General features: G+C 46.3%; 20 protein-coding genes, 4 long non-coding RNA genes and 1 other non-coding gene across 30 annotated transcripts; 11 read left to right on the top strand and 14 right to left on the bottom strand.

Moving 5' to 3' along the window:
• The first annotated feature begins 3,132 nt into the window (after positions 1-3,132).
• On the top strand, positions 3,133-3,592 carry LOC112271971. The gene is made up of 3 exons (XR_002965567.1): positions 3,133-3,168; positions 3,394-3,469; positions 3,539-3,592. It is a non-coding gene; the product is annotated as an uncharacterized LOC112271971 (long non-coding RNA).
• Positions 3,593-3,997: 405 nt separating this feature from the next.
• Positions 3,998-4,480, top strand: LOC112271970. Its single transcript, XR_002965566.1, has 3 exons — positions 3,998-4,105; positions 4,168-4,290; positions 4,376-4,480. It is a non-coding gene; the product is annotated as an uncharacterized LOC112271970 (long non-coding RNA).
• A 5,478-nt stretch (positions 4,481-9,958) lies between these two features.
• On the top strand, positions 9,959-18,419 carry LOC100822250 (diacylglycerol kinase 3). The gene is made up of 13 exons (XM_014900853.2): positions 9,959-10,457; positions 11,719-11,841; positions 12,073-12,210; positions 12,290-12,375; positions 12,758-12,854; positions 13,331-13,400; positions 13,930-14,012; positions 14,835-14,905; positions 15,457-15,534; positions 16,822-16,909; positions 17,309-17,425; positions 17,812-17,993; positions 18,105-18,419. The coding sequence occupies exons 1-12, from the start codon at positions 10,074-10,076 to the stop codon at positions 17,971-17,973; spliced, it is 1,497 nt and encodes a 498-aa protein (XP_014756339.1). The 5' UTR covers positions 9,959-10,073; the 3' UTR covers positions 17,974-17,993; positions 18,105-18,419.
• Positions 18,420-18,900: 481 nt separating this feature from the next.
• Positions 18,901-26,364, top strand: LOC100844779 (diacylglycerol kinase 7). Of its 3 annotated transcripts, none has more exons than XM_014900851.2 (13): positions 18,901-19,455; positions 20,569-20,691; positions 20,924-21,061; positions 21,142-21,227; positions 21,619-21,715; positions 22,193-22,262; positions 22,767-22,849; positions 23,489-23,559; positions 23,949-24,026; positions 24,205-24,292; positions 24,683-24,799; positions 25,626-25,807; positions 25,921-26,364. In XM_014900851.2, exons 1-12 carry the CDS (start codon positions 19,060-19,062, stop codon positions 25,785-25,787), a joined length of 1,509 nt encoding a protein of 502 aa, XP_014756337.1. In that variant the 5' UTR covers positions 18,901-19,059; the 3' UTR covers positions 25,788-25,807; positions 25,921-26,364. The 3 variants fall into 3 exon arrangements, with proteins under 3 accessions (XP_014756337.1, XP_014756336.1, XP_014756338.1); XM_014900850.2 differs by having other exon boundaries at positions 18,902-19,455; positions 26,015-26,364; XM_014900852.2 differs by lacking the exon at positions 18,901-19,455 and adding an exon at positions 19,476-19,842 and having other exon boundaries at positions 26,015-26,364.
• Positions 26,365-26,428: 64 nt separating this feature from the next.
• LOC100821941 (glutamate receptor 2.7) lies at positions 26,429-31,831 on the bottom strand. Its single transcript, XM_003572838.4, has 3 exons — positions 31,242-31,831; positions 27,776-29,410; positions 26,429-27,701 (listed from the first exon to the last, which is right to left on the bottom strand). Exons 1-3 carry the CDS (start codon positions 31,573-31,575, stop codon positions 26,617-26,619), a joined length of 3,054 nt encoding a protein of 1,017 aa, XP_003572886.1. The 5' UTR covers positions 31,576-31,831; the 3' UTR covers positions 26,429-26,616.
• A 4,277-nt stretch (positions 31,832-36,108) lies between these two features.
• On the bottom strand, positions 36,109-36,957 carry LOC100844471 (pathogenesis-related protein 1). Its single transcript, XM_003570217.3, has one exon. The coding sequence runs from the start codon at positions 36,884-36,886 to the stop codon at positions 36,380-36,382; it is 507 nt and encodes a 168-aa protein (XP_003570265.1). The 5' UTR covers positions 36,887-36,957; the 3' UTR covers positions 36,109-36,379.
• Positions 36,958-39,565: 2,608 nt separating this feature from the next.
• LOC100843878 (putative lipase C4A8.10) lies at positions 39,566-43,658 on the top strand. Its single transcript, XM_003570215.4, has 10 exons — positions 39,566-40,027; positions 40,111-40,178; positions 40,959-41,029; positions 41,166-41,417; positions 41,990-42,153; positions 42,243-42,298; positions 42,410-42,462; positions 42,579-42,699; positions 42,990-43,087; positions 43,297-43,658. Exons 1-10 carry the CDS (start codon positions 39,594-39,596, stop codon positions 43,366-43,368), a joined length of 1,389 nt encoding a protein of 462 aa, XP_003570263.1. The 5' UTR covers positions 39,566-39,593; the 3' UTR covers positions 43,369-43,658.
• Positions 43,659-43,822: 164 nt separating this feature from the next.
• LOC100821623 (U-box domain-containing protein 35) lies at positions 43,823-47,157 on the top strand. Its single transcript, XM_003572837.4, has 6 exons — positions 43,823-44,275; positions 44,360-44,454; positions 44,555-44,897; positions 44,973-45,286; positions 45,371-46,681; positions 46,764-47,157. Exons 1-6 carry the CDS (start codon positions 44,104-44,106, stop codon positions 46,854-46,856), a joined length of 2,328 nt encoding a protein of 775 aa, XP_003572885.1. The 5' UTR covers positions 43,823-44,103; the 3' UTR covers positions 46,857-47,157.
• Positions 47,158-52,032: 4,875 nt separating this feature from the next.
• Positions 52,033-53,716, bottom strand: LOC100843567 (mitogen-activated protein kinase kinase 5). The gene has a single exon (XM_003570214.4). It carries the CDS (start codon positions 53,494-53,496, stop codon positions 52,423-52,425), a length of 1,074 nt encoding a protein of 357 aa, XP_003570262.1. The 5' UTR covers positions 53,497-53,716; the 3' UTR covers positions 52,033-52,422.
• A 9,551-nt stretch (positions 53,717-63,267) lies between these two features.
• Positions 63,268-64,071, top strand: LOC100821321 (pathogenesis-related protein PR-1). The gene has a single exon (XM_003572836.3). It carries the CDS (start codon positions 63,334-63,336, stop codon positions 63,868-63,870), a length of 537 nt encoding a protein of 178 aa, XP_003572884.1. The 5' UTR covers positions 63,268-63,333; the 3' UTR covers positions 63,871-64,071.
• A 1,628-nt stretch (positions 64,072-65,699) lies between these two features.
• Positions 65,700-66,814, top strand: LOC100821020 (pathogenesis-related protein PR-1). The gene has a single exon (XM_003572835.4). The coding sequence runs from the start codon at positions 65,931-65,933 to the stop codon at positions 66,471-66,473; it is 543 nt and encodes a 180-aa protein (XP_003572883.1). The 5' UTR covers positions 65,700-65,930; the 3' UTR covers positions 66,474-66,814.
• Positions 66,815-69,998: 3,184 nt separating this feature from the next.
• On the bottom strand, positions 69,999-71,994 carry LOC100843267 (aspartyl protease family protein At5g10770). The gene is made up of 2 exons (XM_003570213.3): positions 71,755-71,994; positions 69,999-71,668 (listed from the first exon to the last, which is right to left on the bottom strand). Exons 1-2 carry the CDS (start codon positions 71,885-71,887, stop codon positions 70,425-70,427), a joined length of 1,377 nt encoding a protein of 458 aa, XP_003570261.1. The 5' UTR covers positions 71,888-71,994; the 3' UTR covers positions 69,999-70,424.
• Positions 71,995-74,769: 2,775 nt separating this feature from the next.
• LOC100846829 (aspartyl protease family protein At5g10770) lies at positions 74,770-76,900 on the bottom strand. Its single transcript, XM_010237597.3, has 2 exons — positions 76,609-76,900; positions 74,770-76,502 (listed from the first exon to the last, which is right to left on the bottom strand). Exons 1-2 carry the CDS (start codon positions 76,760-76,762, stop codon positions 75,217-75,219), a joined length of 1,440 nt encoding a protein of 479 aa, XP_010235899.1. The 5' UTR covers positions 76,763-76,900; the 3' UTR covers positions 74,770-75,216.
• A 931-nt stretch (positions 76,901-77,831) lies between these two features.
• LOC104581291 lies at positions 77,832-79,378 on the bottom strand. The gene is made up of 2 exons (XM_010237596.3): positions 78,792-79,378; positions 77,832-78,633 (listed from the first exon to the last, which is right to left on the bottom strand). Exons 1-2 carry the CDS (start codon positions 79,222-79,224, stop codon positions 78,080-78,082), a joined length of 987 nt encoding a protein of 328 aa, XP_010235898.1. The 5' UTR covers positions 79,225-79,378; the 3' UTR covers positions 77,832-78,079.
• A 1,133-nt stretch (positions 79,379-80,511) lies between these two features.
• On the bottom strand, positions 80,512-83,962 carry LOC100842961 (protein-tyrosine-phosphatase IBR5). Of its 4 annotated transcripts, none has more exons than XM_024460723.1 (6): positions 83,515-83,655; positions 83,175-83,301; positions 82,233-82,374; positions 81,724-81,781; positions 81,517-81,623; positions 80,512-80,977 (listed from the first exon to the last, which is right to left on the bottom strand). In XM_024460723.1, exons 2-6 carry the CDS (start codon positions 83,175-83,177, stop codon positions 80,676-80,678), a joined length of 612 nt encoding a protein of 203 aa, XP_024316491.1. In that variant the 5' UTR covers positions 83,178-83,301; positions 83,515-83,655; the 3' UTR covers positions 80,512-80,675. The 4 variants fall into 4 exon arrangements, with proteins under 4 accessions (XP_024316491.1, XP_024316492.1, XP_014756316.1 ...); XM_024460724.1 differs by having other exon boundaries at positions 82,275-82,374; XM_014900830.2 differs by lacking the exon at positions 83,175-83,301 and having other exon boundaries at positions 83,515-83,962.
• Positions 83,963-84,213: 251 nt separating this feature from the next.
• Positions 84,214-88,511, bottom strand: LOC100846520 (65-kDa microtubule-associated protein 1). The gene is made up of 10 exons (XM_014900827.2): positions 88,352-88,511; positions 87,752-87,934; positions 87,431-87,634; positions 86,793-87,050; positions 86,425-86,640; positions 86,144-86,299; positions 85,765-86,073; positions 85,555-85,642; positions 85,226-85,374; positions 84,214-84,841 (listed from the first exon to the last, which is right to left on the bottom strand). Exons 2-10 carry the CDS (start codon positions 87,803-87,805, stop codon positions 84,503-84,505), a joined length of 1,773 nt encoding a protein of 590 aa, XP_014756313.1. The 5' UTR covers positions 87,806-87,934; positions 88,352-88,511; the 3' UTR covers positions 84,214-84,502.
• A 4,763-nt stretch (positions 88,512-93,274) lies between these two features.
• LOC112271764 lies at positions 93,275-94,331 on the top strand. Its single transcript, XR_002965129.1, has 2 exons — positions 93,275-93,686; positions 93,820-94,331. It is a non-coding gene; the product is annotated as an uncharacterized LOC112271764 (long non-coding RNA).
• Positions 94,332-94,535: 204 nt separating this feature from the next.
• On the bottom strand, positions 94,536-100,320 carry LOC100842652 (PHD finger protein At3g20280). Its single transcript, XM_003570211.4, has 4 exons — positions 99,721-100,320; positions 97,380-97,695; positions 95,168-96,862; positions 94,536-94,939 (listed from the first exon to the last, which is right to left on the bottom strand). The coding sequence occupies exons 1-3, from the start codon at positions 100,069-100,071 to the stop codon at positions 95,205-95,207; spliced, it is 2,325 nt and encodes a 774-aa protein (XP_003570259.2). The 5' UTR covers positions 100,072-100,320; the 3' UTR covers positions 94,536-94,939; positions 95,168-95,204.
• Positions 100,321-101,939: 1,619 nt separating this feature from the next.
• LOC100842345 (BAG family molecular chaperone regulator 5, mitochondrial) lies at positions 101,940-103,102 on the bottom strand. The gene has a single exon (XM_003570210.4). It carries the CDS (start codon positions 102,725-102,727, stop codon positions 102,122-102,124), a length of 606 nt encoding a protein of 201 aa, XP_003570258.1. The 5' UTR covers positions 102,728-103,102; the 3' UTR covers positions 101,940-102,121.
• Positions 103,103-106,485: 3,383 nt separating this feature from the next.
• On the bottom strand, positions 106,486-111,799 carry LOC100841231 (fimbrin-4). The gene is made up of 15 exons (XM_003570207.4): positions 111,597-111,799; positions 111,320-111,447; positions 111,032-111,202; positions 110,666-110,925; positions 110,396-110,567; positions 109,960-109,998; positions 109,786-109,854; positions 109,583-109,699; positions 109,069-109,280; positions 108,762-108,920; positions 108,487-108,686; positions 108,225-108,391; positions 108,047-108,143; positions 107,588-107,679; positions 106,486-107,197 (listed from the first exon to the last, which is right to left on the bottom strand). The coding sequence occupies exons 2-15, from the start codon at positions 111,404-111,406 to the stop codon at positions 106,916-106,918; spliced, it is 2,124 nt and encodes a 707-aa protein (XP_003570255.1). The 5' UTR covers positions 111,407-111,447; positions 111,597-111,799; the 3' UTR covers positions 106,486-106,915.
• A 1,768-nt stretch (positions 111,800-113,567) lies between these two features.
• LOC100845405 (rho GDP-dissociation inhibitor 1) lies at positions 113,568-116,486 on the bottom strand. Its single transcript, XM_010237594.3, has 5 exons — positions 115,688-116,486; positions 115,489-115,555; positions 114,429-114,647; positions 114,190-114,314; positions 113,568-114,071 (listed from the first exon to the last, which is right to left on the bottom strand). The coding sequence occupies exons 1-5, from the start codon at positions 115,955-115,957 to the stop codon at positions 113,991-113,993; spliced, it is 762 nt and encodes a 253-aa protein (XP_010235896.1). The 5' UTR covers positions 115,958-116,486; the 3' UTR covers positions 113,568-113,990.
• A 729-nt stretch (positions 116,487-117,215) lies between these two features.
• On the bottom strand, positions 117,216-121,237 carry LOC100841537 (threonine--tRNA ligase, chloroplastic/mitochondrial 2). The gene is made up of 8 exons (XM_003570209.4): positions 120,944-121,237; positions 120,627-120,773; positions 120,388-120,535; positions 119,897-120,150; positions 118,997-119,374; positions 118,298-118,606; positions 118,002-118,202; positions 117,216-117,687 (listed from the first exon to the last, which is right to left on the bottom strand). The coding sequence occupies exons 1-8, from the start codon at positions 121,235-121,237 to the stop codon at positions 117,427-117,429; spliced, it is 1,992 nt and encodes a 663-aa protein (XP_003570257.1). The 3' UTR covers positions 117,216-117,426.
• Positions 121,238-121,724: 487 nt separating this feature from the next.
• LOC104581321 (ADP,ATP carrier protein, mitochondrial) lies at positions 121,725-125,041 on the bottom strand. Its single transcript, XM_010237593.3, has 4 exons — positions 124,884-125,041; positions 123,199-123,704; positions 122,463-122,834; positions 121,725-122,378 (listed from the first exon to the last, which is right to left on the bottom strand). The coding sequence occupies exons 2-4, from the start codon at positions 123,682-123,684 to the stop codon at positions 122,082-122,084; spliced, it is 1,155 nt and encodes a 384-aa protein (XP_010235895.1). The 5' UTR covers positions 123,685-123,704; positions 124,884-125,041; the 3' UTR covers positions 121,725-122,081.
• Positions 125,042-125,842: 801 nt separating this feature from the next.
• LOC112272155 lies at positions 125,843-125,944 on the top strand. Its single transcript, XR_002965850.1, has one exon. It is a non-coding gene; the product is annotated as a U6 spliceosomal RNA (small nuclear RNA).
• Positions 125,945-133,050: 7,106 nt separating this feature from the next.
• LOC106865442 lies at positions 133,051-133,654 on the top strand. The gene is made up of 3 exons (XR_002965365.1): positions 133,051-133,144; positions 133,372-133,436; positions 133,526-133,654. It is a non-coding gene; the product is annotated as an uncharacterized LOC106865442 (long non-coding RNA).
• The last annotated feature ends 476 nt before the right edge of the window (positions 133,655-134,130 follow it).

Genomic DNA, 134,130 nt, shown 5'->3' with positions numbered 1-134,130 from the left:
CAATGGTCTCCACAATTCCTATTTTTGGGTTCACATAAAATATTTTTTCAAGCATGAATGACTGAATTATATGTCCCGTGTAATATGTAGGGCTAAGAAGATGGCGTGAAGTGTATTTGTGGCACTGAAGCGCCGTAGCGAAAAGGGATTGACACGTTATAGGACAAGGTATATCGGCTCCTCTCGTGAAGTTATTTTTCCATTCATGTATTTTAAATATGTCTTCATTTTCAAGTGGATGAATGCATGCCTTCATTCTGATGTGGAGCACATATTAATTCAATTTCAGTTCCTAACATTCACGGGGATGACAAAAAACACACTTTCTGAAGAAACTGTCCGTGATCTTTGGAGTAGGGAGAAGCCGGCCGATAGGGATCCAATATTTAGTGTTTTCTCAGTTTACTAATTTACAAGTCTAAAACACTTGTTTTGGTGTCTTTTTCATTAGGTAAAAAAATACAGTGAAAGGTGTAGATAATCGATTGAGAGCAGGAGCTGCATTTTCTAAATATACCCTATTATTGCTTGATCAGTTCAGTCTTGAGGTAGCTGCAAGTTGTAAATATGGAATCTTGTGGACTATAAATAGGATTTCAATAGATCATAAAGGACTGCAGTTTCCGTAAATGTTCCATGCAAGTGAGAATTCGCATGACACACAAACCATATTATAGACAAGAAATGCAGACATGAATTCAGTTCTCAATTTGGCCAAACAACAATATTCGGATCAAATTTCACTTGGTCATAACTTTTTAATTTTTCAGTCAATTTGACGCGGAATCTGAGGGCATTTTTTAGTCCGGTTGGTGCAAATAATCTCACATCAGTTCTCTATTTCCCTTGCAGCATTCTTGCTTCTTCTTCTTTTTTGCCAGGATTGATGTTTCTTGTTAATGATTTAGCTTCTGTTAATTAGCAGCAAGTGGCAACTGAGGTGATATCTCACTCTTCTCCCTGCAATAAAATCTGAGACTGGAGTTGGTTAAAAAAAATCATGTATCCTTAATTGGTTCAGATTTGATGATTTTGAATATTTTCTATGTTCGAATGAGATTGATTCTACTTCAGTGTGTTAGGGTGCATGTTTACTTATCGTCATGGTTTAGATTTGATGATTTTATGAAGAAAAAAAAATGCGGGCATTTTTTGAGGCTCAATTTTAGCATTTTGGTTTTAAAATAAGATAGACAAAAAAAACTGTAGAAAGACAAGTCATCATATAAAAAAGGTAATTTAAAAAAGTTGCCATGTATTGTGGAGACGTGCGTTGCACGTGCAAGCTCACTAGTTTCTTCAAGGTGGTTATCCGCTGTAACGTTTGGTGAATCTGCTATAGAGTTTGGTGAAACACCATGTCTGCGCCACCATCCCCGGTTGCCTCTGCGGATCAATCTCCGCCTGAGTTCGGTGGTATTGCCAACCCACTTTTATATGTATGCATGTATGCATGTATGCATGTATGTATGTAAAGTTTCGTACTTATAAAAATGCTATGACGTGTGATTTCAGGAAGACCTTGACCACATAGCAAATGCACAAGAAGAAGTCATCACGACTGATTCTAAAAATATGCAAGAAAAGGTAAATATTTTTCCAATACTTCTACCCTGCCAACATGGTAATGATATATATATCTCTGTAACTTCATATGTAAGGTTTCGTACTTATAAAAGTGGTATGACGTGCGGTTTCAGGAAGACCTCGACCATAGAGCAAATGAACAAGACGAAGTCATTACGGATGATTCTGAAAATATACAAGAAAAGGTAAATATTATTCCAAAACTTGTATTCTCTTTAAAAAAATAATTATTATAATCCTACAATCTCTTATGTGGGATTCAATTACACACCCAGGAAGAATCAAGTGCAATAACGATCGAGGAACTAGAATATTTCAAGCTGAAGAATGTGAGTTTTCTTTTTATTAGATAAATTCTAATTCTAATTATATCCTGCATGAAGTTTAACTATTATTTATCTTATTATTCGCAGAAACTAGCAGACAACCAAACATCTCAAGAACTACCGGAATGTTCAGAGGAAGAAACTATGGAGGACATCCTGACAATGCCCATGCAGATGGAGGAACCTATGCGACGGCATAACAAACCCAAGAAGTCAAAAGACCATGTGGTGACTCCAGAAGGCATGTCATTAACCATTTTTGTGTCATTAATTTTGCTACATTATTTATTTCTTCATTATTAACTTGATATCTTCTATCGTTTCAGATTATAGATGCGCCATCGATGATTTCTCTATGATTGAACGTATCCAATCGGAGCCAAGCGTCAAAAAAAATTAGTGTCCCTCGGTGACACATCACTGACCAAGGAGAATTTAATACGTCTTCTAAACCCCAAGGAATATGCTGGCGACGAAGTAAGTATATATATTCATGAAAATTCTGATTTGAATTTGAATATATTGTCTCATACTAATAACCACTGAGTATACATGAAACCGTAGGTCATAAATGCATACATCTATTGCATAAGTGGCGAAGAAGCTCTACAGGTCAAGTCAGGTGGAAGTGTGTTCTTCGAGACTTCATTGGTCTCTAAGCTGATACAAGATTGTGCAAATAAGCCCAAAGATGAAATACCATAATGGATTGTAGAGAGGGTGAAAAAGTATCTAGAACATGACATGGTTAGTCCGAGTTTCCTACATATTATAATCAATCTTAACGAGGGTGTGTGTGTTTGTGTATAAAAACAACGATAAACTTTCTCCGTAGGTATTCGTTCCAATCAACATGACTCATTTTCATTGGTAACTAACGGTTATACACACCGGGAAACGATGTGTTCAAGTATTGGACTCTCTAGGTGTGGGAATTCACCGCGGTGACCTCGCTTCTTATGTGAGTAATCAATTCTACTGCCCCATCTTTTGATAAGATTTTGTGTTATTGCTTTTTTTCTTCTAATGCTACTACTTTGTCATCTATTAATATAACAGCAGGTAGCAATGGATTTTATTTTTCTTCTGATGTTAATACTTCGTCATTTGTTAATATATAACAGCTGGTAGCAGTGGAACAATTATTCAAAATTGCATCACAGCAAAAATAATTAAATTCCGACAATTGGAAGGACCTAAACGTTACATCGTGGTCAGGTGAAGAATGTGTTAAGAGTACTATGCAGACAGATGGGTACACGTCCTAATTCGACGCACTCAACATTTGGGTGGAGATTTTTTTATGCATGGTTTATTAATTGACGTAGATGGAACATTATATCCCACACGATCTCTCTAATGATAGTTTAATAACTTATCAATATTTGTTTATATCGTATTGCCACCTCATTCTAATGATACTTTAGTACCTTATGAATATATTTGTAAAATGTCTTATCAAAATCCTACAATTACGTAGGTCGTCTTGTGGTTTGTGGATGTTAAACTTCATGGAGTACTGGACGGGAGATATTTTGTCCGACATTCCTAATCAGGTACATTTCGTTCAGTACATGTCATATATTATTATGTTTTGAAAACTAACTGTGATTACTGCTTGCTAGGATAATATAACACAATTTAGGACAAAATTAGCTGTCATTTTAGTTGACTCGGAATTGAACGATGATAATGTAAGAAACCAAGATGACTTCGAACTTGATGAAAGGAATACCGATCCAGATGCTGTGTCATCTTGGAAAGTCCTGCTAAGAGAGCCAAAACATCAGACCCCTCATCACAATTTGACCTCCTATCGGACTTATTCCCTGAATCACCTATTATCAATCCAACAAACGATGACCTCATAGAATTACTTTGCTTGCAACTGGAGATAATTGATCCCCGTTTATTCGAGTAAGCCGCCTTTTCTAGCAAGTTCATTTTTTTGTGTTCAAATAAACTATTATTTGTTCCATCGTGCTTGACAAAATTTGCTCTTCTACAGGATCGAATGGGTCAGGATCTCTAAGCCTTATCCAATTAGTTTAACTCTAAGACAAATAAGGAACATATTGTTCACGGATTATGTGGACCCAGATTGCTTCAATGTGGCTGTGCGTGTACTAGCGAGCCACCCATCAAACTTATGTAGAGATCAGCTGGTTCACTTAATGGATCTGAAGTTTTGCGTAAGTTACTTTAATCACATATTCCATCATATTGCTAAGACTTTTTTTATTTATCATTTTAGACGATGTCCAAATTTGCACGAGACGCGGGTTGTCGTGAAATGTTAGACATTGAACAGCTAGCACAATTGTTTCGTAGCTGGCCTAGCTGCATCGACGAGTACCGTATCTCAGATTGTGACACGGTAATACTTCATTCCTTCTTTCTTATATAAGTTGGGGTTATTTTTTCATAATATGACTAATGTATTTGTAAACTTATTGTTACAGATTTATTTGCCTTATGAAATTTATGGGCTATATATGTTGTTCGTCTTCAACCTTCAAAAAAAATTGTCTATATTTTGAATCCGCTTCCAATACAATCTTGGGGGGGGGGGGGGGGGCATTTATTTAAAACTATGGAAATAGGTAAAAATTTAAACCTTGCCCTCGAAGTTGCAAACCCTGGATGGAACGATGATATATGTAAATGGGAATGCAAAGTTTCTGATGTTATTCCAAGGAACTATCACGGGTACGAAGTTTCTCACTCCCACACAATCTTATCTCATTTGTTTCAACGCACAATGTAACGTTACATATGTTTGCAGTGGTCTGTCTGGATATTTGGTTTTCAATTTCATGCACTCATATCACAATGAAAGGCTACATTATTCAATACCGACGGTGAGTGTTTTTAACATGCTCATTTGTATCAGATTATCACATGAATTTTTTTATGACCATGTTTTATGACGTATGTGTAGGGTGACTTCTTGCTCAAACGACGATTTTTGGCACATATTTTAAAGCATGAACTCAATGAAGTTGTAAACAATATCTCTCCCGAGGAACGAGACGTTCCTGACCGCATAGAAAAATGGACATTCACCGATTTAATAGAATAGTGGATAATATTGTGGAATACTTGTATTTTAATTATTGCTTCCAATTTCTGTCGAGTTGTAATATTTTGGTACCTAAAATGTAATATATTTATGCGCTCGTGGATTTTATAGTTACATTGCTACATAATCACAACTATTATAATAATGGTTCAATGAGAAAAACAATAATAATAAATAACTTATACAATAGAAAAATTAAATTTAAAAAACACGTATTGTGGAGACGTGCGTTGCACGTGCAAGCTCACTAGTCTAGTAGTAGTGGTAGCAAAAACCTATCAGTAAGTACGGCATCTACGCGTCACGCTAACAGACGATGCCCGCAAGACATGGAGGATGCTGTTGTTCCGTTGTTGTACCCACTGATGGATTTTTTTTCGTCCGACACTAATGTTTTGTTCCGTTGTACCTAAGACTAGTCATAATGGGAGTAACAAATGTGGTAACTAAAGTGCTAACTAAGTAATTTGATGATGTGTCATATTATTAATGAGGAAAAAGAGGGTTGGATAAATAAATATTGTTACCATCACATCACACTTCCCGATCACAACCCTAAGAGACACCATATGGACTTTCTGGACCGCGTTTGGGGGCTCATGTCTTGACAGACTCTGCAAGGGTGTTCACACCTTAGAGAGAACTCTTCATCGCTCAAAAAAAAAGGGAACTCTTCTCACTTTTTCTCACTTTCATTTCATTTGTACGATGTATTTTTGTTTTTCTAAACGTAGGGAATGCATAACCGAGAGTCCGAGACCAGATGTCAAAGCAACGATGACCGCCGCGCAGATGTACACATGAGCAGACTCTCTACTCGTCATGTAGGCGTTCTAGAATCTAGAGAAGTTAATGTTAACGAACAACAACCACTCACGGTTTGGAAAAAAATACCCATGGGGATGGCACGAGCAAATCAGACGTAGTACAAGAATGAGACAATTTGCCAGAGGAAAAAAAAGGAAGAGGAGATTTGTCGCCATGGTACAAAGTCAAGGAAGAAGGAACAAGGACGTGACGATTACGTCGCCATGGTACGAAGTCACGTACCAGCACGCACCAGTACACACGCCAGGCTTTGTGCTATCCGCCCGCCCGCGCGTCCGGCGACCCAACCGTGACATCAATTCGAACCTGGGAGAGGAGGCAGTTGTGATTGCCGCGAGGCCCGCAATGATGCTTGCTTTGCCGGCCGCGGCCTGCCAGGCTGGCAAAGCAAAGCTGCAGCGCCACCCCACGCCACCGGGGCTCGCACGTGCCCCCATGCCCCCCATGCCGTCTGCGTCGCGCTCTCCGCCTGTCGTCTTCCGCCGTTCCACGGTAGCGCAGCTCCATCCCAAGTTCCCAACGCCAACGTTCGCTCGCGCTCACATGACAGATGGGTCCGGAATGGAAGCTGGGCGCTCCTCGGCATTGAACGTGTCGGCGGTTCGTTGGAACGGTATGGCAGCTAGGCGGCTGCTAGCCAAAAGCCTTGCCGGTACCAACCGTGCACTTGACGGCGCCACCGATACCGGTACAAAACCAGTGACCACCACCACATTTCTCCCTCCAGCCAACCCCTTTCCATGTGTCACACAGGCTGCCGCGAAATTTCTGCGTGCCAAAAGAAGTGAGGGAATCGTTTGGGTGCGCTTGTTTTAACTTTGCCAAGTGCGGCACCATTGGGCTTCCACCTTTCCTGGTGTGGTTCGCTTATCATGGTATCGGAAAAAGGAAAAGGCTTCCATTCCGGTGTCTAGAAGTGGATAGTACGATGAGCTTGGTAGAAAACCAGAACGAAAGTGAGACGTTGACACGTTGTGATATGGACACATGGTTCTCGAGGCTATATATTTTGGATCTACTTTACTTGTTTGTCCACACGAATGTATTTTATAATCGGGCGTTGGAAAATTTGAGAGATTGGAGATAAATCCTTCTATGTGTAAATGTGAGTTCCAACATTTTAAATCCTAGTGAATGGCGTTATTCACGGACAAGTCCACACCCGTACTAAAGCTCAGTTTGACATCACTGAACCGTGCTAATGTCGTGAAAAAAAATACACACAAAAAGCAGAAAAAAAAAGATGGTTAGTCAAACGAGAAAATATCCAAAAAAAAGATTGGAAAAGTCGGATTATCATAATCCACCTCAATGCCATACTCAACCTAAGAAGTCGTTCATTTTTCTCATTGAATTGGAGTAGTTTAGGCTCAAACTCGCGTTTAATGGTAGAGTTAGTTGCATTACTAGGTGTCGAATGGCAAGCATTTCAATGGTGGTTGGATAGGCCAAGAAGAAACAAAAATGCTTTGCACACACATTTCAATGGTGGTTGGATAGGCCAAGAAGGAACAAAAAATGCTTTGCACACGACGTTTCCAAGCCGATCTGTATCCGATACCGAATCCTGCGTCTAGCCTTCATGCAGCAGCTTGATCAAAGAACGATGGACTAGCATAAGATGAGTGTCGGATGAAAATTTGTCGTACATATAGAAACCTAGAGGAAGGAATCCCTAGGGGCGTGGTTGAGCCGAACAGCCTAGGCCGACATCCAAGGTGGCGACCACAGTGACTTGATGGAGTAAGAGTCTCATTGTGCAGAACATGACATTCTTTTGGTGGTTCTAGATTTTTCATAGTTGGATAAGTCAGATAGAGCCACAGGTGATCGTACGCGAAAATTTGTTCGAGCGTGATTTGTGATCGTCAGCATGAGTTTTCTTTTCATATTTAATGTGTTGTGATCTCAAACTATTTCGAGAGGCACTTTTATTCATTACAAAGACGCACACTCAAAAACACACACATAACACCACACCCCTGTATGCACACCTTTGTGTCCCACAAGCGGCAGTGGTACTTACCAAAACTAGGCAAACTCTTATAATTTGAAACTCATTTGGTTGGTGACAAGATCAAATGTATTTTCTGAGATGTTCTAGTTTTGACTCAAGTTAGTTTTTTAAAATTTTAACCGAGGTTATAAATATTGTATTACTGTCTAGAAAATCAAATAGGTATATTATATATCTTGAAGGTTTTAATAAAACTAATCTATAGTTGGTAGAATTTTTTATGAACTTGGTAAATTTTAAGAAATTTAACCAAAAATGAAGCTGGACACGTCTTATAGTGATTTGGAACGGCCAGTGGCGAAGCTAGAGCACAATGCCATTGGGGTTCACTCTATTGGATCCATTGTAATCTTATAGTAATAAACAAGGTAAATACACTAATCTAATGAAGGTTTGGTGATTTTCATTGGGTTCATCTGAACCCAATGAGTATACAGCAGCTCCACCACTGGGAACGGCGGTATTGGCATCCATCTTTTCAGGGGCAATACAACTTGTTTCATCGGTTTTGTTATTAAGTAATTGCGTGATTTTTAGTTAGAGATCAGTCGATGTGTTTAACAGCCGGATCTTCGTGCACGTGACATAGAAGAGAATAGAGACGACTTGACATAACAACCGAGACGTAATGTCTTTAATTTAAAAATCAGGACACTTGATCATTTACATCCAACGCGGCAGCGGCCGCCCGTTGCAGGCGAGAGCCCAGGGGTGACGATGCCGCGCCTGCCACACGGAAGAATCCGATGTCACCTGACCCTGCCATGGTCGTACGCCAACGCCATCCTTCTTCTCCTGGCCTGTGTTATCCGCTGGTGACTGGCGTGATTCCGTAAGCAAAGCCGTTATCAACAAGTTAGCCCCTCTTTCGAATAAATCTCGCCACAGTCGCACGTTTGGACGATGACGAAAAATAACAGAGTAAAACAATAATAATTAACTTCATCTAAACCCTCAGCAATCGCAGGTCACCGCCTATGAATGGGTGCTGTTTATTCTATCTTTGTGGTCACCGCCTAATGAAATGGGTGCCTTGGCTACGTGGCTGCTGCCTGCTGGACATGGGACTCCCCAGGTGACAGGTCTGAGGCTGTGATCGAACCATCTGAGAAGGAAAAAAAACAGCGTTGAAGTGTCACGGTCTCATCGTTCGTATAGATCATCATCATTATTTTACTTCACACGCGGGATCAAAGTTTCCTTGACATGGCACATGATTCGTCCATTTGTCAGTTCATAATTCAACAATGGATGTACAGTAGTAGCACGTACAGTACTTGTTGACAAATGCAATATAGGCATACAAAACAAGTTTAACGTTGCCTTTGAAATATAAACATGTACAGGTTGACACTCATTGGCTGTATGTTCTTAACTTCTTATAGGTGCAATGAAGATTAGAGGCGCAAATTAAAGAGTCAAATGTGTCGGGCTGTGGGCGGTAGGTGTTGATGAGTGTGCAGGGCTCACAAGGGCCGAAGACAAACTACTATGTACTCTCTCCGTCCCATGTTAAGTGATTCAAATTTATTCAAAAATGAATGTATCTATGTTTAAAAAGTGTCTAAATGCATATAATAGAAAGTCAGTTAATATGGGACGGGGGGAGTATAGGAATTGAAAGGCAAGTCGTCAAGTCGGTGTGATCGACATTTTGAATAAAAAGAACAACAATATTTAGTCCATAGTATACACCATAAGATACAGATGAGTCCATAGTATACACCATAAGATACTGACATATAATATGTCGTGGTCCAGGATTTTTTTCAAACAATGTGTGTAGAATTTTATTTATTGGGTTGAACTGCTCATCGAGATTTTGCAGAATTGTTCCTGATTCGTCCGTGCTCTAGAGCCTTTTCTGCTGAAACAAAACCCATCCGCACCCATTCAGCCATTCTCACCGTTACTTGCAGAGAAAAGCCATCAGCGTTGGTGGTCTAGACTCAGGCTCTAGAAGACGGAAAACAGCGGGAGTACTGCTACAACGACAGCCGAGAACACCGACGCGCTTGGTACAACGGAAAAGAGCACGGGGACCAGTCCAGCTCCACGGTTCCACCTAATTGGCGTCCCCATTAATCAAACTTTATTCCCTGCTATATATACCCGTTAACAATAATAAAGTCCGCGCTCCAACTTTTTCCCCCAAATTCGTCGAGCTCTCGCCGAAACAAAGCAATTTGGAAGCTGCTTAGCTGTGTGATACTGTACCCGCGGAGGCGTAGCGATGGAGCGAGCGGAGGCAGAGGTTGAGGTGGCGGCCGACGGCGGCCACACGCCTCACTCGGCGCCGTCCACGGCGCCGTCGGCGAGGGTGTCGATCTGGGAGTCGGTGCGCGCGTGCGGGGTGTGGGGGAAGGAGGTGGACAAGGCCGAGCTGCAGAGGCAGGTCGTCATGCCGCTGTACGCGCGGCGGGCGGTGGCGGCGGCCGTGGCGGCGAAGGACGAGGCCGCCGGCGTTGCTGCCGCGGCGGCGGCGAAGGGCGAGGAGGTTGAGGGGGACGAAGTGGCGGTGGTGACGCCGATTGTGGTGTTTGTGAACTCGAAGAGCGGCGGGAGGCACGGGCCCGAGCTCAAGGTGCGGTTGCACGAGCTCATCAGCAAGGAGCAGGTGATGTCATCGCGATTCGCTTGCCCGCTCGTGCAACCCTGCTTCCCAATTTTGCGTTTTCCCCCTTAGTATGCATTCGTGTTGGTCGTTACTGTAGTTGTTACTCGCTCTGGTTTGGTGTGGCATGTTGAACTTGCAAGAGATTTAGAGATTCTGTGGAATTCGGCTGCCATTTGGGCTTCAGAGATTTAGTTGGAACTAATACCCCCCCCCCCCCCCCCCTTTTGTCTGGGATTAATGGATTTTTCTTCGTTTGGTACTTTCATGGTACAATGGTACTACGGTAATACCATAAAGCGAAGCACGAGCAGCCATGCGTCCTCATATCTGATGAAGATAGCGTGACGTGGCCGGTATCTCTATTTCCTGTGTTTCCAGAAGATCGTTATGCTTCATATGAGGCATTGTACTAGATTGTTTTTCTCCATATTACCGTTTGATGCTGTAAGGTATAAATTGCTTAGATCGTTATGCGCTTAATTAGTTGATTGATGGGTATTCTGTTTATTTGTTTGATACACGAGGGGTTATGGTGGGTAGGTTGTTGAGACGATGACAGATATCTTACAAATTATGGTTGGGCGATAGATGCATTATAAATGCTTACACCGTAGGTTTCTGTGAAGGTTCCAGCAGACTGTCTCACTTCCCTCCGAAGATATTTGAGGAGGTGAATGAAAGGATATAGGACTGTAGGTGCATAGGTAGGAATGTGGGAGGATCTAAAGTTCTGAGCAGATATTGTGTTGCCTCTTCTTTGGTGACTGTAGTGAGAGTGATAAGACTGTTATTTTTAACCTGACATTTCCCTGTAACAGAACATAGAGACATTTGGTGATACTTGTTTGTTTTCATTTTGATGATTAGTACTCAACAACTGAATTCTATCCGAGTTAGCCGCAGATCAATTTCTTAAACTGGAGGTTGGCATATGAGGATTGGTTGCTGACGTCATTATGTGGTATAAATAAAAGGGTCAAAACTGATAGAAGCTAAGACCATGAAGAACACTGGATATGAAGTAATTCTGTGGAATGTGATAGTCTTGAAGTGCTTGTGAAACTGAACATGCTATCGTGGTCCGCAAGACATGCTAACCTTTTGATACTTGTTTGTAACATCAGTTATGGATTATTTGTGCATCAACAAGTCACAGCATGTTTTTTAAATAATATTAATATATTATTACTCATTTTTTTCTGTTTGTTCTGGAAAACCCTGAATTACATAGTACTTACTGATGGAACCATTTATTTTTCAGGTCTTTGATCTTTCTGTTGTGAAGCCTTCTGATTTTGTCCACTATGGTTTGAGTTGTTTGGAGAGGTTGTCTGACCAAGGTGATAATTGTGCAAAGGACATCCGTGGAAAGTTGAGGATTGTGGTATGTGCTTGATGGGCTTCCGTAAGGATATTGCATCTATAGAAGTCTTTTGAGTTCTCTGCATGACCCATTTGTTATTTTTATTAAAAGCTATTCAAGAAGCGGGTTTTACTATCTTTTTACCTTATTAAAGGTTTCTGCTCTATTATTTAGGTGTACATATTGTTTCCATGCTTGTCGCAGTCTTTCAACTATTTTGCGTAACATCCATGCACTAGTTCTTGCTGACAGGTTGCTGGGGGTGATGGCACTGTTGGCTGGGTACTTGGATGTCTCCAAGATCTTTATAGGTTGAAAAGGGAACCAGTTCCTCCCACAGGAATCATCCCACTTGGTACGGGAAACGACCTTGCTAGATCATTTGGATGGGTAAGGGCCTAAATATGATCCCATTGTTCTATTTAAATTCTCTGTTTTCATTTCAAAATACTAATCAACATAAGCACAGGGTGGCTCTTTTCCCTTTGGTTGGCGTTCAGCTGTAAAACGATCTCTCAGTAAGGCAGGGACTGCTCCCATCGTCCATCTTGACAGGTGAGATCATTGCCCCTTTTCACCTATGAATATGTAATTCAAATCCATTTTGTTGATTGCTGGTGCTTAAATTTGAGTAATACTGTTTTGCCCTCCTGAGCAAAACTTCTGATACAACCTATCTGCTATATATTTTGCTGATAACGGAAAGAAAATCATCAATCCATATAACAACACGTGCATGCCATATTTTCTTATCTATTAATGCATAATATGCATACTTAGTGAATAGGCCGAATCATGTATTGAGATATTAATTGTCATTTTGGAACAACTATTTTGCAGTACCAGTTCCGGCATCTGCTCTAGGTGCTTTTGTAATAATTGCACGTACATTCTTCATCTGTTTTTGCACTAAGAACCTCTACTACTGCTCTTGCAGTTGGCAGGCTGTGATTACAATGCCAGAAGGAGAAATAGAAGAATTGCCACATGCACTTAAAAAAGTGGAACCTACAGATCGGCTGGAGTTCAGCAAGGTTTTGACTACAAATTCAACAGTAATTTATGATCCAAATCGAAAAACAGACTTTTGCCAAACCTATACTGTCACCGGCATACTATCATCTTTCGGACTTTCACTATTCGATATTTTGTTAAGCAAGTTGTTTAAGATGCCTGTTAAGATAGTAAGCTAATTTGCATGTGGCAAGTCCATTTACTTGCCTAGGAAAAGAGTTTTAGCTACTACAGTACTTACCACTAGGTTTGCATAGTAACTGCGTGTGGTGCTACTCTTTGTACAGTGCACTAATCTGTATTTCAGAATGCATGTTACAGTTTGTTTCTTTTTGTCGAATAGTTTGATAGATAGATTGTTCTGGCATTTATTTTCTTCTGTCAATTGCTAACTCTTGCAAACTACGATGGGGCCTCCTATATTGTGGCTTTCTCTGAACATGCAAGTACATATGTCTTTATGAAAGGGCTAATGTAATATAGACATATGGTGCAGGAGAATGGCAGTGAGTTACCTGAAAAAGCTTCTTGCTATAAAGGTGTATTCTACAACTACCTTAGCATCGGTATTTCTTTGATACTTCATCTATCTTCTTGCTTTAGCTAATTCTGTTGTTTCTCGTTAAGTTTACATGATGGCTACAATTCAATAGAGGTAATAAGTTCAAAAAATGACTCCTACCTACTTGAGGGGTGGTGGTGGTGGTGGGGGTGGGGGGGGGGGTGTTATGTTCAGACCAACTGGATAATGCTTGTAATATATATTTTCTCTCCAGTTCATTGGTCAGTAGCCTTGCCTAACATTGATATATAGTATATATCAATATCATTTTGTGGTATATAGTTATTTGGATTTTCCACATAGTTGCATATTCTTCAATAGCTTGATTATTGATGTGAGAAACATAATTTAAAAATATACAGAATGTAATTATGACCATATAAAGTTGTAAGATTACGATTGAAACCACAAGAGATTTAGTATTTGCATTGTTTCTATCAGCCTAGCTAATCTAGATCAATGATTTGGGTAAATTATATGGCTTAACCTTAGAGCCTTTAGTCATTGTTAAGTGTACCATTTATTTTGGATAGGGATGGATGCTCAAGTTGCATATGGCTTCCACCATCTACGAGATGAAAAGCCATATCTTGCTCAAGGACCAGTTGCAAATAAGGTACTGAATGTACTTCTTTATTTTGTAGTGCATACTGTCTTAAAATTATCATATACTCCCTCCGTCCGGAAATAAGTGACGTGGATTTGTATAAGAATCTATACAAATCCAAGTCAGTTATTTAGAGACGGAGGGAGTATATGTTTCGTCATTCCATCATGTGATTTTTTAAAGCCTATGTAATTCTTTTTTTGTGTGGAGAAAAGGCTTTTTAGAGCCAGCTTTATTAGAAAGCCAGCGAGGTTCAGCTGGGGATACCAGCGATACAAGAAAACATCCACCATTACAACCAAACCAGCATGGAAAATAACGTTTTACAAGCTATCATCAAAAGCAAAAGATGCCAGTAACTCAATCCACTCCCACTTGAACTATGTACTCCCTCGGTCCCAAAATAAGTGACGTGGATTTGTATAGATATACAAATCCACGTCACTTATTTTGGGACGGAGGGAGTAACTCTTTTGATGAGTGAGGACTGAGGAAATAAGGAGCATATATCCTTGCATTCAACATCTGCTGGTTAGCAGTATCTTCGTAGCTGTCTCTTCTATCAGTAGCACGTAAGTATGGCTTGCTGAATAGATCATGTGAAGTTGCACATGTATAAAGGAACTCATTGCACACATGTTAGTATCATGTGGATCCTGCTGTATACTTGACAGATAAGCTGGATGTGATAGCAAGTTCTTCTAGAATATGTAGCTTTTGAAAAATATTTTTTTTGGCTTCAAAGCCTTTTCTGTAGCATAGTTATCTATGTCATGCTATTGTGCACCCTATAGGTGGTTTTGCTAACAATATTTGGTTTACCCTACGCAGTTGATTTATGCTGGATATAGCTGCACGCAGGGATGGTTCTGTACACCTTGCACAGCAAGTCCTCAGCTAAGGTAGATAACTTTCTTTCCATGTATTTCTCTCTAAAAGGAAAAGCATTTCATCTTGTACAAGCAACAGCTTGTGCAATTCTCACCGTGCAAAGTCGGTCACAAGATGCGTTGAGAAGAAAAAAAGTAAAATGTTCTCGGACTTCTAAAGTATCAAATAGTTATTCTATTTTGATCCATCTTCTAGACACAATAGTGGCTTAAGGTTCATTATGGGAATTGCCTACAAAACTTCTAAAATAGCATTAGTCCACATACTATAATATTATTCTACTCCCTCTGATCCATAAAAAGTGTCCCCCACTTAGTACAGAATGGGGAACACTTTTTATGGATCTGAGGGAGTAGTTACTATCTGAGGATTTGGATTCAAGTTCGTAATATGGTAAGTGCTATGCAATGCCAACCTCTTCATATTTTGACTGAGAATAAGCTGCAACAGTGCTAAGATGTTCTTTTTTTCTGAGAGAGATTCTAAGATGCTCTTCTTCCTTTGTTTCAGAAAATTGTCTCAATCATCTGTCCAGGCCTGACAGAATGTTTTGTTGATGCAGGGGACTTAGGAACATTTTGCGGCTTTACATTAAAAGGGTGAATTGTTCTGAATGGGAGCAAATTCAAATGCCTTCAAGGCAAGTCATATATATCAGTTACATTAAAAAGGCATTTAAACATCTATGATCCTTATTAGGAATGTTAAAAATCGAGTAGCTGACACTATGTATATGAACTTCTGCCCAATAGCTGTTGCTGTTAGTTTAGGGACTAGCATTCGACACTGGGCAAAACATGACCTATGCTTATCCGTGACACTAAATGCTACTCCCTCCGATCCATAAAAAGTGTCGGGGATTTAGTACAAATTTGTACTAACTTTGTGGATCGGAGGGTGTATAAAATACATTCTAAGAGAACTACGCAGTATAAAATACTGGTAGACTGATCATGATTTTTCATCCAAAAAAAAATTAAATTAGTATTGATTCTTTTTCTGCAAGGAAAATTGGTATTTATTCAGTAGGCACAGAAACCAATCTGTGCGTTTATGTATTGGTTTGTAAGCTCATTGGGATACACACAGCTATTAGTTTTCAAAGACGATGACACTGGTTCAGTAACTATCTACTCCCTCCGTCCCATATTAAGTGACTTCAATTTGCTCAAATATGGATGTATCTATGTCTAAAAAGCGTCTAGATACATGTAATAGAAAGTCACTTAATATGGGACGGAGAGAGTAGATTTCATACAATTTTAAACGAAGAAATGGATTTATATCAGCATATACTAGTTGATTAACCCAGATTTATCCTCACAAAAAACAAATATTTGTATGTCTTGGCAGCCTGCCCTTTTCTTGGGACTTGCCTTTAGAACCTTCGAAGAAATGTATTGACTGCAAAATGTTAGACCATGCCCAAATTATGTAAGGAATAAATAAATATACTCCCTCCGATCCATATTAATTGTCTCAAATTTGCTCAAATATGGATGCATCTATGCCTAAAAAGCGTTTAGATACATGTAATATTTCGACAATTAATACGGATCAGAGGGAGTACTAATTATTGTGCGGATGGTTGCCATGTACATAACTACATATCAGTTGGTGTGTCAAGGGCGTGCCATTTGCAATGTTTTCAACTCTATTTGCAACGTGCATTAGTATACTGTTGTGAAACCTGTCAGCATATCATCGCAAAATAGGATGCTTACATAATTACTTTGATGGTTTTCCTTCAAACTTGCTGTTGCAATCCTTGTCTTATCATAGAACTCAAGCTCACATTTTTTTCATCTATTGATACTGAGGGAGCTTACATCATCACACTTAGGATTTTCCTTCAAACTTGCTGTACCAATCCTCGTGTTATCTCAGAAATCAAGCTCACATTTTTTTTCGTCTGTCGATACTGCAGTGTTAGGTCCCTAGTGGTCTTAAATTTGTACAACTACGGCAGCGGAAGGCATCCATGGGGTAATCTTAAACCGGATTATCTCGAAAAGGTTAGTTGAGCTTGGTCATGCACATTGCATATATCTCTCAGTTTTATTTTTTTCTAGTTTAGTCAGTTCAGTGAAACTGGAAAAGGTAGGTACATAGTGTTTGTTTTGAACATCATATTTGGCTACTTGCAAAATTGAGTTCAAGGTGCCAGTTTCAATGTGTTGGAGAAAACCTTGATGACCACTCCTAGTCCAGGTTATGTGTTTTTTATCTGTGCCAAATAGGATAAATTGATAGCAAGTCAGCAACTAAAGCAGTATTGGAAGTGTGTTTTAGCATTTTTGCTGTATCTTTAGAAGAAGTGGTAGCTTCAAGCTAGAGTTCAGCTCTGGTGGGGTTACATGGGTGGTTTCTGTTACTTCTGCTGAAGTGACATGTCTTGTTTTTCTCATTCCCAGAGAGGTTTTGTTGAAGCCCATTCAGATGATGGCTTGATTGAAATATTTGGTCTGAAAGAAGGCTGGCATGCTTCACTCGTTATGGCTGAGCTTATCAAAGCAAAGCACATTGCTCAGGTACTTGCATCTATTTGTTGCCCTATTTTTCCATTAATATTTTTACCAAAGGATTGATCTACTGGAGTTCCCATCCAGAGATACTGGAGTAAACCAACCCAAACATTTCATGTAACCTATGATAGCTACGAGACACTCTCGAATCTAAAAGTATTAGTAGATACTAGTACTGCTTCCATGCACCACCCATTGAAGGGGAGGTGCACAAATCTTAGAACACGTGAAGGGGTACCTATGTAGTCAAAATGAACCCTTCATTTGTGCACCCACTGGGCAGCGCTATGTTCTCAAGTTGTTTTTCCCTCAAAAAAGTTGTTTTTGCCTCCTTTACTTCAAGTTCTCAACTTATGGCGGACTTTCGGTTTAAAACTTCGCCCTTCTATTAGGCTGCAGCTATCAAGTTTGAAATGAGGGGTGGTGAGTGGGATCGAGCATATGTTCAAATGGATGGAGAGCCATGGAAACAACCACTCATTCAGGACCAGTCAACCATTGTGGAGATAAATAAAGTTCCCTATCATTCCCTGATGATAAACGGGGAGCAATGAGATTTTTCTAAGTTAATCAGGTAAAATTCCAGAAAGTTCATTTTATTATTAACTGACATTAATTTGTGTCGTGCACAGAGTTATCGTTTTCTACTAACTCCGTTAATCATCTGCTTACCATTTCATGCCAGGGTTACATTCTAGATCATTAGACTATGTACAGTTTAGGATCAGCAGGAGCTAGTTTCTTAGAGATGGCTCAGGTGCAGCGTGGATGCATGTTTATTGATGACGGTTGAGTCTTGGCAGGAGCAAAATGCGCCACCATGTACTGCTGTATCGTGCAAGTTATGTTGTATCCTAGTTCCTTCCGAGGGAAAACAAATTTAGCTCGATTTCTATTGTATATTTTTTGTCAGTGTGAAAAACAATGTGGTAAGAACCCTGTGATATAAGCTGTAACTTAATTTTCTGTTTTAATCCAATAATTCTTTTCCTCTTGGACATTACTTGGTGTGACGTGATGACGTCATTTCAAATGCTTTTGCTGCTAGCTATGTACAAGTACAATGGTGTTGTTGGGGTACAAGTCTTCCTCCGAATTTGCTAATGACCAATAGAATACGGATATAAACAAATTTTAGCCAAATTATGTCATTTCAAAATTTAGCCATCCGCGTGGTGCGTGATGGCTGCTGCGCCACCGCCGTGAGCGCCGGGAAGATGCTGGAGACGTAGAGCAAGTCTCGTGCACCATGACCAGCGAGCGAGGGCGCTGGACAGAGTCATTGGGGATGGTGCGGATGAAAACCCTGTTTGGTTAGGCTTAAAGTGTGATTTTTGATTTTTGGGTTATAATGACTTCAAATGTTTTTGCTGCTAGCTTTGGATTTTTGCTTATACTATCACTCGAGTCAAAAACAGAAGCAACAAGAGCCACAAGTAAAACCTAAACTCCCAGGCGCTCAGGTCCACCTATTTGGCGTCCCATTGGTCAAACTTTATTCCCTCCTAGGAGCACAACCCGTTAACAATAAGAAATATTCCGCGCTCCAACTTTCCCCTCCGATTCGTTGAGCTCGCACCGAAACAAAGCAATTTGGAAGCTGCTGAGCTGTGTGATACTGTACCCACGGAGGCGTAGCGATGGAACGATCGGAGGCAGAGGTGGAGGTGGCGGCCGACGGGGGCTACACACCTCACGCGGCGCTGTCCACGGCTCAGTCGGCGAGGGCATCGATCTGGGAGTCGGTGCGCGCGTGCGGGGTTTTGGGGAAGGAGGTGGACAAGGTCGAGCTGCGGAGACAGGTCGTCATGCCGCTGTACGCGCGACGGGCGGTTGCGGCGGCCGTGGCGGCCAAGGACGAGGCCGCCGGCGTGGCTGCCGCGGCGGCGGCAAAGGGCGATGAGGTTGAGGGGGACGGACAGGGGGAGGAAGTGGCGGTGGTGACGCCGATGGTGGTGTTCGTGAACTCGAATAGTGGCGGGAGGCACGGGCCCGAGCTCAAGGTGCGGCTGCACGAGCTCATCAGCAAGGAGCAGGTGATGTCATTCGCGATTCGCTTGCCCGCTCGTGTAACCCTGCGTCCCAAGTATGCTTTCGTGTTGGTCGTTACTGTACTTGTTTTCTCGCTCTGGTTTGGTGTGGCTTGTTGGAAGATTCTGTGCAATTTGGCTGCTATTTGGGCTTCAGATATTAGTGGTACTGCCATAAAGCGAAGCATGAGCAGCCATGCGTCCTGTGATCTGATGAGGATAGCGTGACGTGGGCAGTATCTCTATATCCTGTGTTTTCAGAAGACCGTTATGAGACATTGCACTAGATTAATGATTATACCGTGGGTTTCTCTGAAGGTTCCAGCAAACCGTGTCTCACTTCCTGATATAGGCCTTGAAGATATGAGCAGGTGAATGAAAAGATATAGGAAGGTAGGTGCTAGCTAGGTAGGAATGATTGAGGATCTACAGTTATGAGCAGATATTGTGTTGCATCATGCTTCTGAGGTGACAGTAGTGAGAGTGATAAGACTGTCTGTAATTTTTGACCTGACATTTTCTTGTAACAGAACACAGAGACATTTGGTGATGCTGATTTTGTTTCATGTTGATGATTTAGTAAACCCGTCACGATATATATCTTCATAGTATTACTTATTTGATATTGTAGATGCTAGTACATTTTTCTATAAACTTGGTCAAACCATAAGAAGTTTGAGTTAGGACAAATCTAGAACATCTTATATTTAGGAATGGAGGTAGTACTCAACACTAGATTCTATGTGAGTTAACTGTGGAACAATTTCTGAAACTGGAGGTTGGCATATGAGAATTGGTTTTTGACGTCATTATGTGGTATAAAAGGGTCAGAACTGATATAAGCTAGGGCCGTGATAACAATGGATATGGAGTACTTCTTTGGAATGTGACGGTCTTTAAGGGCGCCGTCTTTAAGAGCTTGTGAAACTCATGTAACATGCTATTGTGGTTGACAAGACATGCTAACTTTTTGATACTTGTTTATAACGTCAATTATGGATTATTTGTGCACTCACAAGTCACAGCATGTTTTTTGGAAAATTTTATTTCTCATTCCTTTGTTTATTCTGGAAAACCCTGAACTACATGGTACTTACTGATGGAACCATTTATTTTCAGGTCTTCGATCTATCTATTGTGAAGCCTTCTGATTTTGTTCACTATGGTTTGAGTTGTTTGGAGAGGTTGGCTGACCAAGGTGATAATTGTGCAAAGGACATCCGTGGAAAATTGAGGATTGTGGTATGTGCTTGATGGGCTTCCATAAGGATATTGCATCTATAGAAGCCTTTTGAGTTCTCTGCATGTTCCACTTGTTATTTGCTATTAAAAGCTATTTGAGAAGCTGGTTTTACTATCTTTTACCTTATGAAAGGTTTCTGCTCTACTGTTTAGGTGCACATATTGTTTGTCGCAGTCTTCCCACTATTTTGTGTAACATTACATGCTCTAGACCTCTAGTTCTTTCTGACAGGTTGCTGGTGGTGATGGCACTGTTGGCTGGGTACTTGGATGTCTGCAAGATCTTTATAGGTTGAAAAGGGAACCAGTTCCTCCCACAGGAATCATCCCGCTTGGTACAGGAAACGACCTTGCTAGATCATTTGGGTGGGTAAGGGCCTATATATGATGCCATTGTTTTATTTAAGTTCTCTGTTTTCAATTTTAAAAAACTAATCAACACGAGCGCAGGGTGGCTCTTTCCCCTTTGGCTGGCGTTCTGCTGTGAAAAGATATCTCAGCAAGGCAGGGACTGCTCCCATCGTCCACCTTGACAGGTGAGATCATTGCCCATTTTCACCTATGAACATGTGATTCAAATCCATTTTGTTGATTGCTGGTGCTTAAAATTTGAATACTATTTTTTTTCCCTCCTGAGTAAAACTTATGATATACCTATCTGCTATATATTTTGCTTATCGTTCCTCAATTTTTTTTTGCTTATAGCAGAAAGAAAATTGTCAATCCATATAAGAGAACCTGAATGCCATATTTTCTTATCTCTTGATGCATATAATATGTGTACTTAGTGAACAGGCCGAATGATGTATCGAGAACAACTATTTTGTAGGACCAGTTCTGGTGTCTGCTTTAGATGCTTTTTCTAATAATTGCACATACATTCTTCATCTGTTTTTGCACTGAGAACCTCTACTATTGTTCTTGCAGCTGGCAGGCTGTGATTACAATGCCCGTAGGAGAAATAGAAGAATTGCCGCATGCACTTAAGCAAGTTGAACCCACAGATCGGCTAGAGTTCAGCAAGGTTTTGACTGCAAATTCAACAGGAATTTATAATCCAAATCGAAAAACAGAATTTTTCCCAAACCTGTACGTTTTTGACCGAAAACTGTAGGAGAGGCTCCGACAATACATATATTAACAATGAACGCATAATACATGTGACAGTACTGTTACTGGCATGCTATCATCTTTCACTGTTCGATCTTTTGTTGAGCAAGTTGTTTAACATGCCTATTAAGATTGTAAACTAATTTCATGTAGAAATTCCATTACTTGCCTAGGAAAAGAATGTTAGTTACTACTGTACTTACTACTATATTTGCATACTAATCTCCATTTCAGAATGCATGTCAGTTTGTTTCTCTTCGTTGAATTGTTTGATAGATCGATTGCTTTGGCATTTATTTTCTTCTGTGGCTCCTATATTTTGGCTTTCTCAGAACATGCAAGCACATATGTCTTTGAGAAAGAGCTAATGTAATATGGACATATGGTGCAGGAGAATGGCAGTGACTTACCTGAAGAAGCTTCTTGCTATAAAGGCACATTCTACAACTACCTTAGCATCGGTATTCCTTTGATACTTCATCAATCTTCTTGTTTTAGCTAATTCTGTTGTTTCTCATTAAATTTACATGATGATTACAACTCGATAGAGGTAATAAGCTCAATAAATAACTCTTATCTACTTGAGGGTTTATTTATGTTCAGACCAACTGGATAATACATGTAATATCTAGTTTCTCTCTGGTTCATAGGTGAGTAGCGTTGTCTAACATTGATATATACCTATATTTTTTGTGGTATAATGTCTTTTGGATTTTTCACATAGTTTAATATCCTTCAATAGCTTGATTATGGATGTGAAAACATAATTTAGAACTATACATAATGTAACTGTGACCATATATGATATAAATTTGTAAGGTTGCGACTGAAACCGCCAAGAGATTTAGTATTTGCATTATTTCCTATCAGCCTAGCTAATCTATATCAATGATTTAGGTAAATTATATAACTTAAGCTTAGAACCTTGAGTCAGTGTTAAGTGCACCATTTGTTTTTCTGTTTAGGGATGGATGCTCAAGTTTTATATGGCTTTCACCATCTACGAGATGAAAAGCCATATCTTGCTCAAGGACCAGTTGCAAATAAGGTTCTGAAAGTACTTCTTTAATTCTGTATAGTGTCTTAAAATTCTCATATGTTTCATCATTGCAGAATGTGATTTTTTTTTAGAAAAAACATATGCAGTTGCAGAGCTAGACAAGAATGTCCGTGGGCAAAAGGGTGAAAAGAGGCCTATGTCTAAACCTGGGGCCTAAATTACCTATTTTCTCTAGCTATATACCCTAGTAATGAAAGAAAAATCCTAAGCTGAACTGCACTAAGCTTTTCATGAGTGTGTGCGCAAAAAATATCTAATCATGAGCGAGGACTGTCGAAAGAGCATATATCCTTGCATTCAACATGTGCTGGTTACCAGTATCTTCATAGCTGTCTCTTCTACAGTAGCACGTAAGTATGGTATGCTGATAATCATGTGACGCTGCAGACATAAAAGAACTCATTGCACATGTACATCATCATCATCATTATCATCATCATCATGTGGATCTTGCTGTATACTTGACAGATAAGCTGGACGTGATTGCAAGTTCTTCTAGAATATGTAGCTTTGAAAAAAAATGTTTTTTTTCCTTCAATGCCTTTTCTGTAGCATATTTATATACGTCATGCTGGTGTGCACCCTACAGGTGATTTTGCTAATAATATTTGGTTTTACCTTATGCAGTTGATTTATGCTGGATATGGCTGCACACAGGGATGGCTCTGTACACCTTGTACAGCAAGTCCTCAGCTAAGGTAAATAACTAACTTTCCATGTATTCTAAAAGTACTCTCGGACTTTTAAAGTATCATATAGTTATTTTATTTTCGATTATCCTCTAGACACAATAGTGGCTTAAGGTTAATTAGGGATTTTACCTACAAAGTTCTACACAGTAGCATTAGTCCACATACTATAATATTATTCTAGTTTGTATCTGAGGATTTCGATTCAAGTACGAAGTACTATGCAATGTCAACAACCCATTATTTTTACCTGTTCGCATTTTGACGGAGAATAAAGTGCAAGATTGCTAAGATGTTTTTTTTTTTGAGAGAGAAGGTAAGATGCTCTTCTTCTTCCTTTGTTAAATACATTTGTCTCAATCATCTGTCCAGGCCTGACAGAATGTTTTTTGATGCAGGGGACTTAAAAACATTTTGCGGCTTTACATTCAAAGGGTCAATTGTTCTGAATGGGAGCAAATTCAAATGCCTTCAAGGCAAGTCATAGATATCCGTTACATTTTAAACATCTATGATACTTAGGATTGTTAGAAAATCCAATAACCCCACTAGGGAATAATTGTTGCTCTCACTTTTCCTTCAAACTTGATGTACCGATCCTCGTGTTATCACAGAAGTAGAGCTTATATTTCTTTTCCTCTGTCGATCCTGCAGTGTTAGGTCCCTAGTGGTCTTAAATTTGTACAACTACTGCAGTGGAAGGCATCCATGGGGTAATCTTAAACCGGATTATCTCGAAAAGGTTAGTTGAGCTTGGTCATGCACATTGCATATATCTCTCAGTTTTATTTTTTCTAGTTTAGTCAGTTTGGTGAAACTGGAAAAGGTAGGTACATAGTATTTGTTTTGAACATCGTATTTGGTCTTGCAAAATTTGAGTTCAAGATGCCAGTTTGAATGTGTTGGAGAAAACCGTGATGAACACCCCTACTCCAGGTTAAGTGTTTTTTAGCTGTACCAAATAGGATAAATTGACAGCAAGTCAGCAACTAAAGCAGTATTGCAAGTGTGCTTTAGCATTTGTACTGTATCTTTAGAAGAAGTGGTAGCTTCAAGCTAGAGTTCAGCTCTGGTGGGGTTACACAGAGTGCCTTCTGTTACAAGTGACATGTCTTCTTTTTCTCATTCCCAGAGAGGTTTTGTTGAAGCCCATTCAGATGATGGATTGATTGAAATATTTGGTCTGAAAGAAGGCTGGCATGCTTCACTCGTTATGGCTGAGCTGATCAAAGCAAAGCACATTGCTCAGGTACTTGCATCTATTTGTTGCCCTATTTTTCCATTAATATTTTTGCCCCATCCTGAGATAGTTATCTCGTGCTGACAAGCAAACTAAATCTACCCAAACATTTCATGTAATCACTCTCGAGTCTAAAAGTTGTACTCTCTCCGTTCCAAAATATAGGGTGACAACATTTAAAGTCCCAAATCAGGATCACCGATCACTAGATCTATCATGAAATATATTTTCACGGTGAATTCATTTGAAATAGTAGGTGTTAATATTTTTGGTGGTAAGCTTGGTCAAAGTTTTGAAAGTTTGATCGTCAACAAAAGTTATACAGTAGGCCTTATATTTTGGAACGGAGAGAGTATGAAATACAGGTAGTGCTTTCCATGCTCCACCCATTCAAGGGGAGGTGCACAACTCTTAAAGCGCACGGAAGAGTACCTAGGTATATAAAAAGAAGCCTTCATTTGTGCACCCACTGGGTAGGGTAATGTTCTTGAGTTGTTTTTGTATGCCTCCGTTTGTGTGTCTTGGTGGTTCATCTAGCTTGAAAGGAATATCGCATTTCAAGTGCCTCAATCCCGATCAAAACTGTTGATTCCATCTACAATGAACAAGCTGCCGGCCTCAAAGGTGTCCTCAGACTCAGACTTTAACGGACAGAATCACTTGGTACCACTCGGTTCATCCTCCGGAAGCCTTAGACTATTTTCTGCCGTTGTAGTTTATTTTCTCTAGATTGTTGCTCCATTAGTTTACTTTTTTATTTCTGTGCGAAAGTGCTTGTGTAAATTCCAACTCTTAATTAATTGAATCGATTTAAAAAAAATTGGCCTTCTATCAGGCTGCAGCTATCAAGATTGAAATGAAGGGTGGTGAGTGGGATCGAGCATACGTTCAGATGGATGGAGAGCCATGGAAACAACCACTCATCCAGGACCAATCAACCATTGTGGAAATAAATAGAGTTCCCTATCATTCGCTGATGATAAATGGGGAGCAATGAGATTTTTCTAAGTTAATCAGGTAAAATTTCAGAAAGTTCATTTTCTTATTGTTCATTGACATTAATTTGTGCCGTGCACAACATTATCGTTCCTGCTAACTCCGTTAATCATCCACTTGCCATTTCATACCAGATTGCATTATACTACCTCCGTCCTAAAATAAGCATCACAATTTTGTCTATATACGTTTGTATAGACACGTGTCTAAACTCGTTTCATTGTGTAGAATCCTTTATTTTGAAAAAAAGTTGCGACACTTATTTTGGGACGGAGGCAGATCGTTAGACTATGTACAGTTCAGGAGCACGTGCAGTGTGGATGCATGTTTATTGGCCTTCTTAGAGATGGCTCAGGTGCAGCGGAATATTACGTATGTACAGTTTACCCATGGTTGAGTCTTGGCAGGAGCAAAATGCGCCACCATGTACTGCTAGTTCCTTTGGTGGGGGAACAAATTTAATTCGATTTCTATTGTAAAAAAAATTGTCAAGTGGGAAAAACAATGCGGTGAAGAACACTATGATGTAAGCTGTAACTTTACTTTCTGTGTAATCCAACAATTCCTTTCCTCTTGGACATTCCTTGGTTAGACGTGATGAAGTCATTTCAAATGCTTTTGCGGCTGGCATGTACAAGTACAATGATAATGACATTCCTTTCCTCTTGGACATAATGTTTTGGTGTACAGCTTCCTATGAATTTGCTAATGACCACTAGAATACGAATACAAACAAATTTTAGCCAAATTACAAGTAGTGGCAAGACTGCACGGAAATCCTATGCTAGCATTCCTCATGGAATTGCGTTCTACTGCAAATCACGGAAAACCTACTGCACTTGAGAGGCCGGTGACCTTCCCATCTCGGAGGCTGCTGCCCCCTCAACCCTCTGCTCGAATGACTCGCCCATCACCGACACGGGTGTTCCCTCCGGTGGAGAGCTGGTGTTCATCTCTGAGCTGATGTACACGCTCAGGGGGCTCCTCCCGCCCATGGCATGTTCCTCCTCCCCGGCAATCGGTGTGCCATTCCTCGGGCTCTCAGCATTCCATCTTGGTGTCCGGCCCGCGAATTCGCTGCCGTTCCTCAGAGAGTCGTCGTTCCACGTCTTGAATGTAGGTGACTTGAGGTCCTTCCTGTCGTAGTGCTGCAGCCACGCACGCATCCTCCGAACCGACGCGCTCCGGGAGCCAGAGCCACTGGCGGCCTCGGCCTTGGCCTCGGCCTCCGCCGCCCGGAGCTCGTCACGCTCTCGGTATGCGAAAGTGGCGAGGTAGAGCAGCAGCATGAGGATGGACACCACGCCGGTGATGAGGAACAGCCCGCCGAAGCTCCGGAAGCTGAGGTTAGACGAGCCGACAGCGGCGGCGCTGCTGCTGCTCCGGCAAGCACCGGCATCCGGCTCGCCGAACCACGCCTTCTCGATCCGCGCCATCTTCTCCCCCTCCGCCAGCCTCAGTATCTCCCTCGACACGTCCGACACCATGGGCGATCCCCTCGGGAACACGAACCCGAACCCGTCCGTCTTGTACACGGGCCCTACCATCATGTACCCGTCGCAGTACTGCGACAGGAAGAGCTTCAGGTACGGGATCTCGTCGAACATGGCGTCCACCCCGCCGTTCGCCGAACCCCTGGACAGCGCATCCGCGTACTCCTCCACCGTGCTGTACTTCTTCATCCTCCGCTCGTCGAAGCCCATCTTAACAAGCAAGGGCTTGATGAAGGTGCCCTCCTGGTGCCCGATGTTGTGCCCCCACCTCTGCAGCTCCCTCACGTCCGTCACCGTCGGCTGGAGCTTTTGCACCGTTAGCATCGACGTCAGGCTCGCCGTGTAGCTCGACGTCAGGATCAGCACCACGAACACCCACACGATCACCACCAACCTCGACAGGTTGCTCTCCAGCTTCTCCTCTGCAAAACCAACCAGGTCATTAATTCGATCATTCAAGAATGGAAATTGGGAAATCCGGAGTTGTACAACGTACTGTGGGAGAAGACGAGGGTGGAGAAGGCGAAGTAGAAGATGAGGCCGAACTGCTGGGAGGGGGTGCCGCGGAATTCAGGGTTGACGCGGTGCTCGATGACCCAGACGACGAAGCCGGTGAAGCAGAAGAAGGCGAGGCTAGCGAGCCAGAGGCTGGTGGTCAGCGGCTGCAGGAAGACCCACATGCAGGACGCACCGGCGTCCTCCCGCACCGCCACGACCATGGCCCAGCCGGACTCCGTGAACGGCATCGTGAAATCCACCCCCTTGTCCATCCGGCTCGCCGTGATCGTCACGTCGCCCACCACCGCGTCCGCCTCACCCTGACGCACCAGGTCCACCAGCATGTCGTAGGCGTCCGAGCTGTTCGGGAACGGCACGTAGTTGTAGACTACCGGGTACGCCAGGCTCCTCATCACCTCGTCGAACACGTCGATGCAGTAGCCCGTGAACCTTGATGAGTTCTCCGGGTCCGCGTCCACGAACTGTTTGAAACCGTGCTTCACCGGCACGGCCACCCGGAGCACCGGGTTACCCCCGTTCTGCGACGCCGGAGTCCAGCCTTTCGGGGTGGACAGCGTGTCGCCTGGCCACAGGATGTGTTTCAGTTTCAGCGCCTTGGTCGAATCCGGCGCCGTCCAGAGCCCCACCGTCCTGGCGCCTCGCCCGACGATGTTCACCACCTCGTACGCCGCCACCTGCAGCTGCCCGTCGACGAGCGTGAACTTCCCGGCCATCCCGTCGAAACTCGTGTCCAGCACCGCCTTGAGAAGCGCCGCTCCCGTCGCCGACACGCCCACCCGGTCCAGGTCCGTCAGTGCCGTTCTCCTCTGCGGTGTCGGCTGGACCGCGCCGGGCGCGGCCACGTCCGCGGCGGCGGCAATGGCCCACGCCGTGTCGTACGACCAGAGCCTCATCACGGTGGGTTCATCACGGACAACGTGCTCGTCGTCGACTTCCGGGTAGTCGCGCCGGAACCGCGCCCTGAACCTCGCCGTGAAGTTCCTCACCTCGCTCGTCGTGTACTTCACCCGAGGCCTGACGCTGACGACGCCCTGCATGTCCTCGAGCTCCTCGCGGGAAAACCTGTCGATGAAGCTCCCGACGCCGTCGGTGGCGACCCAGACGTAGCCCTCGGCCACCATGCCGGCCGCCCTCGCCCGCCCGAACAGCCGCGCGGCGAGCGCGTACCTCGCGTGCACGACGAACACGCGCGTCGGCGCCGCCGCGAGCGCGTACAGCACGGCATCGAGGCGCTCGTCGCTGGCGTCCCCGGGCACGGCGGCGCGGTGCGTGATGGCCGCCGCGGCCCCGCTGCCGACGCCAGCGGAGGCGAGCGCGTCGGCGAGCGCCGGGAGGATGCCGGCGCCGTAGGGCGAGTCCTCGTGCACGACGGCCACCGCGCGCCAGCCGAACGCGGCGAGGAACGCCGCGAGCGGCAGCGCCTGGACGGAGTCGTTGGCGGCCGTGCGGACGAAGAAGGGGGTCTGGGACGGGGAGAGCGACGGCGAGGTGGCGGAGTAGGAGAGCACGGGGACGTGGGCCCGGCTGCCCAGACTGGCCACGAACTCCGCTTGCGACGAGGTTTGCGGGCCGATGATGGCCTGCACCTGCGCATTCTTGATCAGGTCCACCGCTGCAACCACAGCCACGGGAGAGGAAGAGGGGCGTTTATTAGAAAAGGTTGGGCCGTTGGATTCTCTGGTAGTTATTAAGGGCCCAAACAAAGAAGAAAATTGACTCAGTTTGTGGTAATTAAAAAAGAAATTGCAGCATTTAATTAATTACTGTTAACATATGGTTCCATTCGGAGAATAAGTACTACCGCGGAGCTGAAGCTGAAGGAATGAAAGATTCAAAAGAAAGGAAAACTGAAGGAATGAACATCTGATTTTATGCCCGATCTTCTCGCGAAAGATCTACCGACGCTGGACTTATTTTCACGATCAAGGTAGCCATCTTTTTGGAGACTTTGATAAGGAAAACTTGAAAGAGACTTGTCTCTCACATGGGAGAGACACACCCGACGATCGATCGATGCCAGTTTCAACAAACATATTTGCTGGAGTAATAAAGTTTTCCCTTTGTCACTATCTTCGAAATCCAGTAGCAGTACTGTTTTTTGAGAGAATAAATCTAGTACCAGTCGATGATAGTACACTTAATTGATTCATGACCAGCTCAAAACACGCGCGTACTTGACAGACCGGTCGATGGTCGATGGAAAACGACTGGTGACAACGTGGCAGCGACACAGACATAGTGCATTTCAGTCAAAATCAGCATTAATCTCTCAATTGACCGTTCCACGCGCTGGCGCGGGACAAACCCGATCGATGCTAGTGATGATGCGCATACGTCCACATGACGCCTGTGACCGACTGAAAATTTATACCAAGTTGCGACCTGCTTCAACCTAATTAACTCGGGCTCATGCATGTACGTGCAGCAACCTTTGTGTTCATCTTCTTTTCGTGCAAGTGTGCGCGGTGTCAAAATGTGTAAACTCTCGGGTTTGCAGCTAGCAAATCGATCTGGATTTTCGCAAAAATAAAAAAAGGCAAATCGATCTGGATGCTGCATGGACGCATGGAGCATATGACACCCATCATGCATGCATGTAGTGATGCAGAGGTCGTTGCAAAAAGGAGAATTGGCAGATATAAGATTAATTAATCAAACCCATGCATGCATCACTTTCCGTCGTGTCGTGCCTAACTAATCTCTGCATATCTAAGGTTAATTTCGTGCTCGCAACTTAATAACACCAGTAGTCCCGATCTGATGACTGTGAGATAGCTTGACCGGCTCGCACGGTAGCACGTGCTTGGGTGAAGACTAGTCAGTCTAGTCAGTCAGTCAGTCAGACAGACCACAGCAGTCCCACCTAAGCGGGGCATGCAAGAGTAGACATGCCTGGTGATTGGGAGCTCTAAGATGCGTCGGAATGGTTAAGCTTATCACATGTATGGTCAGTACGTACGTAATGACTACGTACCCGACCCTGAAAAAACAGACGTATATGTAAATTTCGTGGAGTGTCCACTAGCCGCGGTTAAAAATGGCACTTTACAGCATAGAGACAAGATTCCTAAAATATCCGAGCTGGCTTTCCTGTCAAGGAGACATGCAGAATGGCGTTTCTCTAAGACAAGAGGACCGCGATGCAACACGACGGATCTAAGGCAGCCAGGAGCCAGCTGAGCCCCGGTGCACCACAGTCCACAGATCGTATCTAGTGGCTCACGCGACGTGCGGAACAGCAGCCAAAACAGTCCATTGACTAAAACAGAACGGACAACGAAAGATGGGGGGTCGATCGACGGAAGCGTTCTCGACCGATCCTCGCGGGTGGCCAGCGCAGAGTTTTAGCAGCAAACTGCATCTAGAGCTAGCGATTTGACGGCAATTGAGAGGTGTTCATGGGCAAACGAGCGAGGGAGAGCGTTAATTAGCTGATTGATTACCAGCGGAGGCGGCGCCGACGACGTCCCCGGCCGAGTCCCGGAAATGGAGCTCCACCTTTGCGGCCGACCCCGGGTGCGCCGCGTAGTAGTCCTCCACGGCCATCTGAATGCCCGTCCGCCGCCTCCGCGACACCGGCGACGCCCAGTCCAGGATCACCCCGACGCGGACCGGCACCGGCACCGGCACCGCAGCGCTCTCCTGCGCCGCGGCCAGTGCCGCCTGTTGCTGCCCGACGACCAGCGCGGCCACGAGGAAGGAGAAGAGCGAGACGAAGAGAGAAGAGGACGCCGCCGGGTGCCCCGCCATGATCAGTAGCACGTGGTACTGCTGCATCGATCAGAGCCGGCTGAGAGCTGAGAGATACTAGAGCTACCTAGGAAACTGGCGCCGGCATTCGGGCGTATATGTATGCGACTGCGGCCGGGCATCTCTATCGAGCGAGGCTGCGAACGAGGATTTGTTTTTGCTGCGAACCTCGATTTGGTTATTGCGACGACGCAGATGGATCGATGTGAAAAACTACTCTTGACTTGACCTGGCTGCGCTCGCTACGCTACTTACTGGCGTAGTACGTGGTGTGGGCCAATACAGCCGTAGCATGACGCGACGTGGGACGACGACGACAGGTGTATACTGTGGCGAGAGCCGATCGAGCGCTGGAACAGGTCCATTCCAACGTCGGTCGTAGCGACTAGCAAGCTTTCAGGACGTAGAGTTAAATGGAAGAACCACTTTCTCGAACATGGTACAGTAAGTGTTGGGAGGGAACTCCCCGCGTAATAAATTTTTCGTTTCTTCAAAAAGTTTGGCTGATCAGGCTGATCAGCAGTACTGTCTCTCTGAAATGTGTACAGAGGACGAGACTTGGATTGCTTTTCCTGCTCTGAAGAAGATGGCCTGTCTGTCTGTCTGCTCTGCTTGCATATAGAGCCAAAATAGTAGAGAGAATCTTCTGCTACAGAGTAGTATCTTACTGTTAAGCTCCGCAATTTGGATAGTAGCTGGTACTACGAGAAAATATAAATATCCAAGCGTCTAGCAGGGGACCTTTGTTAGATTCTAGAGAGAGATAAAGCGGTAGCTGGAGCATTTGAGTATCTTGCTAAATGTGCACATATATCTCTTTCACATTTCCTTCAACTGTTTCTTCCGTCGTAGCTTCACGGCACTTGTTTAGTCCTACACAATTCATAATCATTGGAAGAACATACGAAATTGCCTCCAGCATAGTTTCAAACATCACTCTTACACAAGAATGTCAAAATTCTTCGTTGAAAATCTGGTGGAGGCGAATTGTTTCTGGGCCTAAATTGGTTTCTAAGATGAAGGATAGTGCCATGGCGGCGCTTATTGTTTGGCATTTGTGGAAAGACAGGAATTTGAGAGTTTTTCAGCAAAAGGAGAGGATTGTTGCTGTCATCTGCCGGCTGATCGAGGAGGAATTTAGCCTCCTGTTGGAGGCGCCGGAGTACTAGTATATCTTGATTTTGCCGGCTCGTGGCTCAGTTCTTTCTCGTTTGTTGTTTGCCCACACGTGGCTCCGTTTTGAGTTTCTTTTAAGCTTGTGCTATTAGGTTGTACTAGGTGAACTCCTTTCTGTTCTTCTATTTGAAAAGTCAGTACAACTGCTAGGTTCGTCAAAAAAAGACTGGCAGGCAAAATTATTAATCTAGGACGAGATCACGGTTTTGCCGGGCAGGAAATGATTTAGTGTGCCCCTATCAGGGTTACTTCATGCATGCATGATGTATACTTGCTCTTTTTCTGATAAAACTAATCTCAACTCAACGTCAGTGCCGGGAGACATTTGACGCTGCTGGGACAAAATTACAAAATATACATTGTTGCGTTACGAATGTCAAAGTAATTAAGCTGTTTGCCACGTACCTTGTCTTGAGAATGTTGACCTATAAAATGGCATTGCGTACTCGCTAGCTAGCCCCGTTTTTTTTTTCTAAAAATTGGTCTCAACTTGGACCGCTCATCAGATAATGTATTATTTTCATGCCGTGACTTACTTGATCACACATCAGATGAGCATGCATGGGTCACTAGCTAGCGAGTCAGTGCAGAATGAGAATATATTATCTCTCCAAGTTCTCTTTGCATCGGGACTCACTCCGTTTCTTCTCAAAATTTGTAAAATCAAAATCTATTAACATGTGCAATTAAATGAGTATGCTATGAAAATGTATAATAACGGATTTAATCAAACTAATTTGGAGTTCTAGACGTTGGTAGACATCTATTTCAAAACTTAATCAAAATTGAAGAAGTTTGACTCGATTTCTTATACAGTATTTAGAAACGAATATATCTCCTCAAGTTACGCGAGCACTCCATTAGCAGTCTGCGTGCGGTGATTTCGCAGAGTTCCGTTCCTCCTAATTAACATGGGACTAGTTAATTAGCGTCACCATCTCGAATTATTTCGTGGTTTATTCATTCATCCGAAAAGGACGCGCGTATGTGTGTCGATCTCGCGTGACGGAATTGATCGTCGCCAACGAAGTCCAAATTCAGTACGTTTTCACGAACTCACTGTCCCAATTCCTCTTCCTGGCCGGGTCGATCTCTGACGCTGAATGAGATCCACCGTACGTGTACGTGTCGACTAGTTAAGCCTGCACTGAACTTGCGTCGTAATTCACATGCATAGTCTGGACGCAAGCTATTGTAATCCTCTATATGCAGAAAATTACTAATAGTGGTCTACTACCTCAACGACTCCGCGCCGACCAAATACAGTTTCAATTAGACGGAAATTGCTAACCAAGGAAAAGTTTTGGCTCGTATTGAAGTCAGAAAATGACCAGACTGAAGAAGTTTCCGTCCATCGGTCTCTTAATTCGCACATATGCGCGACCAGCTTGTCGGGACCATTTCGTCGAGCGTGGGGCTCGCGGTTTTGTTGACTAGAGGGCGATCCAGCAGCACATGTATCGCACGTCACAACAGAAGTACCGGCTCCGTTCCTAAATATAGAAGTTTTAAGTTTGTCTTAAGTCGAATCTCATCAAGTTTGACCAAGTTTATATTTTTTTAACCAACATTTAGAATCCCAAATTAGCTTTGTTATAAAATCTGCCATTGTATATCTGTTATATAAATTTGGTCAAATTTGAAGAAATTTGACTTACCAAAAGTTAGGATTTCTTATACTCCTCCGTTCCATATTAAGTGCTAAAATATTACATGTATCTAGACGTATTTTAGTATATAGATACGTCCATTTTTAGACAAACTTGAGTCACTTGATATAAGACGGATGGAGTATTTAGAAACGGGATGATTACATACGAAGCACCTAGAAATGGAGCAGTACATTTAACTTGATGTTGAACTTTTCGACAATGCAAGAAACTAGTTACAGTGGTACTTGGTACTCCATGTGATACATAATAAGTATAGTACAGCTTTCGACAATGCAAGAAACTAATAAACCACCACCTCAAAGATACTCCAGTTTCATGATGCAAGAGACAGTCGTGGCACATCCAGAGCATCATCTGACGGCGAGCTCCCTTCCTTCGTACTGCACATCAGTTCCTGAGCATTGGCGATGAGCTTCCTGGCGCCATCCTTGAGGACTTCAGCATCACTTCCTTTGTGAAGACCTGCCCAAGAAATCAAAAACGCACACGTAGTGGACACTATCTCAAAAGGGGACCCGAGCTTATAGTTTTGAAAAGTCAAACTATTCCAATTCCAGGTTGCCCAAGTAACCGCAGCTAAATCCACCACAAAAAATCTATCACCACCAGGAAGAAAAGTATGCATCTAGGAGAATGTCAAAGTGAATTCGGAAATACTGAAGTGCCAAACAAAGAGCCCACCACCCCCCAAACAACTTTAGTTGCATAACGTTGAAAGAATATTCAATCTGTCCACAGAAAGAACAAATAGGGGAACCCTTCCAATTCTTTCTGCTCATACACTCTCTTGTGAGAACAACATCCTGAAGCAACAACCAAAGAAGTTTGTTTACGTTAAGGAATATCCACGATGGGTGGTTGTCCTCCACGAGAGCACACACGAGATGCGCGAAAAAAAAAAGAGTGTGCAATTTAAAGATTGAGTTGAGAAGGCTTGTGTTAAAGTTAAATGATCTTTTCTGCAACAAACATTGCGGATGGTAGAAGATGAGAAGAACCGGCTGAAGGTCACAACTTTGGTGGCTCCTTCTTTCCGCCAGCTAAGCATCCTAGCGTTCACCATTGAGATCGATAAATCTGGAAAAAAAATTGAGTATATAGAACTGGAAAAAAAATTATGGTAGCATATCCGTATGCTTTCTAGATCCGATAAAAAAAAATGCCCAGGTCGGCAGCGAGGGGTCCCAATCGAATATGGGCCGCATCGTCAAGTCAAGCCCAAGTTAGTGCCGTATATACCTATCGCATCAAGGGATGCGCACACACACTGTGTCAGTGCCGAGCGCCCGAGCCATGCCTACTCCATGTCCCTAGCCAATGCCCCAGCATATGCCGATCCTCGGATGGGAGCCAGCCGGAATCTAGTGGGTATAAAATGCTAGCAGCACCATTCATGTATACAGACTATTGTTATTGTACTAATCATAAGAAAAATTCCTGTTGTTAACCCTTAGCCACCGCTTCAAATAGTACTTTTTTTTTTGAAAAATAGTACATCTTTTTTGTCGTGACTACTTGGAACTTCTGCTCGAACAAGTCGAAGAGACGATGCAGTCTGAACCTGATTCCAAGAAGCATTGGTGAAACACATGGATGTGATCCAACAAAGGGTATAAATCACACGAGATTTGGTAAACCATGTGCTTATGTGCGGGCTGTTCCCTGCACAGGAACTTCTAGATGGGACAATGAGATACGGGAGCCGGTCAGCTAGTGGCACATTAGCTAGGTTGACAAACCATTTCTTATCAATGCGGTACTACTACGTACAACCGAGCAACGTGGTAACCGGGATTGGAGAGAGTCGGATGGCATGCACATAACACACGAAGAAACCGTGCATACATAAACCACTTGACGCTCATCTAACAAAATTACTACTCCAGCTAGTACTACTGGATAAACAAAATCGAAAGTGCAACCGTCGCAACGAGAAACCTAGATAGCTGGTGGATCATCAGATCAAAAAATGACATATCGATCTAGAATGGCCTCTGTCCCAAGACGTTGCCCCGGGGCTCGTAATGGCAGGCCATGACCGTCTCCCCGGAGGGGCACTCCACGGCGGCGCATCCCACCTCCTGGCTCCCCCGCCACATGACCTGCCTGAACTGCGCGCACTGCCTCCCCGCGGCGCACGCCCCGGACCCGAAGTCGTAGTGCTCCGCCTGCTCCGCCCACGCCGCCACCGCGTCGCTCGGCTGCCACGCGGCGCCGCGCGCCCTGAACATGTTGACACCGGCGACGAACCCCGCCGACGCGGCGCCGCAGTCGCCCACGAAGCGCGCCGCCTGGTCCGCGAGGGCGTCGCTCCACCGCAGCGGGCGCAGGCCGCGGATGGCGCGCAGGTGGCTCTGCGGCACCACGAACTGCTGCGCCAGGCTGATCTGGGGAGCCGCCGCGGCCAACGTGTTTGGGGAGCATGATGAGAGCAGGAGGGCCCCGACCACGGCCAGCCAGCGCGAGAGGCTTCTTGAGGTGTACTCCATGGCCGACGGTGGTGTACCAGTGTCGAAGTTTCGTCCCTAGTCCCTACACTAGCTTACTTAGCTGCTACGGGTGAGTTAACTGAAGCTCCAAGCCTGGCCTATATATAATCCTACGGCGGGAAGCCAAGGTACGGCCCAGTTGGAAATTAACAAAATATTTTGTGCGATCTTAGTAGCAATTAACAGCTGCGACGACTTAGGTACAGCATACATACAGGAGCAGATCTACTGAGAGTCTGAGACCGATCGATACTGCAGAGATCGATGGAATCGTTTCATGTGACAGGGGCACGTAGATTCAGGGGGGCATGTCCACGCCATGCCGTGCAGAGAGCGCGGGAGAGGTTCTGCAGGAAGGTCAGTTTCTTGTTTGACTTTGGGATTTGTTTAGCTGCTGGGTGGGCAGTGTACTTCCGTACATTCGCGTTTTCTTTGAAGTTTCGGTTGGACGGTTTTGACAGTACTACATTTTGGGGAATGAAATCAATCGACCGACGGAGTTTAGGTCAAAGCATGAGAGATTGGAGCCTGCACGGCTGCACCCCCGAAGTAATTAAACGGCTGCAGATTGGGTGATCCATGCATACGAAGTTGCTCGGCACTGGCGTTTGGTACACATCACAGATGCTTTCATGTGTGTGGCTGACCGGATCTAGGATCCAGGGATTTGTCATTGGTCGGTCGATCGGTTCATTCGTTGAAGGATCGTTTGTTGCGCTTCTCGATCATTCATGTCACTTTAACCAATACATGTCACACTTTTTCTTTCTTGTCGAGAGCAACTGAGGTTACTAGCTGATGGTTGGATCAAACAAATTCACAATTAAGCACGGTTCGGTCATAACGAGCATAAATACAACAGATTGAATCATTTTCTTTTCCGTTTTTGTAATAGGGTGAATATATTGTTTTTTACCAACATGCAAATGTTGTTTTTGAAGTGAGAAAACTAAAATGAATTCTTTAGAAGAAGAAGAAAAATCCAATTTTATTGATTTATACTCTGTATTGAACAATGTACATCAGATTGAAGAAAATTAAACGAATACAAACGACAAGATCCAATCTTTTTTTTACCAGAAACCATAGAAGAGGCTCCTATTGTGGTATATTAATACTTAACTATTTACAAATACATATGTACAAACTGGGACAGACCCCAGGATTATTTAAAGAGCGTCTATCAAAACAAGTAAATGTGCATAAAGGTTTTGTGGTAACCTAAAACCAAGCAGAATCAGATCAGCCTTAAGCTTAGGCCGCCAGGTTTGAAGCGAAGCAACTTCTCCTTTGAAGATTAGATTATTCCTAACCTTCCAAATGTTCAAAGCAGCCAAAGCAAAAACCTCAAAGAATAAAGGATTGCCAACATTTGCTCTAATCTTAGGGAGGATATCCACACAGTGGGCATCCAGGGGCCAATGGATACCAATCTGCAACCAACGGGCAAAACTGAAAGGGCAGTACAAGAAAAGATGATCCAATGTTCCTTCAACTTCAGCATCACACAACACACACTTCATATCATCTCCAATGAAAAAGTGTTTTCTGTTGAGCATGTTTCTTGTGTTGACTCTATCACTCAATAACAGCCAAGCAAAGACCTTTATCTTCATAGGAACTTTGGTTTTCCAAATCCATATAAAAGGTCTTGGAACAACCATTCTTCTAAATCAGAAATCATAAGACTTACTAGCAGTAAAAACATGACTCCAGACCGGCTGCCAAGCATCCACACGCTGAAAAGAAATGTCAGCCTTCAAAATCTCTTGATCAAGCAGATCCACTTCGGCAAAAAGCTTCAGGAGAAAGAGGAAGATGAAAAGAATCATTCAGGCTCCCCTGATTGCAATATGTTTCCAATGACATGTCTTCGTCCTTGGCAAAAGAAAACAGCCTAGCAAATCTCTCTGATAACAGATTATCAGTCCATGAGTCCTTCCACGGTAAAATGGTGTTTCCCATCCCAGTTTTATATGTGGTAATTCCTCTGAAAATAGGAACCAACCTCAAGATAGCTTTTCACGAATCTAGACAAATCCGAATCACTTATTTCCGGACGGAGACAGCATGTGAGAACCTTATGTCATTGAACGATGTCGTCAACGGAGACGTCAATGTTGCTTCATCATTGCACCATCGAGGAAGAAGAATGAGATGCATGAGAGCACAAACAAGAGCATCACCGATCACAACACACTTGACACCATGCTCGCTACCACCACCAACAAAAAATGTCGACCTAATGAATGGTGTGCAATCAGCCGGATCGAGGGCCGTCGATTCACTGTGCAAAAACATCTTAGGCTCCCCGGTGTTGGCCATGGTGGCCATATGGAACGTGGATAGAGGTGTGAGACTTGATATTTTTAAAATTTGCTTAGGGATTTTTTTTAGAGAATTAGCTTTTGGGGATTTAGAGAATTACTCTGTAGCTGAGTTCTCGGTCTCGGCCCACCGCCCATGGTAGCAATCCCCAACAGCCAACTTCTAAGGCCCACCTATTGGTGGTGAGCCAAGTTGAGTGCCAAAGAAGACTCCAGCCAAGTGTCCTTCAGTGCATCTCAGCCGTCCGACGGGAGACTAGCAAAGCCATCCGCAAACTTTCGCCGTCGATTCCTCAGAAACTTCTCCTTCCGTGACACATGTCCTCTCCGCGATTCGAGACCCGTCGATGTGGGCCCACACTCCCCTCAAGCAACCGGGAATGCCCGCCTCTCCAAGGCTCTCCCCTTCCGCCACGTGCTCCCTCGCGGCCTTCTCCGCTTCCCCTTCCTCGCCGCCACGCAGCAGCCGCCGCCGCCGCCGCCTCGCCTCCCCCATGGGGCAGTCCAAGAGCGCGCCCCAGGGAAGCAGCCACAGCAGGGGCAGCACGCGGTGGTCGCCGCCGCCGGCGCTCCGGCTCGATCTAGGGCTGCTGTTCGGTCGCAAGCCGAGGCCCGGAGGCGAAAGGCTTGATTTGGGGAACTGGGTGCGCTGCCTGCTGTCACGGGCTCTCCCGCCACCAGCCGCGCACACGGGGGCGGAGGTTGAGGCTGAGGCTGAGGAAGAGGGGCGAGACGCTGGAAACCGTGTGGAGGTGGAGGTGGGCGGCGAGGAGGCCGATCACCTCGTCGTCATGGTAAACGGGCTCTACGGAAGGTGGGTGGGCACTGTCCCTTCGCTTTTGATTTGTTTTCGGATGGTCAGTAGTTTGATGCAAGCTAATTTGCGGCTCCAATCAGTTCTGCGGATTGGAAGTTTGCGGCGGAGCAGTTCGTGAAGAGGCTGCCGGGGAAAGTCTATGTGCACCGTGAGTTTATACTAGTTGCTGCAATTTAAATTTGCTTGCTGTGGATGTACTTTTTTGGGGCAGTGCTACTGCCATATACTCACTTCGTTCCAAAATATAAGGTGTATAACTTTTGTTGATTGTCAAACTTTCTAGACTTTACTTAGCTTATAACAGACGGTATTAATGTCCACTATTTCAGAGGAAGACAGTATGAATATGGGTTATATATTTCATGATAGATCTAGCAATCTTGATTTGGCACTCTAAATGTTGATGGTTTCTTCTATAACTTATACGACTTATATTTTGGAATGGAGGGAGTATGTCATTTGAATCTCGTGGGGTGCTATGCTAGAAAACAGTGAGGTGCATTACACACAACTGACATGTAGGAGAGAAGATGTTTGAAGTATGTAATGAAGAAGTAGACCTTCCAAAAGAGAAAGTAAAACCTCAAAGGAGTCAGGACGACTGTAAAGGCACTAAACTTGAGAGTGTGCAGGATTTAACTCCCAGTGTCATCATTGTTATGCTGAATGCTTGATTGTAGTTTGAACTTCTGATAATATTGAAAAGAAGTGCTACACCCGACGTGATGAAGCTGAGTGCCCCAGACACTTGAGACACAACTGCAATGACCCCTTTCAGATGCTACAACGTAGTTAAAAACTTGTGTTGCCTGTTCCGTGTTTGCTACATGGTTAATTGATCGTTGACCTGACTACGCCATGACGTGCACTACTTTCTGGTGCACCAGGTAGAAATTGATACACGGGTCTTATTAATTTGTCTGAGCAGGTAGTGAGTGCAATCATTCGAAGTTAACATATGATGGAGTCGATTTAATGGGTGAAAGGCTGGCTGAAGAGGTATCGTCATTATTGACTTTGTCAATTTCTTCTCGTACATCAAGACAATTCTGAACTGAGACCAATGGAAGCATGCGGTGTTTACAAGCATTTTCTGAATACAAAATAATACATGAAACTGATATTGATTATCCAGGTACGACAAGTTATCCAGAGGAGAAGGAATTTGCGGAAAATCTCTTTTGTTGCTCATTCACTTGGTGGATTGATTTCAAGATATGCAATTGGGAAGCTCTATGAAGACTCAGTAAGAGAAGAACCATGCCTTAATATGGATATGCATTCTGATCAAGATAATATATATAGAGGTGGTATGATAGCTGGCCTAGAACCAGTGAATTTCATAGCATCAGCCACACCTCACTTGGGCTCAAGGTGGAATAAACAAGTAAGTTTAGCGCATTTATACCAATTTTTCATTGGGAGGTAAAATAGATGCCTGCTACTAAACCTACCTATTAGCATACCTTCTTTTTTGCATTTTGTTGCTTGATTGCTTCTGTCATTTCTATATTGGGTTCTGATATTGTTACAAGTCCAAGACTCCTGCACTTGTCATCTCAACTTGCTATTGAAAATGAAGAAATAGCCCGGAAGACAAGTGCATGCATGGCAAATCTCATTATTGCTCCAAACGAACTGGATTACATGCAACTACTGGACATGGACCCACATGCTAAGTCCGTAGAAGTATTATTTTCCATGGAAAAGGTCCTTCCTTTCTTAATAAAAGCATCATTGCTGGCTTATCATTCCTGCACAATCTGCGTAATTTTTTCTATTTAAAAAGTCTGCTTACCTGACGCTGACTGATGTTAGTAAATCTTGTATTTTCTTCCTCGCATAAGGTTGCCTGCCCTATGAGTTTAATGTTCCATTCTGTTTGTGCCTGAATTTGATAAGAAAAGAATCCTTGAGGCAGAAAATTATAGTCCCATCTGACATTTATGTTCTCCACAGCTGCCCTTTCTTTTCGGTGTTCCACTTTTGGAGCGAACTGCTGCAGAAACTGCACATTTTATTGTTGGAAGAACGGGTAAACATTTGTTCCTCTCAGACAAGGATGATGGGAAACCTCCACTACTCGTGCAAATGGTTGAAGATTGCGATGCTGGAAAATTCATGTACTAACTAGCGATTTGCATAAAATGGTACTAATACCTTCGAACCTTTTTTTGTTGCAATGGCTGCTCATTACATTGTTCTTGTGCAGGTCAGCTTTGAGGTCTTTTAAGCGGCGTGTTGCCTATGCGAATATAACATATGATCGTATCCAACAAATGTCACAAACTGGAACTTTATATATTTTACATTATGACAAATTTTGATTAATTGTTCAAGAATCAACTCTGAATATCTGTGTCCTTAACTTCGATAAAGATATAGTTGGTTGGAGAACATCATCGATTCGGCGTCAGCATGAGCTACCCAAAGTAAGTTATGAGCTCTCTTCCAATGTCTGTCAAGAAGCATTAACAATCCTCAATCCTTCTGTGCCCCCCCTTCCCCAACATTTTTTTTAACTATTTTCCCTTTCTGCGTGGTTTAGCTCCCATTAACAGCAAGTGATGAGAAGTATCCGCATGTTATTAATGTTGATACTGGTGCTAAACCCGAGAGCCATCAGCAAGAGGATTCTGTAGAAGCTTCACTCGCAGATAGTCTTGAAGGTAATAATCATTGCAATACATACGTCGTGGTGTTGAAACCTTAGTTTTGTTCATTTGATAGAGCTCCCTGTAAAATTTGCTTGAAGGTTTTACTAACCTGCAAACCAAATTGTTGCTGATCAGTAGAGGATTCTAAAACTCGCGTATCAGCAGTAAACTCATGAACTTGGAATTTTTAAACTACGGATCAGAGTATGGTGTGCACTGTATACTGCACACTGTTTTAAACTACAGATTTTGTGTTAGTTAGTTTTTTTTTTTTTTGCTGTAACATGATATTGTTATTGCAGAGATGATGATCAGTGGCCTTACACAAGTAACCTGGGAACGTGTGGATGTATGCTTTCATGAGAGCCGGCTAAAATATAACGCCCATTACAATATCCAGGTAAGCTTGAACCACTGTAACTGCAACTGGCAACAACTGTTACCTGAATTAATTAGCACTGTGTCAAATTGGAATGGACAAAACGACCTTTTGCTGTTAGATTTAGTAAAACTTTGCATGATTTACTAAATTCTACTTTTACGAATAAAATTGCATAATTGCATTGCAAGAACATTAGGCGATTGACCGTGGACTGGCACTGCATGCAGGTTAGGACGCATCCAATGAACTTGGAAGGAGAAGACGTCATCAACCATATGATAGACAATTTTATTGTTTAGGCTGGCCTGTCTTGCCGATTGTTTCCAAATGAATTCAGCTGGAGATGTAACTCGTCTTACATGCGGCCGCTAACTCCAATCTAGTTAGGCTATCGATGTCCTGAAAGACCCACACATATAAAGGTGAGCAGGACACGCGACCTCCTGATTTCATTGTTATAATACTGTAAGATTAGTTTATAGTGCTGTACATATTAGCCCCACACTGTAAATATTGTAGATACGGTAAACTAAGATTGGTACATTGGAATTTGTATGTCGGAACAATACATGATGTTACAGTTATGCAACTGCAAAGATGCAAACTTAGGTTCGTACGCGCCATTTGTATGTTGGAACAAAACATGATGTTACGGTTATGCAACTGCAAAGATGGAGACGCCGAAAGAGGAAACTGAGCCGAACCGGTGGTCATCCGTTAACCGAGCTGAAAAAAAAGGAAACATTCTGACGGGTCGTCTCTAAGAAACACCACATCCACATGCATTCAACGCCATGCTTAATAATAGTCAATACAGGTCAGCGAACAGGATCAAACGCCTAAAAAGCTCCTCTCACGAACAATAGCTCTTCCCCTTGCAATCTTCCATAGCATAGACGGGGGGAGGTACTAGATAGAATTAGCAGGGGAGAGCTGCCGGCCAAGAAGTTGATCCACCAGTCAGGGCGAAAGGGAAGGAGGCAGCAAATTAACGGAGCTTGGCTGGCTGATTGACCGGCCGGCGGGGCGTAGGGATGGGCAAGTACAGCGACGGCGAGGCCGCCGGCGGCGGGAGCTACCCGCTGGTGGCGGTGTGCATCGACAAGGACAAGAACAGCCAGAACGCCCTCAAGTACGCCACCGAGACGCTCGTCCACCGCGGCCAGACCATCATCCTCGTCCACGTCAACACCAGGGGCACCTCAGGCGAGCAGACACCATTCCTTTCCTCACCTCAGGTTGTCCATGGAATTCATGGTGGTGACGCCTTATGCGTGCGTTAATTTGCAGGAGGCGTGGAGGACGCCGCCGGATACAAGCAGCCGACGGACCCGCAGATGAAGGACCTCTTCCTCCCGTTCCGCTGCTTCTGCACCCGCAAAGACGTATACGAACCCCGACGCACACACATTGCATCCGTCTCGCTTCTCTTCCGTGTAGCTTGATCGGCTCTCGTTTGTTTGGGTGGCAATATGGCATATGCAGATCCAGTGCAAGGACGTGGTGCTGGACGACCACGACGTGTCCAAGTCGATCGTGGAGTTCGTGGCGCACGCGGCCATCGAGAGGATCGTCGTCGGGGCCTGCACCAGGAACAGCTTCGTCAGGTTCAAGGCGGACATCCCCACCAGCATCTCCAAGACGGCGCCGGACTTCAGCAGCGTGTACGTGGTCACCAAGGGCGGCAAGGTCACCTCGGTCCGCCAGGCCACCCGCCCGGCGCCCTCCGTCTCGCCGCTCCGGTCCATGATCCAGGGCGCCAAGCCGCACGACCAGCAAGCTCCCGCGCAGCAGAAATGGACGCCTCCTCCTCCCCCCGCAGCACGAGGTACTCTCGGTTTTGCTATTTCTGACCGACGCTAATAGCCTGGGGATGATCTCTCCAACTCTTTCTTGCAACCAGCAATGCCCAGCGACTCGGCGGATGGGTTCCCGACGATGCCGATGCAGGACAACTTCATCATGTCGCCGTTCTCGAGGGGCCCGACGACGTCGGCGAGGAAGGCGTTCCCGGACTTCTCGCTGCCGGAGTCGTCGGACATATCGTTCATCGGCGGCCCGCGCCGGAGCGTGGACCGGTACCCGCCGCGGCTGTCCACCGGGTCGGACAGCCAGTACGACAGCTTCGACGGCGTGCGCCCGGGCGGCAGCCTCTGGGGCGACTCCTTCGGCAACGAGAGCACCTCCAACTCCCAGACCAGCACCGCCTCCGGAGTGGTACATGATCGAACACCATTTCACATTTCCTGCAGTGCTGCAGATTACATTCGTATGTAATCGGGTCGATTCGTTGCATCGCAGGAGGACATGGAGGCGGAGATGAGGCGGCTGAAGCTGGAGCTAAAGCAGACCATGGACATGTACAGCACGGCGTGCAAGGAGGCGCTTACCGCGAAGCAGAAGGCGATGGAGCTGCAGCGGTGGAAGGCCGAGGAGGAGCAGCGGTCGCAGGACGGGCGGCTGACGGAGGAGTCCGCCCTGGCGCTGATCGAGCAGGAGAAGGCCAAGGCCCGCGCTGCCATCGAGGCGGCGGAGGCCTCGCAGCGTCTGGCAGAGCTGGAGGCCCAGAAACGGATCCAAGCCGAGAGGAAAGCGCTCAAGGAAGCCGAGGAGCGGCTCCGTTCCGCGGGCTCCGGTGGCTCGTCGTCATCCGCCAGGTACCGCCGGTACACCATCGAGGAGATCGAGATCGGCACCGACCACTTCTCCGACTCCCGCAAAGTCGGCGAAGGCGGGTACGGGCCGGTGTACAAGGGCCAGCTCGACCACACTCCCGTGGCCATCAAGGTGCTCCGGCCCGACGCCGCCCAGGGCAAGGCGCAGTTCCAGCAAGAAGTGGAGGTCCTCAGCTGCATCCGCCACCCAAACATGGTGCTCCTCCTGGGCGCCTGCCCGGAGTACGGCTGCCTCGTGTACGAGTACATGGCCATGGGCAGCCTCGACGACTGCCTCTTCCACCGCAACGGGCCAGCGCTCCCCTGGCAGCACCGGTTCCGCATCGCCGCCGAGATCGCCACGGGCCTCCTCTTCCTGCACCAGGCAAAACCCGAGCCGCTGGTGCACCGAGACCTTAAACCCGGGAACATCCTCCTGGACCGGAACTACGTGAGCAAGATCAGCGACGTCGGGCTGGCGCGGCTCGTGCCGCAGTCCGTGGCCGACACCGTGACGCAGTGCCACATGACGAGCGCGGCCGGGACCTTCTGCTACATCGACCCGGAGTACCAGCAGACCGGGATGCTCGGGGTGAAGTCGGACGTGTACTCGCTCGGGGTCATGCTGCTGCAGATCGTCACGGCGAGGCCGCCCATGGGGCTCACCCACCATGTCGCGCGCGCGCTCGATCATGGCACCATTGCCGACCTGCTCGACCCGGCCGTGCACGACTGGCCCGTCGACGAGGCGCGGCGGTTCGCGGAGATCTCGCTCAGGTGCTGCGAGCTCCGGCGCAAGGACCGGCCCGACCTCGCCACGGGCGTGCTCCCGGAGCTCAACCGCCTGCGCGCGCTGGGCGAGGACAACATGCAGTTCTGCAACCCCATGGTCGGCGCCGGCCGCGGCATGCACAGCTCCGCCTACCTCAGCAACGCCTCCATTCCACAGTCACGACCCGTAAGATCCTCCTATTATTCCTCCGTGCAATTGCAATGTTGCTGACACGAACGAACTGATTTAAATCGTCGTCTGGTTGCAGGATAGGATGAGCGATCCGCTCGCGAGGTCGCAGTACGGCGCCGCCAACGCGAGCCAGGCTGCCATGCCCGGGCGAAGGCCCAACTACAACTGAGAGTCTCTGACAGCAGTAGTAGGCCTTACGAACAGAGCAGTCGTTCCAAGATCGACTCTTGAACATGCTGCTTAATACTGCGTACTGATACCTGGTCATGATTAATTAACATAATCTTTCTCGTGGTTTCGTCCGGTAGCTAGCTCGATCCTGCGGCAATTTGACGCATGCACTTGTGGTTGTAAACTTGTATACTCTTTCTTGAGACCGGCCGTGTGTAAAGACCTAGTACGTAGGCATCATGTCTTGATTCAGATGCGTTGTGAAACGACCCTGGCACTCCTGCTGACTGCTTCTTCCATTCCGTTTGTGATTTTGGAGACATGGTTTCATGTGTTGTGGTGACGTGCCTCGTTCAGAAAAAGCAGAGTCGCCTGCCTGTCTCGACTCTGAAAATATAGTATACCGTCTCGGCAGTGCTGGTGGCACTGGCACGAGGAGGAAGACAAGCCTCGGAGCGAGCCTGCGAGACCCGATCTGGTCTGGTTGTCCATCGAGTTAGACTAATACTAGGGGATATTTGATATGATATTTAACCCCACCTTTACTGGTAGAAGGGGACAACGGGAGGAAATGGAACAGACATCGCACGTAGGTCGAGGAGCACCAGTTGCTGGCCCTGGCGCCGGGTAGTGCCACCACGTAGCATCGACGAACGAGAGGGAGGAGGAGGAGGAGGTACCTGCAGCAGTGGACGATGGGGTCGTAAAAGGTTGCTGCCGTGGAGGTCGCCGCCTAATCTCCCGTCGCCGCCAGATGGAGAGAGAAGACAGGGGTCGGTGACGAACTGAAGAACCACAAGACATGCGATGTCGTTTTATGTCCTGGAATCGATTAAGAGCAATCTGTTTTGACACCCAACCAGAGAAACCGAGAACTTTTTTGCGCGCGAAAGAGGAACCGAGAACGATCAAACCAAAGAGTAAACGAGATTTTCATCGTTTGCAACATCACATGTAACAGATTTAACAAGTTTCAACACGATGGAAAATTAGACCTAGTATCATATGATTTTCTTCCAAGTGAGGGGGACTGAGCGCTCGCCAACGAGACGGGACAGAGGGAGGGAGAGATGTATTAGCAGGCCAACGGCTCGCTTCGCTACAAACCGGGCTTAGCCTGGCCTGACACTCGGACTCACATATAAACGGGTCGTGTCGTGCTGCCCCACTAAGGCGGAAGGCATGCCTAGGCACGACCCATGTGAAAAAACAAGATAGTCGCATAATTCATCTTATGAAAATGAGAATTTGTCTTTTGCTTGTACTTGTCTATTTCCCCATCCTTTTAACCACGACTCATGAAGCGTTTCTCTTAGGACACCCTCTTAATTATTTTGGCTATATCCAGGTGATGTCCATGCAGGCATGCACGATTGATCACTCTTGCCTTAATTGCCTTCTCTTTACCTCCATTTCTTGCTTAATGACAATAGAGAATCATTATCATGTGGTGTATTTTTCTTTACCTAAGTTATAAGAAGTTTCGTTTTGACATATCATGATTCGGCTTCTGTAGTTTTTGCTGATGAGATATTATATCTCTAGAAGTATGGAGAAAAATCTTGCTTATTAGAATATGAAGATATCTTTACAAACAAAAATGTAACTATATATTTACTCTTACAAAACTTTGAAACGTTGCTTGTCCGTTCCCTACACCTGGAAACTGCTTACAAATCATATTCATTGCTATATATTCTATGCGGTAGATATTAATTGATATTTGGAACAAAGTTGATGAATGAGACCCAAATATTTAAAGAACACATTTAATACAGAAGATTAAATTACTTTAAATTGTAGCAACACACAAATATTTAGTCACTAAACAATATATGATAAATTGAACTAGGTAGAACTGAATTGCAAAAAAAGCTAAACAAAACAAAATTATTAAAATATATTTTTGCATATATAGAAAATGTTGAATGTTATCTTTTTTGCTGCTGACTGGAAGGGAGCTACTCCGTCTAAAAGAGGGTGATGTACCTGCAGAATGTCATGCATGTACATTTGTTTTAGCTCTACCATATTTACGCTTGTTGCTTGGTAAGCATATCCCACCGAGGCTTTTCGTGTAAATAATTTGCTTCAACACCGTGATCCTCTTCTCTTTTCTTTGCCTGGATGTTCGCCTTCGGAGCTGAGCGGAACCAACAGCATGCTGACTTTGAAGTGGATGAGGCCGCTAAATACAGGCCGCAAACACATAACCATTGGTTGTATGATTAGTAGGATAATTCTATCTCTAGGCAGGTCACAAACCTTCTCTGCTGACTTCTTTACTTCAAAAGCCTGCTCTATGAGTGTGTGCTTAGGGCACTCCCAATGCTCCAAGATATACCGTATCTTAAGCATGCCATCTAAGCAAAAATATGATGTGCCACCTATTTAATGAAGAAAGAGAGAGGCATTGTATTTTTAATGTAGATACAACTCTTAGCATTAAACCCAAGAAAACTTATAATTGCTTTCTCACAAAATATAATAAACGAGAGCATGTTTAGATACAACACTAAGATACAAAGCATTAGAGGGATTGTATTTAAATGTGTATTTAATATATAAGATACAAATTAAGATACAACGCATTGGGAGTGTCCTTATGGTTGTGTGAGGATGATTTAACAATATACGGTTAGAGCAAAATAATAGTACTAGCCAACATCTGGCTATAAACTCTCTATAGCCAGTCTAATTACTAGCGCATGGAGTACAATAGTGGGTTATAAAGTTGTAGTACTTTATTAAAACATGATCCACATTTCAGTCTCATAGATAACCTTGAAGCTTGTGCTGCAACTGGCTATTAGTTTACATCCTGCTTTCTTTTTTCTTCCCTCCAACTAAGCACAAATTGTATCTAAATTCTTATGGCCAGTTTATAGTCTGTTATTATTCCTGCTCTTAACGGCCCTTCAAAGCTAGTATACCGAATGTTGTGCAGGCATTCTGTGTGCAAACTCTATCCATCACACTGTCCTACATACGGAGATGAGATCAGAAGTGGTGGCCATTTGGCCAAGAAACCTTTGTTTATTGAAAAAGTGCACTCATCGGACTGTGGCCACCTCTATACTAGTCGGGTCCCCCACCTCGCAAATTCCACGTCAGAAGGAACCGCGCACCAATGGCTGCCCTGTCCTCTACTTTCCTCCATGTCAGAACTCGAAAGCAGTTGCATGCATCTAACCCCTCTCCTAGCCCTGCGGCTCGACGGCGATGTGATCCCTCGTCACAACTCCCTCGCCGGAATCGAAACTTCCAAAACAACATCAGCAGCCTACGTACGTAGCTAGGGGCACTGCTCACCGTCGACGCGCACCTTTCGTGTCGCACCTCTCGCCGGAAGAATCCATCACCCGAGGACGGCACATGATTCTGTAAGATGCACACGGACATGGTAAGTTGCGACAAGAATTAAATTGCTATTGCAGAAGAGTTTTGTGTTCCTGCCAAATGCCAATGCACGCATGACTGCGTGCCGGGTGCGACGCGTAGACAGTCATGTACACAAAACAAGCGTGTCTCCACTATATTAAAGGATTACACAACACAGTACTACACTATCTCAGAGATGTACACAGGGATTTTGTTAGCGACACCACTTAGGATAAACGATAACTTAGAAGACACGTAAATAAAACAAAAGTCATTTGGCTCATATTTTTCAAGAATGACCTCTTTGCAATAAGGACAATTTGATAAATTTCGTACTGACTCCTACTATTTCTTAGAGTAGCTCGCCTCGTCCCTCTCGTCGGTTGTTTTCCACCAAGATCAAGGAGAGTTGTGGCGTTCTACCCATCTGTTGTAATTGTCATCGAGCATCATGCCTAGTCTTCTCGTATTGATATAAATACTTATTGTCGACATGCAGCTCATGTGGTCCCCACGCCAACTCCATCTTAGGTCCCACACCCACACTCCTGTGCTGACCTCACGAGTTCGAGTTGGTGCATGCTCTCTTCTACGGTGCCAAGAAATTAAGCTACCGTGCTCGCCACACCAACTTTGGTACACGTCCACGCCTACACCGTGGACAACCTCACGGGTTGAAGCCACGTGCATGCTCTCTTAAGCGGGAGTAAATGAGGCTCGTGCGCTCGCCCACATCAACCCCACTACACTGTTCGCGTCCACACTCGAGCGGCAAACACCACTGGCTCATTGCCATGTCCATGATTCCTTCCGCTAAAGCCAAGGAGGTGCGCATGCTCACAAGTTAAGAACCGATGATTTAAAAAATACAATTCCAATTCTTTTTTTTTTTGAAAAATAGTGCAATGATCTTTTCTAAGGGTGTGGCTATGTCGCAGCCGCCTGATTTTTAAGCAAAAAACTTTCATCTCAATTGATTTACCAGAGCTGTTGGATTATGATTTGGATGTCATCCAAACTCTACCCATTCATCGTTCGTTTCAAATCTTAAAACATAAACCAGATCCAACGTCTAAGCAATCAAAATCATTTTTCTAAATGTGATACTTTCTCCTATCAAAATTACTTGTCCCAGTTTTGTGTAGCCGCTCCGCAAGACAAGACGGTCCCGTTTCATCTTCTCCTCCAATCTGGCCCCACTTACCAGTACCGGACTGCCGTGCCCTGCCGTGCGTAACGTGTACACAAACGCAAGCGAAACACCCTCTCCGTTGCCCACATGCTCTCCTTACTGGAGGAGCCGCTCTGCTCTCGTCATCCCCTTTTCTATGTGTCGCCCCTTTCGCAGGCCTACAAATCTACCCATTTCTATGCACAAGTCCCTCTCCCAACACAGCAGAGCAGAGCAAAGAGAAAGAGGTAGAGGCCCAGTGTCCCCTGCTGCTGCTGTGCTGTCTCCTCTGCCCAGCGCCCTTCCTCGTCTCGTATGCTGCCCTTTTTACACCAAGGAAATTAGGACGGGATGCTAATAAGCGTAAACCCCAACAATGACCAGAATCTGCGCCGGCCCAAAAGAAGAGCGCAACCCACAAGGGAGAGCCACAAAGGCCGGCCGGAATATCAAATATGGATTGCATTATACTACATATAACTATTATTCGTTTGTGGAATTGCATGATTGCGGCTGAGCATGGCTACCCCGTCTTTTTCAGGGGAATAAAGAGGTGCGATTCAGCAACAACGCCAGAGAAAGAAGTGGGAGAGGGGAATCGATTGAAGTTGGCTCGCTCCCATTTCAAAGATTTGCTCCATGATGGCATGATCCATTTATCCAATACATCTCAGAACTGCAGAATCCAAGAAGCCTCTCTACAACCTACTACTGCTCCAATGATTGATGCTGAAAATTTGATGAACGAAACTGTTTCCTGAACAACCCATATTATATGATCATTCATTTGGAAGAACATAAACAGTAGAAGATTAGAAATAAAATGTGACTTAGTTTCTGGAGCAGCAGCAATAACAACAACAGGGGATGAGGGGAATTTTTAGTGGTGGCTTGAATACCAAAATGGCTAGGAAGAAGAACAACCCCCTAGATCCCTTGTCTCATTGCCCCCACCATCTATCCATGTCCGGGTCGGATCGACACGGGAATCCATCCAAATTATGGCCGGTTTTCACGACGGTGGGGCGGCGAGGACCTGCGGCTGCGGCCCGGCGATGAAGCGGTGTTGCAGCAGCTGCGCGGCGGACGGACGCCTCGCCGGATTCTTCTGGAGGCAGCAGCTGATGAAGCTCTTGAACTCTGGGGAGGCGATGGGCGGCGGAGCCGGCGAGTCGGAGTAGCAAATCGCGCACATGAGAGCGGCCCAGTCGCCCTGCTTGCCGAGATTCTCCCCGAGGGGGAACCTGCCGAGGTAGAACTCGAGAATGCTGAGGCCGAAGCTCCAGATGTCGCCGGCGTACCCGTCGTAGGCGCCGTCGTTGAGGTCGGTGTTGATGCGCTCGGGGCTCATGTAGGCGATGGTGCCGACGGAGGAGTTGCAGGGGTCCATGGTCTGGTTGAGGATGCGGCCGACGCCGAAGTCGGCGATCTTGACGCGGCGGCCGGAGTCGATGAGGAGGTTGGAAGGCTTGATGTCGCGGTGGACGATGTGGCGGCGGTGGAGGTAGGCGATGCCTGAGAGCACCTGGCGCGCGACGTCGGCTAGGAAGGCCTCGGAGGCGATGCGGCGGCCCTCGAGGGAGCCCCCGTCCATGAACTCGAGCAGGATCTGCAGCTCCCCGGCCTGCTCGTACATGCCGTGGCAGCGCACGATGGCCGGGTGCTCGGCGGTGCGCAGGATGGCGATCTCGCGCGTGATCTGCCGCCGCACGGCGTCGTCGTGGTTCCCGTAGAGCACCTTGAGCGCGTAGGGCCTCCCCGTGGGCCGGTGGCGCACCATCCAGACCGTGCCGCCTGCCCCGCTCCCGATGCGGCGGACGCGCTCCAGCTCCGCGAGCGGCGGCGGGGGCGGCGGCGCGGAGCCTGCCGAGTTGGGCGGGGTCGGCGCGCCCATGGACGATAGGGACGAACCTGAGGAGGAGGCAGAGGACGGCGCGGAGGACGGCGGGGGAGGCAGAGGCAGCGGCACGGCGAGCGATGTGAGGTCCCGCTGCGGCAGCGGCAGCGTGAGATCCGGGCGGCGCCGCGCCCGCCCCGGGGTGCCCGGCTGCTGCGGCCGCGCGTTCGGCGGCCCGCCCGGTCGCATCGTGCTCGCACTCTTTCCTCGCCGGTCACGCGATTGGCTCGACGCCGGCTAGTCCTCCCCTGCGCGCGAGCGCGAGAGCGGCGGCCGGAGCGGTCTACCGCGTCGGTGATCAATCAGGCTCGCGGCCGGCGTGCGGTTGGGGTGGGAAGAAGAAGAAGAAGAAGAGGTCGCTGTGGGGCAGGCAGGGCAGGGGAAGACGGAATCGAAAGAGACGAGTGTTTTTTTATAGACGCGAAGGAAAACGAGGGAAGGGAGGCCAAGAGGTGGCCGTGACGCCGGGGCCGGGGGGCACTGGCAAGAGAGAAACGGATGAAATTTCCTGCAGATTTTCCCCTTTTCGCCGTGGCCGTGCTAACCGATGCCGTTTCTATTTACCGGTTCCGCCCTTTGCTCCGGTGCATGATTCAAGTACTCTACTGTGTGTCATCTCTGCTAATTCTCTTCTTGTACGTAGTTTTCCAAATAAACCATATACAACCGAGAAGACAGGAAAGGATGATATCCTGTTTAGAAATGGGGATAAATGTCCATATTGTGCATTATGTGGTAAAAAAAGCTCGAACAGAGGGAGTACCTCATGGACCAAATAACTTGTTCATAGACGAAAGGTAAGCATGGTTTCTATCCGCTACACGAGTATGACATGTACGGACAAAAAAATGTGTGTATTTATAGAAAGTTGTTTTATTCGCTCGTTGTATTACGCTTGCCTTCTTTAACCTCTTGATGCCAGCAAAGAGAGGCGGACAAGGAGCTCTAACCGAAGTAGTTAATGTTAGTGAGCTGTTAGCACGTACGAGGAATAGCTGCACACGAGACTTGAGAGGCATGGACAATGGGATGTGGTGGAAGAGTGGATTCTAGAAATGTGCGAAGAGGTGGCGATGCCAGCCATGGGCTCACGTTCAAGAGCGGGTCGATGAGTGGACAACGAAGTATGGTAGCAACAATGACAATCGGAGGAAGGAAAAGATTGGCGTTAAGTTGAACAAAGAAGCAACCGTTATACAGTCCAAAACTATTGCCCGTTTGCTAACGAGTTGTAATTGGTGGGGTGGATCCTGTGAACAATTCTTTTCTAGTGTAGTATATTAATCACACTCTTCTTCCCACAAAATAGGTAGATTTAGATGTGATCTGGTAATGCGTGGTACATGACGCTTCTACTTCAACGTATGATTAGTATCGCGTGCTTGCTAACAGTTAGAGGTTTTACCGGAACGAGCGAAAGGATCAACTGTCAAAGAAAGAGAGATCACATATACATTCAAAAAGGATAGCATGCTTATATTCCTTAGAAGTTTGTTTTATTCACTCGTTGTAATCGGATCGTGTTCTTTAACCTCGTGATGTCAACAGGCTTTGGTAGAGGAGAAGATTACAGGGGGATCTAACTGAATTGGTTAAGGTTAGCAAGATGTCAACGCATAAGAAAAATACCTATACACGGGGCTACCGGGTATGGACAACATGAGGCAGTGGACCAGCGGATCGTTGGGACAGTGCGAGGTGGTGGCGATGCCAGCCACAAGGATGCAAAGACAGAGCCATGGGCTAGCAGTGTTCGAGAGAGGGTCGATGGGGCGGCAAGGAAGGAAGGTGCCAACAATGATAGCTGGAGGAAGGGATTGGCAGGAGCTTGAACAAAGAAGCAACTGTTACAAAAAATCGATCGTGTGCTGACAAGCTGTAGTTGGTGGGCGAATATTATGAATAATTCTTACGTTTCTATTATAGTATATGAATTACACTTTCTCTTCCACAAATAAGCCGATTTAGATGTGATTAAGTAACGCATGACGCAAGGTGTTTCTACTTCGACATATGATTAACATCACATGCATGCTGACCGCTAGAGGTATTACAAGAACGAGTGAAAGGATCAACCATTTACCATTTTACTTGCATATATATTGTGATGAGGATATGGAATATTGAAGAGATCTAACGCCTTTTGTGAAGCCGTCGTGAATACAAGTTTGGGCAAATAGCATACGGGCAAGAGCTCCCTGGTATCGGCAAAATTTCAAGTCCGACATTTTTGTGAAAAGCAAACTATAGAGTACCATTCAAACCATCACATTGTTACCTTATTTTGTTCTTAACACACTATGGCCGCCGTTGGGTTCGTGCTCTGGACAATCACGACCCATGGAAAATAATGTGGAAAGGTTTACCTAAAAGGTAAAATGAAAGCTAAAACCACATAAAACCATGGAGCAGCCGTAAACCTGCAGCTTCTCAATAGGTTGACGTGCATTGCTGATATATGGTCGATTTCTCGAACAAAAGAAAATAGATATAAAAAATTGCAAGTATAACCACCGCCGCCATTTTATACAGCCACCATGCATCATGCCTCAGGAAAAGAAAGAGATACGATCGAAATGAAAGGCACATACGTATAAATTATTGACTGCGAAGAACAATACTATAATCACGGTTGGTACACTTAACGGTTTCTAGTTCAATTTGGTCAAGGGATCAGTCCATTTCTAATTTCTACTAGCTCTTCACAAGAAAGAAAAGGAATCAAGCGAATCCGAACTTCGGAAGGAACAAAAATTATTTGGAAATGTTGTGTGTAGACAGAATCCACCAACTAGATTATTAAGGAGTAAAATATAGGTCGATGAAATAATTGGCAGCAGCACAGCAGCTGACTAACCTGCTATCCCTGCTATGGAAATAAAATATACGGAGTACTCCTATTTGGTTGTTGATTCTCGGTTTGCACTGCATAATAACGGTCGGCCGCTACTTTGCCTTGTCAGCGGCTACCATCCGGGAGGGACCATCGGATATGCCTACGATGGAATCATGTCATTGGATTATGGCTTTTTCTCTTCTTTTTTTTCTCCTTTTTCCTGTGGCTTCTTGCTTTGGAGTACCAGAACCTTGGCACTAGTGTACCAACAGAACATTGTATTGCGCCGGCACACCTTTTTTCATTGTAACCGGTGAATGCAGTGGCATGCGAACATTGTTGGAGTAAGCTGTAAGCCTGGCTGATCAGATTCAAAGCATGCATGAGAAAAAAAAGGTGCAGTTTTCTTTTTGTAAACCCTCTTTTAACTTTTCTCAAGATATTGCTTTTCTCCGTTGCACTAGATATCATTTTTGAATTAAATTTTAGTTTTAAAAAAGATAATAATTGTATAACTAAGTTTAGAGACGTGCAAAGATTAAGTGCTACTAATTGTCTAATAAAGGAGTATCTTAACTGTGATAACGTACAAGAATAAAAATAGGTCGCCTTGTCAACTCCATCCATGAGCTAAATACACAAGCCGGTGATTAAAGAACACAAGCAAACTGATCGTTCGCTGCAATTTCTCTGCGGGCCCCGATGTCAGCAGGAGTTGACAGGGCTTTAAACTTGTTTAGCTCCATGCCAGCGAAATGTACGGCGGAGACAGTTTTTACAGCATTCGAGGGATCCAGGACAGGAGACGGCGACTTGGGAATTCCTGACGGTTTGTTGATTCAGTCATTCAGCTCCGTGCGAACGAGCAAAAATGGCTCAAAAACTACGATGGCCAAGGCGACCTGCTGCTGCTGCTCAAAAACTACGTCCCGTCGCATCGCATCGTATCGTATCGAGATTCACGGGGCCATAAATATCGCCCTCATGCGGCACGTGGACTTCGGGCTCCGTGCTGCTGCCGCCCTCGGGATTCACATCCTCTTGACTACTCGTATCGTAGCTTCGCTGCGACACAGGTCACAGCAGGCCAATGTCTCCCGAAAGAAAAAGAGGAGACGGTGCAGCAGCAACCGCCAAATGCTACTGTACATTTTGATTGGTTTCCCTTGCTTTCTGTAAATTTGCTACGTTAAAGGCCCGTTTGGTTTAAAGGAAAAATGCAGGAAAAGTGGAGGGATACTGTTCACAAAGGAAAGGAAACATTTTATCCCTTTGGGACGCAGGAACGGCCACAGGAATCTGGCGGGATAGGAACTGGTTTCCTTCTGTTTTGGAGGTAAATCACGGGATTCTAAACATGCAGTTCGTTCCCATTTTTTCTTTTGTAGACGCGTAAGACCAAGAAACGACATCTGCTTGCCCTCGTCTACAGCAGCCCTTGCTCTCCGTTGAACCACAGATTAATCTACTTGCTTTTTCTTGCTTCACTACACGTTGCTTTTTCTTGCTTCATGTACTACTTGCTTTACCACAGATTAATACTTCGGTAGGTAACTGAAACAACTGGGATTACTATTTCACTATAAGTTAGTTTTCCATGCAAATGCAATAAATATTGAATTTTAGGAAAAGTGAAATGAGTAATCTAACCTTGTTTTATGCTTAATATTGATACACTCCTGTGTTTTCAGTTTCCTGTGTTCCAAACAGATTTTTGTAAAACTTTCATGTGTTTTAGATTCTTTAGTTTTGCACGTGCATTCCTTTCCTATTCATCTGTTTTTTCCTGCTCCTGTATTTTGAATTCCTGTGTTCCAAACCCCGGCCTAAGCTTGTACGGAGCTTGCATATAACTTCTCAGTTGGGTTCAATTGAAATAGAAGATCCAAAAGTGCAACAAGAAGAAAAGAAGAAAAGAAGAAATGAAAGGAAAAAAAAGCAAAGGACGTGGGGACAGAACAAGGCTACACGGCACAGGGGGACAAGGTGAACAGTAGTACCTTTTGTACTCGGATTCTTGGGGATGGGGAAAAGAGATCATGACATGGACGGGGCGATGGATCGTAGGCCGGCTACCTAGAGCTAGGCGACGGCACACAAAATACGTGGGTAGCAGTAACAAGCAGCGGCAATACTACATCGTAGTGTCCCATTCCCGTTTCAGCTAATGTAAACAATTAGGCCGAAATGGAAATCCGTATGCACAATACACTGACCTACGCGAGTTCGATCAGTGTGACAGTGTGTGTCTCCTTTTGCAAACGTCTGAATTGTAGTACTACTGTACTGGTATAAGAAAATAAGAAATGTCAGGGCAGATCGATAAAAGATGGATCAAAGTATTGACCCTCCATGACGTGTATACAATGCAAGAATTTAATCGTGTCCTTTTTTTTCTCTCGACTCGAATCATGTCCTTGCATAACGCATACGCATATGTACGCGCGCAGAAGTTTCAGAGATGAGTCCAACTACACCTACCATGCATGCATGTATACGAGCAGAAAACGTATGTACGTGCGTCCAAACACAACGGCCTAACTTTGGTACGGAGTACACACCAATGTCAACGCTGATCCCCCCGGCCGTAATCATCGAGCAGAAAGTACGACTACTACGACTCCATGTACGTACGCCGGCGTGTCGCCCGGAGACCCTGCCCGCACCCACCCACCCACCCACCCACGCAAGTCAGAACCAGGAGTCAACACCGGCTAGCTACCTGCTAGTAGCCTCGATCGCGAGTCGCGACGAGGCGGGACACGGTCGGATCAATGGATTGATCTCACCCGACTGACTCGTTCCGGTCCGTCCGGTCCCCCGCGCGCGGCAGTAAAGAGGATGCTTCCGGCGGGGCTTCGTGGAAAGCGAACCGCACACGCGGGTGAACCGTGCACGTACGGTGCCGGTCGATCGGTTGGTCAGGTCGAGATCGGGCGTTCGGAGTTGGCCGGGAGGAAGGGGGCAGGGAACCGGTCAGCACGCAGCTACCGCGCCCGCCCTCGCGCGGCGCCTACCGGGTCATGCCTGCAGCCCACCCCGGCCGCCTGTATTGTGTACCAGTTCCAGTGACTCGACTCTTTCCAACGTGTCCCCGGCGCCGTGCCCCGCAATGGCCGGGAGAGCGCCACCAGACTCCACTGTACTGATCGTCTCGACGTATGGGCGAGCCGGTGGCCGCCGAGGGACCAGGTCTCGCGCCCCTGCCATACGCGACTCTTTCCAAAAAAAACAATGGAAGCTTTTTTTTTCGAGAAAAGGGAAAAACTCCGGCATCATCACACGATGTACATAGACATTTTTGTTGCAAATTAACGTATCATAAGTTTACATCTCGCGGATCCGAAAGCGCGAAGACCAAAATCAACCATCGAAAACTATGGAAGCGATCGTGAGTGAGGTGATTAAAGAGGTGTACAGTGGGGGACGTTTGGTTTCTCTTAATGGTGTCACGTTTTTTTAGAGACGGACAATGTCACATAGGATGGTGCAAACCGGCTTTGAACCGGCCTGGACCGCATACCGGCCATTTGATGTTGTTGAGGCTGATATGCAGCGCCCACTAGTCAGAACTGATGTTATCGGCCCGACATTCAGATTATGGGTTTTCTGATACAGACTAGTACGGAGTACAATAATATGTGGTCGTTACGGGCAAAAGTTTTGCTAAATGAAGTAAAAAACCTGAAAATCTCACTAAATGGGGTCAAAGCTGTCAAAAAACTAAAACTTGAGGGTCAAAATGGAATTCACTCTTTTCTTTATGTTCTTGAACAAATGACAATTTTGATGCTTTCGTCAACTATAGAGAGCAAAACTAATGATTATGAAAACCACATGACAATTTATTCATGACGCATCCCGAGATAGCTGTTGGATAAAATGGGCAAGATATAACTTTCCTTACTCGCTTTTCAACTTCCGATAAGATCTATCAATCCTATTGGTTAGTGGCAGGGCGATGGGTTGCTTTCGGCATTTGCACGTTAATTATGCGTATCTATCAATGTCAATGAACTCTCTCCCTGATCCATTTGTTTTCCGAGATTATATTCACACAAAATTAAGGCCCACCACGGTTGAGAAAATTAAGAAAAATCGTACTACTACTACTACAAGTAATATATCCGCCGAAAATCTTTTTCGTGCATGGCGATCAAAAGGTCGCTTTCCCTGCCCCGAAAAGAAGAGATGGGAATATTGCTATCTTTTCTTTTCCTCATCCGCGTCGTTTTCTTTGCAACTTCACACATTTGACACTGGAGGGAAATTTAAACAGCAAGAAAGCAACGTGCATGTAACTGTCCTGATCATAATTGAAATTTCCAGTGGGAACCGAACGGTGGCGGTACGATCGAAAAGGTTTCTTTTGCCGACGTAATACGTGGGTGTGTGAGAGCAGTGATGAAGGCCGGGCGGCTGTCATCACCGGCTCGTCATGCACCTCGGTCGGCAGCACACTCTATATAGGAGTACATACGTATGCCACGTATACGTGTAGGTATTTACTAAACTCGACGTCTCGTCGATCTAAAATGCCGTGTGGTTCCAACTATAAATACAGTAAGCTAATCTGCAGGCACGGCGGCCCAGGCAAAAACAACCAAGCAATTGTGCCGCGGATCGAATCACCATTCACCTGTACGGTGTGTCGCACTCGCACGGGAACGGCAGCTAGCGGCGTCAGATATACGGCCGGGAGAGGGGATAACGATGAGCACGTCACGTACGTACGCACGCCAGGCATAACCGGCCGCCGGCCGGCGCGCTCGACGTCGATCAACGTACGTACAGCTCGACACCGACGTAAAACTAGACGCCTTTTGGGATTAAATGCTAGCACTGGTAGTAGCCAATTACTAGCAAAAGATCATCCACGGCTGGCTGGCGGCTTCTCTGGCGGCTTCCTGGCGCCAGTTAAATACGTTGCCTGCGATCCACGGCTAGCTATCTGCGGCTGCGGAGATATCGATGGATGGATGGATGGATGGATGGATGTGCCCAGGAAGCGAGACGCGGGCGGGGCAGGTGGGTGTACGGAGGAACAGAAGAGCAGGTGTCTAGCTTTGTTCTTTTGCTACACTTGCAGAGTGCGGACAGATACCGGGAGATGATAGAGTGATGGGGAGTTGGCCAGTTGGGGCCGCCCGCCCGGGATAGTCGGCAAGGTTCAGTGAACGAGGTTGTATCCTCTGCCCCGTTCAGAAATGCGGCACGGCACGGGCACGACGTGGAGAGTTCCTCTGCGCTTCACGATGAAATGGCGAAAATGAGACCGCTATAAAGCACGAGAACAACTTGGATATACTTGCCCCTCAAAAAAAAAACTTGGAAATGTACCAACCTGATGTAGCTTATTATTATTTTTTTGGATTTTTACAATGATGGAAGGAGTACATGGTTGGATGGGGCCTTGCTCAAATCCAGTGAAACTGTACTTGCATTAGGATTTTCAAAATTTTATCAATATAGTTGTGAAACCATAGCCAAATTTTAGCGATAATTTTGAATTTAATATGAAAATTCACGAAAATTCTGCTCCAGTTTTACAGTTCTAAAAACTACTCGTGTGAGCAACTTGGGAAGAGCCTCGTGGAGTCTCCATACATGCGTCACTATCCCGTAGAATTTCTTTCCTGCAAGCAGGATCGTTGCACTTCACTCCTGGCTGAGACATGCAAAACCTTTCAAAAATTTCTGCCTGTAACTGACCTTTGATGATCGCACAAGTGATCAACACGTCACCCCAGCAGCTACTGGCCCCAAAGGCTCCAACAGACTACACGAGTAGACAGCAAATCCAACCGGAGTGCGCCCATCGCCCACGAATTAATCATCTGTCCCCGAACATGTTCCTGAAGCTAACTCTGTTGATAATGGTTGTCCTGACTTTTGGGCACATGTTGTTTGCAGAAACATCAGGAACTGGGCACATGGAACGAAGATACTCTATGGGGCGCGCGCGACTGGGTAAGCAGTTTGTTTAATCATGAAACCGGCAAAACCTAGATTACCGATCACCCATCGCCTGTCCTGTCAATGTCCCTAAGCAGCTACAATCTGCTAGACCAAACAGCAGCAGGTCGCAATCACATGAGTTTCTGCGGATCCTAGACTGATCGAGTTACCGCTGTCGTTCCACGAGATGGGTTATATCTGTCGAAAACGCGTGGAGACTGGAGAGGAGTACTGCTGGGAGAAATGCATGGCATTTTTTTTAAAGAGAAATGTATGGCATTTGGCAGTGGCAGGGAATGATGAGCTGATGGAGATGCTAGAGAGCTCACGATCCGGAATATCCCATGAAGTTGGGCCCAACTTTAAAAAATTGAAAAGAGGAAGACATGCTGAATTGGGCTTAGTTATCCTTTTTCTTGAGAGGGTGGGTTTAGTTATCCGGGCGGCTTCTTTTTCCCGTGCAAAAATCCTGGCCTGTTATCGGGATTTGACGGCCCGATGAGTTGGTTGCCGACGTCCCGATGGCCCAGCAATTCATGTTTTATCGTGTCCGGTTGATTCGTTGCCATCATCCATGTTTGACAGTTCGCTAAAAAAAAATACATGTTTGACGGAGGAGGCTCCCACTGGATCCTTGCAGCTTCCGAGAAGAATTGCCATTTTAATTAAACACATCTTCAATCACGGAAACCACAAACCGCGACATTCATGCACAAATAGTAGCGCGTAGTAGTTGGTTCCTTGCGCCAGCCCACCCAGGTCAAGTCACCGGCGTTGCGTTTTCAGTAAGAGTGTCGTATCCGTCAACTACGAGACGTCTGTGGTGGCTCAGTCTCTCGGAGATGCTCATAGTGGTAGGATGTGCGTGCGTGCGTTCAAGGGGTGAGTGTGCGTGGCTCAATCTCTCAGAGGTGCTCATAGGGGTAGGGTCTGCGTGCGTGCGTTCACAGGGGTGAGTGTACGTGCGTGCGTGCGAGTGCTTGCATGTTTAAAAAAAAGTAGCGCGTAGTACCTGGCGTGGACTTTCTACACGTATTTTGTTCAAGTTTTCGTGCCACCGTGGTCGTGGACGCCACTCTTTGGCTCCAAAGCACCTGCCAAGCATAAAATTCTCCCACCCGAAGCTCGTATAAATACGCAGCTCATGCACCCATCCATCCATCCATCGCCGCACGTAGGCCAAGTGGTCATCAACTACACGGTATATACACCTAATCGAAAAGAAAGAAAAAATGGTTCCCCGCCGCCGCGTCCTCCTCGTCCTAGCCGCGGTCTCCGCCGTGCTCCTGTCGGTGTTCGACGGAGCCGACGCCGGGCAGAGAAGCAGCAGCAGCAGCATGGCATCGCAGTTCCTGGCCGCGCACAACGAGGCGCGGCGCGCGGTCCGGGTGGCCCCGCTGGCGTGGGACGAGAGCCTGGCGGCGTACGCGCGCCGGTACGCCGAGGAGCGGGCGCGCACGGGGTGCGCGCTGGTGCACTCGCACGGCGGGCCGTACGCGCAGAACCTGTTCCGGGGCAGCGGGGGCCCGGGCGGGTGGAGGCCCGAGCAGGTTGTGGCGGCGTGGGTGGTTCCGGAGAAGGCCATGTACGACGCCCGCTCCAACACCTGCCGCGGCGCGCGGGGCGCCTGCGGGCACTACACGCAGGTCGTGTGGCGCGGCACCAAGGCCGTCGGGTGCGCCATGGCGGCTTGCGCCGGGGGCCGTGGCACGTACGCCGTCTGCGCTTATAACCCGCCCGGCAACTACGTCGGCGTCAGGCCGTACTAGCGCGTACGTGTAGAGCTAGAGTGCTCCTACTGGCTACGACGATCGAGGACGTACGCGCGGCGTGTGTTGATTTGTGTTTTGCTTGAGACCTCGAGTGGATCCGGACGGTCATTTTTTTTCTCCCGATATTTGTACGGCGTAAATTCGTTATTCGTTTTGCTTGGTGAATCGGAACAAGTTAAATAAGCTGGTTTTGATCGAGTACGTGTTTGTTACATTTGTTCGCTTGAACAACACCGTGCACACGCAACAGCAGAAGAGTGCGTACGGACCAATATTAAGAAGAAGCGGCCAGAGCGCTCAGCACGATCTGGGGGTGGTGGGTTAGGAGACTTCCGTAGAGTTGGTACGAAGCGTCGTGCATGAACACGGCACCGCTGATTCGGTTGGAGCCGGCGGACGGTCGACCACAATTTTCAGCCTCGCACATATTGGCATGGCGACTCAATTGCTGAATTAGTGCTAGCGCGAGCTAAACCCTCCGGCGTAACTTGTCACCGACCAACAAACCGACCGGCCATACGTCCAGCGGCCGTTAGTTACGACCAATCAATTCAGTGAGTTGTACGAACAGTCGTCACCTATGATCACATTCCTTCTAGGCAGAATCCACGGTTTAATCAAGCGAACTAATTTTGTTTTGATCGGGCTAAAGTTCACTGATTGGCCTTTCTGTTTCTTCTACAGTAGCATCTCAAATTCTGAAAGGTCGGCATTTGTCATGCACCGTCTGAGACAGGCAATAAGCGCAAACGTCTTACTGGTAATATTGGAGTACTCCCTCTGTTTTTACATTCTTGTCGTGGTTTTAGTGCAAATTTACACTAAAATCATGACAAGTATTTAGAAACGAAGGGATTATTTAACAAATCAGCGACTCTCATTTCTTGCAAAACTCGGAACAGCTCAGATTCGATCTGAAACACACATCACGGCGTTGTGTCTGTGCTAACCCTGCAAGGCTGCAACTGCAGTCATCTCCCGTATACTCCTTATTAATTCAATCCTACTAGCTAATACTCTGCTAGCATAAAAGAATGCCAAATTTGTCATGGTGCTATGCGGTGCAGCTAGAGCATTGCCGGGGTCCCAGGGTGCCCCCAAAGTCTTATCATCTCCATTTGTTTCGGCGCGTATTGGGGCGGTATGTTATTGAGAGCCAGTGACTGGCACGTTCGTCAGTAGGTACGTACGTACACTACCAAACAGAAGGCTCCAAAGTCCCAACCCATGCATAAATGGCACGACGTTGTTCGGTTCACATTTCTGGCTACTTTGGTAGGTCGGGTTCTGAATAAGGCTGCACACAGTAGCTGTGGAGCAATAAGAAACAAGGCTTGTTTGGATGCATATATAGGCAAGGAAACAAGGTTTGTTTCTACCATGACTAACTTTTGATCTCTGATTATATGGATGTTTATGGCCTGAATTTTAGAGAGCCGCACTTGGTTCTCGGCCGGTTTCTTCTTGGACATAGCAGTACAGGCGCCAGTCAGAAGAGGCTTAGGTAGCTTCCCTCATCGAATGACATGACATCGTCTGAATACATTAGCTACAATTTCAACTGTGATCACTTTCTGAATCGTCTGTAAAAGCATATATGTGCATACTCCTAGTGTGCATGTTCTAGTTGCCAAAACTGAAAACAAAGTGCAAGTGAGCTGCAATTTAAGAGAGGAGATGTTAATTACATGGACCGAGACACGTACTTTGGATCAGTACCCCACAACGTACCTAGAACGAACTAATTAATCATTTGTAGCAAGCATCGAAACAAGGCAGGTCCTCCTCGGCGCGTCCAACCTGCTTAGTTAGCTAATTCGATTCCAGTGGGGAGGGAGGCACATTTAGGTAGACCTTCCAGGCCAGAGCTCTCTGTGGCGCAATCATGGCAGAACATGGCCTCGTCTCCCCAACGACATCTAAAACAATAAACCAAGATCTCCCGCGCGCTTTCTCCTCTCCATATATATCCATCAAGCTCCCCAGCCGTAAGCTAAAGCAGGGTAGCAGCAGCTGGCTTGTAGTAGTACCTCCCACAGCTCAGCATTGCAGTTCCCATGGCCTCCTCCACTTGTCCCAGAGCCCACTTGGCCATTGCCCTCTTCGTCACCGGGCTCCTCTTCTCCAGCAATGCCATCACCGTCGTGGACGCGTACCCGCGCAATGGCGGCGGCGGCGGGGACCTGAGGCCCCAGTTCCTGTACCCGCAGAACGCGGCGCGGGCGGCGATGGGGCTGCCGCCGCTGCGGTGGGACGAGGGGGTGGCGTCGTACGCGCGGTCGTACGCCGAGTCCAGGCGCGGCGACTGCGCGCTGGTGCACTCGTCGGGGCCCTACGGGGAGAACCTCTTCTGGGGCAGCGGCGGCGACGGCGGCTGGACGCCGGCGCAGGCCGTGGGGGCCTGGCTGGCTGAGCGGCCACGGTACGACTACTGGAGCAACCGCTGCTCTGGAGGCATGTGCGGCCACTACACGCAGATCGTGTGGCGCGGGAGCACCAGGGTTGGCTGCGCCATGGTCAACTGCTACAACGGCAGGGGCACCTTCATCACCTGTAACTACGACCCGCCCGGTAACTACGTCGGCATGCGGCCTTACTGACCGGGCCGGCCGGAGCTGCTGCTGCTGATAAAATAATCCATCCTTTGCTGCCGAAGGTGACTAGCTAGCTGCAGCCACTCCATTGATCGAATCTCTTCACTACAGCTTGGCTATTATTGCCGGCCGCCGGCGCCAAGGCTGTCCCATTCATTGTTGTTGCTGCTCATCATGGATTCAAGATGAATCGATGGTGACGCTGGCTACGAGTGTACAAAATATTATTCTTTTTACTGCTACTTCCACATTTGTTGCTTCCCTTTCTTCCTTTCTTGTCCTGCAAAAATCAATATATACATACACGTACTACAATGGATTGAGGAAATGCGAGTATAATTAATTAACAGTTGTGTCCTGTACTCTGAAAAAAAAGACCTCCCTGGTTCCGCTTCTCGCACATCTCCGCTAGCTGCAACCGCGAAGCGAGCCCTCGTGATGTCGTCGCAGTTGAGATGAATGACAGCACTCGAAAGAGGAATAATGACGCATAGATAGAAAGTCCACTTTTTATTATCTTTTTGGTGTGCCTTTTAGGTCATCGGTCATTGGATTCTTCTTCCTACAGCCTCACGAGTGAGCTGTTAAAATGAACATACGTGAGGCTGGTGCATGTGCCTGGCTGGGTGCACTGGAGACCTAGCCTGGGGCCTCCTCTGCTCTGCTCTGAAAAACAAGGCATCGGTGCAGCCGTGCGTTATGGACAGTTGGAATCCGATGCGATGACAAGGCCCCTCCAGCTCGATCCCTTTAAATTCTCCTCCCAACTTCGCGGTTCCAAATCCAAGTTGCAAGACCCGCGCATTAATTGATCGCCATGGCAGGCAGTGTCGAATAGGATGCGTCTGATACGCTCCTGATTCCTGAAACCATACGTAACATACATACTCCACCGTGCATTCGGACGGACGGAGCCGTGGTAATCTAACATCGCCACTGCGGCGCTTCATGGGAGGTTTCAGGTTTGCTGTTAGCTAGAACTTTCTTCTGGTGCTTGGGCTGACAGTATGGTTCAGATACGGGTCCAAGCTGAAATGAATCTTATACTGCTGGAAAGAGGGAGCGTTCAAAATGCGTCTGGGAGAGAGCAGAGACAGCACAATACTACTAGATCCATTGTCGTGTGGCAAATGTCAACACAAAATGGAAGGGTTCATGTGTGTTTGTTCAAGTTTTGACAACTTGACAATAGACGAAGGGAGACGATGATGCATGTGCTCCCTTTGCAAGTTGCAGAGTCGAGTCGCTCGTTCCTCCCCTCCCAAGTCACTGTTGGGACATGTGCCATTGAATGTGAAATAATACTCCGCAGTATCACACACAAAGCAATAGAAATAACGGTTTTGCTATTGGTAAGTCGTCCGTTTCTTAGTTAGAGATCAATCGACACGTTAGTCATTGGATCTTAATCCAACGATAGCAAGTGAGAAATGAGAGAATGAGGATGACTCTCAAATCTTAGGCCCGGTTTGTTTGGGCTTCAAGTTCAACTTTTGGTGTTTCTAACAATCTCAAAAGCACTTCTCCTGTTTACACATGAAGCTGAGAAGCACCTCCGGACGTGCTTTTGGTGCTTCTAGCTGAGAAACACGTCTGGAGGTGCTTCTCAGCTTCATGTGTAAACAGGAGAAGTGCTTTTGAGATTGCTAAAAGCACCAAAAGCTGAAGCAGAAGCCCAAACAAACAGGGCCTTAATCCAACGGTTTTAAAATGTCGACTGATATTTAAGCGTCATTTCTTGAAAAAACGGGCGACTTAGTCACGCTCTAAAAATAAATAAAACACAAAGCAACCACATTTCTTGTGCAGAACTTGCAAATGCAATGTTATGCTGATACCTGTTCACGATCTTTTGACAAGCTGACAGTTGGACAGGTAACTTGAGTACTATATAACCCATCCACTTGTGCTATGTCCTAATGCTGTGCTACCAATGTCAAAACCTTTTCTCTGACGCTGAAATACTCTGAGCTGTTCATCCATGCACGATCCATAGAAAATGCCAAGCGAAACGCAAGATGACATCCTCCATGTTGCCCAAGCATGATCCTATCTATTATCATCATACCCTCTTTACATTTTCTCTCTTTCCCGGCTGCGACCCTGACACGGCACGTCCAAATATGCTTGCATGATCAGGTAAGATTCCACACATCCAGGCTTAGTTAAATAGTAGTACTGGCTCTGTTTTATGTAGTCCGCCGTCCAATCTAGCGCAGATGATACTCGCATAAAACATGGCGAAAGAGCTGCCGATATGGAACAATAGTAGTACTTGCTGTGAATCATCAGCTTGATTGATCGATCTCATTCCGTGTGAGAGATTAATTAGCTGGATGCTCGCAGCCTCCTTGCGAGTTTAGATTAATTTCAGGTCGCCGCATCTCACATCACATGAGCAGTACCCAGCCGCAACGAATTAAACTGCCTTCTTGCAGCAAGCATAGGATAAGCCTTCTCATGTCATCATGTGCATGCGACATTCGTTCAGCAAGCATAGGATAAAACTGTTTGCTAATGTATCTAAGCTCGTACTCACTAGCCGTGCCAGAATGCCCCGGTGGACCGGATAGCTAGTGCGTGATCCTCTGCGGCTATTGTTATTCGTTAAGTGGTTCCTTCCGATGAAGAACGCGATCACTGCGAGCATTCACGCCTCGGATATTCTTGTTCAGATTAAGATTAGATCGGACCAGATCATTGGAGTTGAACTGGACGTATCATCGAACAGAGCAGAGTTGCGCGGCGTTCCGATCAAGAAGCTACAATCGATAATTCGGCATTGGCACAGCATTTTTATTTATTTTTGAGAATGTGCCGCAGGCTCGGGAACAGATTGAAATGTAGGGAGCATCTGAAGCCCATGGCACGGGCAGACTGGGACAGAGTCATGCGCCCTGGCCTTTTTCCAGTTGAGCCCAACCAAACAAGTCCATACCGGAGCAGCAACGCGGCCTAGATTTGTTCGCGACACGCAAATCGTGTGTAGGCCTTGGCCCTCGGCTGTGCGAATGCGGCAACTCCGAGCGAGAGTTGGATTCAGGAGCCGTCACCCAGCTGCCCACCGCAAAAAGATTCGGAAATGGCTGACGTTTTGTGAAGGCCCCGTCAAACGGGTACATGGTTTGTGATTTAAAGCATTTAAAATTTTGAAATCCCTTCCGTTTTCTAGTTCATCCATCCAAAGCATCCTTCCGTTTTAAACGGGTACATGGGTTTCAACATTTTTTTTCGAAAAGAAAAAAAACCCATCCAAGCAGCCCTGATGGCCCTCCTTACCTGCAGCGTCCCCGTGCCGACGGTCGCACTAGCACCATTGATTTCTTTAGCCGGGTTCTCCTTTTTCAATATACTTTTCACAGCGGCCGCGGTGAAACACAATAGGCCACAAATGGAAGAAGAAAACACCATCCTATCTTGACGTCGATCACAGACAGTGAAACGAAAACCTGTCACTTGCTTTGTCCGTTTCATAATTCGCGTCTTAAATTTACTTAAAAATAAATGTATCTATCCTAAAATGTGCCTAGATACATGTAATATTTCGATAAGAATTATGAAACGGAGAGAGTATTATGGGATTACAGTGCATGCCACACATACTAGCAACACAAGGCCATAAACAAAGTTTAGCATGACATGATGCCCTATTAGTCATGCATGTCCCAAAACACTTAACCTGCAAAACACTGCATCATGTTGCTGCTACGGACAAATACAATCAAACTATAATAGTAGTCGATAATTTTGGTCCACTCTGGAGCTTGTTTTGGATACACTTTAAATTCGACTCAATTCATTTTTATTTGAAGTGATTTTTAGTTCAAAACCAGAAAATATTAATCAAGTCAAATGGTTCTGTATCCAAACGAGCCCTTCGTGTACCTTAGCTCCCAATGACAATCCACAAGCAAGCATACGATCGAGGCAGTTCCCGAGAATGATCGATCGGGGGTCTCAGCACGCGCCTGGCCGGAACCCAAGGACGCTCTGGCCGACGTCGTGCAGCACCTCGAACGTCCGCTGCTGCACGTTGCCGATGATGCTGCCGATGCCGCCGGTGGCGGGCGCGAAGGCGAGGCAGCTGCCGTACATGATCCCGTCGGCGTCGAGGTCGACGACGGCGCCTCCGGAGAACACCAGCTCCACGGCCGGTATCGAGACGTTGTCCTGCCCCGTGAAGTCGAAGCACGTGTCCAGGATGCTGAAGGCCCTCGCCCGCGGGTACCGCCTCATGCCGGCCCGGAACGCCGCCGAGAGCGCCGAGTACGCCCTGGGCGGCAGCCGCGTGATGATCGTGCCGGAGTCCATTATCGACCCGGCCGCGAACACCGTGGGCGATATGGCGACAGGATCCCCGCCCACGTTTATGCCCTGGAGGATCACGAAGTAGAACGTCGGGGCCCGTCTGCTCCTGAACATCGGCGTCGTCACGAACCCCGATGTCCCCGTGGACGCGCCGAGCGTGAGGAACCCGGAGCTGCGCGTGGTCGCTGGGAGGCAGTACGAGAAGGCGCTGCCGTACGTGGCCGCCGTCTGCGACACGAGCGACGGCGCGCCGCCGCCGAGCCCCATGAGCCCGTCGGTCTGGTCCTCATCCAGCCCTTCCCCGGGGTCGCTCGTCTCGCTGCAGCCGAACTGGAAGTTCTCGACCTTCTCCGTGCTGTTCAGCGCCAGCGTGTCGGACCCGTACGTGCCCGTGGTGTTGGACCCGTCCCCGTACCTCACCGTGTACTGGCACGTCGAGTTCAACGAGCAGCCGTTGTCTCGCCCTTCGAGCCGTGTGCAGGCGGCGGAGCTGCAAGAGAAAGGCGTGTACGTGCTCGACTTGCCGGGGTCGAAGAAGAGCGAGGATCCGGCGCCGGCCCGTGCGTGGCAGTGCACCCACGACACGTCGCTGCCGGTGTCGATCATCACGGCCTGGGTCATGGCTGGGGTGCCGATGCTGACGGTGATGACGTACGCCAGCGTGTCCAGCGCGGATCCCAGGGTGGTCGGCAGGGTGATCGCTGCCGATTGCTGGACCCCGTCGGTGCCGCTGCCGCTGTTCACAGACAGCTTCGCTTGGATGTATTTAGCTCGGAGTTGGTCTCGGCGGAGCAGCTCCGCCATGGTTGGCTCCACTGTGGATGGCGCCGGCGAGCAAGGGCCATGCCGGTGGCTCAACGGCACCGTGGTTCCACTGGACGACGGTGGAGTAACTGCAAAATTGAGACCGAATTACACACACGACGATGACAGCTGCACGCACGGTATATATTGGCCACGTGTGTATGTATGTATATACCTGGTGGTTCGGAGCAGACGGCATCAGCTTTTGAGCCAGTGGCGAGAAGCTTGCTTTGTGCGTCCCCTGCATGAGCAACGAGAGGATGGTAGCCGCACAGCAGGAGAAGGAGCAGCTTCCGAACAGACGCCATGGCTGTTCGATATTCGTGCTTCTCTCTAGCTCAGAGCAAATATATGTTGTTGGAACTTGGATGGAGCTGGTTAATTGCAGCTATATAATCCAATCTAGACCAGAGTCCAGAGCCAGGCAACTTTGGAAGTCTTGGAACATGCCGGCCTCGTAGTTGACTCTTGGTTTATAAATGGCAAATTGGCAAGTGCACTTCTTCGCAAAAAAAAGAAGAAAAGGCAAGTGCACTGGCATTGCATTGCATGCGTAAATTAAAACACGTAGGACGAACAAAGGTGTGTGCATCCGTAGATGATCTATTTCGCGTATATCCTCCGCGGCCGCGTAAGCAACTCAGCATCCAATCAAGTGCACTCCCGTGTGGATGCTCTCGAGCCTGTGACGCACCGTGCTACTCTATATACTCCGTACGGAGTACGCAGTATTACACGGTAATCGATTGTTTTTCTTGTACGATGATCTGTGATGGGTGTCGATTGGTTGGTTGACATATGATATTTTAAAATTTAGTTGCATGATCAGATGATGCTATGAAAATGAAATGTAGGGTAGGTAGAACTGGACCAAGTCTACGCGCTATCCTGGAGAGACGATTCATGGATATTTAAACCAGACATAATAAGCAACTCTCTCCGATCCAAAATAAGTGTCTCAGTTTTGAAATAATTCTAATTGAAACGTAGTTCGAGATCCACGACACTTATTTTGAATTGAAGGTAGTATTAAAGAATTAACACAGAGAGTCAAATGGTCAATTTGGTAATTTTGGGGGCCTGGCAACCTTCTCATGAACATTGATAGATCGCTGTCTTGCTATATATGTCCTCTAAATTTTATTATTTTAATTCTCCAATTCCTTCTGAGGACTTGATATGCATTTTAATTACAGTTTTTTCCGATAAAAATTGTAAAGTTTGGTAAAAATACAAACTGTGAAGGGCCGGTCCAGACTTGTCGACCATGGTTGTTGGTTGCTCTTTCAGCAATACATGGTGTTGACAAAATTGCCTTCTTGTCATGGAAATGTTTTTTTTTGTCGAAAAGGATGACAAGGATAAAAAAACATTCATCATTGTGCGGCGATACATATCCACATGCCATTAATTAGCCCCCTCTCTCCCTCTGAATTGCCGTCTCTGGTCCAAATGGCATCACTTCTAAATTTTGTGTTGACATTGCAGCCGATTAGATAGCCTTTCGTAATCAGTTTGGAAAAGAAGAAGAGAGAGATACTCCCAGGAATCCACAGCTAATTTAGCTAATCTTGTTCTGCCGTGCATTTGCTAGTAAACAAAGTGTACGTACGTACTACCTCGACCTTGACTAGCTTCTTTGTTCGCTTCTGCTAGATGGACGCGGACCCACCCGTCATCCAGAGGCTAGTTTCCACCGCTACGCTCGCCCGTCTCCTCCGCGTTTAACAATTCAGTTTGCAATTTTCTCACCAAAAAACAGTCCTCTTTGTATTCAGGACGTGCATTCGGTTTTTGGTTGAGTTTATACGGTTTTGGGTTAATACGATTTGTATATTTCAATTAATATGGTTTTGTGTTACACTGCGGCTGCAGTACTGCTGCTCCCTTCAGCTCTAATCCAAGTAACGTTTTGCACGATAACAAACTTTGTCTATTACTCCGTCACTCCGTCCTTATTTGTAGTATATATAAAGAGTATTAAACTTAAGAAAATTATAATATTCAGAAAATATTTTCCGAGAAATATCTGAGCATATGATTTTCCGTTTTACAATCTTAATAGTCAAATTAATAGTTGCAGTCGAAAAACTTAAAAGTTGGACTAAAGATGAATATTAACTAGAGCAAGTACAATTTACGTACAGATTTCTTTTGCTCCTTGTGCACAAATGTACCGGGCGCTGCAATTAAATTATGACTTCTATATTTAAATTTACTCGATTATAAGATATGTGCAATCAAAACTTTTTTGCTCAAGAACTTGGTATTTTTTACTAATCAAGCACTTTGTCTTAGTAAAACTAAACAATGTCGTAAAACGGGAGGAGGATTAACTTCAAATTAAAAGGAAGGTGCTTCAATTATTTTATAGTATTAAGTACCCTCCGGTAATTTATAAATAAGTGAAATTTTGTATACCTATACGTTGTGTCAGACTTTTAACTTTGATTGGCTTGAGGGAGCTCACTCGGAGTTCAAATCTACTACTACTAACTTGACCAACAATAATTAGATTAACGATATGGGATTTGCATGCTGTAAAAAAACCATTGGATTCGTATTTGAAAAACATCATAAGTTAATGAATATATTTTTTGGCCGGAATATATTTTGATTTAACGACTGGTGTGTAATTCGTCTACATGTGGACATACGTGCAAGAAAAATAGCAGTTCATCTGGTCTTATTAACATGCATGTCATCACATTTAAAGCCTGGTATCTGTGTTCCGAAAAGGCAGCAGCAATCTTACTTTTCACTACTACTAAGCAGCAATCGTTACTTTTCTGTGAAAAGAAATACCCACTTTTAATAGAAAAATGGCACCCTGCACATTCATATGTGTTGTCCAATTCCACAGAGCAGCGCTCTTGACTCCGATAGTGCTGCCCTAGCAACCATTATCCACTGAACCCAATGTTGTTGAGCAAAACGGTCGTCCGATATTTTCTGAAATCCTGTCTGCGTTATGTGTTCCGAAAGGCATAAAGGCTTCTGAAATCGTACTTTTTTCGAACCGGAGATGAACTACTACTAAGTTTGCTTTTGTTTTAATAGAAAAAATGGACAAATGGCAACATGCACACTTATATGTGCTGTCCAATTCCACAGAGCAGTGCTCTTGACTTTCTGATGGTTGCGTTGGGCTAGCAACCCTTATGGCAATTATCCATTGAACCCGATGTTGTTGAGCAAAACGATCGTCCAATATTTTCTCCGGGCTCCACGAGTCGACAAAAGTACAAAGACTTGGCGAGATGCCTTCCAAAGCAGCCACTATCAGAAGAGTACGGTGGGTCCTCACCACCCTCCTAACTCTCCACTAGTTTTCGATGTAACCCGTCAGTTGCTCGTTCTTGAGTCATTTGACCGCGACACTCAAAAATCAAACGAACCGTGTCGCGCGTGCGTACGTCAACACGTTCACGCCTCTGGTTAATTAGCACCCCGAAGAGTATTCTGCACCTTCATCCACCAATGAAAGAAGAACTTCACCATCGTGTTTGTGTATGCCTCTGCCTTTTGCCGTGTACGTACACGTACAATACACACGTATGTATATACTCCTAGTACCTACTAGTATAATTTCGTTTTGTGAGAAGTAGCCAGTCACGAGTTAATAGTACCGAATCCGTCAGCAGGAGTGGGGCATGAACCCCACGGAGCTGCCGTCGAAGCGCACCGCGAAGGAGCGCTGCTGCACGTTCCCGAGGATGGCCGGGTCGCCGTCGCCGCTGTTGGTCGCGAACGCGAGGCAGCCGCTCGACAGGAACCCCGGCGCGTCCAGCTTCAAGGTGGCGCCGCCGCTGAACGTGAGGGACACCGTGGGCAGCGTCACGGTGCCGTAATCCGTGAAGTTGTAGCACGTGTCGAGGATCCCTGTCGCGGGCGCGGCCGGGTACCCGTAGGGCGCCATGGCGGCCCGGAACGCCGCCCGCAGCGCCGCGTAAGCCGTGGGCGGCAGCCGCGTGATCACCGTGCCCGTGTCCACCACCGTGCCCCCCGCGAACGCGGAGGCCGGGACGCCGCTCAGCTGCTGCCCGCCCACGCCGATGCCCGTGAGCATCACCATGTAGAACGTCGGCACGTCCCATGCCGTGAGGAGCCCCGTCGTGGCGAACCCGGACGCGCTGCTCGGCCCGCCCAGCGTGAGGAACCCCGTGGAGGACGGGCTGGGCGGGAGGCAGTAGGAGAAGACCCCTCCGCCGTAGGCGCCCGAGGTTTGCGAAGTCAGCGACATCCCCTTCCGGCCGAGCGCGAGGAGCCCGTCGATGCCGGCGAAGAGCCCCGCCTGCGCGTGGCCGCAGCCGAAGAGGAACCCGGTCACGGCGTCCGCGTCCGTCAGCGTCAGCGTGTCGGAGCCGTACACGCCGGTGGTGTTGGACCCGTCGCCGTAGCTGACCACGTACCCGCACTGCGACCCCGCCGCGCAGCCGTGCCCGTAGGTGCTCAGCTCGGAGCACGCGTCCGCGGCGCACGGCACGGCGGAGTAGGAGGATGATTTGGCCGGGTCGAAGAGCTGGTCCTTCTGGGCGTAGCACGCGGGCGCGGCGCAGGGCGCGCACTGCACCCAGGAGACGTCGCTGCCCGTGTCCACCTCCACCGTCTGGGCCACGCCCGGCGTGCCCAGGCTCACCGTCACCACGTACTGGAGCGTGCCGATGGAGTGGCCGATGTTGGCAGGTATCGTCACCGACTTGGAAGAAGAAGCGGCCGTGAACTGCTGCAGCCCGCCAGGCCCCTTCGCGCCCGACATCCTCCTCTGTATGTACTCCGCACGCCGCTCGTCCGCTCGTAGCACCTCAGCGAACGACGGCGCAGACGCCGACCTCGACGGGCCGGCGCACGGCCCGTGACGGTGCGTCAGCCGCAGCACGGCCGAGGTGCCGTTCCCCCGCTGCAGCTGCTGCTGTGCGATCACTGAAAACCGCAAAGAATTGGAACCAACAAAATCAACAAACTCTGCTGCAAGCTAGTACTACTAACAGCTCGAGAGAAGCAAGTCGATCGATCGCTGCTACCCCACCTCGGCCGGGATCGTCGTCGCAGATCGTGCTGCTCGACGCGGCGAAGCTAGCGGTGGAAACGGTGACATAGCTCCCCACCCTCGCGGCGTCATGGCGGGGCAAGAAACAGAGGAGGGACGACAGCAGGAGGACGCGGTGCACCGGGAAGGCCATGGCGCGCGCGTCGGCTCGGCCCGGGCGACCGATGTGGACAAAGCACGGCGCCTAAATAAAGGCGGGCCAACCGGGGCGTCGCGTGCGAGGCAGCTCGGTGCTGTGCGTGCCATCCCAATTCCACCCATATCATGTGGTGGTGGAAGAATTCTTCCTGCCTTTGGCCGTTTGGGTGCGTGATCGTGCCTGGTCTCTTTTCCACTCCCCACCGAAAACAGACTTCGCTTCTGAGGGCGACGCCGACCCGGGTGTCGTGCCGGGTGCGACGTAAGCTCATCTAAATTTTTGGAGCGATCTCAACAACGAGGGAGACGGTCGTTGGCTTCTGCGCGTTTCATACGTATCATCGGCTCATCGCAATTGGCAACCGAAGAACTGCATGATTGTTTTCCGTTTTGCGCATCAGCTTGACGTGCACGAGCACACGGCACGGCAGATTCTTCGACGCCGGCAAGCTTTGGGACCGACGGCTCAAATATTACCTACGGTGCTCGAGCTTGTGCTGTTTGGTGAATAGTAGCAGCAGCAGCAAGATGCTTAACTTTTGCAAGAAACTGGTGGACGAAACGAACCTCGACGCCGATGTCCCCTCTTTGTTCCATCCGGTAAAGAGGGCAAGCTCGCGACCAACTCATCATCATCATCATCAGATTCTTTTTGCAAGAAACGCACAAGCTGGGGCATAGAATTGTTACGGGACTTTAGGGGCCTTGTTTCATGACGGATACCTTTATCTAACACTCTCGCGCGGGTCTGCGGCGTTGTTGGGGAATCGGGATCATTTTGTAATGATATTCATTTTGACAAGCTAAGGTTTCTAATCCCTTGCAGGTTGTTTACTTGCGCATTAATTGATTATGGTCCTGGTCCATGTTACAGCTGCTGGAGCACCAGGAGCATAGTAACGAGTAACAACAAGCTGGAGTTTATTATAGGGAATTTACTCAACGGCTAGCAGTTTAGATAATTCCTAATTTTGTTGCACATGCTCCTGTTTATCTTCCTTTTGTTCCATACTGTTTTTTTTTAAGCATCATTTTGTTGCAAACTACTACTACTCCACAAGAAATTGGAATTGGAATATGTATCTTACATTTATTTTCCATCGGTCGGATAAACCTCTCAAACATACACTTCCACAGTCCACAGGCATTGGCCAGCGAGAATTCTAAAGCTCCTCGCACAAAAAAGAACGAAATATAAACAATACAAAATGCCTCATGAATATACGCAGGCAAGCAAAAAATAAAACAGACTCGTCATCTGATCAGAACACTGAATGAACGCGTGCTCGACGCATCCCATTCAGCTTCTGTGTCACCATCCTCTGAACATCAACGGCCTCGCGCCCACCAATCCTTCCCTCCCCATGGCCATCTCCATGCCGCAATGCTTCGGGCCGCGAGACGACACCCTTTGCCGGGTGGCAGCAGGCACAGCGAGGCCAGTGGTGCTCGCTCCTTCCAGCCGTGCCACCCCCAACGCCGGCGCGGCCACGGCCGCGGTTGGCACGGGCACTGATCTCTTGTATTGGCCGGACCACTTGGCCTGCACGTACCGCGCCCGCCTCCACGGCGGCAAGTGCATGCCGGCGCCCCGGATGGACTCCGCCGCCCCCGCGCACATTGCCGCGGCCACCTCCTTGAAAGCCTCCGGCGTCGCCACGAGCACCGGCGGGAGCGAGCGCAGGAGCTCCCTGTACTGGGCGCTGGGCCTCGCCGTCTCGAACTCGGCGGCGATGTTCACCTCCACGATGTAGCGAGCCGACGTGGGCATTGCCCACGGCAACTCCGTTTCCAGCACCACGTCCACGTACTCGTGGCTGCCCGCCGGCACGCTGCCGCTTCTTTCCCACGACGATCTGCAGATGCCTGTTTGCCGAATCACGAAACAAAAATGTCAATCCGTGTTGCTCATTGCTCAAGACGGCCCCCATTGGCCGGGTTGCTGCTACAAGTACAAAATTGCCCTTGCAGACGCGGAAACTTGAAAAGGTAAGTAGCAGAAGGATCGGACTCGTGGTACTAACCGGCATCGAACCCTCTCGCACGGAGACGGTCGGCGACGCGCTTCCTGACCCCATCGCCGCCGGCCGCGACGTTCGGCCCTGAAGCTGCATCCAAGACAGCACGCTCGGCCTCGTCGCGGATCCTCGCCGCCGCCACGTCGGCCGCCGCATCTGCCAGCGCGGCACGCAGCGTGTCGGCCCACGCGGCAGGAGGCTGCCGCGGCTCCTTGGCCTCCTTGGCCCCGGCATCCTTCTCCTCGCCGTATCCGTTGTAGAACTCGTGGACCAATTCGACCAGGCCGTCGTCGACGTCGACGCCCTCGTGCCCGGCGGACGGCGCGTTGCCGCTGAGAAACGGGCCCTGCAGCCGCGCCCTCGCCGCCTCGTCCAGCGCCGCCGTCGCCTTCTTGTACGTCATGATCGCCTCTGCCAATTGCTGTCGCGGAACAAGCATGGATAGTTGTTGCTGCGATCGATTGGGCTTCTCGCCGCCGCTGCTGGCCACTCGTGTGCGTTGGACACCCGATTTCCCAAGCAGTTTCGGTTTCCAAGTTGCGGTGATTGATCTTGCGCGACCGGGCGTTTTATATGTTTCGATGGGGGCACTGTGTGCGTGTCTAGGTTCGTCGCACACAGCTCTGTACGTCCAGGTGCAATGAACCTGGCAAGCACGGGGTATCCGTGTTGGCACTGGGCACTATCATTGTAAGCGTCGGTCGCAGTAAGATTGCTTACCTCTTATGGAAGCTTGAGTTACACGTACTCATTGTAACTGCCCACGGTGCGTCCAGATACATCAGATGTGCCAAATATATGAACTAAAATGACATATGGTGCTAGTTATACTCCATGATTCCTGAGTTCTCATTCAGACCTTATGTCCGGGTTCATGCTAGACATTTTTAGTTCATGGCATCACAATTTATTTTTTTCGTCAAAACACCTTTTGGCCGACAACCACATTATACGATGCGTTGCAGGCCCCGCCTCCACTCTCCCTTGTCTCTCCAACCCTCTGCCGTCTTTCTCCTGTCTTCATCCCTCTCTTGCATCTGTCTTCGTATCGATATCATCTCTCTCGAGACCGAGCAGCAGCCGGCGGCGAGTGGCTGGCCGCGTCAGTGACGGCGGAGGTGCCGCTAAGTCGGAGTCCGCATCGACACGGTGGGCCACAGAGGTGACGATAGAGGGGAGACGAGAGAGAGCCGGAGCTGAAAGTGACATAGCTGGTTGCGGTGGAGAAGGCGAGGACGTGCAATATTTGAGCTGGAGTGGAGACAACAACAAAGCGAAGAGTCGATGAGCCGCTGGCGAGATAAGTCCGATCGTCGGTACCCCGAGCTTAAAGGGATGGACGGAGTGGTGGCATTTGGGTTGGTGCTGGTGGCATGAGTTTGGCAGATTGGGGCAGTGCTGGCAGGAGATCCGCGAACTAGCAGCCCCGTTAGTTCTCATGCGCGTCTTGCACACATTGGCAAGGCTGAAAACATTTGGCTGTGGGGGCTTCTGCTTCAGCGTGTCCAGAGATGGTGAAGTGCAAGGATTGTGGGACACCGAGGATAATGTCAGGCAGTGTAATTTGCCATTACCAACCGTAAGGAAATGAATTACTTGGCAAAATCACAAGGGTCGTGTGTAGTAGTTTACGGCTGGGTGCATTAGTACGTTAAAGGCTCGAGTGCATGTAAAAAACAGGCTCGCAGTGCATATCATATGTTCCCAAGGTGTCATGCAGGCAAAGTAACACAATCAAAGCCACAGTGAATTGCTGAGTCTACTGCCATATAAGCCCACACATAATTTTCCAGAAACATTTCTCAATCTAGTGAAATCTAAAGTATCAAGTGACATCCGATAGACCTTGCTGTAACGCAGCAAGTTCATAACACAGCCTGTTAAGTCATCTTACGAGCTGTCCATCTGGTTATCGCATGAAGTTGAGGTGACCGTGCCACTGTTGCTAGGATTGACTTCCATAATACCCTCTCCAAAAGAAAAATTGCTAGGAACATTGTTTGGGCCAGCTCGCTCGAAAATGGATGGGACATGAGACTGGCTGAATGCAGGCACTTGTATGTCACCTGATGGTTCCGGGAAACCAAATCCGAGTGAAGGAAATGACTCAGTTAGAACCACAGTTTGAGCTAGTATGCTAGCATTTGGTCCAAAGAGCTTCTGTTCATACTCAACAAGTAGACCCTGAGAAGCTGTAAAAAAGAGGTTACGATTATCTTATGGTAATCCTAACACAATTGGATTGCAGCACCAACAAATCGGTCCATAATACTATTTGAAAATGCAAAAAGGGCATAATTACTCAACTGCTTAATTGTCTTTTTTTTTCATTAACAAGAATGACAATGACTTCATGAGAAAAAGAATAGCTAAATTTACTCTCCGACATGCCAAAATTAAGGAAACATAAGTAATAATCTGCATAAATGTCATCCATAAGCTCCTCCGGCCAACTTGCAATGAGAATGTTAATGACATACTATAAACCTAGCTCCTGAAAACATTTGATTCATTCAATGATAAGACATCTGTTTATTAATTAATAGGGCAGTCAAATTTCTTACCAAGTCCATTTCACTATATATAACTACTACCAATGATATAATTCAACGACAACACATCTCTCAATAACTAAAGAGGGTAGTCCAATTTATCTTCTCACACCAATTTCCCTATTACTGATTCAGATAAAAAAATTATGACGGGTTGATTGGCAAGCATACGAAATTACCTTCTGTCAGTAGCACCTGTGGTCGCCGGTCTTTCACCCACTGGAAACACTGCGCAACTCTCCACCCTCTAGACTTCATCAAGAAAGCTGTGACAACAGCGGCTGACCTGAAAAATGCTCCCAGAGAAGTATTGACCAATCAGTAGTGTATTCGAGATAAGCACTCATCAATTAACCACAACAATGCTAACAACTACAATAAAGCACCTGTTTTTCCCGGACATGCAATGGACAAGAACACGTGATTTCTCTCTTACACATTGTTCTGCAATTGCAGAGAAAGACACAATGAGCCAAACATCTTCATAGCCAGTAAGAGGGCAATGATATCTCCCAGCTCAGTATTGGAGAAGAAAAATACAACCTGTTCCCTATTGCAGTAGTATATTTGTTCATATATATGCAAAAAACGGCGGAAAAGGAAAGATAGGAATGCATTCAGCAGGTCAAAGAACTAAGAAGAGACAAAGTAGAACATATATTGATATAAAAATACATATTTCATTATTGTCAGAAAAAAACAAGTTTAAGGGCAGGACGGTTTCAAAAGTCATGTTCAAACAATCATGGGAAGGCCAAGCTACTAGAAGAAATGACAGGCGATAGACCACAATATGATAAAATTGAAAGAATATATGATGTAACAAGTTAACAACATAAGTTAAAAATGTCAGGTTCACAGGACAAACAAAGGGAAAATGTAGACAACATCCAACCTATTCCAGACCAAAATGCTGAAAGCATAATATGGACCATACGTAGAAACTGGGTTGCACCATCAAAATCCAAAGTTTTATCATCTTGAAGGCAGTGATAAGCGAATAAATTCCGATAAAGATTATGGCAATCTGGCATGGTCTGTTAAGAAATACACTGTGAGTAACCTTCGAATTTCAAACGAAGCATGAGATAAATAAAGTTGATGCTGACATGCTTAACTTCTAAACAGTAGACAACAAATACAATATTATGTTGCCAATTATCATATTTATTTGAGCAGTTCATCGCAAGGATATATTAAAATGAGGACAGAACAAGAAGATCGCTGCAAAAAGTTCCTCAACTTTTTTTCCCGTCGACATTTCTCATTTCTTAGTAATTTCATATTAACAAGCATTATTAAGTAAAATTACTATATCGGTTTATATCATGTTCAATTGTTTTGCTAATTTCAGTTACCTGATGAAACCTTAAGTGCCAGATATCAGGTTAGCATGTATGAAAGCATACATAAATAGTCGTAATTAGAAACATATGTTGTTCATCACTTTCAATACCATTTATTAAAATCAGTCAAAGATAACCAGTGATTCACACTCTTTTATATAAGTTTCTCAATCAAGTGCCACTCTTTCAATTTCGCACGTGGCTCCTCCTATTCGACATCTGGTTCAAAGAAGCCATTCGTGATGTTTGTCTTTTTCTTGCTCTGAAGGAACATTTTTTGTTTCAATTCACCACAAGGTTTCTACACATTAAGCATTCCCTTTTCCTTGCAAGCAACTTCATTTAACTGCATACTAAAATATACAAGCAGTCCTTATTTACCATACCCAAAACAGACAAAATAACCTTTCAAGCAAGTGTAGCGTATGATAAATTCATGACTCAAGAGGTACTCCATAAGTAGACAGTCACAACGATGCATGACATATTACCATTGGACTGTACAGGAATCTGTAACGGTGCAATGCTCACGTCAAACCACCCTTCTTGCAACATTTATACCAGCGAGTGGACAAATTGTATTAGGAGTAGAGGACAACCTTTCCGCCTTCTCAGCAACTAATCAATACAACAGGGCAAACTTACAACTCGAGAATCACGCTTTCAAACAATCCCAAAAATTACCAAACCCTAGAGCAAAAGCGCACAGAGAATGAATATTGCACAAAAGGGCATCATGGATTCAAGATGTAATACATCCCCGACTTCACCATCCGCAAAATAATCAAACTAAGGTGGAACGGGGATCGGGAGAAGGGTCACATTACGCACGTTGAGGATGTGGGTGATGTTGAGCGTCTTGAGGACCTCGGAGCGGGAGGCGTTGTCGTAGCTGCCGAGGAAGAGGAAGTCCTTGAGCACCTGGGTGGGGAAGGCAGAGTCCAGCTTCGCCGGGGGCACCGCCTCCGCCGCCGCCGGCCTGTGGCCACAAACCCCGCATATCTCAGCTTGCGTTTTGTGGTCTGAACCAATAGACGCAAGGCAAGCACAAGCCTTGCACACGGCGGCGGCGGGAGATGGGTGCAGTGGAGAAAGGTCAAGGAGCTCGCCACCGACGATGGCAGCGACGGCGGCAAGAACATGGCGCTGGCCAGCAGGGCCGACAGCCTCTTGCTCTGTATCAAGCACCGTTTCCCGGGCCTCTCGCAGACCACCCTTGACACAAGCAAGATCTAGTTCAACAAGGTGAATCAGGAAACTGTATTTTTTCCAAGATGGCCACGTCAACGGTTAACTTGCCTAATCTTGCGCTAAACCGTCTTGAATGTGCCATGTGAGGATGATTTATCTAGTATTAGGAATTTCAGGGTTATAACTAAACAGTTTTCGATTTCTGAGGTTATGTGTCCGGAGACATACATTTGAGATGAAATATCAACTTCTTTCTTAATGCATGTGTCGAATGGGATTGACGTCGCTGACAAGAGGGGCACGTCCATGTGAAACGACTTTCATCATGAAGGCCAAACAAGCACCAAACAAACTACGCAGTACATTACTGTCAAAAAACAACAACTGCGCAGTACATAGAAACCTCAATTTACCAACGACTACTTGTATATCCATTTAACTTCTAAGGATATGGATCAGAACTAGACAGCTGGTACAACTACTCAGACGTCAGGAGCACCACTGAGGCGCTAACCAATTATGAGAGCCATCTACAAGATTCAACACCAGATTATCAAACTCCAGTTTAGAACCTAACAAGAGATCACTACAAAAAACAGTGCAGAGCAACAGAAAGAGAGGCAACAATTCATGATGAACAAGGGATTGAATCGGTGTCAGAATGGTGAATGGATGTGTCATCTTCCTTGGCGGTTGCTGCTTTGCCCGGGGAAGCTGTTGTATTCGTCACAGCCAGACTCGCAGCAGAATCTTTCTTACAATCCTTGCCAGCAGACCGGGCACTCTTTCTCTCGTTCTGCTGAGTGCTTGTTGATAGTCTTCTACCTGGAGCAGCATTTGATGCACCATTGTCAGGCTTTGGGCTAGCTACCTTCTTTGCACCAGCCAGTCTATAGGGACTGACACGTGTTCCGAAGGGCCCTTCACGCTCGATGTTGAGTAGCTGCTCACTGTAGCGTTTTTGCTCCTGGAATTTGAAAGAAACAGAACAGATGACAGCTGATAGCAATCACAACATTTCATCGAAAATGATTAGTATCACCACAGCAACCTTATTGGTTTGTGTGGACCTCAAATATCTTCAACAAAACATAATGTAATTCGGGACTGAGGCAAACTGGTAACTGACAAAGAAATTCAGTATGCAACTACATAAGTGACGTCTATATGGGCACCATGGCGGATTGACTGTGGGGGCCTGGATAAAACACGTGCAATATATTGTAGCTACATGGCATTAATAGAAAGAAAGAAAGAATGGCATGACTAGAAGGACACAATTGCATTCCAATTCAATATGCAGTTGCCACTGAAAATCCTCTAAGAGTACAATAAAGGAAATAACACTAACCCGCATTTTTTTCTTCTCTTCTTCCTTCTCTTGCCTAAGCATAACATACTCATCCAACATAGCTAGAAGAGGAACCCCATCATACGTGAAGGATAGACCATGATTCTCTTCCCAAGCCCTCGTCTTGCCTACCAGTGTCTCAACAAGGGCTAGAAAAAAAATGCTTACATCAGCAAGTAACATACTTTAAGGAAAAAGGCATTAACATATTCTGCATTTTCCCACAAAGTAGCTCTTCTACACTAGACAGTAGTAAATGCATCAAAAGGAAGGCATCGAATTATTCAGTGTCACAGCAAAGATTATTAATTATGCACCAACAAAAGCACCTGGAATTTTGTTAACTTGAATACGAGCCTTTTCTGCACGTTTGAGATTCAGGTGGGCACCTCGGCCTGAATTATATCTGTTGTCGTCCTGCAAAAGGAATTAACAATAAGAAAAATATTCCAAACATGAATCAGTCAGTGGCACTACTTAAACAGCCTGAGAATACAAGCATGATAGCATGGTTTACTAGAACTCATAACTAGCAATACCCGGTTATAGTCTTCAAGCCAGCTTTCCTCCTCACATGCAGCAATCCATCTCTCAACTTTATCTAATATTTCTTTTCTGCTTAAAGCTTCTTCCCCTGCTTTGATTATCTGACTATCCATGTCAGCAATTAATTCTGAAGGTTCCATCCCTGACTCGATCAGTGCAAATATTTTATCATGGGCAGCTGCTGTGTCTAGCATTATGTGAGCAGCAGCATATATGTCTTCCAGCGTCGTTTGCTTCTTAAAAGCTATTTCTTTCATCTTGCTATATTTTAGCTCATCCAATCTCTGAACCTCAATCTCGGCCTGAATATCGGGGGGAAAAGGTCAAACAAGAAGACAAAAGGAAAATAAACAAGCTGTTGCTTCATCTCACTTGATTAATTATGTCTAGAGCAAGTGCTCCAGGTGCAGTAACTTCCTCGACAGTCGATGTTCTATTACAGGCAACATGATCAAACAAGCTTCTTTCCTCCGGGGGGGTATCCATGAGATCCCATAGATCATGTAGCTGAGTGGCAAGCTCTTGAAGCTGAAAATGAGTTTTTAATATTCATGAGATTGTAGAGGTAGGAATAGATTTTTTTTCTTTTTTTTTTGCGAGAAGGAATAGCATAGTTGTTGATTGATCAGAACATAAATGGAATACATGCTCACCTTTTTTAACCTCAACCTTTTGTCCTCATTAAGAGTAGCTATCGTCCTGTCAAGTTTAGACAGGGTATCATTGCTAATGCTCTTGCGATCCTTACCAATAGAGTCGTCTAGACTGTTATGAACTTCAGTTATTGTGCTAAAATAATCCATCCCCGATACAGTACAGAGATCTTGTACTGTATTTACATGCTCAAGCACTTTCTCCAGTCTCTCTCTCTGTAATGTCAAGGGAAATGTATCTTATGGTCTCCATGACATCAAAGATACGCACGACCATGGACAAATACTAAATAGAACTACAAAGCAAATGAAACAGAGGCCAAGGCATTCCCCTTTTCGAAAAAAAATGAAAACAGAGAAGTGCACACCTTCTTTTTCTCGAGTTGTTGGAGCTGAGACTGAAAATCCCCAAGCTTCTCATCTGTCAGGTCGTCCTCATTAACTTGTGGTATTGCCACCTGCTGGCCTATCTCAAGACTACCAGCAATCTCACCCCTTATTTGCTCGATTCTTGACTGTACATCAGCAAATTCCTGTATTCTCTTCTTTTTCTGCTTGCCCAATTGCTCAAGTGTTGGAGCTAAAGCAGCTAGTTGTTGCTTGATTGTCCGTGTTGTTTTTTCAGGCTGCATAACTTAAGCATTATTAATTTTACACCTAAGTAATCTTTACAAAACATGTCAAAGTATCATCTCATATCTGGCATACAGTAAGTCAGTGACTAGTAAGATCAACTTCTTTGGAACTGAAATTATATAGACTAATAAAAGTACTAGCAAGGTCAGAATTGAATGTAATCTAGCATGGCAGATGACAGATCAGAACTGGAAGCCCAACACAGGAAACACCAAACATTGCTAGAGTGGATCCACAATAAATTTATTTATCTACAAGACACTGAGAATACAGAAAACTCTAGTGGATCAAGCATGCCTACATCTCTTCGTTGCTACAGTCGGACTGACATTAACCTAAATGTATTGAAAGCACACATATTTTCACATACACTCGTTGCTATGGATTTCTCTCCGAGGGCAGAAGCAAGCCTAGCAAGCTCCATCTTTGAGTAGTCCAGAGCTTGGAGAAGAAGGTCCCTTGACTTGAGTGCCTGGTCAACTTTCCTCTTGTAGACATCCAAGCATTCCTGATCCAACTGAAACAGAACTTTGTCGCGGTCCTTGTCGCTCTCGCCAACTTCGTCCCATACAAACTGATAACCGAAAAACAGAAAAGGAAAGAAATCACCGTGTCATCAAAATCAAACACGAGAAAGAAATAATCATTTGTTTAATGGCATGATCAAGTAAAGGGCAGAGTTAGCACGTACCTGTAATTTTTGCAGCAAGGATCCGCACGAAGTTTCACCATTCGCAGCAGCCATTCTGGAAGAGATGAATCCTTTCCTCCAAGGCTTGAGGCTATAGATTTTAGAGAAATCTAGCTTCTAGCTAAATCGAGGGCGAAACGTACTCCCAAACTCTGCCAACGCCAATGCTTGATCGAACCGAATCTGCCGGTTCAGTATTTGAATCAGATACAAATATATGGTGAAACTAATAAGAGAACCATAGTTGGCACTCTAGCCAGTTCTCCTGAACTTAACATCTCCATCCTAAGTTTCAGATACTGTTAGGTGCTAAGTGTTACTCCACCTACTATAAGTAATCACTAACTAGAAGTAATCACTAACTGCCACACAGACCAGCACCAGCAACCAAAGCACAGAAGTCGCACAGTTCTAAAAACACAAACAAGCACGAGCGGAGGACTCAGTAGGGCAAGGTAGGGCGGCCCTACCTTGATTTTTGCCTCAGTTATGAATTGGGGAAGATGAAACGGGAAGCTAAAGGGCGGAATCGGTTCGTGGGGTAATGGGAGGAAAAACGGTCGGGAGAGAGAGAGAGAGAGAATCGAAGGGGAGATCAACCTGCGGCCGAGGCGCTCGCGCGAGGAGAAATACGAGCTAGGGGCTGGGGCGCTCGGCAGCGGGATGGGGACGGAGGGGTGGCGGCGCTCGCGCGATGAGGAAGACGAGTCACGGAGTACGAGACCTGATCTGGTCTAGTTGTCCATCGAGTTAGACTGGTGCATTGATCTTTAACCACACCTTTTCTAGGAGAAAATAAAAAAGAAAGGGACCGCGGGAGGAAAGTGAGCAGACATGGATTGCAGGTCGTCCTAGTGCCACCACACAACAGCGACCAACGAGACGATGGGATCGTAGAAGGGGGCTCCATTTGCTGCCGTGGAGGTCGCCGTCTCAGCTCCCGTCGTCGCCGCGAGATGAAGAGAGGAGACAGGGATAAGTGACGAACTGAAAAACAAAAACACAAAAGACAGTCAATGTCGTTTTATGCTGTGGAATCGATTGATGTACGATGGCCGAACAATCTGTTTTGCCATCGAACCAGAGGAACTGAGAACAAGCAACCAAAGAGTAAATGAGATTTTTTAACATGTTTTCACATTTGCAATGTCACATGTCACGTATTTAAGAAGTTAAAGTTTCAGCATGATGGAAAATTGGACCATGTATCATATGATTTTCTTTCGAGTGAGGGGGACGGAGCACTCGGCAATGAGATAGGGTAGAGGGAGGGAGAGGTGTATAAGCTGGCCAACAGCTCGCTTTGCTACTAACCGGGCTTAGCCTGGCCCGGCCCTCAGACTCACATATAAGAAGTTAGTCGCACAATTCATCCGATGTAAATAAGAATTTGTATTTTGCTTGTACTTGTCTATTTTTCTCGTCCTTTTAACTACTGATGAAGTGTTTTCTTGTATAACACACTCCTAATTATTTTGGCTATATACAGTTGATGTCCATACACGCATGATTACTCACTATTGTCTTAATTGTCTTTCTTTTACCTGCATTTTTTTGCTTAATGACAATAGAGAATCATTATCAAGTGGTGCATTTTTCTTTAGCTAAGTATAAGAAGTACCGATTCGACAGATCATGTTTCGGCTCTTGTAGTTCTTGCTGATTAAATAGCATATCTCTAAAAGTATGGAGAAAAATCTTATTTATTGTGCAAAATATCTACCTGATCTTTTTAGATCAATAAATACTAAGATATCTTAAAAAATATAACTATATTTTTATTTTTATAAAAATTTGAGTTGTTGCTCGCCTGTTCACTAGACCTAGAAACTGTTCGCAAATCATATTCATTTTTATATATTATAGGTGGTAGATATTAATTGATATTTGGTACAAATTTGATGAATAAGACCGAAATATTTAAAGAACTCATGTAATACACAAGTGTAAAATAACTTTAAATTATAGTAACAAATATTTAGTTACTATACAAAATATGATAAGATGAACTAGATAGAATTGAATTGCAAAAAAGGGTAAACAAACCAAAATTATTAAAATATATTTTGGCAGACATATAAAATATTGCTAGAATAGGAGTTTGTCATGGCTCAAAAACATTTGTCCTCCGCCCATGCAAACAAGGCACGGGTTTTTGTCCGGTCACTACTTGAACCACTCCGACTTCGTCCAAAACCAGTAGAAACATCAAATTTTCCAAACCAATAGAAGGAACAAAAGCATTTTGACGGCCACACCCAAGCTAAGAGCGTTCCTTAGATACCACATTTAACTTTTTGCTCCTTTCGTATTTAGCATCAAACAACCAGATCTCGGCATGAAGTGTTGGAAGACTTACCAAATCGTGTAAATGAGAAGGAGGCCTGAAGCGGATGCATGAACTAGCGAGTCCGAGATGGAGCGAGTTAGGGAGACGGCGAGAGAAATTGAACAAAAATCTGCCGAAGTGACCTATTTCTTGCGCGTGCCAATATTTTGAGTATCCACTGTATTTTTTGGAACTGAATAGAATGAAAAAGAATTAGAAGAATAAAAAAAATCTAACATGGGGAGAAAGTTCCTCCGAAATTGGATTTGTTATTGTACTGTAAGGGGATTTATTTATCTAAAGGAAGGAACAAATGAGGATATGATAAAATTGCTTTAAATTTATTTTGTCCAAGTGGATATATTGCATAGTATTTTTTTCATTTTCCATCTTTTTTTCTATTTGAAAAATCGGTATGGTCGACTAGATGGGGGGGGGGGGTGAATAGGCGACTAACAATTTAACTTTTTCTTTTCACTTTTAAGGATACAAGCATCAATACATGGGTTCACTAAAACGTCTAAATGATGAACACCCCTAGTATGATGCAATAGCCGAAGCACGAGCACAAGCAATAGATAATCAATCGAAACTTGCTTGATAGCCGAAACACAAGATAAACAATTAAGCTTTGCAAGTAAGTAAAGGGGCAAAAATGATACCACACGGGGAGACGAAGATTTCACCGGAGTTCCACCTATTGGGGTCGGTGTACGTCTCCGTTTGGAGGAGTGCTCTACCACAAAGGTAGAGGCGCCACAAAGGCTCACTCTATTCTCCAACTAACCACACCACAAAGGTGGATGAGCTCTCACAACACCACAAAGGTGAGGTGAGTTCCACTAGTGGCTTCCTTGAGGGCGAACGTCGAACCCTTACAAACAAGGAGAAGGGCACAACTCCACAACTTAATTGGAGTCTCCTTCCCGAATCCTCAAGCACCTCCTCACAAGATTGGAGGCCTTGAAGAGATACCTTCCGGTTAGGGATCCCAAAATCCCAAGAGTAACAAAATCCACAAAGGAAACAAGGGGAATCAACTTTTTGCTTTGGTGAAACCCTAGATCTAGATCTCGTCCTCCAATCCTCAAAGAATCAACAAGGGGGGAGCTCTATGGAGGAAGATATAGCACTTTGAAGCTTTAGAAGTGGTATGGAGAGAGTTGGGCTTCAGATAAGTTCATCCCGAGGTAGGAGATGACTATTTACGGGGGTCCCAAAATCTAACCGTTATGCACTAAATCTGCCGGGAGGAAGTTCCGGTACCCAGGAACTTCCGCCCTTGTTCCGGTTCAACCTCCGCCAAACACAAATGATTTCCAGTAGCATCACGGAGGTAGGCCGGACGTTGGGTGGAAGTTTCGGGCCTGGAACAGACCTGGCAACACAGTTAGACTTTGGGTGGCTCTCTCTCGCACGGGCAGGCTTTATGTGGGTGCAAATATGATAGTTTGTGTACGTGAAGTTGATTCACCCATTACCTTCCCATGTGGACTCCCTCTTAATAGTACGGAGTTCCTACGACTCAATATAAATAAAAAGCCGCTAAACACCGCTATGCTTCTTTCCTTTTTGAGGGCAACGAACCGTCTTATGTCATATGATCTCAAATCTGAAACACTCGAGCACATGGTTGGTCCACGAGTCATGTTGTCATTAACACCAAAACACTTAGGGATCGAAATGCCCTTTCACTATTCCACTTCACCTAGATGTGTACAGTGGGCCTGTGGCTGTCCTTCTGTAGTGCAGTGGGTTCCACACGTGGTATCTCAGTACGACATGGTGGTCGCCTCAACCGCCCGAACCAACGAAGCGATCAAGCGATCATCGGATGGTGTCAGACACCACGCTTGTCAGATGGAAAGTACTCCTGCGAGTTACGACTTGTCCACGAGATCCAAAGCATTCTTCCACCAAGGAATGTCATTCAAAGAGAACACGAGATGAAAATTTTAATATGGAAAACCTTCAAATAGAGGAGTTTGGAGCTATCAATTTCAAAACTCGTTCAAGTTATGTCGTTAAAGTTTGGTGCTCTGTACTTTTATTTAGTTATGATAGATTGCGGCCACAATGCGACAACAGTTGTGTAGTCTTATACATGTACGATACTTTATCGGAGGTCCGAAACCGACCAACTAACTTTTGTCCTGCATATATGGATACTTGACCACCAGGGGCGGAGCTAGGATGGAGGGCCACTAATGTCCGCTTTGTTGGACCGGTGCCATTTTCTACAAATGAAAAATATGCTTTACTTATTTACAAAGGAATTGCAGCGAATCATTGGTGTCAGCTAACACCACAAGTATAACCTAGCTCCGCCCCTGTTGACCACCTCCATGTTGAAGGAGTGCATCCAGTGCATTATTTTGCACTCCTAAACCCTCATGGTGCCACATGGGCTTGTCGTATGTCCGATTAATGTTCACTGAGCCAAAGATCGCGGGGTTTGAGCTCGGGGTTCAATGTTTCAAGGAATTCTTCATCTTGTTTCATCTTCGTCTGTTCATTTGTTTGCGAGATCCGGATTTTAGTGCTTAGCTCCTTCAACTTAGAGAATGGAGACCACCTTCCTTACTCCATCGGTTGCCTTCTCCTTCATCGATGACGATTCTAAAGACTCAGAGCACAGATTTTAATGGCCACATCATTTATACCATGTGAATGTGGAGTATTTAGTAAGAGAGAAACATTAACATATGGTCTTTCTGACGTTCTGGTCTCGGCATTTTGCTGCGCTAGCTCTTCAAGCATTGATAGAGTTTTCTTTCATCGTGTTTTGTACGTATCTATTGTCTCATAGAGAAAAAAAAATACAATTACAATTTCTCAGTCGATTTAGGCCCTATTTAGTTAGACTTAAAGCGCGGTTTTTCGCTTTTTTGCTTGACATGATGGTACAAACAAGTTAAAGTTTTTTTTTGTTATAAGCCAAAATCAAAAGCAACAAGTTAAGACCAACTAAACCGGTCCTTAGAAATATTTATTCTTGTGTGACATTTAAAGTTGTCCAATTTAATGGTCATATTCTCTTTCCTCTGCATTTGGACTCTCAATAACCAAGTTGGATGGTTTTGCTACGTCAACTTAGAAATAGATAGTCTGTAAAATAGCAAAAGAAAAAAACAGTAAAGCAAACGGCGGCGTGACCCGCGAGCAAAACTGATAGATATAAATGTACCCTACACTTTAACCTGCCATGCATTCTTTTCTTTGGTTTTCTGCCACGCAGTTTCAAACCTACCATTCTCACGAGAGAGGTCGACGGGTGGTTCGAGAGGACTTGGTTTGCTTTAGCCAGCCAACCTAACTACACGCCTACAGCAACGACGTGCGACACTCGTCTCCGGTCCCTCTCTGCTCCAGGTGTGCCGCGCGACATGTATTCTGCCGTCTCCGCTACGAGCCACCGGCCGGTGGCAGCCGCCACTGGCCTTCTGTTCCTGGCCGTTGCCATGCATCAACACATCGCTGCAGGAGCCGCACCAACTGCTGGTGCTGCTGTGCAACACGTCGTCGGAGGTGACCCGGGGTGGGACGTGGCCTCCGACGTGCTTGCCTGGGCAGCGGACACGCACTTCGCGGTCGGAGACACCCTCTGTAAGCAGTCAAACACCAGTACACCACCAGACACCAGTCTCAAAAATAGCATTCGTGTATCACATTTACATTGCGGCCACAGGAGACTGACTGACTTAGCCGTGGGGGGTCGATCGATTTATGCATATCTCAGGGTTCAAGCACGAGGCGGCGTGGCGGAGGTGGGAGGCGATGCAGGAGCGGGCTGAAGCTGCGCGTCCACGTGGCGGCGTCTGCCGCTTAGAGCTGCAACTTTGTGAACCTGAGAGTCACCGTATTGCACCTCTACTGCCGCGTCGCCGCGGGGTGGAGGAAGAAGACCAAGCCGCCGCAAAGGCGCCCGCGCCGTCGGCTTCGAGTGGCGCCCCAGGCGTGGCGGCAGTGGCACCTCTGCCGATGCGCCGTGTGTTGCTTTTGGTCTTCGTTTGGTGCTTCCTGTTGCTGGGTGTGTAGGGAAATGATCATTTCGTGTGGTACTGCTTCTTGTTCCTGGGTGTATGAAGGTGATCAGTCCTTGAGGTGATCGTGTTTGATCCGGTTGTGATGCTGTGCAGTGAGACGCGTATGGTTTGGTATCCTACATGTGCCCGTTTCCCTTCACGAATAAATGTACCGAGAGTAGCTTGATGCTCTATTTCATAGCAGAAAGCCAGACGAGCTGTCGCATATCGGTGTTTTCACTTTTGTGCATTTACCTTTGCATGGTCATAGGGAGAAGTGTGAAACATGGGACTAGAAAGACTGAATCCGAATGAGCAATGTGCATTCTGCATGAGGACTGAACTAGGTACGCTGTGAACCTGTCGCAGGACGGGCATCTCGAGCAGTCTACACGCTATCACAGCCAAAATGTAACCTGGAATGCCAACATTTTAGGGTACCCCTGGGCACATGGTACAAATATCATTATCAAGACATAGGTAATGCAGTCCTCACTGCAAAAGCCTATCTAATTACAGCACCAGAAACAAGAAAAAGAATCGACTGGCTTGAAGCGGGTAACTTAAATAAACTACATAAAGTACAACAGCCTCAAGCAAGAGGCAGCGGACGCCTGGATATGAAGAAAAATAAGCTAGGTGGTACTGATAAAATGAGTGAACTGACAGTCTGGCAGGCGGGTTTCATTTTGGTAGGGGCATAGTAAAAACCTGGAGGAAAATGGCTGTCCATGACTACTAAATCTATAATAAGCGATCCAAAAGAATGTAGAGAGGATGGCTATTAATCACTGATGCTAGCAGAACTACTGGTAGATCCTTCATACTTCTCATCTGTTAAGATAAAACGTAAGGTTAGGTACAACTTGTTAAATCTGAAAGGCATGTTTAGTCTAAAATTTTTCTTTACAAAATAATGTACTCCCTCCAGCCGGAATTACTTGGCACTGATTTAGTACACTTTGTACTAAATCTGGGACAAGTAATATGGGTCCGAGGGAGTACTAAACATCATATACTGCATGTAGTAAGTTTATGACAATAGTTCAATTTGAAACATACCTGCAAACACAAGTTGGATGCAACCTAATATCTGAATCTAGCTGGTTTCTTCTCTTGGTGCTGCACTGCAATCCACAGATTCACCCTCCTGACCGCACAGAACTTCACCAGTAATATGTAGCACTCCATTTGGAAGTACCTGATGGGTGCTATGATGATCTGGTGTTGCATTAACATCAGACTTCCCTACGAGTGTCGCTCCGCTGGGAGATTCTCTTCCTCCATTTTCAGTTGATTCATTTGCTAGCTGCGTTTGATTTGTTGCTGTTCCAACATTGGTAGCCATCTCCACATCTTTGACTGCAGAAGCTGGTGCAGACCGGGCCTCTTCTTCAGTAGAAACATTGTTTGTTTCATCCATTGCTTTTGCAGTGTTGACAGTCGTTTCCATATCTTCGATTGTGTGTGGCTCTAACGTAGTACCAGTGGGGTGATTTTCTTCAATGGCAATGTTGCTGCTTTGACATATTGGTGTTTCAGTGCTGTTAGTCATCTCGATATCTTTGATTCTCTGCGGCTCAGAGATTGCTTCAGCATGGACCTTCTCTTCAGTAGCAACATCAGAGGTTGCTTCAGTCCCGATCTTTTCTTCAGTATCAATATTGCTGATTTGATTCACAAGAGTCCCATTACTATTAACCATCTCCACATCCCTGCTCGGAAGGGCTTCAGACCTGATATTTGCACCAGCAGCAACAGCAAAGGAACTATCCAAACAATTTATCCCGGAAGTTACTGCAGATTGATGCTCGTGCATGGTATCTTTCCCTGAATCCACAGAGTGCAAAGATAACCCACTGCTCACATTTTCATTAGAAGATTTCCCTGAGTGAGATCCAGAACTAGTGCCGGCAGTCAATTCACTACTTTGAGGTTCAGAAGGGGCCTTCACATTGTGTTGTCCTGTACTAAATGGTTGCACATTCCCTTCTTTTTCATCAGAGGAAGTTTCAGAATTATTAACATTTCCTTTCAGAGATCTGGAGACAGAGATTGATTGTGAACGAGTAGCAGCATTTAGAGCCAATATAGTACTATTGTGAACAGTGCTGCCAGCTTGCATTGAGTTTGACTTAATAAGATTTCCATTTGCAGCCACCTTTTGGTGATTTTCATTTGCCGACGTATTTCCTGCCGCACCCTGAACAGACAATTGTGTTGCACCACCAGGTGGACCAGCCTGCGATGCTACCACAGTTCTCGTGACCTTGCCGTATTTTGGTGGCAGGGTTTTACCTTTACTCTGTGCTACGCATGTTGGACAATGCCAATCAGCTATAGGAACACCTTTGTTACCATAATGCTGAAGGCATTTCAAGTGCGCTCCCCTCTCACAAGCATCACAGACAAGCAAACTGTTTGCATCCATGATAGCAACTTTGCATATCTGGCAGTCCAAACGAGCATGCATGTACTCAGTTGATGGTGGAGTCCAGCTAGGATTATTTGCAGGTTGACGCAGAAACCGTTGAACATTCTTTGCTATTTCAATGTGTCTGGCAAGAGTAGGCTTTGTAGTAACAGACGGCGTTCCTGGTGTAGCATGATGCCCCATAGGAGGGTTTCCTGTCACTGTTTGAATTGCAGCTACCTTTGTGTCCGGATTTCTTACCACCTGATTGGTACTAGTTACAGTAGTTAGATTTGACTTAACAGATGTATCCTGAAACGATTTGTTCAAATGGCCAGCAGTCACTGTAGCAGTGGGAAACAAAGCCAAATTAGTATCTGAGCTAGGGCAATCAAAGGAATGTTACCCTTTCACAATTGTGATTATACATACAAAAAAATTAAACACGGCTACACAAGACAAGCGAAGTAAGCATAAATGCACCTTAACGAATAGTGTTCAAATGAAGATTGAAATGCTACATGAAGAACAGCTACACAGTTTCAGACTTTCAGTTATCCCTTGCAGTTACAAAACTGTCCAATTTCAGATGTGTTGTCTGCGCTTCTGATAATAAACACAACCAAAGGAGGCAGAGGGGGGGCAGAGTGGCTTGCTGTCAAAGTGTGTTAACCATATTTGTGTAATGAACGGTAAACAACATTTGTATGCGAGATCACATGCAAGGCATTCCAAAGCCAATCAAACATGTTATCTAGTCAAAAATACTTAGCAAGGTTTACATGCTAAAGTAACAAGTGTCCACAATATGCAAAAAAAAAGTGAACAATGGATGCTGTAGACTAGATGGTGCAGCAGTACCTCGCGTTAAATTCGAAGGGCCATTAACACCTTTCTCCGACCTAAGTTGTGGTTGACCAGTATGGGGCAGTGCAACAACTGAAGGGCTAGTAACTGGTTTTACAGGTGACGATCCATGCGGTTTCGAGAGCATTACGGAGGTAGAAGTTCCTGGAGCGGTAGTAGGCATGGCTGCAACAGCTGGTGGATTCCTCACAGTCCCAACAGCGAACATGGGAGGCGCATTTGAACCTTGAAATTCAGCCATTCCACTCGAGACAGTTACTTGAAGTGGGGTAATAGTTGGTTGCACTGGAGATTCCTTGACTTCTTCCATCTACAGAATGAAACAAGGTAGAAAAATGGTCCGTGAGCAAATACATCCAGGTGATATCAGCAACTAGACTATACAGTTAGTTAAACAATACAAAATTAATTTGATCGATATGAAATCCATAACCTAGAGATCAAGTGAAACCAGTCAATGCTGAGAAGAACTAACATATCCAGGCAGTAGTAAATGATAGGGGTGAAAAGGAGCAGAAATGGACAGTACTGAGTGTTACTACATTTCTTTTCCGTGTTTCTTAGCGGAAACACATATGGAAATCCCAGAAACAAATACAGAAGCAGATACTGCCAGAAAATAATACAAAGAGAATAATAGTAACGACACAGATACAAAAGCGGATGTTTGCTGGAACACACAAGTCAAAAACACCTTAAACAATGCAGAGATTAGGTTTATGGTGGGTATATGGGCTTGTGTTGGGCTTATGGGCTCTTGGACTGGGCATAAAATAACAGAAATTTTCCGCACGTACAGATAAAGAAAATTATGTTCCCCCAGTGTTCTGCCAGAAAACGACGTCCCATTTCTATTTGTGTTTCCGCACGAAAAATCATGTTTCTAGATTACCACTTCATTTACGTTTTTCTCGATAACAGACAGAAAGATTCTTCTCCGTTTTCACCCCTAGTAAATGAATTCACAAGATCAACAGTACAAGCACTAAACTTATCGCGAGAAATTTCACGAAGATACCAAATTCAGACATATTAATTTTGTGTGAAACCAGAATCTACCATATAAGGATAATCACTGTGCACCGTTCTAAAGCCTGCCACCTAAACAAAAAGTATGGAATGGAACCCTATTTAATGAGGAAAGAGAGAGATACCGTATCATAATCTATATATGGCTGTTAGTGCAGAACCCAAGACAACTCATACTTTTCTCTCTCAAAACACATTAATTGAGAGCTTCTTTAGATCCAACTCTGAGATACTAGCCATAGGAGGACTTTAAAAATAACAGAGGAGGTAACCCTCCGGCTTCCATTAACAGAAACCGAGCACTACAAGGTTTGAATTAAAGAAGAAACCGAAAGATAAAAGCAAACAGTTCCAAAGCTTACATTCAAACAAGGGAGCTGCTGCCCAGACTACATGAACAGAAGCTAAAAAAACCTGCCTCGCTAAAACCTCTCTAGCTCCGGACAGCCAATACCAAATGAAGCGACAACTTACTGCAAGAGAACATCCTACGCCAAAAGAGTTACTGCTAGAGCCTATTAGCAGGAACCATCACTCTCCAAGTTGCCACTTGATCGGGCAACATCCTTTAGCTGAATATATTTGCCCCGGATATGTGCATGAGAAGTAACTCTATCACCGGAGGCAGCAAGTCGTGAGCAGTGCCGGACTCAGTCATGATGTATGGGAGCACTGCTATACCCCCAAATACTTGAACATCTACTAACCCCCTAAATTTGTAATCGCAAGGACATCGATAGCTTAGTGGACAGGATGTTACTACCTTGCATGGCTGCAATCAGCGCTCGAGCCTTGAGTGAAGCAATTAGTGTGCAGTTATTTTATTTCAAGTTTTTTATTCCTTTTCAAAATGGCTTCAAACAACACGACATGGGTTCTTTTCTGTAAGCTATTCTCTTATCGATGCCACGCGATTTTCATTAGAGTTTGGGTAATTGAATAGCTTTTGAGTAAATCTTTGAAAAATAGATAATAGCAATAGATATTATGGGATCCTCGGTTAAACTGTGGGCTGTACCACTGCCCACGAGGGCAAATAAAATTCATCGAACTAAAAGTACAACAGGAGGCCAGGAGCAGGTGAAGCATATCGAAGTATCAGCATCTCTCCAAGGAATTCTTCAGTGTGAACTAGTCAATAAGTTCTCCAGGAGTAGACGAGCAGCAGCGTAAATCTAACTATAGAAGTTCGATAGCCACCAGCAGTCTCACATCGACATCACCCAACCTCTCCAATTTTGGTCCCTGTACCAGTTCACTGCAAGGCCAATAAACGGTTGGAAGCGAAAATTGAGAATTGGCAAACCTTGCGCTTAGTAAGCATGAGCCTGTCAGCGATGGAGGCCTTGGGTGGGCGGAACCCCATGGCGGCGGGGTCCTTGGCCCTATTGAGCCCGAGATCCTCGACGACGGCGCGCACCGCTTCGCCGGGAAACAGATCCTTGGGCCGCACCGCGCCCTCGGAGACGGCGGCGGCCAGCCTGCCCCGCGCCTCCGCCGCGAGCGCCCGCTCCGCCGCCGTCGGCTCCCTGCCGCCCCGCGCCTCCCCGGCCGCGGCCAGCACCATCACAATCTCCGCCACCCGCCTCATCCCCGCGCCATCTCCACGCCGCCGCTTCACCGGCGCCACCGGGGGCGACGCCACGGCGTCCCCCATGGCCTCGCGAGGGGGAATCCGGACCGAAACCCTAGAGCAAGATACAGGGGGCGCCTCGAGAAGGTTCGAGAAGGTTCTGCAAGCGGACGCCGCGGGCAATTCAAATGGCAACCCGTTTGGCGCTTAACTGGACGAGACTGAGATGGCGCGGTGAGATGGGCGAAGCAGGGGAGAAGTTTTGGGGGAGACGGGGCGGGGCAGCGACGAGAGAGAGGGGAACGCAGCAGACCACGGAAGTTTTTCTTTTGCGTTTTTATCCCTGGTGCTGAGATTTTTGTCCAGGGGATTGAGGGGTCAGGGTTGGGTTGGTGTGGGCGTGGAGTCCGGGCCCGGGTTACATGGACGGTCTGGATGGTTGCACGCGGTTGGAAAGGTCATCTGGATGACGTTGGATTTTTCTTCTGCGGCAATGACGCTGGGTTTTTTCTGCAGGGGGACGAGGATGACGCCGGTCTCTGGCTTTCTGGCGTTTGTGCAGCGAGAAATTGGGCCCTGTGGGCTACTAGGCTGGATAGGAGATAGTCTGGGCTAGTGGGCTGTTATAAGGCGTAGGCTCGATTGAGCTCTGATTTGTTATGCGTCGAGTATTTTCTTGCCTGCGACTGCAAAATCCGGTTGAAATCTGATTTTAGAGAAGGAAAAGGGTACAATTTTCAACCTGAGACGCAAAATCCTCGTAATCCTACATGTGGTTGGATCAATAACCTCCTGAAAATCCCATAAAAAAGTAACCTCCTGAAATTTGACTTGATTTACATCCTCGAATATCTATCACCGTAACGCAGCGGCGGATCCACGTGAGAGCAAGGGGGGTCAGATGAACCCACAGAAAATTCAAAAACACATCTTTCAATATGCGTGAAAAAAATACAATTGTAGATATTTTTAAGGTATTATACCCACATAAACCTATTTCTGGACCCGCCACTGCCGTAATGTAGTTTCAAAACTCATGTGGGCTTCATATTATATTGACAACGTAACCTTTGTCCACGTCAATAGTTATCAGGTTCTAATAAAGGAGTTATCATGTTATTGATGATATTGTCAGATTATAGATACTGTGTTACAAGGTTATTCAACATCGTCCCAAAGTTTTAGGAGCATAACAATGCTCAAATGAGGCTTGATAAACCTTTCATTACACTCTCGATGCTAACATGACACTGATTATTCACAACCAATATGATAATTGTCTTGAACTAACATGTTAGTTAGCATATATGATCTATAATAATTGCAAAATAGAATCGATGAAACATACCCAATCTGAGTATATTTTTTCTTAGTCTTCGTCGTCATGAACCCATCAGTGAAACAAATCAACAAAAGGATTATTGAGTTGAAAGGTACTTCTTCTGTTCCTAATTAATTGGCGCCGAAATTTTCGCAAAAAAACTCTTGTTGTTTGCCATTCCACGTTCTACCAGAATTTTTGCAAAAAAAAACACCTGTAGTTTTTTGAAATCAACTCGCAGTCCACGTTCAACTGAAGATGTATAATGCAAGTTGATTTCGTTAATTAATAGAGGTTTTTTGCAAAATGGTCGGCGTCAATTAAATGAACGGAGGGAGTAAATTATTTTGAATTTAGCATCATTGTTGTCTATGTTAATAGATTTATTTAACCTCTGGAGAAGTTTCAAAAGGTACGATTTCTTGCATGCAGGACGCATTTAGCACGCACCAGTACACCACACCCACCTCACTGATTGAAACTGTAAAGAGAGGAGAAATGCAGCAGATTGAAAATAGTACGAACAAAATGTCCGACCCAAGTGCAGTCAGCATCCATCAGGACTCAGGATTCAGGAACGAGGATCAATGACAAGCGGTTCCCTGTCGGTAAAGGAGTACGAATCAGAAGATTAAAGCAGCAGAGCACTTGTATCAGTATAGGTATTCGCTTCGTGTTCGTATCATTGTACTTCCACGGTACACATCCACGGAATACACGTATATATACTTGGTATAATTGGTATACTACGATCATCTCACAGTCTCAGTCACGCATACACGAAATACACGTATTTTTATTTGGTATACCACGCTAGACCACCCCGAAAAACCTCCCCCAGCACGTGCCGCTCCTCCTCACCTCCTCTTCCACGACCACCGCCGCCGCCGCCGGCGTCTCTCTAGGGCCCCAGATCCCTTCAAGGACCTGATCCAGGCTCGCCGGGACGCCGCACGTGTCGGCCTCGGGGGCGGCGAGCACGGAGTCGAACACCTCCTGGAGGCCGACAACGCGGCGGCTCACGGCGCGGCGTGCCTCCCGCACGGCCGGGTAGTACCCCGGGACGGCGTCCAGGCGGAGCAGCACGGCCATGAGCGCCTCCGAGAAGCGCGCGCGCTCGCGCTCGTCGCCGCGGACGGCGTCCACGGTCTCCTGCCGCCGGAGCAGCCGCTCGAGCCGCGAAGCCTCGGCGTCGGCGGAGCGGACGGCCGCCACGTGCCTCCGGACGAGGTGGGCCCGGAAGGCTGCCTGGATCTTTGCCGCCGCCGCGGCCGGCGATTTCCCCGGAGCCGGAGGGGAGGTTACGGGGATCCGCACGGTTGTGGCGGGTTTGTGGACGGTCGGGCTGGGATTTGGGTTGGATTCGCCGGCGGCGGCGTAGAAGAATTGCGAGGTAGAGCTGTAGTGGTAGGAGCCCATGGCGACCCGGGGATTGGGATCAGTTTCTTCAGACTTTCAGTACAGCGAGGGGGCCTTGAACTGAACGGGAGTGTACGCTGTTCGCCAATATTTGCTCGGGAGCCACGCCGCGGCATGTTTTCTTTGCGGGGCAGGACGTGTTTTCCTCATCTCTTTTTCGGTGGCAACATAGTGCTATCCAAACCCGTCGCTTTACGTACGCCGCTTTAGCTCCAGCACATGCTTTTGCAGTTTTGCTCCGTGGATACTGTCCGACTGGAAATGGAGAGATTTCTTTGACCTACTGCGGCCACGAAGAGCGACCCCGACAGACGGACGCAACCCAACAGACCGATGCACCGAAAGGTGGGGAAAACACAAGAGAAAAAGGAACCCCCTAGAACTGCCCGGAAACGCGACCCATAGCCCCCACCACGGCACATCAACCCGATCGCGAACCTCGCCCTGCGCTCGCGCGATGTGCGCCGGGAGGTCGCCAAGTTTAGAAGGCACACGGGCACACGGCCGGCCGGCCGGCCATGGCAAAGCTGCCCAGCGCGGCACACAGCCTCCTCGATCATCGCCTCCCATGCGCCAATTATACTCGAACCAAATCCGTATCTCCCGCTGCTTACCAGCCGACAGCCGGCAACGACGGTGGGTTGCCCGTTCGCTTTCCGTCAACACCCATGGAATTCACGCAATCGATCTTTGTTTCCTTCTGGCCACTCCTCACGCCAACACACGCAATCCCAGTTTTGTTGCAGTTAGTACTGAGAACTGGGTCTGATGCCTGAAGGCAAAATCGTAAGGGGTGCCAGGTCAAAGTGAAATTTGAGATTCAGTTCATATACCCAATGCCACGTCAGCCAAACAAATTGATTTCTAAAATCCAAAATGAGTCTAGAATTCAAGACTCAAATCATGGGTGTCAAACGTACGAAATGGGCAATAAAAAGACACGTTTTTCATTTCTCTTGTCCCAATTACAATATCCTTGCTACTCCTTGCTTTCACTGAATCACTGGGCGACGCAAATTTTGAAACGAGATGCTACGCGTGAGACTCCAACACAGTAACCGGCGGCACAACACAGAGAGACACGTCTGACGGTGGGGCTAGCTAGCTCTCAGAGCGCCCTTGCTTGTCTTCAAGGAAAGGGCAACGACAGGGTACTTGGTCTTCTCTTCCTCGATCGAGGTGTTTGGCGACATTCTGCGCGTACATCTCAAAGAGATCGTCAGGTACATGGTTGCCGAAATGATGTGTGACCATGGACTCGGATGCACCCTTTTTTTCTTTTCTTTTGATCTTTATTGTACAGTATCTCTTTGATGTGCAATCTGATATGGGGTCCTTCTTGTTTTCACAAGAGAAGTCCTACTGTGTACGTATCTCGGACAGGCAGCTCAACGCCTCAACGGATGCCCGGCCATTTCGATCTCACGCCATCTCAAGCAACACCAAATCTAAACAAGACCCGGGTAGAAACGTTAACCACGCGACACGGACATGCTAATAAACTGCTCATTAGTCATCAGCGCCAGGGCAGGCAGGATCACTGTACGTACACCGCAAGTTTGATTAGCACGACGCCCACATTCACGCATTGCTAGCTGGGCCGGCCTGATCACTTGGACCACGCCCAAGATTTAAGGTGCGCTGCATGCATGTAGAACCGGACAAGACGCCTCTGACGCGAGCCCCCCACCCCCAGCGCGCGCCAGCAAAGGGCCGGGTTGATCTCGTCGTAGGTTGCGCCTTGCGCTCTCGGCTCGTCTTCTCCCGCGCTCCGGCGTAGCCTCCTAGGTACGTCCTCCGGTCTAGCGCTGCTGCGTACTGTTGACCGGCCGGGGGCCACGGCCACGCAGTGTGCAGCGCGCGCGGTGCAGAGAGCCGAGGCTTAGCAGCTGGTCCTGCCGTCCTGGGTCCTGGTGGGCCGTGGCCGGCCGGCCGGCCTGCCCGCGCCAAGGACTATAGTAACCCGACCCGACCAGAATTTATTTAACCGGAACCGGACAAGGTCTGCTAGCCCGTGTTCAGGACGAGATAACACTTTGGTTGGTGGGATTCCATCGATCATGGCCCCCGGTCAATAAGTACTACGGCTAGTATGTTAGAACTAGTAGCTTAGTAAGTACGTAGGCCACCTTGCAGCAACCAGGCGGTCCGGGATCTTGCCGTTCCGCTGTGGCATGCATGCAGCAAAGTGTGGTGACTCCTGGGCTGAGAGACGCACACAGAAAACACCATGTTTGCATGTCATTGATTTGACGCTTATTAAACACACCAACAGTATGCATGCGACCAGCGCTTTGCCAGGGAGAGAATAATCTTAGGCGTTTCATTCGCTGTACTAGTATGATCAGGCTACACGCGATAGACAGTTCTTTTGGAAAGAAAAATAATCGGCAGTGCTGTGCTGGGCCGGGCAGGGGTAGGCATCTTTTGATTTCCCTGGCCAAGACACGCTGCAGTCTTCTTGCAGAGGCCAAGTATGATCGACCAACTCGTTCTAAATACATTTGGTTTTAGTTTTCGGTATCAGGCCGAGATGCGATGTTCGTTGTTCTTATTCTGGTCAGCATATATACTTTTTTTTTTGTTCTGAGAGAAAGTAAAGAAGAGGCAGAGGAGGAGCTAAGGTTTCTTTGTCTGCAAAGATGTTGTTCTAGTCCTATCATGCCTGCTACCCAAAACGCGCACTGTAGACGGCCTGCTAGCTGCAGTGATGAGCACTATGGCGCGCACTGTTTCGGAAGCACGCAAACGAAACAAGCACGAGAATTCGGCTTGCCAGACACTGTGCGCCGTTTCTTGCCTTTTCAGATCGATGCACACGTACAGATACACAATCAAGCAACAAGATTTCACGGTGGAGCAAAACAACACACAACAGGAAAAAATAAATCATCATCGCTACGAAACTATCTCTTGATTTCTCTCCCAGGAAAAAACGATACAGATCAATGACAATGACCATGAGTATTCACATCACTCTGCTACAAAGGACGATGCCCGTCGTCGGCAGAGGATCAAAAGCTAAAACGAAGAGAGCAAGAAATCGAGTAACTAGCTAGAGAAAAATAGGTAGGAGATGAGATGCCTGGCCTGCCCCATGTACGCCGCGGATGATATTGATACGAACAGGCGGCCGGTTCGATCAATTCCCCGACCGCCACTCCGCCGTATCAGCTCTCCTCCGTTGCCGGCGGACGCAGCCGCCAACGGCGGAAGGCGAGAGCTGAGACGTGACTGTCTGACGAAGAAGCATCAGGTTCCAGCTTGATTTGCATTGCATGCGCCAGCGGGAGAGCTGCGAGAGAGAGTTTGCAATGGAGGGAGAACCAAAAGAGGAGAAGAGTGTGGGTCTCAGGCTTCGAGCTTTACTTGACGTCCGGCAGCTAGCGAGGGAGCAATGCATTGCCCGAGGAAGAGAGGAAACGGCATGGAGCCCAGGCGTGCCTGCCTATGCCAATTGCCACAGGTGGTGGTGGCCTTGGTCCTCTTTTCTGCGTGCGAATTTATGTAGCCTGCGGAAAGCAGGCGAAAAGTCGCGCGCACACGCAGTTGGGCAAACCCAACATCATCCCGTTGCCATGTTCCGCCATTCAGTTACAAATTTTGTAGTACCAAAATACATGTCAATTTTTGCCAGCTTTCCCCCCCTTATATGTCTCTCGTTCATTATAAATCGCTATCCGTGCCAGAACTGCAGATAGTCCAGTCAACATCCGACATGTCACACTGCATGCAAAGGAACAAAAAAATTGCTACAATGTGGTGTCTACAATAATTCCTGGACACGGCATAAATTCCTTCAATATGTTATGTACAGCTCATGAATGATCCTGAGCAGTAGTACAAACGATAATGGCCAAGCAGTACAAATTGAAAAAAAAAGGTGGAAACATTGACCGACAAGGTACAAGTTGCGTAAGGAGGCCATAAAGCATACCAAAGAGGGTACAGGAAATGGCCAACGTTTGCCTATGTGTGTGTATTTCTCTCTTTTTCCCATATAGTATTGAGCAAAATTTAATGAACAAACGGCAGCTACATCTATCTGTATATGTATCTATTATGCTACCTGAAAAGTAGGCAGAAGTAGGGTAAAAATTCACTTCTGGTAGCAGCAACTTTGGGCATCAGGGATGTACCAATTCCTGTATAAAACTAACGGACAGGGCTATGAAGAACATATAATCATCAGGATCCTGCTGCATCATTTCCATTTTCTGCAGGTGGAGCATTTGAAGTAGCATCATCTGTGGTCAGATTGGATATACTTTCAGACAATGAATTCACTTCTTCCCCTTCAGATGGTGCTACAGTTGAGGCACCATCCTCCGAACCAACATCGGAAGTTGCATCTGAAGCCATACTAGATGGCTCCGATGGTTCAGGTGTTTCAGATTGAGGTTGTGGCTGTCTCTGTAGGCTCCAATACATAATGCTAGCAGTAAGTGTTAGGATCATCTTCTGATTCACCTGTTCAAACAACATAAGCATAAGAATATGAAACCAGTATTACGAAGAGCATTCAATTCTCAATCGACAAGCACCATCAATGAATAAAAGGATCTAGAACAGGGCACGATGAATATATTAGTATATCTTTTGTTACTTTCACTTTTCTTTAGTTTCTGTTTGGGTTTCATATCTAGCCTGCCCCAACTTGCCTGGGACAAAAGGCTTAGTTGTAGTAAGCTTCTGGCAGAACAAAAGCTAAATTTCTAGAGTCAAGTCCAGATCCCAGAAATGTTCTTTTTTCTGAGTGTCACAACAACCAATGCTGTGCAATAGGCATTTAATTCATCTTTTGTGGTCAAATTACAGGTTTAGTACTTCAGTATCATATTTCTGAGCAATGGCCTTTACCTCTATAATGTCCTCTGGTAGAAGAAACACAGAACATCCGAGCTTTCTCGCAACACTAATGATGTAGGTAGCATTTAGCTTCTTTTCGTCATCTGCAAAATAGTAAGCAATTGTCTATCAGTCAGTAATATTGTTTGTTTTTATTTGTAATAACTAACTAAATGCATGTGTGTTACTATGGAATTATTATTATTGTTTTGCATAAGTTGCTTAAATGTGCTTTTGCATGCCCCCAAATTTTATGCCGAGTAACAATCATCGCAAAATATGCATTAATCTAGTCAATTGTAGTCAATATACAATATCTACCATATTAACATTTCCTAGGAATATAGGGAATAGTCTCAATGGAGTGACGGACGGCCACCAACTCAGATCTTTACAGGAAGTAAAGATGAAAGCCTATATGATTAGTAAGACACCAGTTCATCAAATAGCAGATATGGACCAAGAACGGACCATTTTCCCCCTTTGTAACTACTTTCCAGTTTACAACCCTTGGTTGTACTGCACCAAGAAGTTCGAGGAAGAACACTCCATTTGATAAGCTCTTGTCCTGAAAGGAAAAATGCAGGAAAAAATGAAAAGGTGGAGTTATCTGATATGGTAAAGTGAAAGATACGGAAATTATAATCACCTTGAAGCTTTCAATTCGAGATGTTCTTCCTGATGCTTTCACTTTGCTGTTAGCCCAGTTTAGTATATCTGCATCAGTAATTTCTTTTCCTTGGGATCCTTGGGAATGAAACCTCAGTTTGTTTAACAATTGAAGGATATTAAATCTCATCAATTGCCACAGAAGTGCTGAAAGACAGCATGAAAAACTCAAATTATATGTCGAACAAGTTATTGACGGTTCATTAGCATCCACTTACAAAATTAGATACAGTCAAACTCACCAACTATCAATTTCTTATTTCCCTGAACAATATCATTCCCAGCTAAATTTACTAATGAAAACTTCAACTCCTTCCCAATTTTTACAACTTGGTTGCAATTTTCCAGTTTCCTAAATGGCATTTTAATCGGAGGTTTTGATGCCAACTTCCAACTGACAGATCCTGGAGAAACTTTGTCAAGTACTTCGAGAAGTACCCATCTGCAAGAAAATATATACTAAATTATCTACTCACTAATTGCTAAAGACAAGACACTCCGAAAATGATCTTGTTACCCATTGCGAACATCTTCGAAAACATTGTTCACGTATGTTTCAACCCCAAGGCTGTTGATCCACATCCGGAAGGCCCTTTCTTCTCTGGATACTAGAACATCATCACGTGATGCTGTCTGCGTGAGTGTAACTTGTTTAGCGTCACTAGTGAAACCATTCCTGCATATGGAACAACAGCATTCAAGTGATGAATGGTTAACAGTATCAAAACATTAACAGCTAGCTAAAGACTATTAGCATAAATGGCTCCTGTGACTTCTATCATAGATTCTAGAGCGTTTTGGGGAACAGGAATGTCGACACTTACCGATGCTGGAATATTTGTGCAACAAAAGCAAGATTCAAGTTGGCAGAACCCTCGGTGATATCCTTCGGTGTAAGGTATCTTTTGCAGTCCAACTTCTCTGCTTGTTCAAGTACCAATTTTGCCCTCTGATCAGGATCCTTGGTTTCCAATGTGGTTTCAGGTGAAGTCTCTGGAGCAAGGGCTTTTAGAAGATAAGCATAGGCTTCACCATCCTGTACATAATTAACTTTTGTGACCATCGGAAGTTGAATAAAGCAAGAATAGAAGCATGAAATGAAACAAGCCAACACATCTATCGTATACCCATAAGACGAAAAAAGAGCACTCAGTTTTGGGAAAAAGAGGTTCTTAAATAATGTTGCTTGGCTAGTTGGTGCAGTGCACACAAAACTAAAATTGAAAAACAAGGTATATTCAAAAGGTAGTTGCCAGATTCTTGTCTCATTACAAGAGTATCAAAATTGCACATAATTAAGTGACTAGTAAGTATTTCCCCATTTTCTGTCACATGCACCTTCACATCCGAAGAAAAATTGTTAACAGTTTTCTTGTAGCCAGCTTTTTTCAGATGATGGTTCATCCATCGAAGTAACATCTTTTCTGGTGACAAGCTCAATACTTCATCTATATCCTGCACAAGATGCAATAAAATGGATTTCAATTTCAGAAAAGCTGTACGATAGAAGATGAAGCAAAGGCACAATGCTTTTTACTTACTTTGCTGTCATCAAACAATTCCACGAGCTGGGGTGTCTTCTTTAGATTGAGATCAGCCAAAAGTTGAATCTGATCATAAGTGCAAGCAAGTCTTTAAGTAGTGAAGCAAGAGTTCAACCATAGCGTGTCCACTGAATTGCTTGAAAAATGTAAAATTCAGTTTTTTTTATTTACCTTTATGATTTGGGATATCAATCCAAGAACTAAGTGAGGCTGCCAACAAAACAACAGAAGTATTGTAAGTGATTTTGTAGTGAAATTCTAGAATTAATTGTGGGAATTAGAAGCATTTCCCCACTAAAGGTAAGGTGGCTAATATTATCCGACACGTGCTAAAGCGGATAGGAGAAGAGCAGGTGCAAATGCGCAAAGGATTGTGAGGCTCTGCCTGCTAGTAAGTAATATAGTGAATAAGCACAAAGGATATGCAGCAATTTAGTCATGACTGCATGGTACCCAAATTACCTATCAAATCATCCAAAACAAACCTATCTCCATCAGAGAAATTTAAATTTCAAAAATATATATTTAGGGGACCATCAACATTTTCAAATAAATCACACTGCATCATGAGTTACAAGTATTTCAAGTAGTTGGATACATGACATACCCTTCCTTCCACCAAATCCTGGGTACCAATGTTTACAACAGTGCACCCAATGGCTTTCGCGGAGTTGAGGCAGAGCGTGTGGTTTTCATTCCTCTCCCATGGGTTAAGAACTCTTTTCTTATTTATTGCTCTCTCATCAATGGTCCCAGGTACAGCTACATTGATCAATTTACTGACAAAAGATCCACAACCGAATTAACATCAGCTAGGACTAGCAGGAAATTCAAAGAGTAAATGGGCATGCACCCTGTAGCTAGAAAGCCGTCTCACCAGAGCAGAACACCGTCCCTAATAAGATCAAACAGTTGGTTGCCGGATGGGTCGACTGGTAAGTACTTCTTCAAGAATTGGTCTTCACCTAGATAAGTGTTAATATGGGCCACATAAGAAGACTTCTCTGCCTGGTTGAGATTGTGCAGCAGAGTAGTGATGGTGGATTTCAGGAACGACGACGAGTTCTTGCGAGCGCCAGTCCCGCTGCCGCCGTTTTCTTCCTTCGTGGTCACCTTTGCTTGAAGATTCAGGTACGTCTGCAAAAACAGCACACCAGATTCCCCATTGGAACCAAATGTGTAAGACAATGACACACTCTTCCCCTCCACAACAACAGACAAGAACAGAATCGCCGAGATGTACCCGGAGGAACGACTCGAACTCAATCTCCTGGTCGCTGTCTGGGTATGACTCCGACAAGAAAGCAGCGATCTCCTCCTCCGAGACCACTTCATTGAGTCCCCTCAACTTTTTCATCAGTCCCGGGAGGTTTTTGGTGGTGACATGGCCGGATTCTCTCTTTAGAGATACAAACTGCAACCCAGGAAATAAAACCACGAATTGTAGCGAACTCATGGACGAAACCGAAACTCTTAACAATTGCGGTGTTTTGGCGCACGGGAGCAAATAAACGATGGATTTGGATGTCACCTTGGCCTTGAGCGATCGGAGCTCGACCTGCGTGAACTGTCCCTGCAACGAGGGGTCGGAGACGACGACCCCCACGAAACCAGACATTTCCTCTCACCACGGCCAGATTCTACCCACCTCCGGAGCAGCTGCATGAAGATTTCAGATCAGGAAGGTCACGGTTTGGAACCCCCAATAAACAACGAATAGATCGTCGTCCCGCGCCCGCGCCATGGATGGGGGCGGCCCTCGGCGACGGGGGGGGGGGCCGGCTAGGAGGAGGCGGAGGCGAAGATACCTTCCGAATTTGATCACGGTAATTCCACCACCCCTCCTCCCTGTGGCGTGCTTTCCTTGTGCTCGAGGGAAAAGGTTGGCAATGGCGTCCGGGATTTTCCAGATTCCGTGGGGGCGGGACGGAGGGCAAAGGGGAAGTGGCGAAGGCGAGGAGAAGAGGCAAAGGTGGGGTCTGTTTCTTTAGTTTATTCTTCGATTTAGGTTTCCTCGGGGTTAAGACATTGGGAAATTCTTTAAAAATTACTCCACATTGGAAAAAGGTAAATAACGGAGTTCCACAGAAAATGGAGGAAGACGAGTTCTGTTGTTTGCTTGTTCTCCTGGACGTGAGCCGAGATACATGTGCGTGTGTTTTGTATTGTCGAGTAATGTTTGGCTTTTTTTTTTTACTTTTCGATTAATAGTTCTGCACAACCAATTCGCAGTGTTCAGGCATCGGACCGTGCATGTTCTTCCCCCCGGCTCCGGTGCAAGAGGAGAAGCCCGACAAACCAGATTGTCGGTCCACGGCGCTTCTATTCGCCATGTTTCTCGGGTATTTTTCCTGTTCTGCCGAAAGCGTCACCGGCGTTTCCAAACGAGAAAGAAAATAAACATCACCGCCCTTGGCTTTGGCGTGTTGCGTACAGTACCTGCCAGCGTTCGTAATCGTACGAGAGCAGAACCAACCGACCAAGCCAAACAATGTAGGCCTGTACAAACACATGTCCTCAGATCCATCCTCACACCGCCCGCGCACCCCGTCACGCCGACACGCGTGGTTCCGTCCGCACGCACACGTAGTGCGCACATATGTTTAATCCGTGACGCGGACGCAAGCGTTCAAGATCTTCAGATTTGCCTGGATTTATGACCAAGGATAGGTACTCTGTAGTTGCCTCTATCTGGAAGGAGTGAACCGAAGCAATAGTTCACGAGGCAGCGTCTTTGTGTTTGCAGTTTGCACCGTGAGTCGCATGAACCAACGGTTCTGCTGCCGAGTCACGCGTGAAGTGAGTACCGAAGGAAAAGAACAAAGCAGAGGGGGAAATCAGGACGAAGCCAGTAAAACAAGCAAGTACGGCGTCCAGCCGAACTGACAGCAGAGTCCGTTCTGTCAAAATTGTCCTGGCGATGCCGTCCTAGCGTCCGGGGACAGATGAGGAATGCACGCACGGCACCGTGCGTCGGGGGCACCCTTTAAAAAGAAGAGATACACAGATCGCCAGGCTTGCGCGGCCGCAGTGCCGCACCAAAGAAAAGGCCGTCCGGAACGAAAGGAAGACCAAGGCGAGTACTCGGGCGTCGATCGCCCGAATCGGCGGAGCTGCACGAGTACATCCATCTGCCTTATTTATCGTGGATCCTTGCCCCCGGCGGAATGGTACGGCATGTGACGTAATGACGAGAGCGAAAGGGGGCAGCAGGGAGGCGCCAACTTTAGCTTGACATGTTCAGAAAGCTCTTGGGTCGGCTAGACCGCTACACGTGCGACATGGGGAACCCTACTCGATTGGCTTCTCTCTTGGCACAGCATCCACTTTGCGTTTGATCTTCTTTCTTTTGGTTTTGCTCGTCCGGTCACGTGCCACCGACCGACGAGACGGAAGAAGCAGCGGTGACCGGTGAGGTACTGAGGTCTGAACGTGCTCGCGACTTCCCTTCCCTGCCGTGAAAATTTCTCTGATCGCGTGAAGCCCACAGCTTTTCGTCGACGAGACATTTCTGCTTCTTCTTTTTTGAGCGAACGACACATTTCTGCGGGGCCCGTCCATATGTGCATGCGCACTTTCCAGATCCTTGACGGCCCAACTCCATGCCTGTATACAAGGCGTACCGAGGTGTCACGTCTCTGATTGGATTGTACCATCCACGTGGCCCTGTTTGTATCGCGCAGGGAACAAGCTGGGCCAAGAGCATATTGAGAAAGCCCACTGAGTTTTGAAGTGTTTTTTATCCCCTCGGAACAAAAAAAGGAGCGATGATTCCAGCATTCGGAAAGTGCCCGGCGACATATACTTGGCCCAAGTGCATCGTTGCATGGGTACACAGCTCTGAAATCGACATACCGTTCGATCGAAAACGAGGCCCTGACAAAGCTCAAACACGGAAACGGACAGATCGACCGACCTGACAGGTTCTACGACGAACGTTGACACGGAACAACCGAACACATGCGGCACTATACACACACACACACATTGACCACGAGACAAGAAACCTAGGGGCAATAAAAAAAAGTACTGAAGCAAAAAATAAATTGAGGGGTAAAACGCAAACGAAACGAAGACCAGTCTGCTTCACCGCAACAGCCAACAGTCACCCTGCCAGCCAGGCAGGTGACGTCTCACCAGTGCCCACACGCCTCGCTTCTACGCACCGCCGGCGGCCATAAATTTGGGCCAGAGAGAAAGGCTCAGCTCGACGACGGCCAGTCCTTGCGTATGTCGAACGTGTAGTTGATCTCCAGGTAGCACTTCCGGTCGTCGTCGAGAAACTGCAAACACCAAGGGATCATCGGCACTGTCGTCAAATCTCTGAAACCCTGAAGCACGTACTAGCAGCGTATCTGAAATTCTGAACAGCTAAAAGCTCGTGTAATCCGTTCGTTTTACCTTGGTCCTGGCAGAGTAGGATCCCCGGGCGAACATCCCCGACGGCGTGGTCTCCTGAGGCGTCACGTACGTGTACGGCTCCTGCTGGGGGCTGAACGTGCCGAGCATCTCCTTGGTGCTGTCCACTGCACGATCGAGCAGATCATAATTCAGTACGCACGCTCATTTTTTAGGGTGTCTGTCATAGTGTCATCTGGAGATAAATTAAGTGGTCTCCGGTGTGGTTCGTTAATTTTCACCTTTGATGCCGGTCTTCCAGACGCGGTTGGTGTAGCGGAGGCCGGAGACGATGTTGTTGCTGACGGAGAAGGTGAACTTGAGCTTGTACAGGGAGCCTTCCTTGAGGGTGAACCACACCCCCTTGCCGTTGGGCTCCACCGGCAGCGGCAGGAAGATGTCGGGCCGCCCCGGGGATATGATGGATAGGCTCATGATCTTCACGTCTGGTTCCAGCGTCTCTGCAGCAGTTAAAAATAAGCGTCGTGGATTCAATCTTCAGGTCGATTTTTTTAGCTTGCATACGTGCTAAGGAATGTATTGTTTTCTATGCAAGAAAGGCAGGCTGGCAGGTGCTGCAACCTAATTACAGGAAGGTGCTCCAACGGTTTTTTTCGGTTAAGCAAAATACGAGAGTACCACAGATTACAGAACTGTAGGCTTAAGTTACCGCTAAATTGCCCTTCAAAATGTGTTGATCTTGCTTATTCAAGAGGGAAATTTTGTAGATCCTAAAAGCACTTCCGTTCAGAATGCATTTCCGTTCCCCAGATAAGTGCAACTTTTCATTCAGGATAGGAAGAAACTGCGGATCTGCATTCGTACTGCCACTGCCATCATTGGCGACGACAATAGAACCTTGCACGGCGACGTACGGTGACCAACCAACCAGACGAGTGCATTCGAGAAAAAGACGGCTCCAGATTTATTTATTTTCCTCTCGTTTTCCTGCCTACGACATGATGAGCATGAAAGGACAAGGCCGGCCGGCCGACCTATCAGACGGAGCCCACCGCCTTTTAGTACGATTTTTTTTCTTGTGTGGTTCTGTTTTCCACGGCACGGCCGGCGCACGGATAGACCCGTTCAGAGTTTCAGATCAAGCACGGAAAGCAACGGATGGACGGTTCACGAGCGGGACCGTCGTCCTTGACGACACGGCGCGCGGTGCTCACATGCGAAGCTGCCGCAAGTGCCGGCCGCCCTACTGCTGACGGCCAGTGCCATTACGCGACATGGCAAGGACGATCCAGTTACACACGCAATTAAGCAATGAAGCAATTTGGCCTAGAATTAGTTTACCTCCCACGGAGTTCAAATCCACGCTGCCCAGCAGCTGCTCCTTCCACCTCCTCAGGCTGTCGTCATCCTGCAATTGAGAAGAAAATGAAGAGATCGAACGACAGCAGCAGCAAAGCAGCCAGTGAGATTGCAAGCAATAACGGCAGCAAGAGTAATTCAGGTGATGGCGCGAAAAGCGATTGCAAGCAACAATGCATACCTTGTCCTTCTCGAGCTGGTCCTTGATGCTGAGGATGGGGCCGAGCTCGATGGCCTCGGGGACCTTCTCCCCGTCCTCGTCGTCTTCCTCCTCGCCGCCGTCGTCCTTGCGGCCACATTGCGCCTCGCCGCGCTTCCCGTTGGTCGCGGCGGCGTCGGCGCCTCCTCCGTTGATGCCGTGCTCCATCACCACCACGCGCTCCTTGGCCTCCTCCGGCACCGCCGCGACATCGACCTTGGAGCAGGACATGGCTTCTACCGCCGACGACATCCTCCGCACCGCTGGCCCGCCGTGCGCTACTGTCTACAGCACTCGCGACTCACGAGTCACACAGCAAACGGCTTCAACGGCTAACCAAGACAGAGCAGGGCAAAAGGCAGGACGAACGCCCGGAGACAAAAAGAGGAGCGCGTGGCAAAGAAAAGCGACGAGGGTCCGGCACAGGTACCGAGAGGTCCGGGGCACCAAAAGGAGAGAAACACGCCGCTAGAGAAACGTCGAAGCGGGGGGGATTTGGACAGGGAGAAAGCAGCGAGGCGCAAGGCTCCAAAGCGAGGGCGCGGGCACACGCGGACGGATCACAGAGAGAGAGAATGAGAAGATGGCACACACGCAGGATGGTTGGATCGAGCAATGGCAGCAGCGCGCCAGAGAGGATAAGGAGGTTTTAATTCCTCTGCTCGAGGAGAGAGAGGCAGAGGAGCAGCGGCCAGCCAACAGGAGGAGACCGAGAAATGAGAGGAGATGGGAGCTGGGAGGGGAGTGGAGACGACGTGATGGTCACGACTCGCGCTGCAAGGCCTCCTCTTGTAGCGCTGGTTTATGTACAACTGTAGCGTTGGTTGAGGCGTTTTAATGTTCCCTTTGCGCCTGCTGCTGCTCGTAGCGTCCAGTTAGTGCAAATTAATTATCATTTCCGTTTCGATGAGCATCCTCGCTAATCTAATCATTGCTTTCGATAAGCAATGCTGCAAATCGGTGGCAGGACTAGCAGTAGAGAGGTTCCCATCGCTGGAGAACCGATGCGGTCCGGTTACTCTAGGCTGCTGGAGATTTCACTGATGGGGTAAGTGAAGAACTTACCTATCCCGGTGTCCCGCCTGCAGGGTTTTTTTGTCTCAGGTGTTGTCGACTTGTCCGGTGAAATTTGGTCCGTCCATCAAGCTCCAATCATAGATCCGCACCAGCATCAGGCCGTTCCACGCGGAGCGAGTGATGCGCGATCAATTCGGTCCCCTCCCTCGCTGTGCTCAGACCAATTCATTTCTGGGCTGCTACGACTTAACGGCTGAGCAGTGAACGATTCCCCACTTTTGAGCAGCACCAAAGTGGCCTCTCGAGCCATTGCAATTTGTCTGCCGGTCAGGCTAGTGTCGCACCAAATTCGCCCGGCCATTCAGCAGACGTCCGCAACCTCGAGGTCCATGACATGCCAATGAATTGGAATCACATCAGGTGGTATGATTGTATTCGTATCAGTGCATTTATGCGACGAACTGAGAGTCCGAGACACGTTCAGACGAAAAGCTTGAATGAAATGGGTTAGTTCCGTGGTTTAAATAAGAACCCCATGTAGGAAACTATGTACAAAGAAGAATATTTGGCTTCTGTTCTGGAGTAAAATGTGGTGATGGCATTTATGCACAAAATTGTTGGATCGGCAGACCTCAGTTGCTAACCTGAAGAGATGAAGATCTATTGTTCTACAATATGAAATGCGGCTGAACACATTTAAGTATCTACAACGAAGATTTCTTGAAGACTGCAGATTCAATTCTGCTGATGAAATCGTCGACAGGCATATTCCCTATCTCCCCACTATGCCTGGACCTGACGGCGAGTGTCTTGGATTCAACTTCTTTAGGACCAACAACAGCCATGAGCGGCACCTTTTGTGTCTCTGCATTCCTTATCAACTTTGGTAGACGCTCGCCATGGCATACCTCAGCACGGATGCCCCTTAATTTCAGCTCTGAAGCCACTTCATTGCAGTATTGCAACTGAAAAATGAGACGAAGATGTCATGCTAAGAATGGCAAACATCTGATATGTGTGCGCCCCTATAAATATCTATTTAAATCACAAAAATAAATAATAAGTATAAACAACTGAATTGTATAGCATTTTTAGAACACATAAGCTCGTACAAAAAAATCTGCCAAGAAGGGTCATGTGCAAAATAACGGTGTTGCCTTGCCTTGGGTTATTTAGATATAAGGTGCTTTCCATACTGTATGTTTTGCACAAATGTAGTGAACAGATAACGATATGAATTTAAAAACATGTGAAATAACCCGAAGTAAATGAACCAAACCTCATTGTTTGTCACTGGTAAAATACGGGCTTGGGTTGGAGCAAGCCAAAGTGGAAAATCGCCAGCATAGTGTTCAATGAGGACACCAAAAAAGCGCTCCAAAGACCCAAGGACAGCTCTATGAATCATGATTGGCCGTTTCTTCTCAGTATTTGAGTCGACATAAGTAATGTCAAACCGCTCAGGCAAATTGAAATCAACCTAACACATGTAAAAGTTTAATGAAGTTACATGCCTTCTATTCCTCAATGAATCCAATAACATGAGTATTCCTCACAGGAAAATATGCAATCTACCTGTACAGTAGAACATTGCCATTTCCTTCCAAGAGCATCCTCAATTTTTATATCAATTTTTGGACCATAGAAAGCACCTCCACCTTCGTCAACTGTGTACTTCCAACCTTTATCATTGAGCGCATCTTTCAGAGCAATTGTTGCTTTTTCCCATATGTCATCACTGCCAACAGATTTCTCTGGCCTGGTTGAAAGGTTTACCTCATAATACCGGAAGCCAAACTGCCCCAGTATTTGCTCAGTTAGATCGAGAACACCTCTAATTTCATCTTTTATCTGGTCTTCTAGACAAAATATGTGGGCATCATCCTGCATTAATACATATTTGAAGAGATGCCAGAGGAGAACCATAAACTTTAGAAAAGTCATATATAAAAAACAAACAGAACCGGGTACCGGGACCTCTGCATTTTCTTTCTACAACAAAAGGAAAAGTTCTTTCTCTGGACTTTAAGTTAGCGGCTGATGGCTTTAGTTAAGCAAACACAGGCGATGAATTGAAAATGTGCAAGTGGTCCACAGCAAAAAGAAGCAGAATGCAATGCCATCTCAGAAGAAAAACATGACTATGATGGTATGAAAACTCAGAAGCAGGCAAAATAATGCTCAACATTTATCTAGTTATTGCAGATAACAGAAAAACATCATGATGCTATTAGAAAGAAACTATGGTATGAAAACTCAGAAGCAGGCAAATACCTGTGTAAACCCTCTTACACGGAACAGCCCGTGCAGAGCACCAGACAGCTCATATCTGTAGACAGTTCCAAGTTCCGCCAATCGGATGGGGAAATCCCTGTAGGAGTGCATTTTTCTCTTGTATACCAAGATGTGGTAAGGGCAATTCATTGGCCGAAGTTGATATAGCTCATCTTCGACGTCCATTTGGTTGTACATGTTCTCTTTATAGAAATCTATATGCCCACTAATCTTCCAGAGATCAGCCTTCGCAACATGTGGAGTGTACAATAGATCATAACCACATTGCAAGTGAATTTGTTTCCAGAAATCTTCTAAAATGTGTCTTATAATAGCACCCTTTGGATGCCAGAATACTAAACCCCCACCAGCATCTTCCTGTTAAAAGTTCATAGGCTACAGTCACTATGAAACAAAACAAAATGAAAAATCATGTACACACAGCATGCAAGCTAAATATAGCAGTAAGGTCTAGATACCAATGCCAGGTTATTAAACTTTAACCGATGGACAATGTTTTGTTACAGTTGACAGTTACAACAAATACGCATAAAACATCGACAGATGCTGGTTGTTGCAGACATGCAGTAAAACAGAAACTCGTCAGGCCAGCCAGAGTGAACAGGTCACTTGAAAATCGCCAAGTCTGTTATTCACTTTCTTGTAAGTTCAAGTTATATATAGAAGCAGACACGGCACAACTTAAAGATTTTCCATTACATGAATGCTAGCATGATGCCATCAAACATTTTAGGGATATTGAGGGATAAAATCCAACAAATTGGTAAAAATCCTTTCTTCTCAGATAATATCAGGATGGAAAAGCTGACGCCGTTCTTCCACTGCTAGTGGATTACTATCATATGGTTTCTCATGGATATTTCAGATGTAAGATCATACCTGTATAGAGAACAAATCAAGGTCCTGACCTAGTCGCCGATGATCTCGGCGCTTGGCCTCCTCCTTGAAGTGGATGTAAGCCTTCAGTTGATCTTCCGTTTCCCATGCAGTCCCATATATTCGCTGTAGCATTTGATTATTCTCATCACCTCTCCAGTAAGCACCAGCGACAGACTCAAGCTCAACAGCCTTTCTGACTATTTGCCCTGTAGAGTCGACATGAGGGCCAGCACATAGATCCCACCACTCTTCGCCTGCATGATCCAACAAATTGGGCAGCAAGCACATAAAATCCACCAATCAGTTATTCAGTAATAAGAAATGACAGGCATCAAAAAAGCAATCCTCAAATCAAGTACTCCCTCTGATCCTAAATTGTTGTAGAAATATTACATGTATCTAGACACCTTTTAAGAATAGATGCGTCCATGTTTGGACAAATGTGAGACAAGAATTTAGGATCGGAGGGAGTAATAAGTAATAACACTCACCAATGTGATAAATTGTGATAGGTTCTTCCTTAATCCTCTCCAAAATCTCCAACTTGTATGGTTCATTAAGCTCTTCAATCCTCTTTTGAGCCTCTTCCCTGGACACCTCCTCCCTCACCAATGGAAGGTCACGCCGGATGATCCGGTCCTACCAACATTCCATGGTAAACAAGACAAATCAGTCACCCAACAATATAGTCCAATCCACTCATCATCAGATGCGACCAATGCAGGCTAACCATTTCCTTCTTGATCTTCTTGAGGTCCTTATCTGTCAGGGGCTCCATGTCGAAGTCGTAGTAGAAGCCATTGTCTATCCAGGGGCCAATGGTGACTTTGGAGTTGGGGAACAGCTTCTGGACGGCCATGGCCATGACATGGGCACACTACAACAACAAGGAGCATGTAACCAAAATTAACCAACACTGCAACAATCGGGACAGTAGCAAAACCGGATAGCGGAACACGAAATTAACCCAACCTAACAAATTGATTGACTGAAATTGCGACAAGTATGGCTGTGGAAAACGAGAAAATGGAGGGTAGTGGGTAGTACGGTGTGGCGGATGCGAAGCAGGCGTTCCGAGGACTCGTTGGTGGGGAGCACGACCCGCGCCTCCTCCTCATCATCATCGGTTTGGGCCGCCTCTTCTGTTGCCTCCGGTGCTGCCGATGTCGGGGCAGTGGAGGAGGAGCGGACGGCGGTGTGTCGGGGTCTGCACGAGGAGGAGAAGGATTGGAGGGAAGCAAAGCCGCGCGGGGAGGCGGCGGTCGGACAGCGGAGCGGTGAGAAGCGGATAGGGAGGTGACGGTGGAGGGAACGGAGCAGGGGAGAGGAGAGGGCCGCCATTTCGGCTCGGGCGGCGCCGAGGAACGGGAGCGTGTGGCGGGCGTTCTTCTCTTGGCCCGTTTGTGGTCACTGGATATCGCCTCATCGTTTGGCATGGTTTAAGCCAACGTCGGCTCAATCACGATACTACAACGACGATTGATTCTACTGGAGATCTAGTTCAAATTTACTACTCCTCCGTCTTAAATTAACTGTCTCAGAACAGCTACTACAACGATTCAACCGTAGCTAACGAGCTAGTATTCTTCTGAGTTATAATACCAATAGCTACTGGAACTAGGGGAATTAGATCAAATCCACAGTACAATAGTGAAAAACACGATTACACGATCGAGTCCACCGAATACAAATCGTTAGTACAGTTATGCAGCTGTAATTGAGCTAAGAACCCGACTAACCCCAAAACAAACAATCTTGGCAGTTCAAGCAACTCATAGGTTGCCTCAGATATCTAGGCAAAGACAAGCCACAGGACAAATAACAGATCTAGCACATATAACCAAATAGCAAATGACAGGCAAAACTAGAGTTTAAGTTCCCAGCAAAAGATATGACAATAAACCGGACTCATTCAATTCGAGAACAATGTATGGAAGGAAAATTGCCCGATTACGATTCAGGGCACATACTCGAACTCAACCCTATGATAGTAAATGTTTGGAGACTGATGCCGCAAACCTACGACAACTTTTGGAGTTCGATACCTCCACCAAAAACGAATGTTGGGAAAATCCACCCTCTACAGAAATTATTGCCTTTCAACGTTAAAAAGATAAAGTTCGCCAGATCCTGAAAGGGCAGGACTGGGAACACAGTACTCTTGTTCGTCATCATTTCACCCCCTTTAGGCACCGCCTGAGCCATACTTCTTCCCGAAGAAGATGATCTGGAGCTGGTCATAGCCAGAGAGCACACCAGCGCCAGCAATGGCACGGAGGATGTTAGCACCAGCACCCTTGAAGAGGGACTTGGGGCCCTCCTTCTTCAGAATCTGCTGGAAAGCATCGAAAGAGCTCTTGTACTTGACAGCTTCACCAGAGGTCATCATCATCCTTCTGCGGACAGTATCAATGGGGTAAGATGCAAGACCTGCACCGTTGGTGATAAGCCAACCAAGACCAAAGCTGGCAAAGAAGTTGTCCTACAAACAAATGAAGATGGATAAGAATGGGATAATAAGAGATAACAAAAGTACAATTGCTTGTAGAGAAAAGCTAGCACAAACCTGCAGAGAACCAGTGAGAAGAACTGGCTTCAGAGAATCATACAATCCAAAGTACAGACCACGGTAGACAATGATCCCAACACAGGAGATGTTGAAACCACGGTAAAGACCAGCAATACCATCTGACTTGAGAGTCTTGCGGTACACATCCACAAGGCCATTGAATTGCCTTTCACCTCCACCCTTGGATGCTTTTGCGTCATTGGCCAGCCTTGTCCTAGCATAATCAAGAGAGTACACGAAGAACAATGAAGAGGCACCAGCAGCACCACCAGAAGCAAGGTTACCAGCAAACCACTTTCCATAACCATCCTTTTCCTTCTTAAAGTTGAACATTCTCTTGAAGTAATCCTTGAATGCAAAGTTCAAGGCCTAAAAAAAATAGATAATCAAGTTAGAACAAGAAAATACGAGGGGAAGAATGCAACAATAAAACAATATCATTATTGTTGGCCTAGGATATGAAACAATATCATAGTAGAATACTTAAACCATGTGAGCTACAATTTCTTGACAGATGCCAGAACATATTTATTCTTCTCATACAAATTCCAACAGATTAACATAAGCAGCTAATTACATGAACACATTGTACAGATGTTAACAAGGCACGGTGAAGCTGTTTACTAAAATACCAGCATGTCATGCAATGTTCAAATATTTGTGTAGACAATAAATATTCTATCACTGTAATGCAACATCTGGAAAGAAAAATCATAAAGTTAAAGATGGCTACCTGAGTTGGGAAGTAACGGATCACATTGGCAGTGTTCCCCCTCCACAATGAGCCAAAACCTTCATCCTTTATTGTGCGTCCAAAGCAGTCCCCAATACCCTTGTATGGCTCAGAGAGCCTGCCAGCCTTGATCATCTCATCCTGGTTCTGAATAAGAAGCTTCACACGTTCAATGGGAGCAGCAGCAGTCTTTGAAACTGCAGCAGACACTCCTCCCATGAGGAAATCAATTGCAAAGCTCTTGACACCTTTCTCAGCTGGTGCGTTAGCAAAGATTGGAGAGGACGACACCATCGGGACATTGATGGCAGACATTGCAGGGCCAAAATGGCTCTGGGTCATGTAGTTGCTTGTGGTGTAGCGCCTTTCATAAGCTGGGGCAGAAGGGCACATGTTACGGGCACGTACACCTTCAGAAAAGCTGGAGCCAAGGTGGAACTGTCCACCAAACTTCTGAAGAACAGTTGGTTGGTTAGCCTGGTCCATCGCCGGCTAAGAGTACTGTCCTGCAGCATTAAGCACACCATTAGACTGGTTAAAAAGCATAACATACAGATCAAGAGAAGTGTTATGCATTTTCTTCAGATCAAAGGAACTGCACAATTGTAACATGAGGTTGCTATATTTGTTGGGGCTCCACACTTGTTGTGGGGCACATATTAGAGAACAGGCAGTTCACAGCCAATACAACATTAACTGGCAGTGCAAATAGAATTTAAGAACTTGATGCATCATGATAATCCGATGGAGTAACCCTACTAACAAGGTAGTCTCATAAGTACAAAGTGTAATCAAAAACAAGTTTGGCTTTGTGAATCACTGAAATAGGATGTGCAAACATCGACATATCTATAAGCATGGTAGAAAAGACTAAACTGAAATAGCGTTAAATAGTGACATAGCTCAAAACAATAGTTCAGCAATAAAATTATGTTCGCAAGTACAAGGTTTGTAAAATACAACTGTCTGCGTCAACATCACAGTGCACCATGCCAAGTTCAAATATGTTGCCATTAAGCGATGCCTCAAAAGGATGGGAAAACTCTAAACTAGGATGTTTATTTGTTCAAAGTAAAAGTGGTCGAAACTAATCTAAAACACAAGTATCTACCTGATCATAAACAAGCCTCAGCTGCATCAAAAGGTGTCCGTTATGGCCAAAACGGAATTCTACTTTGCAAGTAAAACAAAAGGGTGTAGGCAAAACATTGAAATGTTAACGCGTACAGACTCTGTTGGCAAAAGATCTAAGCCGAGAAAAATAATTCTCGTCTTTTGGGGGGTACCCTGCCGTCAGATCACACATCAGATCTAACAGTCCAAGGCACGACCTCCTTTCCTACATGCCCAACTTCCACCCGCAAGGGTGATGAATTCACGATCTCGAATTACCAACCAACGCCACGATCTAAAGATCCTTACACAGATCACAACAGTAAGAACGCATCTACGAAGAAACTAAAGAGATCTGACAAATAAAAACAAGCAACGAGAAGTACAACAGCAGATCCCCCTTACCAGAGAGGAAGGGAGTACGGATCTAAACACTACGGCCAGATCGGAACGCAACGAAGGAAATGGATCTCTCAGAACAACAGACAGGCAGATCTATATAACGCGCGCGCAGACAGCCACAAATAGACAATCGAGAACGAAGATAGACGGCCATGGGCGGAAGAACTCACCCTTCGGAAGCGGAGGCGAGGCGATGGGGGCTCTTCCCAAACTCGGCGGCTCCGCTCCTTCCGGTCTTTGAGAGGACGAGCGAGGCGCAGCGGGGGAGGGGAATATAAGCGAGGGGCTAGGGTTTCTGGGATGCGTGCCTTTTTATCTTCGCCTCCCGTGTATAGGGTCGGGCTCGGGCCAGTCTCTCCCGGATGGTGCCTTGCTGTTACGCCGCTGTGAGATCTGGGCCATTCCCGTGCGTACGATCTGGCCGTCCGATCGGCCTTGGTTGGTGGATCGGCTTCCGCGTACGCGCTAGTGGGCCACGCGGGGAGGGTGTGGGGCAGCTCGTACGATTCCGGGTCTTCCAATTCCGCTGGATATCTTGATCCGCTGCGACGAGGTGTATTCCAAACAGCGGATTCGCCCAATGGATGAGGAGCGATTGATGACGTGGCGGAGGCGTGATGGGACTGCCGTTGGCATAGATGTTTGGTGGTTGGACGGCGGATCGTCGGGTTCCGTTTTAAGAAAAGTATTACGGACGAGAAGAGTCGTCTTTGGATGGCCAGATCCAGTGAGCGTGTGTCAACAAACGGAACATGGCCACTGTTAAAAAGAAGAAAAATTGAACATGGGCTGGTGTGTGTGATGCGGTGCGGTGCGGTGCGGTGCGTGCGGAACGTGCAAAGTGGGATGGGATCGGATCAGTGGTCAGCTAGGCTGTACTGTACCTCAATCATACATTGTTTAGAGCATATGTACATTTTCCTCGTTTTTCTTTTATCAGTGTACTTTTCTCCCTCAACAAAAAAAGATTCAGCATACTTCCCTTTTCCGTTGGAAGTATACTTTTCCTTTTGGAATGAGTTCCAACCGTCCATTCTTTGCCCGAAAGGGCACTCGTGAATTGTTTGTGGCTGGGCTTACTGGGTCGCGTGCAAAGGATTGCTGGGGATTTGGTGGCTTTCTTCTTGTTGTTCCTTCGGGGGCATCCGATAAAATTGGAACGATACAAAGAAGATTAGCATGGCCCTGCGCAAGGATGAGACGCACAGATTGAGAAATGGTCCAACTTTTTGCCAGAAAAAGTGGCCGAGTCTTTCCCCTTCCCTCCCTCGCTCTACTGTTCACCAAGCTCCTCCAAGAAATTGCCTGGGGCTCGGTGCAATCTCATCCCCTTGCCGTCGGCGAGGCCGGTCTAGAAGGGGATGGCAGAGGAGTCCGGAGCCTGTTGTAGCTAGGGTTCCCTTAGAGGGTTTCAGCTTAGTGCCGGGTCGTGGCGTGATGCCGTTAGGGAGGTGGCTGTGGCCATGGTCGAGCAAAGGCCGGCGGCGACTGGTGGCGGGGATCCCCGTCGACTACCATGGAGGAGCTTCGGTGCCGGCAGACGGTAGCCTACTCCCACCGTGTCGCGACATCTTCAGGCCGAAGGGCGGCCACTTCTTTTCCTTCTAGCCATGGGGCAGTATAGGAGGCAGTGCTTCTTCCAACTGGTGGCCATGCATGGAAGCTTTCCGTGGCAGCTTCGTCCTCCTAAGTGGCGTTGTCCCCGGTGATGGCGAGGTGATCGCTGGTTGGGGAAGAAGGACCCGATTGCGTTCTTCCATCCATGTTTCGGGGCTTTTCTGCAAAGTTTAAGGACCTGTCTGTAACTTTAGATTTTTAGTGGGTCTAGTTGTAAGTTGTGCTACAACTATTAAATAACTCTGGATCCTTCCGGATCCTACTTTTACAAAAATAAATAAATAATGGGAAGGTGGTGCTCGTCAAATGCTCAAATGCTTCCTTAATTCTACAAGTACGAGGCATAAAAAATATGTGTGTTATGACCGCTCTAAGAATTTAACAACTTCGAATATATGTGAAGTATATGGATTGCACATGTCAGATAATATCTTTGTATTTATTTTGACGATATATCTCCTTCTACTACTTTTGTGAACATACAAGTCAAAATCATATTCAAAGTGATGCATTGGAGATCATAAAAACTAAAAGCACCTCGTAAATTTTAACTGATGTAGTAAAAGTGTTGTTTTGATGTGCATCTGATTATTTCTATAAGAGAAAAACGCACCGCATATCCTAAAACTATGAGAGGTGTGTCAACTGTCAAGTGAGCCCTAACTCTATCAAAGTGCATATTTGGACACTAATTCTTTGTAAGTTGTTCGCGCGTGGTCATATTCGACCCCGAGCCGCTGCTGACCGGCCAAGTGGCAAGTTGACTGTCACGCTAGCTAACTGACGGGTCGCTAGAAATTGCAAATATGACCAACATTTCCATTCTACTCATTCCGCGGTCCTTCCCCCGATTCTCCCCACTCCGCTCGGAGCAGAGCCGACACAGCGGGGGATTCCAGGGTTTCCCCTCCGGCAAGCTTTGAAGAGGGCCGACAGTGAGGCGGTGGCTTATCATCACATCGTTGGGGATGCTCCAATGTGATGGTGCCCTCGCGATGTCTCCTTGGTGATCCTCAGCCACAATATGATAAGTACTCGGTGCCGATTCTTTCGATTTAGCTAAGGCCGTCGGGAGAAGTTGGGGACGAGCGGCTCAAGCAACGGGAGGAAGAAAGAGAAGAATGAGAGAGAATTTGCCACTTGCAATCTCCATTTTTTTATAACGGGGTTTCTGCAAAAAATACATACCACAGGAACGGCGGGAAAACTCCCGTTCAACGACCTTGGCCGGTGTGGCAGTAGTCAACTTGCTACATAGGCGGTCAGTAGCGGCTCGGACTCAAATAGGACCACACGTGAACAACTTACAAAGAATTATGATTCAAATATGCACTTTGATAGAGTTAGGATTAACTTGACACACCTCAAATAGTTTTAGGACCTGCAGCACAGAATTCAATAGGCATGGAAACAACATTTGGGCGGCAATTCCTTGGCCCAATGAGAAGCAAAACTTGTGTCTTTCACTTGTGTTAAATAAGTCAAATATAGTTGGCTTAGTTGCTAGTCAACGTAAAATCTCGAGTTACTTGTGTGTCTTATATCTATCGGCAGAGGGTGTTAATACATTTACACCAAAAAATATACATGACTAATCCATATCTATATCTATATCCATATCTATATCTATAATCTATAATCTATACCAATCTATTAAATTGAACTTGCTGGTGATGGTACGACTGCGGTACGTCACTTCATCAAAATTACAAACAATATGCCCCCGCACCCTAGAAACTTAATTCACGAAAATTACAGACAAAACGCCACCGTTTGCAAAACAACCCGTTATTTCTCTCTTGTGATCCTAATTCACGAACTGGCACCACGAGGACTCCCCAGTCTCATCGCCCAAGCCCCATGGCCTTCGCCGCCTCCTGCCCTCCCTCAAGCCACCGACAACGGCAGACTATTGCCCCTCTCCCTACCTGGACGCAGAAGACGCCTTCTCTCTCCCTAGACGCGGACACCGCCTTCTCCTTTCCCTGCGTGCGTCGCTGCCACCCTCCGCCGGCCAAGGTCCATGGACGGCCCGTCGTTGCCGCCATGAAGGCAGGAGCCGCCATCTCCGACGCACGCATGGAGCCACCGCCACACCTTCGCCCTCGCCTGTGGAGATCCGCCGCCGATGTGTCACCGTTCCATGCCGCCCTCATGCACCGTGAGTCTGCACGGCGCACGTCCGCCGCCCACCACTGCCGCTGATGCCGCTCAACACCGAACAGAGCTTCCGACGTCACTCCCAGTCCCTGCGCATTGAGACGGATGAAGTTTAATTTCCTTTCAATATGGGTGAGCACCGCCTCTGATTTCCCATTCAATTCCCCCCTACCATGCCATAATCCTCAATTCCCCTCAACAAATTTCATGATTTAGAGTATGTCATGATTGTAGTTGCTATATTTGAGGGTGTTGCTTCTAGTAAATTTAACGAGAAGACCTATATGCATCAGGAAATTCAAATGCACGTGCACAGCTACTTCTAAATATTTTTCTTTTCCTTGCAGCAAGGGACACGGACAAGTATTGTGGCCAAAATCAGCAGAATTTTCTTTTCATAAAGCCATACTGATTTTCGCTTTGAATTAGGAGAGGGTTCGTGGGAAACAAGATAGACCGATTTCAGTATTGTTAACTAATGATAGGTGGTAGTACTATTAATGTTGCATCTGCTTCCCTCAAAAAAAATGTTGCATCTGCTGTTAATTTCAGTTGCTCGTGAAAATCAACTAGGGGCTGCATGCATATTCTGTTTTTCACTTTACTGAGCTGGTCGGTTGATTGAGAGATGCAGATTCACTTCAATAGGCAGAACTGAGTGATTTTTAGGGTGTGTTTGGCAGCTCGGGTCAATCCAGAATTCACATCTCATCCCATACAAGCTGACCCTAGCCAAGTTGCGCTGAAATTTTCACATGTGTTTGGCAGTCTGTATCTGTTGAGATATGATGAGTTGTGATGTTATTTGGTTGGCCTTTACCCTTATGCTCCGTCAAATAATCCAAAACAGCCAAGTGGGAGTCGAGGTCGGGGAAGACGACGGCGGGAGTCGACCTGGTCGGCGGGAGTCCAGGTCAGGGACGAGGACGGCGGGAGCGACGGTGGGGTCGGGGACGAGGTCGGCAGGAGCGGCGGCTGGGTCGGGGACGAGGATGGGAGGAGCGGCGGCGGGATTTGGGAAAGGAGGAGCGGCGGCGGGGTCGGGGACGGCGGGAGCGGCGACTGGGTCGGGTGGGGAGGTTGGTGGGGGAAAGAAGCGTTTGGGGATGGGAGGGGTGCGTGAGGTGCCCTAACGCGGGGCCGAGCGAGAGATTTTTTTCGAGTCAAGTCAGCCAGGCTCACATGCGAACCTCGTTTTCTACTTCACAACCCGGCCAGGCTGAGGGCTCTTTTTTGCATCAGGTGGGCTTAGCCCTGCGTGGCAACCCGACCTAACAAACACACTCTTAGTGATTGCTCAAAGTGTCTTCACTTTGCATGCTAGGCTAATTTTAATATACAAGGAGCAGATTTATGTTCTTGCTTCTACTGCTTTTTACATAATGCATGGGCTCTTGCTTCTACTACCAGTTTAAATTGTTGATGTTTTCTTTTTTTTTTGAGAAAGACAATATAGACGCAATTGTTGATGTTTTTGTTCTACTGTCGGCAAGCTGACTCTTTTTAAGTTCCAGTAGAGTACTCCCTCCATTCCAAAATATAACGTGCCTACGCCTTTCGAGGTCGAACTTTGACCATCAATTACACCAACAAAATTTGAATTATAAGTTATAAAACTTATACCACTAGATTCGTATTTGAAAGAAGTTTCCAATGGTATAACTTTTATAATACATAATTCACATTTTGTTGGTCTAATTGATTGTCAACGCAAAATCCTGAAATACGTGGGCACGTTATATTTTGGAATAGAGGGAGTACTAAAGTATAAAGTATAAAGAAAGTCAAACAAAAGTTTTAATAGAAACATAATTGTTATACTCCCTCCGTCCCATATTAAGTGTCTCAAATTCTCCCAAACATGGATGTATCTATAGCTAAAAAACGTATAGATACATGTGATATTTGACACTTAATATGGGACGGAGGGAGTACTCAAGTATTACGGTACTAGGCTGCAGTTGCAAGTAACCGATGCACGTGATCGTTACTTGGGTTGTTTGTTTGGTTGCTACTCTCCCGAGCTTGTTTGTTTCGTTGCTCTTTGCCTCACCCCTGCGACGGTAAATGTTAGTAAGATACCTAAACATATTTGACATTTTCCACTGGTTCCTTTGGCCAGCACAAAAGTGGAACGACAACGACAATACCCTGCTCAATTATCATCAAAGTTTAGCAGCTTGATGCACACGATCACCTTTCAAAGTGTTCATGACGACCATCGTGTGCGTGGCCGTGGCAGCGCACGGCCATTTCCACTAGTCTATGCCAATATATTAAATTGGAGGTTGTGGTAATCGTAAGGTCGCCACCGTAGTTTAACTTCGTTAAAAAGGTCGCCACCGTAGGTTAACTTCGTTAAAATTACAACCAATATGCCACTACCCGTTATTTTCTTTTCCTCCAATTTTTTTCACGATTTCTCCTACTCCGTCTTACAACCGACGCCACCACACCCGCATGCCGACCTCGACGGCGCCATGAGTTGCCTACACAGAAAATGAAAATAAGTAGTTTGTGATTTTGTTGACCCGTAGCAACGCGCGGGCACACCTGCTAGTCTATACCAATATATTAAATTGGAGTTGGTGGTGATGGTACCGTCGCCACCGTAGGTTAACTTCGTTAAAATTACAACCAATATGCCACTGCTCGTTATTTTCTTTTCCTCCAGTTTTTTCACGATTTCTCATGCTCTGTCTTACAACCGACGACACCACACCCGCATGCCGACCTCGACGGCGCCATGAGTTGCCTACACAGAAAATAAAAATAAATAGTTTGTAATTTTGTTGACCCGTAGCAACGCGCGGGCACACCTGCTATATTCTTTAATTTGCAGTTGGCGTCCGTCCCTCATCCGTCAACTTCAGAGAAATTACATCTATGTGCCACCGCCCGTACTCCCGAATCGTTTTTCACCTCTTTTCTTTTCTCGTGTCTCGCCGGGCCTGCTGCCTGCTTGCCACTGCTCCTTCCTGTCCTACGCGTCGCCGCGGCCGCCCACCAGCCTCTCTCCCGTATCTCCTCTCCCGAAATCTCTCCTGTCCACCGGAACCCACTCGGTCTCTTCCTCTCTCTCATGATCCCTTCCGGGCCTGCCCGTCCATGTCCCAGTCCACGCCGCCGCCGCCATGGGGTGCGGCGCTGCCGGTCCCCGCGGACGCCGCCCTGGGACGCAACGCCAGTTCTCGCCGCCAAGGATGGTCTCATGAGGAGAGCGTCGCCGACCTCGCCTCCTCCTCCGCTTCTAGCCATCACCACCTCGTCACCCTCAAGGATTATATTTTACTTGATGGCTCCTCGGATCCCCGCCGACGTGGTCGACCTGCTACCTGGGGAGGGAAGCCGGGTGGGGAGTCCGTCGGATGGACCGGGTCGGCGAAGAGATGCGACGGGGTAGCGCTCGTGCAGGCGAAGGCGTTCCACGTCCCCGTCAGGCTTCGTTCGGTTGTGCCCAGCCCGACCGGGTTTGGGGCCCGATCCATGGGGATCTCATCCGCGGGGGAATAATCCCAGCCCACCAAAATTCTGCATTCGGTTACGCCCTACCGGGCTTAATTCCCGGCCCAAACCGCCCCAAACCCCGTGGATCGACCGGGCTAAAAACAATCGTCTCCTCACGCGTGGTTTCTTTCCCGACCGAACGAAAAAAGATCCCGTCTCGTTCCTTCGTGGCGACCTAGCAGCGGCGGCGGCGGCGCCACAATCCGGAGAAGCAGAGGCGGCAGCGCGACCTGAAGCTCCTACTCTTGCACGACCAGGAGAGCGAGCTCGACCGTGCCAGTGCTGCAACCTCCGGTGCCCTCTCCCCCAACCGACAACTTCTCGTAAGACCCTCCTCCTCTTTCTTCCCCTCTCCTCCTCCTGTAGTTTCTTGATGATTGGATTTAGGGATAGTTTTCTATAGAGAGGAGAAGAAGTAGGTGGAGAAGTCACCATGGCCACCATGGATGGGTTCTGGATGATTGGATTTGGATGTTATCAGTAGTTAGAGATAGTTTTGTTGTATGAAACAATTGTATCTATATACATGGATTTACTAAACACTATTTGATACGGAGTAGTTTCTTCCATGTCTTTCTTGTATGAAATAATTGTATCTCTATTCTGGTGTTCTTTATGTCTTTTTAATGAGAAGTGTTCTTGATTAATGTATGATCTCTATTTGGTTTGTTATAGTTGAATTCCCCAAGTCTTTGAGCGTTGCAATAGCCTAACACCGATCCCTGGCACTACATGGATTCATTTTTTAGCACAGTAGTTCTGATCTATATCAATATATACTAGCAAACAATTATAGGGTTCTCAACTCTCAGCACCAATTATCGGTTTGTCACAAGATTGATATGTAGCTGCCTGATGGTTTCATTCCAAATGGTTGCTACTTTTGCTGTATACACAAATTCTGGTGTTGTATACACAGTCAATTATACAGTGTTCTGCATTTTTGGTTCAGTTTCTGGCTACGTGTACTCTGAATGGAAAATTCATTTAGCCGCCTTATATCTGTTAGTCTGTCACTTTTGCAAGTTATTTAGAAACATAATTTAGCTAATTCCTTTCCATCTGTATTACATGCTAGCTCCCTGCTGATAAATCGCCCAAACTTCTCGATTGACGAGCCTTAAACCATCTGAGAGTAGCTCCTAAGGTACTGTACTGATCTTAAATATTGCAATTCTTACATATTCATGTTGTGTTTATTCATCATGTGATAGTGTTCATACTGGATCTGTATTAAATAGCAGCATGTAGGGACCACGAGTAGTAAACTCATGATTCGTACAAGGAAGGATTGGCTGTGACCTAGCTAATGTTCATATAAAATTTCCTTAACACTTCTTACAATTGGCTAAATTTTGACCTTGTCTATTGCAGTCTGGATTTCACTGTATAGACACTTTGTGACGGCGTCCACCCCTTTCACCGTGGCTTTCTCACCGGTAAGGTCCTCACTGTTTTTGTGCTGAACATGTTTTCTGAGGGTTTATCATTATTCACTGCTTGTCTCAAACATGTTTATTTTTTTTAGATTGTTGCTGCACCGTGTAGAGTAGGAGAGGGTGAACCACCGCCATCCTGGGATTTAGTTGCAACACCCGACTTCACACAATTTAGACAGCAGCTTGAAGGTATCCTGACTTCATTGTCCTTTAGCAAGTTATACTATGGACTAGTAATAACTAGCAATATTTTCTTTTTAGTATTGCAATGAATATGATGACAAGGGATCATATTAGGAAGAGGGAGGACGAGGATGATGATGATATGATGTTTCTTATTTTCCCTCCATTATATCAACTTGCTAAAAGAAGAGAAAGAAGGTCGCGCAACTTATATTTGCTGACAGGCGAGGAGCGCGTTAGAGAATTACTTGAAGGCCATATCAAGAATTGTCAAGTAGCATTTAGAATGGAGCCTCATATTTTCAAGTCTTTGGCCAATTACCTTAGATGGGAAAAATTGATACGTGATACTAGGATTAAAGTTGAGGAAAAGTTGGCCTTCTTTTTATGGATGCTTTCTCACAATTCATCTTTTGAGGATCTTCAACTTGAATTCAAGCATAGTGGAGAGACTTTTCACCACCATATAAAGAGTCTCTTCGACGTAATCCCTGCCCTCTGCCAGAAATTT

The sequence above is a fragment of the Brachypodium distachyon genome, chromosome 3, assembly GCF_000005505.3.
Source record: "Brachypodium distachyon strain Bd21 chromosome 3, Brachypodium_distachyon_v3.0, whole genome shotgun sequence".
In the NCBI taxonomy this organism is placed as follows: domain Eukaryota; kingdom Viridiplantae; phylum Streptophyta; class Magnoliopsida; order Poales; family Poaceae; genus Brachypodium; species Brachypodium distachyon.
The sequence above is the reverse complement of the archived record's forward strand: the minus strand, read 5'-3'. Positions and strand labels throughout refer to the sequence as shown.

What these genes read in the sequence shown, in the direction of transcription:
- LOC100822250 (XM_014900853.2), top strand. Translation starts at nt 10,074, where the DNA reads ATGGAGCGAGCGGAGGCAGAGGTTGAGGTGGCGGCCGACGGCGGCCAC. An exon ending in TTGCTAGATCATTTGGATGG is followed by an intron (nt 12,211 to 12,289) that starts GTAAGGGCCTAA and finishes ACATAAGCACAG; the next exon opens with GGTGGCTCTTTTCCCTTTGG. An exon ending in ACAGCAAGTCCTCAGCTAAG is followed by an intron (nt 14,906 to 15,456) that starts GTAGATAACTTT and finishes TTGTTGATGCAG; the next exon opens with GGGACTTAGGAACATTTTGC.
- LOC100844779 (XM_014900851.2), top strand. Translation starts at nt 19,060, where the DNA reads ATGGAACGATCGGAGGCAGAGGTGGAGGTGGCGGCCGACGGGGGCTAC. An exon ending in ATCGGCTAGAGTTCAGCAAG is followed by an intron (nt 21,716 to 22,192) that starts GTTTTGACTGCA and finishes CATATGGTGCAG; the next exon opens with GAGAATGGCAGTGACTTACC. An exon ending in CTACAACTACCTTAGCATCG is followed by an intron (nt 22,263 to 22,766) that starts GTATTCCTTTGA and finishes TTTTCTGTTTAG; the next exon opens with GGATGGATGCTCAAGTTTTA.
- LOC100821941 (XM_003572838.4), bottom strand. Translation starts at nt 31,575, where the DNA reads ATGCAGCAGTACCACGTGCTACTGATCATGGCGGGGCACCCGGCGGCG. An exon ending in CGTCGGCGCCGCCTCCGCTG is followed by an intron (nt 29,411 to 31,241) that starts GTAATCAATCAG and finishes CTGTGGTTGCAG; the next exon opens with CGGTGGACCTGATCAAGAAT. An exon ending in CACCCTCGTCTTCTCCCACA is followed by an intron (nt 27,702 to 27,775) that starts GTACGTTGTACA and finishes TTGGTTTTGCAG; the next exon opens with AGGAGAAGCTGGAGAGCAAC.
- LOC100844471 (XM_003570217.3), bottom strand. Translation starts at nt 36,886, where the DNA reads ATGGAGTACACCTCAAGAAGCCTCTCGCGCTGGCTGGCCGTGGTCGGG.
- LOC100843878 (XM_003570215.4), top strand. Translation starts at nt 39,594, where the DNA reads ATGCCCGCCTCTCCAAGGCTCTCCCCTTCCGCCACGTGCTCCCTCGCG. An exon ending in GGGGAAAGTCTATGTGCACC is followed by an intron (nt 40,179 to 40,958) that starts GTGAGTTTATAC and finishes TTGTCTGAGCAG; the next exon opens with GTAGTGAGTGCAATCATTCG. An exon ending in GTCAGCATGAGCTACCCAAA is followed by an intron (nt 42,463 to 42,578) that starts GTAAGTTATGAG and finishes TGCGTGGTTTAG; the next exon opens with CTCCCATTAACAGCAAGTGA.
- LOC100821623 (XM_003572837.4), top strand. Translation starts at nt 44,104, where the DNA reads ATGGGCAAGTACAGCGACGGCGAGGCCGCCGGCGGCGGGAGCTACCCG. An exon ending in CAACACCAGGGGCACCTCAG is followed by an intron (nt 44,276 to 44,359) that starts GCGAGCAGACAC and finishes GTTAATTTGCAG; the next exon opens with GAGGCGTGGAGGACGCCGCC. An exon ending in CCATTCCACAGTCACGACCC is followed by an intron (nt 46,682 to 46,763) that starts GTAAGATCCTCC and finishes GTCTGGTTGCAG; the next exon opens with GATAGGATGAGCGATCCGCT.
- LOC100843567 (XM_003570214.4), bottom strand. Translation starts at nt 53,496, where the DNA reads ATGCGACCGGGCGGGCCGCCGAACGCGCGGCCGCAGCAGCCGGGCACC.
- LOC100821321 (XM_003572836.3), top strand. Translation starts at nt 63,334, where the DNA reads ATGGTTCCCCGCCGCCGCGTCCTCCTCGTCCTAGCCGCGGTCTCCGCC.
- LOC100821020 (XM_003572835.4), top strand. Translation starts at nt 65,931, where the DNA reads ATGGCCTCCTCCACTTGTCCCAGAGCCCACTTGGCCATTGCCCTCTTC.
- LOC100843267 (XM_003570213.3), bottom strand. Translation starts at nt 71,887, where the DNA reads ATGGCGTCTGTTCGGAAGCTGCTCCTTCTCCTGCTGTGCGGCTACCAT. An exon ending in CGTCTGCTCCGAACCACCAG is followed by an intron (nt 71,669 to 71,754) that starts GTATATACATAC and finishes TCAATTTTGCAG; the next exon opens with TTACTCCACCGTCGTCCAGT.
- LOC100846829 (XM_010237597.3), bottom strand. Translation starts at nt 76,762, where the DNA reads ATGGCCTTCCCGGTGCACCGCGTCCTCCTGCTGTCGTCCCTCCTCTGT. An exon ending in CGACGACGATCCCGGCCGAG is followed by an intron (nt 76,503 to 76,608) that starts GTGGGGTAGCAG and finishes TGCGGTTTTCAG; the next exon opens with TGATCGCACAGCAGCAGCTG.
- LOC104581291 (XM_010237596.3), bottom strand. Translation starts at nt 79,224, where the DNA reads ATGCTTGTTCCGCGACAGCAATTGGCAGAGGCGATCATGACGTACAAG. An exon ending in TGCGAGAGGGTTCGATGCCG is followed by an intron (nt 78,634 to 78,791) that starts GTTAGTACCACG and finishes TTCGGCAAACAG; the next exon opens with GCATCTGCAGATCGTCGTGG.
- LOC100842961 (XM_014900828.2), bottom strand. Translation starts at nt 83,683, where the DNA reads ATGCGGGGTTTGTGGCCACAGGCCGGCGGCGGCGGAGGCGGTGCCCCC. An exon ending in TGCATGTCCGGGAAAAACAG is followed by an intron (nt 81,624 to 81,723) that starts GTGCTTTATTGT and finishes AGCATTTTTCAG; the next exon opens with GTCAGCCGCTGTTGTCACAG. An exon ending in ACAGGTGCTACTGACAGAAG is followed by an intron (nt 80,978 to 81,516) that starts GTAATTTCGTAT and finishes TCTTTTTTACAG; the next exon opens with CTTCTCAGGGTCTACTTGTT.
- LOC100846520 (XM_014900827.2), bottom strand. Translation starts at nt 87,805, where the DNA reads ATGGCTGCTGCGAATGGTGAAACTTCGTGCGGATCCTTGCTGCAAAAA. An exon ending in AGAAATCCATAGCAACGAGT is followed by an intron (nt 87,051 to 87,430) that starts GTATGTGAAAAT and finishes TAAGTTATGCAG; the next exon opens with CCTGAAAAAACAACACGGAC. An exon ending in CTCTAGACATAATTAATCAA is followed by an intron (nt 86,074 to 86,143) that starts GTGAGATGAAGC and finishes CCCGATATTCAG; the next exon opens with GCCGAGATTGAGGTTCAGAG.
- LOC100842652 (XM_003570211.4), bottom strand. Translation starts at nt 100,071, where the DNA reads ATGGGGGACGCCGTGGCGTCGCCCCCGGTGGCGCCGGTGAAGCGGCGG. An exon ending in TCATGCTTACTAAGCGCAAG is followed by an intron (nt 97,696 to 99,720) that starts GTTTGCCAATTC and finishes TTCATTCTGTAG; the next exon opens with ATGGAAGAAGTCAAGGAATC. An exon ending in CCCTTCGAATTTAACGCGAG is followed by an intron (nt 96,863 to 97,379) that starts GTACTGCTGCAC and finishes CCACTGCTACAG; the next exon opens with TGACTGCTGGCCATTTGAAC.
- LOC100842345 (XM_003570210.4), bottom strand. Translation starts at nt 102,727, where the DNA reads ATGGGCTCCTACCACTACAGCTCTACCTCGCAATTCTTCTACGCCGCC.
- LOC100841231 (XM_003570207.4), bottom strand. Translation starts at nt 111,406, where the DNA reads ATGTCTGGTTTCGTGGGGGTCGTCGTCTCCGACCCCTCGTTGCAGGGA. An exon ending in TGATATCCCAAATCATAAAG is followed by an intron (nt 109,855 to 109,959) that starts GTAAATAAAAAA and finishes ACTTATGATCAG; the next exon opens with ATTCAACTTTTGGCTGATCT. An exon ending in ATTTTTCTTCGGATGTGAAG is followed by an intron (nt 109,281 to 109,582) that starts GTGCATGTGACA and finishes AATTATGTACAG; the next exon opens with GATGGTGAAGCCTATGCTTA.
- LOC100845405 (XM_010237594.3), bottom strand. Translation starts at nt 115,957, where the DNA reads ATGTCGTCGGCGGTAGAAGCCATGTCCTGCTCCAAGGTCGATGTCGCG. An exon ending in ACCAGCTCGAGAAGGACAAG is followed by an intron (nt 115,556 to 115,687) that starts GTATGCATTGTT and finishes TCTCAATTGCAG; the next exon opens with GATGACGACAGCCTGAGGAG. An exon ending in CTGGAAGACCGGCATCAAAG is followed by an intron (nt 114,315 to 114,428) that starts GTGAAAATTAAC and finishes TCGATCGTGCAG; the next exon opens with TGGACAGCACCAAGGAGATG.
- LOC100841537 (XM_003570209.4), bottom strand. Translation starts at nt 121,237, where the DNA reads ATGGCGGCCCTCTCCTCTCCCCTGCTCCGTTCCCTCCACCGTCACCTC. An exon ending in TGCTTCGCATCCGCCACACC is followed by an intron (nt 120,774 to 120,943) that starts GTACTACCCACT and finishes TTGTTGTTGTAG; the next exon opens with TGTGCCCATGTCATGGCCAT. An exon ending in TATCACAATTTATCACATTG is followed by an intron (nt 120,151 to 120,387) that starts GTGAGTGTTATT and finishes TGGATCATGCAG; the next exon opens with GCGAAGAGTGGTGGGATCTA.
- LOC104581321 (XM_010237593.3), bottom strand. Translation starts at nt 123,684, where the DNA reads ATGGACCAGGCTAACCAACCAACTGTTCTTCAGAAGTTTGGTGGACAG. An exon ending in TCCGTTACTTCCCAACTCAG is followed by an intron (nt 122,835 to 123,198) that starts GTAGCCATCTTT and finishes TATTTTTTTTAG; the next exon opens with GCCTTGAACTTTGCATTCAA. An exon ending in TTCTCACTGGTTCTCTGCAG is followed by an intron (nt 122,379 to 122,462) that starts GTTTGTGCTAGC and finishes ATTTGTTTGTAG; the next exon opens with GACAACTTCTTTGCCAGCTT.